This window comes from Harpia harpyja, chromosome 3 (assembly GCF_026419915.1).
Source record: "Harpia harpyja isolate bHarHar1 chromosome 3, bHarHar1 primary haplotype, whole genome shotgun sequence".
Lineage (NCBI taxonomy): Eukaryota > Metazoa > Chordata > Aves > Accipitriformes > Accipitridae > Harpia > Harpia harpyja.
Genome location: NC_068942.1, coordinates 64,116,122 through 64,223,172, shown reverse-complemented (window position 1 = coordinate 64,223,172; position 107,051 = coordinate 64,116,122). Strand labels below are relative to the sequence as shown.

General features: G+C 40.5%; 2 protein-coding genes and 1 long non-coding RNA gene across 8 annotated transcripts; 2 read left to right on the top strand and 1 right to left on the bottom strand.

The window, feature by feature from the left end:
- Positions 1 to 23,285: 23,285 nt before the first annotated feature.
- CALM1 (calmodulin 1) lies at positions 23,286 to 34,685 on the bottom strand. Its single transcript, XM_052782971.1, has 6 exons — positions 34,550 to 34,685; positions 31,358 to 31,388; positions 30,236 to 30,379; positions 28,042 to 28,148; positions 26,448 to 26,583; positions 23,286 to 26,219 (listed from the first exon to the last, which is right to left on the bottom strand). Exons 1-6 carry the CDS (start codon positions 34,550 to 34,552, stop codon positions 26,191 to 26,193), a joined length of 450 nt encoding a protein of 149 aa, XP_052638931.1. The 5' UTR covers positions 34,553 to 34,685; the 3' UTR covers positions 23,286 to 26,190.
- A 188-nt stretch (positions 34,686 to 34,873) lies between these two features.
- NRDE2 (NRDE-2, necessary for RNA interference, domain containing) lies at positions 34,874 to 106,709 on the top strand. 6 transcript variants are annotated; one of them, XM_052782970.1, is made up of 15 exons: positions 34,874 to 35,041; positions 35,871 to 35,935; positions 79,425 to 79,533; positions 81,569 to 81,796; positions 83,940 to 84,089; positions 85,610 to 86,072; positions 86,266 to 86,668; positions 90,308 to 90,441; positions 92,487 to 92,607; positions 94,631 to 94,809; positions 95,526 to 95,912; positions 96,860 to 97,788; positions 100,044 to 100,182; positions 105,157 to 105,228; positions 105,902 to 106,709. In XM_052782970.1, the coding sequence occupies exons 2-15, from the start codon at positions 35,929 to 35,931 to the stop codon at positions 106,025 to 106,027; spliced, it is 3,447 nt and encodes a 1,148-aa protein (XP_052638930.1). In that variant the 5' UTR covers positions 34,874 to 35,041; positions 35,871 to 35,928; the 3' UTR covers positions 106,028 to 106,709. The 6 variants fall into 6 exon arrangements, 5 of the variants coding, with proteins under 5 accessions (XP_052638930.1, XP_052638927.1, XP_052638925.1 ...); XM_052782967.1 differs by lacking the exons at positions 34,874 to 35,041; positions 35,871 to 35,935 and adding an exon at positions 71,736 to 71,897 and having other exon boundaries at positions 81,572 to 81,796; XM_052782965.1 differs by lacking the exons at positions 34,874 to 35,041; positions 35,871 to 35,935 and adding an exon at positions 71,736 to 71,897.
- On the top strand, positions 44,237 to 48,061 carry LOC128139884 (uncharacterized). Its single transcript, XR_008234543.1, has 3 exons — positions 44,237 to 44,422; positions 46,808 to 46,905; positions 47,621 to 48,061. It is a non-coding gene; the product is annotated as an uncharacterized LOC128139884 (long non-coding RNA).
- Positions 106,710 to 107,051: the final 342 nt, after the last annotated feature.

Sequence of the window (107,051 nt, the reverse complement as noted above, 5' to 3'; positions counted from 1 at the left end):
AAAGGGAATAATTCTAGAAAAAGACAAGGAATTTAACAAATGCTCCAGGACAAAGCCACATAATTTGCTAGAAACTAATGAATCACATACAGTCATGCTTCCCTTTCATTCTTTTTATTAGTGCCCATACCCATGGTCCACCTCACTTCAGTTTATTAAAGATCAGAGACCCAGTTTTTACTTCAAAGTCAGGGATATTAAAAAGACCCAAAGCTGTCAGCAAATCCTGAAAGAATGGTACCGCTTTTCTCCATTTACATTTTCACTTGCTTTTATTATTTTTCCTATTTCCTATCAAAGCTGTGGGAGCCAGTGATGCCTTTGGACTATTGCCCTATATCTTTTCATTCTGCCTTTCTCTTTCCTTTCTGGCCCATTCTGGAACTGGAAAACAATGTGGGTGGCAGAAGGGCAGCTTCCACCACTTCATTAGAACAGCTTTTTTTTTTTTAATTGAAAGGTTTTTGCGGAGGTTCTTATTATACCTATTAATATACGACTTCACACCATTCTTAACGGCATTCAGCTATTATTAGTTTAAGTTCAAATCCATGCACTTTTGAGTTAATACATTAAACCCATCTAGGTCCCCATATATATATTGTTGCTAGCCAGTCGGTAGCTGAGTAATATATATCTACATCAATGATGTTTTAATGATGCATTGTTCTAATATATAACCAAAAAGATAGTGCTCGCATGATAGATTAGTGCCATACGTCACTGTAGTGAGACATTATTTATGACGTATTGCCCAAACAATGTCTTTGAAAAGGAAGAAGAGACACATAAGAAATAGTAGGTTTTAATTTACTACATTTTTAAAAACACTTCTAACATTCTTAACACAATAATAGCTGACCTAGTCTGAAGTGGAAGAGACATGATATTAGAAGAGAGGTCTGAAGCAGATATCTGAAGTGCAATCCAGTGGGTCAGAAGGCATCACACACACTCTTAAGATATGTCCTGTATCTATTTACACCAGCAGACAGAAAGGAAAGTGTAAACGGAATGAAGGGGGAACCTAATTTTTTGTTTTCAAAATAGACGTATGTCTGATTAGAGAGGTGGGGCTTCTTTGGCTCCAGGCAGGATGCCTTTGTGGTACAAGCTCTAGCTGATTCCAGCTGCACTGATCCATGAACAGCTCCCTTGCTGGAGCTCGGGGTTGAAGGAGGTATCATTTTTGATAGGTTTTTTCTTTGCGCTTTTTTTTTTCTGCTGTCAAGTGACACTGATCCACCAGAAAAGAAAAAAGTTCAACAGAAATATGGCTGTGTTGATGAGGCATAATTTCAGGCTAAATGTTGGCTAATTAAGATTGATTGATATTTGGGAGTTAGGCTCTTGCCAAAATCCAGCTGGCTTGATCTAACTCTACTGCTGTGTGGCTTGGTGTGACTGGCTGTGCCCCGATACACACGCTTGTTTTGTAGGGAGAAAGAGGTATGGAGCTTCCAGCTATTCACCCTCTTTAACTCACAAACAGTTGTGATGCAAGACTCAAACCTATCGTTTTGCAGGCATGGACCATTGGTTTAACCTTTTCTGGAGCAGAGGGACATTCGATTGCAGAACTGCACCCTATATATGCTCTTGCAGACACTTAACAGATGTAGCGTGTACAGCTCATTGGTTGGACCAGCACCCTACCGCCTGGAAGGAGTGGGGGTTCAGTGCGCACTGGTGGCTTCTGCAAAGACAGTGTTTCAAGATGACTGCTGAAAGCTCTGATAACTAGTCACATATAGGAAGCATGCACATTGGGACAGCAAGAAAATAAAGGGAGAAAAGGAGACAAAAGCAAGTGAGCTAAGCATCGAGCTGGCACGGGCAGCAGTGGAGTTAGCCATCCCTAATGATATGCCAAATGGGACTTCTGAAAACTGCCATGACCGAAGCATTTCTTTCATCCCATGGCTGCGTATACCCTAGTGCTCCAAATGAAGATGTTGCAAGACAAGAAAACACATAAGCCACCTAAACACTAAAGCTGGTGTGCAAAAAGCATTTGTTTCTTCAAGAAAAATACTGCTGCACATGAAATATGAAGTACATTGAGTTGTCTGATCATGCTTTTCCTATATGTGTCCTTCCACTGACATCAGCTGGAGCAGTGAGTGAATAATAAGGAAAAAAATAGAATTATTGGTATTAAAGAACAAAATCCCTGATCACTGTAATATCCAGTTATGCAGTTAACATGTGTCTAATGTAGAAAAAACCCACTAAGTAGATATTGTACTCCAAGCAGAAAATATTAGACTTTAATTAAATGGAGTAAACATCTCATTAAATGTCTATTTTTACAGACACTAATGAACATTATTGCTGAAGGGGCAAAGGAAATAAGACAATGAATAAGGTAAAATGTATTCCTTAACAATTTTGAGTTGTAAATATTTCCTGTGACCTAACGAGGTATAATAAGAAATCTTACTATATTAAAATACCTTTAAGGATGTAAGAAAACTGATCTCTGATCAACTCAGCTAGAAAATAGACCACACATTTCCGCTTGGCTTTATAAAAACTCGCGCTCTGATTATAATGTACCATTGAAGAAGATAGCGTTATTTATTTTAGGGTATTTCACACTGGGAGAGCAGAAGCTCTCAACTGCAAGGCAACCTTGAAAAAGGTATAGAGAAATTTGAGCAATAAAGACCTCAGTTTTAGAAGTTTGCTTTAGCTTCTGCTCACTCTTTTCAGGCAGAGTAGCCTACCTTTCATCCTACCTCTTCCCGCAGGTTGCATGGTGAGATTTGTACTCATCGTGTTCCCCTTTACCTGCAAAATTCAGGGCACGCAGCATTTTTGCCCAAAGCCTGCCTGGTACAGCGCTGGGCCTTGCAAGGTGCTGTGTTTTCCTCATCCATCGTGGGATGGGGCTTATCCCTCCTCATATCTGGTGCCTCCAACCCACCTTTGAGAAGGGCTGTACTCCCCCCCCAGGCTCTCTCCTGTCTCTTCCTCCTTTCCTGGTTCCCCTTTCCCGCCCTTCCTGCTGATTTCACCACATGCCACCAGGCGAGGAAGCTCCCCAAAGCTGCCAGGTGCAAAGTGTAGGTCTGGACCAGGACAGGGCTCTTTCATGGTTGCTGGGACCTTCTCTTCTGCCCCATCAGCTTTCACTTTTACTCTGCTCCTTGGTTGCAGAGAATATGGCTTTTGCTCTCTGCTTGTTTTTCCCACATCATATCCAGCACTGTTCTCTGTCCATGATTTTAGAGTTTCCAAGGTGTCAGTGAGCTGTCTGCAAGCCTGAAGAGCCCCAGGAGCTGTGTTTATCCCGGTGCCCTGCTGCAGGCAGTCAGTTCTCCTCTCCCCGTCATGCTGCAGCACCACCAGCTTCAGCACTGAGTTTTGATCAGCCGTAATACTCCTGTGCAGGAGGAGGTACAGCTTTGTACATACATCTCACATTACTCATTCATCAGAGCTCGCCTGGGTGGTTGCTGGTTATTTACAGGAGACCCTGTCTTTCTGTCATGCCCAATGTTGTTTTTCTCTGAAGCGTCGGATACAAGGCGTTGCTGGAGGCAAGATGCCCTGTGTGGGTGATCAAACCCACTTCGCTTCTGCCCTGGAAATCAAGATCAGTCATGGCTTACAGTCCTGCAAGCCAGATGGTTAGCAGGGCTGTTGAATTCATTTCTTGGTCTTTCTGTGCGTAAATCCAACAAAATGCTTTTACCTTCCTACAGCTGGCACGTGTGCCTATCGATTTGATCTTTTGCATTTTAAATATTTATTCAGTATTTAATTTAAACCCCTGAGACTAAGCCTGGTGCTTTAACTTAGCCCTCAACTAGTTTCACTGAATCATCTCTATCACAATTCGGCGATCTTCAACAAATTGGCTTCATATACTAGTAGGGCACAATCCTTTTTCTATTTGTATTTTGGGGGTATTTTGGAAAGAGCTACTGGTGATTTTTTTAAGTATTACAAGGCATTAAACTGTTGTTTCTGTCTTTTAAATTATAGATGGTCTCCATAGAGACACTGAAATTCTACATTGCTCTCTTGAATTGCCTGAAGAAGTGGCACTTAGAATTACATTCAGAACAATGCTAATTAGCAAATGCTGAATTTTAAACAAGATTCACAGCAAGGTTTTTGTCTGATAGGAGCAGCAACCAGCAATTGACTGACCAAACTGACAAAACTGAATTACAGACAACATGCTATTTAATTATTCATTAGACATTTTACAGGGTTAACTACAATAGGCACCATTCCCTTTCTGAGGAATCACTGAGCCAAGCATAAGTGCCTTAGAAATCCAGCATAATCAACAGTCGGACAGAATCAGCAAAATGAAATCTGCTTCCCAAATTGCAGATTTATTGAGGAGGGGAGAGGCAGAAACAAACCTCTGCAGCCATTTGATGAGAATGCCCCAGTGCATGTACGGAATAGAAATAACTTGTCAGGAGCCCAATCCAGCAGATAAAGCTACCGTAAGAGGGTTTTGGTGAAGGGAACCATTGCTGAACTAGGAGGAGGACAAAACACGTGTCCCCAGTCTAGTATTAGGCCTGGACAGTGCCAGGCGAAGGAAGATGGAGCAGAGCTCCCCGGGGGCCCCTGAATCTCCCATTTCTGCCCAGAACCATGGGTCTCTCTGACTTCCACGTGTGTGTGTAGGGGCACAGGTCCCCCAGCTCCCCGCACGGGTCCCCTGCACACCCACCTGCTGCGCAGGGGGGTCTTCAAGGGCTGGCTGGGAGGTAAAACCAGGTGGATATTTTGACCACAACAGAGGTCAGAAACTGCCAGTAGCTGAACACAGAAGCCAGACGTTGGTGCTAGAACTCATTAACCTGGCACGTGAGGAGAAAAAGAAAGCTTTGGAGAAGGCTTTTATATTAGCTAAGACCTTGTCACTTGCAGAATAAGCCATGGTCAAAGGAAATGATTGCAAGAAGGGGGAAGATTCATGGAATCATGCAGAAGCCACAAAGTGTGGGGAAAGATCTTGGACAGATGCTGACCTAAGCTTAGGCACTCTTAGGAAATGGAGACTGGGAAATACATGTTTATTCCACTATTTGGTTTTGATCTATGTATTTCTTGTGCAAGTTAAAGCAAAGACTGAGTCTGCTCCAGCAAAGCCAGTGAATGAGGACAATGTTCTGCCTCTCCCAAGCCAAAGGAAACTGAGGAGGAAATGCTGCTCACTTGTGCAGTCCCAAACGCAGGAGCTGGACACAAGTCCCTGTGAGCAGCACTGCCAGGACTGCTTCAGGTGGTACTCAGGTGACTGCAGTTATCTGCACTTAGATGCAACATAGACCAGGCGAATAATTTGGGGCCATGTTTTGTGCCAAGATTTATGGTTGGAAGAAGACAGGCGGACTGCTGGCATGCTATGTCCTTTCTCTGGAAGGCAGGGGTGGTAGTGATTGCCAGCATTGCAGGGAGGAAGCTCAGTCAGCACGGTTGTAAGTGTATGTTAGTGTAACTGATGTTTGCGGAGAGCACTGATCCTTAGAGGGAAAAGTATTTTTAAAGAGTACCAAAGTTTCAGTAGTAATGTAGTCCAATCTCTTACTATACTATATCAGTCTTTGTTGTGAATTTGCTACTGAAGTAGAAGACAGTGAGAGATCCTGGGATTATCTCTGAAAGCCTTGGTTTGTGGAGCTTCCCTTAATGCCTTCAGTGTTTCTGTAACTCTCTCTAATGCTTCCCATGCATTAGACATGGCCCCACTGTTAATGATGGATTCAGAAATGGAGAAATGAGCAAATCAATAGACCAGACTTCACCTCACACGCACATGTCTGTCAGCCCTCCCAGATGGATGCGGTACCTGCGGATGCCGTTAAGCACTGCAACAGGCATTTACCTGCCACCTGCTCTGTGTGGGGAGAAACACGAGTACAAAACAGACAACTTCAAAACATTACATCATGCTCCCTTGGCTGGGATGATGCATTATATATCAGGTATTTGTATAAGGGGATTATGTTTTTCAAGATGAGACAAATGAGTGAGTAGGATGAAATCTCCTATCTAATCAAATGGAATCAAATGTGACTGGTAATGCCATTCACAGCTATGGTGATACTTCACCGTCCTTATTATAGTATAGCTACCTACATACAGGCTGAAACTCAACTTAGTATAATAAAATCTATCTATCTAAAGTGGTTCACAATCTGTAGTCAGTTATTTTCCTACTACCACTTTTTCATATCAGCAGTCACTGTACTTGCCACAAGCATTTGAATGATCTGTCGTAGGAGAGACTTGTCCTGCAAACAGTCTCTGTACACTGAGGTTCTGGTAAATAATATGTGTACTGAACCTGACTACAAGAATGATCTCATCCTGTGTATTATTTTCTATGCAGTGTCCACCATTATTATGACTGCATGTCCCAAAACACAGAGAAGGCTCACGTAAGGATACAATTATTTCCCTTTTCCTTTCAGCCTGTGTATTTTATTCTTGCTAGTTTTGTCAGCGGCATAAAAAAGCTGGGTGCTGAAGCCTGCAGACTTCTTGTTCTCTCCTGGCACTGAATCCCACACACATCTCAGAGAGCAATTGGTCTCCTTTCATGTGTCCACTGACCACGGCACTGTAGGAGTATACATAAGGGAAAGCCTGAAATAGGACCTTTTAATTTGACAAATGAGAAGTAAAAAGATGCTGGGTTGCCACTGTTGCTGGTTAAGGCAGCTACACTAAGCAACATCCAGGCCCATCAGCTGAGGTCAGCACAATTATATAGGTTTGAGGGAGCGTGCAGTTTCTCCTAGTCACCAAAGGGTTCATAAATGACCACGCAAAAAGATTAAAAAAAGAACCTGGTGTTTACCCATACCTTTCTCTCTCCATTTGTATGGTGCCAGCTATATAAATACCCACGTCTCCATTATGTGATTGCTTTTTAATCTAGGGTAAGATCGTGCCATGGGGATGGCATTCACAAGTGGATTTGCCCTGCTTGCATGAAAAGATAGTCAGACACTTTGCAATCACCCTGAGTCCCCAGACTCCCAATGCTATTTCGTGGTCTTAGATGTTCATGGAGCAAAAGAAAAAGGCCATGTGAAAGAAGGCATTGGCATGCTGATCTGGGACCACTTGCTGAGCCTGTGCTGTGCTCATTTTAAAGCAACCTTGTCTGGGGTTGTGCAACCTTAGGGTAGGCATCAGCCAAGCAGACCTGGTCCACATGAAGCTGGGGATGGGCAGAGGGTTTGGAGGAGAGGGTCCCAGGAGGCTGAGAGAGCAAGCACAGGTGGGGTGTGCCACAGCTGGGGTCAAGGGCTCTCACAAGTTCTGAGGATTTTAAGAGTGTAAACCCCAACTGAGTCTCAGCTCCCTCCACTGGTATTTCCCAGAGAAGGAAAGGGGGTATCTGGGGCTGGACCACTTGGATGAATGAAATGAATAGAAGAGAGAATTAAATGTTCATTGAATAGTTTTGTTCACTTTAATCTGTTTTCCTGTTACCTAGGAACAAATTAGCAATTACTTCAGATCTGATATCCAAAGAATGCACCTCTGGAACTGACCTGACTACATGGGTTCTGCCTGCACCTCGGTCTGCATGGAGGTTTGAGCAGCTTGGTCTGTGTCCAAAAGTAATTTGAAGCCAAACAGTGCTTGTTGTTTTATAAGAGTGGCTCTAATTGCTGAATTAAACAGAAATAAGAAAAAAAATGAAAGCAAGCAAGGGAATTTTTAACTGCAATATAGCCCATTTGACATTTCTGTATTTATTATTGTAGTGACCCATCACTTTTGGACCCATTATTTCAATCTACATTGGTCCAAAAACTATGAAGCAACAGTACTTTCTACCAAAAGCTGTATTACAATACATTAGCAAGAGAGCTCACTCTCTCAGAGCTGAAGATGTCTCCTTAGACTAATGTTCAGCTTCTGTATTTTCTGGCTTTTTGTTGATTTATCCATGCAGCCATAATATCACAATGCTGCAGGCTTTTATGTTTCATCTCCTAGCTTTCTAAAGGAAACAAGAAAAATAAAAAGGTAATTTAATGCACTCCACAATTACTATTTAAGCATTACATCATCAGAAAGGCTGTCACTAACTAGTAAGTGGTCCCAATGACAAGACAGCATTACCTAGCAACTGCAGAGAAGTCATTAACCCTTTTGTGAGTACCATATCCACCACTGAAGCTGGAAATATGTTGCAGGAAACAAATGCATATGCCCAAATGCCTGAAAAACCCCCAACTTCTTCCATCTTGTGATTATGGTGTGAACATTTTGCTCTGTAATTCTGAAAAGATGCCCAATTCGGTTCTGTGAAAGAACATATGAGGACCAAATGGCTGTGAAGGCAGCTTCTGAGAAAGAAGGGAAGCGTGATGAATCATACTAGTGTTATGTGTGCAGACGTAGGGTGAGACTGTTTTTTTCTCTCGCCTGAAGAAGGATGACTGGTTAAAATATTACCAAGAGTCTCAGGAGGTTTACAGTTATTATTTGTACAGCTCATGGGTCTTTTAGGGAACTTGTTTTGTTCACCCCATATTTTGCAGAGCAGAAAGAGGTAGAGTTAACTATAAGCTTTAAATTTAAGTAAGATTTATGTGAAGAAAACAAAATTAGATCTGAACTCTGCCATGATTTACATGGGAATGGGCAGGTCCTGAGGGGTGAAGCACATGTGGTGCCCGGCCCTCTCCTGACAAACGCTACCAGCCCCTGAGTTTGTGCACCTCCCAGGAAACTTCTGGGATTGCTTCTGCTGCAGGGCTGAGATCTGCAGTCCACACTGAGAAACCGTGAGGACCTCCACTGCAGCTGCAGCTCATACAGCCACACGCCAGGAAACTGCCAGCAGAAGCGAGCGCTTCTGGCAGGAGGAATCTGGAAGAGGCACCAAGAACCAGGTCTGCATGCTCAGGACTAGACTGGCTGCCAGCAGGTGTGCATCTTCCTGTTTCCCCCCCTACACTAGGCGGGTTTCCAGGCCTTCGGAAAGACATCCATGGTGACGTCAGCAGGCTCTGTCTATCTTCAAACACTGCCTTTTATTTCGTTTGAATACAGCTGTAAGGTAACAAACACAGCAGCCCAATTTGGAGGTCTTTTCTTAAATTGCACGGCTTGCAGTAGCCACGAAAGCAAGCGAGCCAGAAGATTAAGGAAGTGTGAGGAGAGAAAGAAAAATGCAGAAAAAGAGTAGCAAGAAGAGCAGAGTATTTTCTTTTAAAAAGTCCAACAAAGATGGTCTGGACAAACATCACTCTAATCGGAGCAATTCTTCAGTATTTTATTCCAAATAAACAAACTGTCCAACTCTATTCTATATGATGCGGTGTATTTGTTCCAAGGATCTTCAACTGGGTGCTGGGACTGCACCGCTTTGTGTGTTTCCATTCCGGATGAGTAAAACAAGCTTTGTAAAATCCCCCCCGAAAAAGATGATGTCCCACTAAATCACTACTCCTATATGATTATAAAAAGACTGACTTTGATTACTCTGTTACTTTGTCATAAGCAATAATAAAGCAGAGCTATAACTAGCCAGCATGAAAGAGCGAGCGTTTTCAGCAAAAGTGCAGAGAAGCAGATAGGACCTAATTTGTGTTCTGCAAAGGCTCAGGCCAGCCAGGAGCTGACACTCTGCCTCTCGCCAACTTCACTAGAAATCTCTCAGCATCTCATAGGATCGCTGAGCATCTGGTAATATCGACCCCATCAGTGCAGTTCCACATCAGTGTCCACATCAGTACTCAGTGTCCACATCACCTGTTAATATAAATTATAGTCAGGGGGATACACTGTTTGTAAGAGCTGGTCCAAACGCTGGTGAACACCTTCTCTATTTTACTAGGTTAAAAATGGTGCACTCACTCAAGACATCAATGGAAGTATCATCATTAGTGCCACGAGGATCAAACCATGTAAAATGATTTCAAAATATTTTCATGTCATAAAATATGTACAGACATTAAAGTCACGAACATTGTTGCCTACAAATACTGCTGGTGCCTAGGAATTTACTAAACTATCCACAGAGCTTTGTGAACTTTCTTTAGGACCTGAGCCAAATCCCAGACCCTGATCCTTCTTTGACGTTAGGACCACTTTTATAGCACCCTATTCCAATTGTTTTTCTTATTTTAATTAACAAATTTCTTAATAGCAATGATAGGCTATATGCATTTCACTGTGAGGAGATTATTACACAGTAAGTTTGTTAAATTTGTTTGGTCTATGACCTTGTGTCCTCTAACACTATCTAAGTAGGCACTGGATATACAGAATAGCACTGTATTGCCTGCAGCATCCAGACACCTAAGCCCTTGCACCTCACACAAAGAAACTCATTAGAAAACCAGCCTGAAGGAGTGGAAATAAAATTAAAACAAAACATGGAAACTGTTGTTGCAAAGTAAAAAGTGGCCCAAAAGAGGGTAATTCCATTAGTACATTCGACAATGTAAGGCAAAATTGCAACTCTAATGGAGACTTTCAGCAGAAATCATAAATGAGCAATGAAGATACCGGTCTTTTCAAGTGCCACATGGTTCAGTAGAGAACTCACAACTATTTAATGAAAAATTTGTTAAAGAAAAGAGAAGCAGCAAATTTTTCCCTCAATTAAAGTCAATGGAATTGCATGTATAAGTCAACTGTAACTCAAAGTGACATTCTTGTAATATTAAATATTCATTGAAATTCTGCATTAATACATGTACTGTTCTAATGGATCATTTTATTCTCTGTGAGTGCACAATTCCCTTTTTTTCGGTGTAGCACTGTATATTACCTAATCACATTGAGAAAACATACACAACTTCAAAATGGTGCACTGTAGAAAATTTTTAAAACTCAAGCTGCACAACCAATGCCATCTCAGCAGCTTTACTCAGAGGGGCAAACTGATGGGAGAATGATACCTCCTCTATTCACCAGTGGAAGCCTTGACTACCTAAGAAAGAGGCCAGACTTTTTTCAAAAGTATTTGCCATTCTGCAGTCCCTGTTCTCTTTTCAACTGAGCTATTGCTGACTTTGAAAACTTGCCTGCCTGGATATTCTGCAAGGTATGAATTAAACTACAGATATTATTTTATTTAAATTTATATTTAACCTAACAAAGAGAAATACAAAATGCAGGATCAGACAATGAGGTGATTAGACACTTCCCTTTTGCATATCCTGGCATTGGTTGACTTGAACCCTTTGCATTTAATTTCTTTGTTTGTTTTCTTTTTAAAGGAAAAAAAAATCTTTTGAGTGAAGGCAAAAAGGTGATAGTCAAACTTCCCCTAAATATTAATCTTGGAGAGTGACCAAACCAAATACATTTGCTTCAAAGTTGCTGTTTCTATTTTTATTTTGTTTTCTAAGTTAGGAACATGTGAGAAAAAGAGATTGTAATGGAAGCTGGGTTTCATTCTTGACCATAGCAGGTACAGGCACGATCTCACTATGATTTATGTGCATACATCTTATATTTCATTCCCTTATCTTTTTAAATGAGTTGTGAATAATTCAGAGAATGACTGGGTGGATAACAGAGTTTGTGCACCCCTGAAGATCGAAATCTTCTAATTACCCAGTAACAGATTCAGCTTGGAAGTGGTAACACCAGGTTTCCTTACCCCACCTATCCATGGCCCAGGGCTCATCCCTATGCATAAGCCTTTCACTCTCCAGCTCCCAATTAGTTCTCAACTTGTCCTTCAAGACATCCAACAAGGCTGACAGTGAAGATAATGTTCATAAGAGGCCACTTGCCCTGGAGGAAGTCAACTGTCACTATCAAACTTGTTCCAGCAAAAAAATTATATATTTGGCGTATGGTAATAACGTACCTGTCACTATTGCCTCAGACCAGGCTTCAGCCTCACCAGAAAGAGGCTCATAAATCCTTATTGAGCTTTTCTTCTTATTTCCCAGTAAGTTGTCCTCTTTGAGCATTAGCTCTTGAGCTCATTGACCTGAGTACACACTTAAGAAACTTTGTTAGTTGTCTAAAAAAAGATAAAATGAAGACAGGCAGAAGCTGAGTTAATCATTTGGACATATGGAAATAATGTGGTAATGTTGTTTATATGCAGGCAGGCAGTTCACTAATAGCATCGCTGCAAAACACTCAGAGGTTTTTAACTGGAAAAAAAACAAGGGAGCTGCACAAGATACCCAGCATTCAATGGATTTGATTGAAAGCTTCTCTTCTGCTTAGTTTGCTGTGGGCATAATGAGCAGGATCTGTAATTGCTAAACAATATTAAAAAACTACAGCAAAATGCAAAGCAAAAAATGAGGGAACTTCTCAGTTAGGAACAGGGAGACTGGCTGGATGGTGGGAAAACACCAGTTTTGCCATAAAACTCTTCCTGAAATATACTATAATAAAGAGTGCTGGCTATTAGCCCCATTGCAAGTACTATTATGAAGACATGAGATAGGCTTGGGGTTGGCTTTTTGGAGATTCAGGCAATCACATCGTCTATTCCCTTTGGTAAGGCTTGAGGAAAATTAGCCAGTTCTTTTTCTCCCATGGCTACTTACAGAACGGTTGGCTCCAGAGCTAGGCTCTTCTGATGCCAGGAAACCTTTAGTTTCCAATGTAGGTTTACCCTGGGCCTCTTCCTACCCTTTGTCCTTCTAGAATTGTCCCTTGAATTAAACGACCCTTCTTTTCTGGTATTTGTTTTCCTGATAATATTTATAGACACCAATCACGAAAGTATTAAGGATGTTCATATTGATCCAGAAAGGAAAAAAAAAAGAACAGCATGTCTGGCATGCTATAAACAACTGGGGAGGGTGGGGAGGTTTAAAGATGTGAAATTTGTCTCTGCATCTGAATTTCAAATGTACTGCGTTTGAGGGTGAGAGGGGAATGGGGGTGTTTCGTTTGATTACCAAGATAGAGGCCACTGGCAAAGTTTAAATCTGAATTTGCCAAAAGTTTCGGGGGGGTCGGCTGCCAACGTTTAACGCAGATCGCCGAGTACAGCCCGCATCTATTTGTAAGATATTTCCTTCCTTGTGTTTATATCCTGAGTGGCAGCGATGGGAGCTGCTGAGCTGAGACCAGTTTCCTCCAGACCCTCCAGCCTGCCAACATGCAAATGTCCAGTCACATTTCCCTGGGCCGGGCGGTCAGGGCGGCGTGTGCCAGCGAGCCACAAGTGCCAGGCTCAGGTTGGCTCCTGGCTGGCCCCGCAGGATCCGGCCTGCTGGCTGCTCTGCTCCCATGGGCGCGGGGAAGTTTCGGCTGGGCGGGAAGGAACCGGCTCCATGGCTGACTTCCTTGTGAAGGGCAATAAAAAGCAGCGAGCGGGGAGCTCATGCCAGCCTGTTGGGTCCAGTAATGATATCAACAATAACAACAAATCCCTTTTTCCAGGCCGGCCCTGTGGAGCAACCAGAGTAGACTTTGAGGATGCAATCCCCAGCAGCCGAAGCATTGCGTGTGGCTCTCCTGGCTGGTTTCAGCTGGGTTCATCCACTGCCAGCGCTGGCGGGAGCCACAGAGCGCTCGGCACGGGCTGCAAAACCTGCCTGGGAAGCGGCGGACGCCCGGCGGGTACCCGAGCCTGAGTCTCAGCCGGGCCAGCACGCGTGCCTGCTGCAGCATGGAGCCCCGGCCCCCTGCAAAGGGCGACAAGGAGGAGGCCTGGCAGCCGACAGCCCTTGCTGGTCAAGCAGCCCCCCGGTCACCGCTGCAACACACTGAGCCTTGGCCTCCGCTTCCAGGGTGGTCCACAGAGGCGTGTCTTTAAACTTTGGAGCTGTGTGTGCCCAGCCCGCTGGAAACGAGGATGTCTATTTAGCAGGAGTACCACCAGGCTGGGAGACTGAGCATTGACCCCTGCCATAGCAGAACCTGTGAAGGGGAAATCAGCAACCAGAAGTACTTACACAGGGTAAAATTATAAGCGGCACTCCTCTGCAGACTGCCAAACAGGCAATAACTTCTGTTAACTTCTTGCAGGTCGCATCCAAACCGATTAACTTGGACTGGATGGCTCTGCACCGTATTACTTTTTCTAGACCATTTACTAAACTGTTCAAAATGAGGAAAGTGTTCACATTTGATTTTGCCACTAAGTGTTAATTTGGGACCTGTTACACATTCTTTGTAATCTCTACTTCACTAGTTTTAAAACTGGTGTGATGAAATTAAAAATCAGGGCTAGAGGCTAAAGAAAGGAGCTAGAAAATAACATACTGTGTTTTAAACCATTCACAACTGTTCTAGGTACACTTCAAAGCTCTTGCCTGACAGTTTTCAATCAAATAATCTATATTCAAGCTCAGTCCCATGTAAGGCTTCAGTCCTAAACTGCGGTCTGCTAATATTTTAAAAGTTGAGGAGAACTGCATGTGGGCAATAACTGGATAGAGAAAACCCCCTAAAAGAACAGTACTCAGCTTGGTAATGTGGACTGCCACACAGGAGACAAGGTCAGCTTTAAAGACGAGGCAGAAAGCCAAGCCATCACTAGAGTCATTGCTGGAACTGGAAACACAAAAGGATTGTGTCCCACTCCTCCCAAGTCACAGCGCCCTAAACCCCTGCTCAGCTCTACCTAAAGGCTAGGGTGTTGAAAATTGTTTTCTGAGTACTTGGACATGCCTGTAAGCTCCTTGGTTTCAACATTTACATCCAATATAGCCCCTGCCCCCTTGGGATCTGTGCAGTTGGGTCCCAAGTGTGTTGCCTGACAGCTGGGGTGTGCAGGCTGGGGCACCAGCCTTAGGTCTCCTGACAACGTCACTATCCTGAACCCAGCATTGCTGGTGTAAAGACTTGGGATGGAGCTTTCCCCTCTCCAGGGGAGAGTAATAGGTGAGAGATGCCCTTGCTCGTGCATGTCGTTTTCCTCTGCACCAAGTGGTGGTCATTTATTCTATGCAAGGTGGGAAGCTGCACAGGGATGACGAGAAGCTGTCCCCTGTCCCCTGCATCACAAAGGACAGCTTGACCATCATGGATGGCCCTGCCAGCACAGCCCTTGCTGCAGGCAGTCTCGGAGCACTGACTTCCCTCGCAATGGAGATGCCTTTCAGCATCCCAGAATGAAGTATTTAAAGCATGGAGAATGGCAGGCTATAAGGCATGATCCCAGGGCTGACCACAGCGATGCCTGGTGACAGCGACTGCGCGGTCCTCAGCTGCTCGCCTTCCAGACAAGTGGGAACAGGCATGGCACCAGAAAATGCTTGTACAAGGGAACAGCTTTCCCACCAGCAAGTCTGGTTGTCACCTCTTCATACTTTTTCCCCAATGTCCATATTAAATGGGTCCCTGCTGAGCACTCCCTGAATCTTCTCCCGTGCATTGATTCTTCCCCTCTAACCCATGCAGGGAGTCTGGGAGCTTAATGCAGGCCATGGCAGCCTTGCTTCTGCAGCAGGGCTGCTGTAATTTGTAGCAGGTTTCATTCCCAAGGCCATTTGCATGTTTCACCTTTTTTCGTCTATTTTAGATCTTCCCTCAAACACTTCTGCTTCCACTTGCCTCTCTTCCCTGCAGGGATACTCCCGGAGCTGGCTTTACAGAAATTTCTCATCATCCCTAGCAGACCTCTTCTGTGCAAGTGCTTTGCCAAACACACTCATCTTTTATTCCTCCCTAAGTCCATCAGTCCGGCTTTCCTGCCTTTGTTTATACCAGTAACAACTTTTTCCTTTTAAACCTTTTTTCTTTTTTATAGAGGGTATAATAAAAAATTAAATGAAACCACAAAACCTCATTTTGTAAAACTTGGTGTGACCTACATCTCCAGAATCAAAGAAATTCTGAGCTAATGATGAATCTGCCTTGTTCAGCTAATCCTGCCTAATTGCCAGAGTTTATGGGCACCGAGCTAGTAGTGCAGGAGCAGAACATGATGATCACAGAGTGATGCTTTCACTGGTTTTTGTTGAAAAGAGTGATAAAGTTTTTGTATTTGGAGACATAAAATTGGGATAAAATTTGCTGTAAGGTGATAAATTTGCAGAATGGGTCAAATCCCAGACTGAAATATTTAACAGCAACCTATTCATTGAGAAGGAAGTATATTCAATTAATTAGAAAATCTGCGTGTAAAAAAGACTCTGCCAATCCAATAGAGTAAGACTGAAGAGATTAAATAAATCCCAAAACTAGCAGTCAACAGTGTGCAGCCAGCAATGGCCCTAAAAAAATAGTTGTTTTCTTACCAATTCAGCCACGTGACCTTAATGCCTACTCCAGTTATTATTGTATTAACTGCTCGAATTTGGAATTTGGTCAAGACAATGCCTTACAAGTTGTAAATCACTAAAAATACCTACATTGCCATACAAGTAGATTCTATAACCTCTGGGTAATAGCTTAGGAACTAAAGCTCCATGTGAGATTCAGTATTGCTATAGTAATTAACAGTCCACAAACAGATTAGTTTCATACTTCATTCTTGAAGCAATATCATCATTGACTGGTAGGGTGAAGTTGCTTGCATGTGATGGACAGTAATCATGAATAAGAATCTGAATTCTTCCCTATCCTGAGAAGCACTTAACTATGTTCTATTATTTCATAGTAAGCAATGTACTGCAAAAGTCTGAAAAAAGTACCTAGCTATATATATTTTAAAGATTTTACTTTTTCATTTATACATATTCACTAATGGCAATAGCTTTGATATGAAGAAGCTTTTTGCCACATCAGAGAAGGAAGGTTATTTTCCCCCAGATAGTAAATACATACCTACTGTATGGAAGCAGGTCTAACGTGTCTAAGTACAGAGTACTAAAATGGCATTATTATAACTATTGCTCCATAAAACTTCAAAGTACCATAATAACTTAATATCAGTCCAATCAAACTTTATGTGACTTTCTGCAGGCATACTTCTGCAATCAAAAGCTTCCTACCTGTACTTTTTGTGTGTGGGTACTCCTGCAGTAGTTTAGCAAATAGTAACTGATGTCCTAATCTGAAGCTGCCTATTAGCAGAATTAAGTTCGGTGAGGTGTGCTCTGTAGAATAGGTAAATTGCGGCTTATGAAGCCTAAGAAGAGGTGGAGATTAGGTTAGAAGGGAAGAGAGCGGGAGAGGAGAGTTGGTGGAAGAGGGCTGGCAGGGATCCCAGTGTCTCGGGACAGTCTGTCACTGGTCCCAGTTTCCTCGCTGTCTCTGACTTACACACATCCTGCACCACATTACGGCCCCAAGTTCAAAACCGGATGCATGATCTCTGCTGGGAACAACCCATGTGCAAAGACGACCCCTTAAAAATCTACCACACTTTAGGCTCAAGATGGCTGGATGTCTGTGGTGGGTGAAGTGACTGCTTAAGCTTACATGTAATACGATTCTGCTCAGGAGAAGTGGATAGCAAAGCTGCTCTTGAATGCAAGAAGATATGTGTGTGTATATATATGGGAGAGAGTGGTGCACTTCATGGTTTCAAAAGTAGTAACTCTTCTGCGCTGAAAGCAGCATTTCAGGAAAGTGGTGAGGCAGTGCAGGGCACCTTCACAGCTGCACTCATGGCTAAGGTAGACTTCCAACAGCTTACCTCCCCCCAGACCAGGTACCAGCTTGCAGTTTGGGGCATCCTGCTTGTATCTTTTTTTTGCAACCACAGTTCTCTGCTGCTACAAGCCAAGCAAGGCTCACAGCCACATTGACAACCTGGGGCCTGAGCAGAGCACAGGAAGACTTTCTTCTGCACCCTGACTTGAATGATCGCCCTGTCTTAGGCAACACAGAGGAGAAAGTTGCTTGGTGAGAAATCAGCAGGTTAGGACAAAAAGTTGGTGGGTGCTTGTGGGAATAGAGATCTGGAAGATGTGTCATTGGCAGCCCTGATCAGAGAGAGAAATAGATGGGCTGGTGTACTGGTTTGGGCTGGAATAGAGTTCATTTGCTTTGTAGTAGCTTGTGTGGTGCTGGGTTTTGGATTTGTGACCCAGTGTTGGTAACACAACAGTTACTGTTACTGCTGAGCAGTGCTTACACAGAGTCAAGGCTTTTCTGCTCCTCACCCCACCTCACCAGCGAGGAGGCTGGGGGTGCACAAGAAGTTGGGAGGGGACACAGCTGGGACAGCTGACCCCAACTGACCACAGGGATATTCCAGACCATATGATGTCATGCTCAGCAATAAAAGCTGGGGGAAGAAGAAGGAAGAGGGGGACGTTCAGAGTTACGGCGTTTGTCTTCCCAAGTAATAATAATGTTGATGGAGCCCTGCTGTCCTGGAGATGGCTGAACACCTGCCTGCTGATGGGGAGTGGTGAATGAATTCCTTGTTTTGCTCTGCTTGCACATGTGGCTTTTACTCTCCTGATTAAACTGCCTTTATCGCAGCCCACGAGTTTTTGCACTTTTACCCTTCCGATTGTCTCCTTGTCCCACTGGGGAGGGGAGTGAGCGAGCGGCTGGTGGGGCTGAGCTGCCCACCGCAGTTAATCCACCACAGCGGAGAAGATGAAAAAGGGGCAAGGATCATGGGACAAGGAAACTAGAAAAGTCTGAGAGGCACAGCCTGGGCCTGATAAGGGTAGAGAATAAAGTGGAGAGGAAGGGAGGGAGCAGGACAGGCAGAGGACAGGAGGTATGGGGGCATGGTTACAGTGGCTGGGTGGAAGAGCCTGGGACCATTAAAGCACAGCTTCCTGCAAAGCCCTGAGCTGCTCCTACAGCCCCCAAATCTACCTGTCCTCTGTAAACCCGTGGGCAAAGCACTCCCTCCCCGTTTTGGGTTGGCCGAGGAAGTGGAGGAGCTTTGCTTGCCATCCCTCTGTTACCTCGAGAGGTCACGGTCTGTGCCAAACCCGAAGGCAGCAGCTCAGATGATGACTCACGGGGGTGTCACCATGATGCTACACAACGGAGTTTCCTGTGCTGGGAGTGTAGTTCTGCTTTCACTCTCACAGTAGTAAATTACAGGATTGAAACAGCAGCAAAAGAACAAAGTTACGCCTCAAAGTTGGAAAGTGCCAGGATTGAGTTTCTTTGCCGCTTTTATTCCCCTACTTCCCCTCCACTCCCCTATTTGGTGGTCCTAGCATGAAATCACCGTTTATTTCAGCTCCTTCTCTTCCCTGACACAAGGGGAGCTGCTCTGGCCATGAATCAGCGTGGTGCAATGAAAGAAATCCTGCGTAATTGATCTCTTGTGTTGCAGAAATTAGGCAATGCGTAGTGAGTGACATAGGGGCTGGAAGAAGAGAAAAGCTGACTGCTGGACGAGGCAGGTTATTGCTGCCCTGGAAAACAAGCATTCGTGGTCTCTGTGTGGAGTCCATGTGTGGGGCGGGTCGACCGCTCGGACTCAGCTGCTTACAGGCAGTCGCTTCCTCTAAGCACGTTGGTCAACAACTGCCTGACCCAGAGGCTTAGATTGATTTCCAGACACGAAGGACACTGTTACCAATGACATCTCTTTGTACCACACATAAAGCATGATTATGATTCTGACAAATGAAAATGTCTCAGATTGAGGTCTCAGAAATACTGCTTTGGACTTCAGTGACTGCACCTCAGCTCCTTCTGTTTGATAAGCATAAAACATGTCCTTAGTTCACTGTGTGTCCTAAAAAGAAAGCAGTATTTATGAAGCACTCAAATACTTAAGTGCCATAGGAAAAATTGAAGAAACTAGTAATTCTGTCTTGGAACGAGAGCTGGGTAGTGGGTAGTAACTAGGGTATGGAATAATGCATTCAAAAAGAAAGTTGCAATGAAATATTTAAAACACTGATGCAAAGATGCTGTGGGCAGTATAGTATGAGACAAGACAGTGTCATAATGTTTTACAATCACATCTGCAATAGGCCAAACTGGAGTTTCATGGATAACCTTAATTGGGTATTTTTTAAATTGAGTGCTTAGTTTTGTAGCCCTAAGACCATTCTTCAGCCACAATATTTTTTGTGTGTGCAAGTGTTTAATATAGAAAAGAATAATAACCCAAGCAGGTGAAGAAATTACTTACCTTCCTCTACAAATTAATTTGATAGAAAATAAATCAGCAAGGCAGTTTTCACACTTCAGCTATGCTTTTGTAACTGTGCTGTAGAGCAAAGTATCTCCTTTGGTAGTGAAAACATGTTTTACTTATTGACTTGATTTACTGATTGAATCTACTTGTCTTTAATTCAGCTATGTAGGGTGGACAGCATCATGCACACTAATTGTCAGGGCATCTGGTGTATGTATGTAGGAATTTTCACTTTATTAATATCTAGAGAAACAAATAACTTATTTGAAAATATCCATCAAATTTTATGTCAAAATCCTTGAGAAACTAGTATTGATGATGTTGCACACAGATTCCTAGGGAGCTAAATATTCTGGGTTAAAATATTTTACTTAACAAAAGAGATTCAGTAAAAACCTATCTGAAATCATGGTTATATTTTGTCTCCTACCAGAATGTCTAGAGGAAATTATTCTTTTTAATGTATTTGTAAAGAAACCTCAGAATAAGCAGAGCACATTTGGCAAGTTCTGCACCACAGCAGGCTTACAACTAACTTTTCCAGGTTGTATATTTTCAGGTATAAATAGAATTAGCACGGGGGGACTTCGGGGGGCAGGTGAGGAAAAGCAGACAAGCTGAGTGACAGCACCGCTGCTAGAAAAACTTAATGCCCAGGGAGCTCACAATCAAATATTTATAGCTTTATGGGCAACAAATACTCCGTGAGACAAGACTACAAAGCAGTCCCATGCTCAGGTATTCTTTTTGCTGTCACCCTATCCATTTCTTTCACCATACCCTTCTTCAGAATACTTACTACACTGTCAGCATTGTTATTGCCAATCCCACTGCAAACTAGTAAAATGGGGAATGCTATTTAATGCCTTTTTATGGATTTCTCAGTTGATTCCTATTCAAATATTGTGTTCATTTTAAATACTGCAACTGGTAGGGCAAGTAGGACTTTTGTTCAGGAATCTGTTTTCCAAATACATCATATTTAGAGATCTAGAAATAAAAAAAAATATTCAGAAAACATTTTGATTCATTTTTAGGTGATTAGCCCAGTTTTCATATTGTACTTCAACTGCTAATTATCTTAGGAGATATTTTTGCCAGGAAAAGGCTGCACTATGAATAATTCTTTCAGTATTTCTGCAGATGCTGACTTCTGAGGCAACTGAAAGTGGCTCTCCGGAGGAGATCTGTATAAGGTTTCCCAGTCAATAAAGTTTCTATCATTGCCAGCTAGAGCCTGTTTTGTCCAACACCTACAGGGATGCTGGAAAGGGCAACTTGCAACCTCTTCATTAGGGTCTCTGGTAGCAATGCTGGGAGACCTGCTTCTCAACTTTTGTTTCTGTAACATTGCTATACGGTGCTGGTGTCACACAGCATATCAGACGCCACAGGGATCTGGGATAAATTTAACCCTCTGCTGCAATACAGTCCTTTTTTGTATCAAATGGTTTTTTTAATCCTGGAGTTTAGTAGTCTGATGGCCGAAAGGGCTGTGCTGTGCTCTGAAGTGTGCTCTTGCCCCCGCAGAACAAAGCACTGTACAGGGAAGTAAGAAGAGGGTCCTTGTCAGCGCTGCAGGCAGGAGCGCACGATGGGCTGGTCTGCTCTACTCTGCTCCTGGTTACCATCACCAGTAGGACAGAGCGCAACACAAGCGCTCATTTATTGCTAGGTATCAGCTGTGCTTAATCATCCGTGGGACTGTAAGAGATTCTCTTGGTGTCTGCCTAATCAGCAGCTCTGCCATTTATTGGGATATTTGGCCACTTCTGTTTGAAACCAGATTTATTAATACCAAACTTTAAACAAATTATCAACTATTACAAATATCCTGTGAATGCTTCCCTAGGATACTCTCTGATAGGGGTTCTTAGAAAATATAAAATCCTTTACGTATTTGGGCCTTCATCCAAATTTTCTATAGCAAATAACAGCAGGAATCTTTGGAACTCCAGATCCATACACAATTCATCATCTAATTCATTACTTCAAAATCTTGTATTTGGATTTAAAAAAAAAAAACCCACTTCAGTATTTTGGAATTGCGATGCTGTTATGTAAAAATCCCCACACAACTTTATATGTGTTTGTCTTTCTCACTGATTTTAAAGGTCCACCTGCTCTATTTGCAAGTATACCATTTGCTTTCCTAAAAGTCAGGAGAAACATGGCATCAGCCTTCAATGCCTATCTTCATTTGACAGCTAGATGTCTGTGGTCAGAAGACATGCCATGGTCCTGCCACAGTCCTTTCTGTCAGATTTCCCTTAGTCATTAACAGCAAACCAAAAAACCCACCAAACAACAAACCCCCTCCCCCCAAACCCTAATTGGATTGTAGTGACAAGTGTTCCAGATATTTTCATGGTAGGGGAAAAGCAAGCTGTATTAACTCTGCTATTTCTAAACCCCAAGACTGCTTTTAGTTTAGGATGGTGTCACCTGGGAACAAGGATCTGCATTCACATCACACACGTACTGCAATATAGGGACCGAGATACAGCCTCGTCCCCCTCCCCACTTGCCTGGGCAGGGCACAGGGGCTGGCAGCTGCAGCGCTGTACACTGCCCACAGATCAGACCCACACCCACACATGCACTTAATGCCATCACTAAGGTGTAGTCTAATTTCTTGATCAGTTTTTGATAGCATCTGTGCTTCCGAAGCTGCACAAGTGTGACAAATGGTTGGGGGATAAGAGTCTTCTACCACATCGGTAACATCCCCCCCTTCACCCCACCCCACCCCAGCAAACAAAACAAATGCCCCATACCTGGAGACAATTCAGTGCCTGAATTATTAATAAAATAAGCATGATAATGAATAATCTATGTTAAGCATTTTCTTACCCTTTATTTTTTCATTATGATCAGAAGAGGAATATGATTAACAGCAGTTTAAACTTTAGCAGTACAATTTCAGTATTAAATATAAAACTACACTGCAAGTTGATGTATTTTAAAAATGGTTATGTATACTCTAGCCTTAAATTTATGTATCAAATACAAGTAACTCAATTGTTTCTTGCCTTGACAATTAACATATCTAACAAATTTCAACAAGCCAGACATCCATCTTTTCCATTAAAAAAAGTAAGCAAGCACACCAACTCTTATTCATAGCAAGGGGGTGTAAAGATTCAACACTTTCCTGAGTGTTGTGCAAAGAATAACAGGTTCAAGAAAGTCAGTTAAATAAGTGTAATGATAAACCTAAAGCTAAGCTGGAGGACCTTTTGATTAACTTCATATTTCATGTATTACTTGCATCAGTTGAGAGCAACATGAGTTACGGAACTTCCATGAAAACAAGCCACTTACAAGCAGGTGGTTAAGCTTGATCAGTTTATTAAAAGGATTATATGACACGGTTGCCTGCAATAGCAGGGGACTGGATCTGATGACCCAGGAAGTTCTCTCCAGTCCCATGTTTCTAAGCCATGCACCAAGTGTATCCAGCCCACACTTTCACATTTGGAAAAAGCCAAAGCCACACACACACACACTCACAGAAAAAAAAAAATTAAAAAAAAAAAAAAAGTCCTTGATGACACTATTTCATTTCTCTAGATATTCACTATGCAGAAGGGAACAGAGCTAAAGTCCTGTACAGAGGATACATTTACTCAAGGTTGATGTGGTACTGAAGTCAGTTAATAATTAGATACCTCCAGGCAGATTCAGTTACAGGGCATACCAACACTGCACACTGCCAGACAATTTCTAATCAAGCCAAGAACCTCTTGCAGGAATGAGGTCTCTTTGCTAGCAAGCACAGAGCACACTGAATAAACTAAAAGCAGCTGTTCTTAAATGAACTACCCTACCAACCGTGAGTGAATGACAGATAGATGGTAAGAAGCATTTACCTACTAGACAAGATCTCTCTGCACACTCAGGCAGAAGTAATTAGTTCAGAGCAGCAACCATTGCTCCTACCTTGCCTGTCTCTTGAGTACATTCTCTTTAAAAGCTGGTCTACAGAATCAGTGCAGCCATTCTCAAGCACTACCAAAGTAGCAGTTTGCAGCTGCCATGCAAGACACTACTTTCAAATGGTAGTCAGACATTCCCATCATCATGGCCAGTTTGCTAGGACAGCATACACAGCCATAGCAAAAAGCCTTTGCAACAACTAGAGATCTAAACAATTGCCTACATTCAGCCCATCTAACTTTTAGGCACTTGGTTAAGGTGTCTGGGTCCCTCATCACCCAGACCTCCCCCCACCCCCCCAGGAAAAAATAAAATAAAATAATTAAAAAAAAAAAAAAAAATCGCTGAAGGCAGATAGTCTTAATTGCCTTCTGGAGGTGTCTCTTGACCCCCACTGAGCAAAGCTGCATTTCAAGCAACCAAGTTCTTAACACAGGCACCTCAGTTAGACAGGATGAATGGAGACTTGCATCCCTCTCAAGAGATAGTATCAATACTCTCCAAAACCAAAGGCAATTAAGGTTTGCAACTCCAGTTACATTTGGAAACAAACTTACAGTCAAGTAATTAAGCTGTAGTCCCTCCCTCCCAATCACAAAAGCCTTCCACATGGAGGCTCTGCTATTAAAAAAAAAACAAAAACATTCTTCTTTCAAACAAAGAAGAGTGGTCATAGCTGCTTTGCCACTCATTCATGGGGAAGCTGAAGGATCAGAGAACACCAACTCAGAGACCTGGAATGACTAAGCACTGCTAGTGCATGCAAAGCAGAAGTAACAAGATGGTTTTTAAATTAACCCTAGTCCTCTTCTCCACCCCACAAAATTCATGCAAGTGTTTGAGAAGATAGTCAAGATATAACAGCCCCAGTTTCCAAAAAGGCTTAGTGTTTGGGGTTTGGTTTTTGTTTTTTTTTTTTTTTCCACATATTGTAAAAGAAATGTCCTTTTCTTTCTGTGGGTAGAGAAATGCATTTTTGGCATATTTAAGAATCATAGGTATCTATGAAATTCATGCTGTTTAAATTCTCCAACTAGTTTCTATAATCTGTCAAAAAAACCATAAGCAACCTATACATGTTTCCCCAGTATTGACATGCATGGTCAGAGCTCTCCACTTTAGTGAAATGGTGTTACTTCTGTGCTGATAGTTGACGAGTCAGCATTACACGACTTTGAGACCAACTAAATTAACATTGTCGTAATATGAAAGGCAAGCACAAGTTCATTTATTTATAGCAAAGGTCTTGGGTTACAGGAGGTCAGTTCTTGCCATCTTGAAAAGATAGGGGATAACTTATTGCATACATGTGCATTATAATTTAGCAGCAAGTCATTCATAGAAACACTTCCCTCCTACTGCTTTTTTGGTTTATTATCTCAATTATATATATATTTTAGCTTTACAAAGCATTTAACACCACCTTTAAGTTAATGGTCTTTTATTGGAAAAAAAGACTAGCATTTACAACTTGGAATGGACATAAATTGTAATATCTTGAACAGCGATGTTGATAGTTGTGCTGAAGTCCACAGGCTACTCCGCCAGCTCCAAGTCATGGTACAGAAGGTTTTAAAAATATGAGAGTCCAAAGATGCTCCCTTGGTGAAGGTTTCTTTTAAAAATTTTGTGAACGGTAACAGCCCGACACCCGTTTCACTATAGTGCAATGCAGACAATGTTAAACCAGTATTTTAACACAGACATGCCATCCATAGTTAAGATCATCATATTTTTTGGAGCACACTGCTACGTACAGGAAAACCATTCAACCTTTAGGGCATTTTCTCTAAGTTTTGCATCCTTCAACCATTTTGCTGCATACCATCCTGAGGTATAAACCAATTTTAAAGTAAACCAGCTATGACAATTTATACTACAAATTGAACTAGAATCCACTGTTGAACAAAAGAGTGGATCCTTTAGGTTGGTTTTTTTTTTTCCTTTTAATACAAATGTCTGACTGTGCTCAATTGTCAAGCTGCATGCATGAAAAACTGGCCAGCCCAAACAGTGTAATAGTCATTAGCAAATGGAACTTTTGAGTTCACTAAGTGCTTCCTTTTTTTTTTTTTAATTTTCAAGGTAGTACAATTATTTATATTGTAAAACTGATGTTTAACTTTATCTTTTGGGGACAGGACCACCAACCATTACATGCAGTTTGTGGACAGAAGGTATTTTGACATTCAGTTTTGCTATACAGAAACAGAATGAATAAATGAACATTTTTTTGCAAGAGGTAAGTAAAAGATTCAATTTGATTCTTCTAGAGGAAAAAAGGTGTAAAGGAGGTCTCTTCACTTTGCAGTCATCATCTGTACGAATTCTGAAAAGATAAAAAGCCACTGTGATTTATTGTCTCCAGAGTGCTTAAACTGATAAGTCTCAAACACATTTGACATAAAAAAGCCCCCTTCACTGCATCTAAGGTTTTGTCCACAGAAGTAGACAAGTGAATAAACTGGTGTCTCAAGTACTAGAAATTAATGCCCTATGCGACAGGCTTTCACTCAATCCCAGTAATGGTTTTGAGTCAAGACAAGCATCTTTTTACCTTCATAGTTGACTTGCCCATCCCCATCAATGTCTGCTTCTCTGATCATTTCATCTACTTCTTCATCTGTTAGCTTTTCTCCTAAGTTTGTCATAACGTGACGTAGTTCTGCTGCACTGATATAGCCATTGCCATCCTGCGAGGAAAGAGTTGCACAAGATCACAATCAACAATCCTGACATTTCCCGTAACTGCTTCTGAACTAGCCTTATGGCACTTGGGAAAGATATATAGACTCAGTACACTGTATAACCCTCCAATATGTGCTAGTCCATTGCCTTACAAACCATGCATGCCACTGTACCTTTCTGTACGATTATTGTACTGTAAGAGTAACTGCATGCCTGATTTGTAACTGTGGTAAGGTATTTTTAATGCTTTTAAAGAGCTTTCAAAAGTAAACCCAGAAACAAAGTGGGTTTTGTTTAGTCCCTGCTGCCTAAACAAGGAAAAAAAAAAAAAAGACCAATTTCCCCACCAGAAAGAATAAAGTCAGCTTTCTCTTTCATGTAATACTACCTCTATAACCAGACTGCAGGTGGCTAGGTTAGGCTTCTTGGATAAGATGATATAGAACAAGCCTTCAAAGAAAGCATTTAAATTCTACTCATAAGGAGTTGTGAAAAGCTTTGTGGGGAAAAAAAAAAGTCAATGTTCCCATTAGTAATATCCAAACCTAGAGCTCATCCCTAGCCATCTCAGAAATTGTCCTCATCCATATACAGGAAGAATACACTAGCTTAGTGCAGGAATTCATATGGCCATCACCAGTAGATAAGCTACCTCAGTGGCTTTAAACGCAAATCCAGTCTGCAGAAATAACCCCACAGGGTAGATGAAGTACTAACCAAACAATTGAACACTAGCATATTTTCAGCTAGTACTAGAGTCTGCCACTTTTTTCCATAAAAAGAAGTTGTAAGGCCTTCTTCCACACATGCACGTGCATCAGCTTAGCAGCTGCCCCAGCCATTACTCAACACAATTCTCTCATAACATCTGTCATATCCAAGCAATCCAGAGGGGAATCCCTGTTCTAGAAACAATTGACCTTCACCATGTATGCCCAGGTACCCTTAAAGACAACTGAGGTAGTTGAGCTCTTAAGTTCTCCTGAAAGCAACCTCAAAGTCCACATCTTGGAAATGGAACATGCAATACTTCATGTCCCTCTAAATACTGATGACATCATCTTAGCTTCAAAAGCTTCCATAAAGTAGTATAAAACCTTGTGCATCCATGCAAACATTTCCCCATTCCCCCAAAGTCAGAAGGTATAGAAAAATCCCACTCCTCCCCAAAAAAAACCCCAACACCCCACAAGCATCAAGTTCTGCTCCTCTCTGCTCCTAAGAAAAGGCCAGAAAGTTTTCCTCATGGATAAACCTAAAGCTTAGACCTGCTGTGTAAAGCAGGTAGAACCAGCCTGCAACAGTCTTGGTTCTGCTTCCAGAACAGTCCCTGCTCTGTTTCCAATTCCTCTGCTTCTACTAGAGGACTTTTTTCTCTCTTCTTGTCTAGAAGGATGAAAACACTGAGGAAAAAGATTATCATCATTACTACTTCTAAAGAGTATTTTTACTTTTATTAATACCTTGTCAAAGACTCGGAATGCCTCACGGATTTCTTCCTCGCTGTCTGTGTCCTTCATTTTTCTGGCCATCATGGTTAAAAATTCAGGGAAGTCGATAGTGCCATTGCCTTAATGAAAAGAAACTTCAAAAATTAAACTTCCATGCTTTTCTTTTTTAAAAAAAAAAAGAATAATCTGGCATTTAACTTAGCCAGGGACAAGACTGACAGATTCTCTGTAAACTATTCTTATAGAACTGGATCTCCCTAAATTACTACCACTGCCTTTTTGCTATTACAATGTGCAGTAGCCACTGTCATTGCAGTGCTTCAGCACAACCAAGTCAACTGTTGCCTTCTCTCCAGGTCAAGCCATACCATTCGCGACCCAAGTTGCAAGTAAAATGTCAGTCTGATGCTTCAACGTTAACCAATACTAAGACTTATCTTCACTTCAAATCACTCCCCAAAATAAATTGTTTAGTTTCTTTAGAATCTCCAATTGCTATGGGAGATTCCAGGAAGGAATGTATTATAAAGCTGGCACTATAAATCCAGGATATCTAAAATTTGAGAAAATTACACTTCACTAAGCTGCTCATAAATACTTGTTCCTTGTTAAAAATCAACTTCCTCATCAACATGTTGTACACCAGAGAAGTAATGAACCATTTTAAGGGGCAACAAGGATCTTCAAATTCCAGTGACATGAGAAAAGCTGCCATTATTTGGTATTTCTGATAAGTTTAGCAGTAGGTAAACTTCTTATAGGTATTTCACTGCGAAACTGAAAAACCCTAGTAACATCCAGGCCTTACCCCCAAGACTAAGTTCTTCACTCAAAGTAAGGATTCAAACTTCAGGCTGCTCAAAGCTATGAGAAAAATGGTATGATGAATAAACAAGTTCTTTAAAACAGCAGAAACTAGGTTTGTATAGTCAGGATTCAGCCCTATATGCCAAAAACCCCCACATTAAATAGTTCACTGTGCAACTAAGATCTACCCATTGCTTGAGGGAAACATACAAACTGATTGGGTAAGTATAGCAAAAAAGCTAAATAAATGCAGTTTAAGAAAACCTTTGCAGCTTAGGGATTCCAGATTGAGACATACAGAGCTATTTATCATCATGGCCAGCTTTATCTACCAGCTAAATCCAAATACGGGTCTTGTACTCAGCTTTAAAAAAATCCTCAATGAACATGAAGAATAATAGCAAAGCATTCTGCCACAAAACAAGTTTAAACAGATGGGCAGGCATACTTATCTGAAGTCCTCAGTCTCCCTTCATTTTTAATCTACCAGTGAAATATCATGGACCACAGCCTAGAGAAGCCACTATACACAAATTCTGCATAGCACTGCAAACCCTAAAGTTTTTCCAGTATCTGCACCCAAGAGTTAGCAATTAAGGTCAACTTACACTTTTAGGAAAGTAGTTCTAATTAATGTAGTCTGATAATCAGATAATCCATACTCTTGCCAACATACTTTCACTCTTTTACAGAGATATGAGAGAAAAATCACTACCACAACCGACATACAAGATCAAAGCAGGGGAAAGCATTTTTCCTTTTTGTAACTGCTAGCCTGTCAAATCTCAGAAACAAAAAGCACAGTTACCCTTTCTGGCATCCATTTAAAATAATTCTGATAGACTTGATAGAGGAAGGTTTTTCTGCTTTTGCCTCCAATCCCTCTCCCCTGTCTATCAGTGATCTAATAGACTACGTTAGACTATGCAATCTCTCCCTGTTGTGTTTTCAGTTCTTGGAAGTTTAGCTCTATTCCACTCCTACCACATTTTTGGCCTTAGACAAAACCACAGACATTAATACAGCTATTAAGACCAACATGGGCTGACGAAACATGTATAGAAAAGCTGGGTGGAAACACAGGTTAACAGCAGGTCAGGGCAAGTCAGATTGCAATTGGAAGCCTGTGACCCATAAAATATTAAAGACAAACAGCGTAACTTTGTCTCTGCCCATCCCTTTTTTTAGATTCTCACTAATACTGCTAGCATCTTTGACTGCTGCGCAGAGATCAATCAAAAAATTGACACCCCTCTGAGTTTAGATTCTATTGAGTATTTTGAAACTGCTTCAAGAGATCCATGTCACAGAATCTTCTCTATGCAGTCCAAGCCCAGGTGTGGAGGTCATACATACTTAAGATGATCACAGCACTAGTAACTATCTTTCCAACACTTACCATCAGCATCTACCTCGTTGATCATATCCTGCAATTCTGCTTCTGTTGGATTTTGACCCAAAGACCTCATGACAGTTCCCAGTTCTTTTGTTGTGATAGTACCATCACCATCTTTGTCAAATAGGGAAAAGGCTTCCTTGAATTCTAGAGGCAGAAACAGTCCCAGCATTTAGTAACATCAACAACATGAGAAAACTGCATACTAAAAATCCACTCCACAGACAACGCCTGGTACAATTTTAAGAAACATTTTATCTAACTGTCCACGTATTGAGAGAATTAACACTCTCAAATATTAATAAAAAATTACTTACAGTACCAACGCATAATTTGCATAGTATATTCAAACTTATTTCATGTGGCTATTACCTGCATTACAACATCATCTTGCTTGAGGCACAGTTGCACCACAAACAGCAGCTGCTTGGGCTAAGTGAAGGGACCCACTGGGTTCCCTTCACCATTAACAAACTTACAGAACAATGAGTGTTGTCATTTACAACTTATTTGTAAGGCAGCAGACAATAAGAACTGATGTCAGCCACAAGTGGGTGACTGGTCTCCAGAAGGTCAAATAATGTCCCTTCTCCTAACCAGTTTGAATTACAGACACTCTGTTAGAAGTTATTTACAAGACACTGGCTTATATTAATGTGTAATAAATCCATTTTAGGTTTATTTGTTGCCATTTCATTTCAAGTTTATCTTCACTTTATTAAAAAGAAAAGAGTACCTAGGTCTGCTTTGACTCCAAGTTCACTTGAGTCTAGCAATTATTTCTGTTTGCAAGAAATCTAGAAGGACTTGGCTCAAGTCTGAAAGTCTAAAAAAAATCATTATCTGTAGTCCAAGGAACAAGCAGTCTAAATTAAGAGGCAATGAACCAGTAATCTTCTGGAATGTTGTGTTGTGTTTTTGTTGGGGTTTTTTTGGTTTTGGGGCGGGGGGGTGTTTGGGTTTTGTTTTGTTTTTTTTTTTAAAGTGTTTTTTTTTTTTAAAAAGTGATAGTATAGATTTGAAGTTGTCAGAAAGCTTTTTTTTTCCCATTATGTTTGACATAATATATTTTCTTTTAGTCACAAGGAATTAGTGAAAAAAATAATCATTTCTCAAGACACTTACCAGCAATCTGTTCTTCAGTCAGCTGATCAGCCTACACGAAGAATAGAACATTTTAGAATATTGTTTACCTCTAGCTATGGCAAGCCACGAGACACTTCCTTTAGATTTCAGTAGTGATTTATCATTACTTTTACAAAGCCACTTCCAACCCCTGGAATTCTGCCTCCGCAAGGACATTCCACTCACCTACACCATGCATCCGTTTCCAAAAGCATATAAGCTAACTTGTTTTGAAACTGCACATGAAGAACCAGACATGCCATCCTTTGACTTGGAGAATCCAATTTGGTCAAGTGAAGGACACAGGCCAGGCTCCTTGCAATTGGCCAGAGAGGCATGAAATCCTTAATGACATGTGTTTGGGGTTTCACATCACATCAGATGTCATTTCCAGCAGTATAGTGACCCTAATACTGCATGGGGCTATTTGCACATTAGCAGACTAATGACAAGCGTGCCACCTAGTGATCTAACACCACTGAAGTCCGCCCTCCCTCACCACACTGCATCGAGTATTAGCCTACGGTAACAGAAAGGACTGTGCTGCGTTTGTGATATTAGGAGGCATTCCTACTTGGCATTATGGAGATTTTTGCCATCCCTGACAAAGAAAATGCCAGTTTTCAAGCATCACATTATTCTTCTATTCAGCCAAGCAATTTAAGGTGCCTCCCCACACTGATATGCAGGTTGTTTTATGCATCATTTTAAGTGGCAAGATTTAAAATGCCTGCTTATGACCTTCTGTACATCAAGAGGCCACTGCTGCATCCAAAGGTATACAGCTCAGTGGGCAACTAAATGGGCTTTCCCAGAGCTTAACTGTGCTAACCACATCCTTCCAGAAGCCTCTCCCTTCTGTATGGATAGAGCATCACAAAAAGCTCGCTCTTTGTGGACTCAAAGGAGCTAACCCGTTCTTTATGGAAAAATATGAATTTTCCTAGTAATTAAAAAGAAAAAGCACCTGGATTTTACATACATAGTCACAGATACTAGAGAATACAAAGTACTAACTCCTTTTAAACTCATTTTATTGGACAGCTTTTACTAATAGAACAGAGAATTTTGTAGGTCAGAGAAAGCAGGCATCTTCTAACCCTTTTGTCCTAAAATACTATTATTCAAGTATAAAAACCACTTAACTGCATTAAAGAGTAATACAATGAAGAACTAACAGGCTATACAATCTGTTAAGGTCTTGCACAGGGGAACAGGGTAGGATTGAAAGCCTGCTGTATGTTAAGTGACATACACAGATTTCACCTGTGAATAGGTGTTGGGGTTGTTCAGGGGGTTTTTTATGTTTTAATGTATGTATGTAATGATTAAACAATTCCCCATATGCACAGTGGGGGGGGGGGGGGCGGACGGACGTGTAAAAATGCTAACAGCTAAACAGTTCAAATTTAATAAGTCTTCTTTAATAACAGCAGAAAACTTGTGTTCCAAATCCAGTTTGACTCTCCACACTCTAATCTGTGATTTTTCCAGAAAATGCGAGGTTTTACTTAAAGATTATACAAGGAATTTACATAACAGACTCAATGCCCTGCAGAACAGGAAACAGAGCCACACCTCGGCAAAAAACCTCCAACCCACAGCACCGGCTCATTGCCCCATTAGTCGGAGCTCTCTGGATGTTTCTAAAAATCGGATTTCGAATTAAAAAAAAAAATAAAACAACCAAGTTAGCACACACGGCGATGCCAGAAGCATGCAACCCACCCCTAAACCGCCATGGGGTTCACCCTCCCAAGCAACAGGCACCACCATCGCCCGCTCGCCGGAGCTACAGGACAAAGGTACCCAGGGCTGGAGCCATCACCCCACCCAGCCAAGTCATCAGATCCTGTCCTGGTGATGTCAGCCTTCCCCGACGGGAAGGGGAGATGGAGAGACAGAGCCGAGGAACACCCAGATTGCCAAAATGCGATTAGAGGTCAGCCTGCAACTGTTCTGCCGCTCTCGTAGGAAGCGAAAAACCGCTGGGAAAATCCCAGCCCTTCCTCTTGCCCTCTTTCGCGAGGAGTCCGGGCCAGCACCGCAGCGCCCGACGGCCGGGGGACGAGGTGAGCTGCTCCCGAAGCCCACCACCGGCGCGTTTCGCAAGGCGAGGCGGAGGCTGGCATCGCCCGGGCGGGGGAGCGGCAGGCTCCCAGCCCGCCGGGCGCAACAGGCGCCCTTCCCGGCCAGCGGCCGGCAGCCACCCACTGCTGCAGTGCGTCCCCGTTTCCCCTCCCTCTCCAGCCGCCGGCCACACCACGTCCTCATCCTTCAGCCAGGAGGGCGCCTGGGCTCCGCAGCCAGCCCTCCCCATCCCCTTCCTTCCCCTTCCCTCGGCGGCGGCGGCGGGCAGCGGTTCTTCCCCCGCAGCCCCCCGGGGGAGAGGGAACGCTGCGCTCCCCCCGCCGAGCCTCCCATGCGGGCGTTGGGCCGTTTCCAACCGAAGAACGCGCACTGCGCCCCGGTTCCCCCCCCCCCCCCCCAAGCCGGGGGGTGCGCGCGGGGGCCGGGGAGGAAGAGGAGGAGACATGATGTAATGCAGACACCGATGGGCTCCGCCACCGCTGCTGCGTTTTTTGGGGGGGATGGGGGGGGCGGGCGAGGGCGCAGTAGCTGCAGCGCGGTGCCCTCCCCCGGGCCGCCCCCCCCCCGCTGCCTGCGCAGTGCAGCTGGTGCCCGAGCCGAGCGGGATCCCCGCCCGCAGACCGGCGCCCCGCCCGGCACAGCCCCCACCCCGCAACGCGCCCTGCCCGGCGGAGGGGCCGCGGCCCCGGGGAGACGCGCCCGGCCTTTTCCGGAGGGGAGCGAGCGCCGCATGCGGGGGAAGGCGAGGCGGGGCCGCGGCGGGAGGGCGCGGGGCCGGGGCGCCCACACGGCAGGCCCCGGGGAAAGGGGAAGGAAGCGGCGGAAGAGGAAGGGCCGCAGCTCCGCGGCGATCCCGCGCAGCGCGGCGGGGGGGGCGTCCGCAGCCACCAGCCCGCTCGGCCCCCGGGGACCCGGGCGGGAACGGCTGCGGCCTCCCGCCGCCCCCTCCCTGCGGGGCTCTCTCCCCCCCCACCCCCTACTCCTCCCCGGGGAGAGCCCGGCTCCACCGACCCCAGGGTCCCCGGCTCCGCAGCGAGCCTCCAGCGAGCCCACTGCGCGCCAGCCCAGGCACCCCGCGCCGCGGTCAGTCGAGCTACCTACCATGGCGCGGCGGCGGGCCCGGCGGCGGCTGCACGAACTGCGCGACCACGAGCGGCGGCGGCAACTGCTGCTGCTGCGGCAGCGGCTCCTGCTACCTCCTCCCCGGCGCGGCTCGAGGAAGTGCTGGGGATGTGAGCCTGCGCCGCGCCGCTATATATGTAGGGCTGTATCCCTCCGCCGGAGCGGGGCCTTTTTCTCTCCTCCCCGGCGCGGTATGTGTGAGGGTGACTGCGGAGCGCAGCCCTGCCCCCTCCGCGGCCCGGCCCCTCCCCTCCCCCGGCGGGCCTGCTTCCCCCCCTCGTCCGCGCCCCCCCCCCCCCCCCCCCCCCCCCACTCCGCAGCCCCGCGGCCGCTCGCCCCCAGAGGCACGGCCGGCGGCCGCCTGCACGCTGCGGGAGCGGGGGCCGCGGCGGGCTCGAGCCCAGCGGTGCGCCCCCCAACCCTCCTCCCGCCGTGCTCCTCTCCCCTTTCCCTGTCTCCTCTCCCCCTGAGGTAAGAGCCACGCAGGGACAGGCGGGTGAGCAGCCCCCCCTCCCCCGCCCGAGGGAGAGGCCCCGCTGTCGGGGCGACAGGGCTTCAGCCCGCCACGGGCTGCGCGGCCGTCCGCGTCCATCCCCCGCTCCCAAGCCGGGCGGCGAGGGGCGAGGGCAGCCTGGCCCCGGCAGTGGCCATCTTCCGCCGAGCGCGGGTGCCGGCGGAGACCGCGGCGGGCGGCCGGGCCGGCGGGGAGAGAGCTGCCCGCCGCGGGGCTGCGTCACCGCGGGGACCCCGCCGGCCCCGCGTCGAGGCGTCTCCCCATCTCCCCGTCGGTCTCTAGGCTGGGACCCCGGGGGTGAGGGGAATCTCGGCCGAGTTGGTGCTTTTTTTTTTCTAGACAGCATCCCCGCAGGCGGTGCGGTGGCCTGCCCTCCCCCGGGGAGCCCGGAGCGGCACCTGAGAGAGGATGATGGCACGGGGCGGGAGGGGGGGTTGCGTTAATAAAGCACATTCTTCGGTGAAATCTGAACGACGAGGGGGGTACGACAGAGACTGTAAAGCCGGTATGCTGAAGCGAGCACAGCTGCCGGTTTTTCATCGTAGGGCTTTGTCAAGCACCAAAATCTAGACGACAGTAAAATTCAATCCAGTTGACACTGATGTGTCACTTCAGCCCCTTCTCAGCAGAACGGCTGTAGCCTACGAGTGAGAGGCAGCAAAAGCATGTCCTGATGTCAGATGTTTTCTTCATTTCTCCTCTGTCTGGTCTGGGTTTGAGGATTTTGTCCAACTGATAATAACCCAGGTAAATATTGTAGTATTCACACTGCACCTCCTTTAATAGGTATGGAAGCACAAACAAACATGGACCCACACCGGAATCAAGGATTTTGGTTCCATTCATGACAGGTACCCATAGATTTTGAGCTTGCTTGTAGTTCAGGATATTTTTAGTTAAGGTTTTACTTTGGGCCTCTCTCTGGAATGGGAGGCTATCAGTATTTCCAATGTGATCATAATTCTGATGATCTGCTTGCAGTATAGCACTAAATCTTTTAAAATACATTTTTCTATTTTTCTGTTTTTGAAAAATCATGCGTATTTTCAGCGTTTGAAATGAAGACATAACCAGTTGGTTTCTGTTTTAAGAATTTCAATAGCTCTGCCACTGAAGTTACAATTTATTTGCTTGCCTTTCTGGAACACAGTGATAGGTTGGCAAACACAACAGTTACCTGTTTACAATCTAGAAGGATTTCTCATAGCAAACAAAATAGTGCATTTAATGTGTCATAGTTTGGTCCCCAAACCATCCTAACATTTGTGTAGGAACTAGTGTATGAAATGGTGTCAGAAGCCAATTTGCAGCTGGCTAGTCTGCAAATGATAGTTTTATAGACAGCTTCCATTTTAGATGCAGAATGCCCAGCCTCCTATTTTTAATATACTTCTTTTTTTTAAACTACTAAGCAGTGACGTTGGATTTTTTTTTTTTTTTTTTTGCTATGGAAGAACACGCAAATCGATCTTTTGTTTTCAAACCAGACCAACAATTTTAAGCTCTTATTTTCCCAGCTTAATTTCTTTCTGGAAAACATGGCACAATGTTTGATTGATGTGGGCTACAAGAGCTTTTGCTTGGATAAGTGAATCTTGGAACTCCCCGAGTCTCACAGGGATGTGTGAAGAACAATGTTCATGTACAAATCATTTACCTCATTGTGCTTGTCTTATACAGGTGAAGATCTCATTATTGAAACACTGAATTCTATATAAATATTGGGCAAATAAATTTGTACAATTATCTCACAAAGATAAATAGCTAATGCAGTCTCATGGTCTTTGGCCAAAATGTTTCTAACATGGAAGGCTGAAGGTATTATCAGGAGAATAATCCTACCGACATTTAAATGTGACGGTTTAGAATGTGGGTGCCTTACTTCAGTCTCTTTAAAGTTAATTTTAAGTGCATGTAATATGTTGTTCCATTGATCCAAACCTTCACTTGTTAAAAAGTGAAGGGATTAGATTTACCTGTTGAAGACAGACTATGAGACAAGTAATTAAAATTTATGTAGATTCTCTTACAAACTATCAGCATTACAGTGTTTGGACATACGTGAAGAAACTTGGAAATGTGAAGTAAAAAGCCACTTGGTCACATTCAATGAATGTTGCCAAAGATTAACAGGGCCTTTGAGTAGAAGGATTGCTGTGCATTTATTCCTTTTTCTTTTTTTTTTTTTGTGTCTCCTTTTGCTAACTCTTGATGGTTCAATCTAATAATTCATTTATATTAAAAATTGAATTTTAAAATAAAGTTACTTTTAAAGTAGTTTGGAATATAGTTACCTTGCTTTATTTAAGAAAAATTTCAGGATGATCAGTTAAGGTGCCACAGTTAGGTTCTGCAGTAGTTTCTATATTTGAAAATATTTCACAGCTAATGCTCCAAAATAACATTCTAAGGGGAATTTTTTCCTAATTTGACATACGGCAGTGATAAATGTCAACAAAACAGAATACTAAAGTTTTGCTGCTTATTTAATGTAGAAAAACCTCATCTAAACTGGCATCTGCCTGCTCCTTGTAAGTTTGCTTTCACTCAGTTGTACAGCTAGATTTTGATCAGTATTCTTTGTTCTCTTAAAAATTACATTCAGTTGTGGGCAGGCAAGAAATGCCCCTGTCATTCCAGTGACATACAATGTCAACTGATTTGCCAGGATCTTCTACAGTCTCATCCAAAATCTCCTGGATCTCAGTGGGAGCTGGGCTGGGCCATGGAATTACTCAGTATTTGTGCCTAAAACCATAGAACTTGGCCATCCCATTGCTACAGAGCTTTTTTATGAACGGAGGCCTATGTGATAGCTATTAAGATGAATTTCTGATTGGGTATGTTTACTCTTCTAAATTATTTTACTCTCTATCACTAACCACGCTTTTGTTGATTTGTGTTTAAGCTGTAATATTCACAAAAGATTATTTTATACATTTATTAGTTGCAGTGAAAGACTTGCAACCATTCTACCTACTATTACATTTCTAAATTTTGCCTTAATATGACAGTAAGGTTACAGTGTTGGTCTCTGTTTCTGTGGAGACTTAACATGTCCATTCTTTGGGAGCAGCCTAAGATACAAGGAGGAATTCTGTTAAGAACTCGGAAAAATAAGAAACCTTACTACTTACATGCAAGGTGTGCTTTTCAACCTTGGCTTTGTTAACGTAAGCACTGAAGAACATGGCCTCATACATATCAAACGTTTTCTCATATTATATATACATAAGTTAAAAAAAAATCAAATTTAAAACATTTCACAGACATCTGCCCTGGGAGAATGGATGTGAGAGCAGATGGGCAGTAGTTTGTTGCATTTAATGCACAGCTGGGAGGCTGATACTATGGCGATAAGCATAGGTAACCAGTATATAATAAGTTAGAAGTGTAAGAAGCCAAAATCAAGTATGTATGTGCGTGCAACATCTGTGCAACTGGAACAAATTCATAATTAGTTTTCATGGCTATAATATTGCCAGTTACATGTGTGAACTACCCAAACTGTGTTTTAATTTGTTGTACTGCTTTTCAGGTCAATTGGAATTCTGTTGGTATATCAGAAAATAGTTTTTTACCCTCTCTATAAAATTCTGTTCCTATAGGCAGTTTTTGGGGGGAGACCGTTTTCCACGAAATTAATGTTTCTAAATGCCATTGGCAGCTGTGAAAATCTAAGCCAGTATCCTTATAAAAATACTCTATGATTTTCACTAAGATTGCAAATAAGTGGGTGGAACTCCATCGAAATAAAAAGCTAGAACAGAATTGGATTTGACCATATTTATACAAGATGTGAAAATAAAAATTGCTTTAATCTTAACATTTAAATTTCTAGACCTGATAGCTCTTTTAAATGGGAACATACACGTTACTGTAGATCACTGTTTCTTTTTTGAGAGAGAGAGAAGAAAACCAAAACTCCCCAATCTTTTTATATGCTCATGATTTCTTTATATTTGCCTCATTCCCACTAGTGTGTATCAAAATCACATACAGTTATGGATTTTCACTGAGCATTAAGCATTAGAAGGCCATCTATGTAATTTAATAATAGTAGTTGCTACCTATGTTGAGTGTCATCTTGTAAAGTTTTAGATGGTGATATAAAACTGATACAGCCGTCGGTTAGAGCTAAATTATTTACACATTGTAATTAAATTAGTGAATCCTTTTCTATGTAGCTACGTAAATCAGCATCCTTGAGGCCAAATAATTTGAAGTGTTTCATGTTTTAATCTTAGGGCAGTTTGAGTTGGGAACCTTAAAGATCCAATATTAAAAAGACTTGCACAGATGGTAATTACAGACCTGCTCCCATACATAAACCCAGTTATACATCTTGCAGATTAAACATTATAAAATAATTATTTTAAACCAAAGTGCTTTTCCTTACTTTTTTACACTTGAAATGTAAAACAAATGAAAAAAGAACAAAACTTTTTCACAGTCTGAAAAAAACAATCTTTCTTCATAGTCCTATGAAGAGTTCTCTAGAAACATTGGAGTATGTGAAAACAGGATTTTCCTTCTCAGTTTTTGTAATTGCCAGTTTCATAGGAAGGTAAACATTGGATGATTCATGACATAAACAGAAGTTACTCTTTCCATTTTTCTATTGTTTATGTTTTGTTATTGTTAGTGTTTTTACAGATAAAAGCCAAATTGTATCCACTATTTTTCAAGAATCAAATGCAGAAGAGGACAGAATATTTATATATGTGTCTGCTAAGTATTTAATATTTTTTACACAACATTGTCAAGCATACCTAGGTCATGCTTCTTCACTGTTGGATACATGTATGTGAACTATATTCCCTGATGATGATTCCAGTTAATACATCTGTCAAAGAAAAGTAATTTATTTTTACCACAAATATATTTAAAAATATTCTGTATAAAAAGATACGTATGAGAACAGTCATTCTAATGATAGGGAAAGTTCTGTTTCTAATTTCAGTAGAGGGATTCCTCAAAATTTTAAATGATACAATGTAACAAACAAACAATTTTTAGTCAGATTCACCTTATTAGGAATAGCTTGAGGTTGCAGTTAATTTCTGAAGAATATGCTGGAAAACTGTGTGGGCCAAAACCTGGTTTACTCTATAGGTTCAAATTTCTGTCTTAGAACTAACAGATGAAAGCTGAACAGCTGTTGCTGTTAGCTACAGATTTTGAACCAACATATAGCGTGTAATGGTATAATAAACAATGGTAAACAAATAGCTTCAGAATTTAGAAGAAAGGTTGGAAATCAGTTCATTCAACTCCAGTACCATTGTTTCTCATTTTGGTTTGTCCTATTTAACATAGAAAAAAAAAACCTTTGAGGATACTCAGGATTGCTCTTTTACATAATGGAAATTATTAAACGAGCCATTTGCATTGTTTTTTACACCTCTCCTTTGTCCATGAGTAATTCATTTTCATCTGAATATTCCTGTGGGGCAAACTGGGACATTAATTTTGCAATAAAAGTCCCAGCTAAATTTAACTAATATATATATGAGAATATATATGACATAGGCAGACAGGCATGTAAAAATCCACAGATACATCCTCTAATGGCCAAGTCTCCCTTACTTAACCACAAATTGTAATTTTATAGTAGGTCTATGTTAAAGAAAAAGTCTTTGGGTTGGGTAGGGCTGTCATAAGTCTTCATGCTACAGCTAGAGGTAAAAAATTCAACAACTCCACATACACAGTTCAAGGGTGATCATAATTTTAAATCAGAATTGTAGTTTCCGGTACAGATTTTCAGCAACTGTAAACATGCCCTGAAGTCAATAAATCCATGTTAATTTGCATCAGTTAGGGATTTATTCTTCCCTTCCTTTCTCTCACACACCTGAAACACGAGGAGTTTCTATCAGTTTGTCAGATTCCTTGCGATAAGAAGCTACAAGATCAAAACCACCTGAGTTAATGGATGTCAAATACTGCTGTCAAGAGACATCCAGTATTCTAATGCGCCATACTATGGAGCTGGCCTGAGGTGAGAAGTATTATACATGCATACCAAATTACAGATGCTGGAAGCCAGAATCATTGCCAGGCGATACTCTTTTTCATTTGTCTTAAGTACATGAAGAAAGCTATGGAATCATTGGGCCCCTCACTACAGGAAAGACATTGAGCTGCTTGAGTGTGTCCAGAGAAGGGCAACCAAGTTGGTGAGGGGCCTTGAGCACAAGTCTTATGAGGAGCGGCTGAGGGAACTGGGGTTGTTCAGTCTAGAAAAGAGGAGGCTGAGGGGAGACCTTATCGCTCTCTACAACTACCTGAAAGGGGGTTGTAGTGAGGTGGGTGTTGGTCTCTTCTGTCAGGTGTCTGGAGATAGGACAAGAGGAAATGGCCTCAAGTTGAGGCAAGGGAGATTTAGGTTAGATATTAGGAAAAATTTCTTTACTGAGAGGGTTGTCAAACATTGGAATGGGCTGCCCAGGGAAGTGGTTGAGTCACCATCCCTGGAGGTATTCAAAAAGCGAGTGGATAGGGTACTCCAGGGCATGGTTTAGGGGGCATGGTTAATGGTTGGACTCGATGATCTTGAAGGTCTTTTCCAACCGAAATGATTCTATGATTCTATGATTCTATGATTCTTCGGACAGCTATTTTATGTTGTTTGTGCTTGCCATCAATAGTAAACCCACCTGATAATGAAATAACTTCTCCAACTGCCTGATCACCATTTTTGGGGGGGGGAAAAAAACCCTAAGTTTTTCAACAACCTTGAAGAGAAGATGCGTTTCTAGTATCAGTTACCAGAAACTGTAAAAATAAATTCCAGTCTCCACAGCCTGTTGCTGGAGAGCTTGCCCCTCCCTCAGGAACCTGGCATGGCAGTACCTAGGAAATCCTCTACTGAGGGCTGAGCAGACTTTTTAAAATTGAAAACAATTTTTAAAACAACAGGAACATCTGATGCCTCCAGAATATAGGTTCTGACATCCCCCTTGAGGTTTCTCTTTGATCCAGTTCTTTGTCTAGAACTTCAGGTTTTTACCTTTGGGGGCACTAGCACAGGTGAAGTCCAGCCTCTTAAAATGTCTGACCCTCAGAGCATGCATGTGCCTCTGTCCTAAAGCACCTCACATCATTGTTGAAATTCCACCAAGAAAACCCATCTTCCCTTGTAAACCTGGAAAACAGCTGTCCCATGGGGCCAGCTATTCTTCCCAACGTTTTTGTGAGGGTACAGTTCACATCAGCTACCTAATTAAATCTCTGTTCTGCCTGCCTTATTCTGAGGCTGTCAGCTTCTGTGAAGTAAGAATATGCCTAAAATCTGGTCTGTCCCAGGCATCTAGCACTTTGTGCACACCTTTCCTGTCAAGCAGCATTGACCTTCCCCACAGTATGGGTATTTGTTATTATTTTTGTGGTAGCAGAAGTATGCTAGATGCTAATGAAGTACTTATATTTAGTAAGTGCACTGTTATGTGCTGGCTGTGAAGCTGTCAGCAGCACTGTTAAAGAGCACAAGCCTAACACAAAGGTGCACTGCACCAAGGATGGGATTTTTATGCTATATAGAAGGGAAGTACATTTAATGAGTTTATTTTGGTTAGCCTTCAGTTTAGTTTTGAGTCTGCCAATACTGACATCATTTTTCCAAGCAGGGAGCACCATCTAAGACTTCTCTGCATCACTATCCTTGGGGTGGGCCTGTGTGTGGGCTGATGCAGTGCTCAGCACTCCAGATCATTTCACTTTGGCATCCATTCTGCTTCTGCTGTCTCTATCTCCATATTCTATTTTAGGTGCTTACAGAGCACCAATCTCCTTAACTAAAATATAACTGAAACAAGATATTCAGCATCAAATAAGCAAAAAGCAAAAGACTCAAAATAGACTGTTGTTATTATTATTATGGGGTTAAATCACTTAAACATAGGTACCTTCCTACTCCTCCTCCCACTTCTTTCTTTAGTTTGTCTCATCTTGTTCTCTCCTTGGGGATGTACTGCTGGCCCACAAGCTTCTGCAAAAAAAAATGAAATATGTTCCGTCATGGGTCCATGGGTACCAAGTAGTCATCTAGCTTAATTCTTGCAAAAAAAATGTTATAATTTTGGCTGTCCTGAGATCCTCGCATCAATCCCTAAGCCTCCAGTGGGGCCAGGGAGCGTCCTTTAGAGAGCGAACCTCTTAGACACCCTTGCCAGGTCCTCGTGCAGGTTGTTGCAGCTGGATGTTCGGTAAGGTAAGGGATCTTGCGCCACTGTCCCAGGCCAGCAACTCCAGCATTGCGTTGCCCTGAAGACACAGCTACATCTAGACCTGCACTTCAAAGTAAAGTGTATTTATTACTTGGTCTGTGGGTATGGGGAAGGGGGTGGATTTTCAACCAGGCATCCCAAAGGAAGGCTATGGAGGAATAACTGTCGATATGCTGGGGACTTCAGTTTGTTACAGGAGATGTAAGTAATCTGGTAAGACACCAGGCTTCCCTTATCACCTGCCCCTTGTTAGGGGGCTTGCATTTCTCCCTGGTGCTGTGTGTTCTGCGGTCAGCACTAGGGGTACTGGTTGTCACTCTCAAAGGTGCTATGGCTGACATTCACAATTAACTGAAAGCCATTGCAGGGCTCTCAGCTGTGTCTCTAGCAAATGTCATTTGCCGGCTTGGCACAGACAGCTCTGCAGCTCCTCTGGAGGCACTTCAAAATTTGCCTGAATTGAGACTTTGGCTCGGCTCTGGTGACTCTCCAGGCTCCTGGTCTCCACGCCAGGGACTGCTGATGGCGATTTACATTGTAACAGCAGGGGCCCGGGCGGCAGAGCGCAAAACGCTTTGCTTTCCCAGAGCCTCCTGTAGCCTCCCGAGTGAAACTTTGGTCCCCCCCGTCTTTTCTGCAGCCAGCGGGACCAGGGCGGGAAGGCTCTGCGCTGCGCTCGGCCGGGTCGGCGGCCCTTAGCTGCCCGGGGGAAGGCGGCCGCCGCGCAGCTGGCCCGGCGGCAGCACCCCGCTCCCTGCCGGGTCCCGCAGCGCCAGCGAGGGAGAGGCAGCGGCTCAGGCGTCGGGAGCAACGCTAGGGCAGCTAGGGCAGCCAGGGCACCTCAGCCAGCCAGCCAACCAACCAACCAACCAACCAACCAGCCAGCCAGCCAGCCAGCCAGCCTGCCTGCCTGCCTGGCTCGGCGGGCGGCTGCCGACAGCCGGCTACTCGCCTGCGCCTTCGGCGGCAGCAGGGCCTATATCCTCTCGCGGAAGGTTACCATGCCCTGGCACGGCGGACCGCGACGGAAGCGGTACTAAAGCGTCTGAGGCAGCACTTTGTCAAGGGACGCCTGATTGGCTAAAGGGACTCTGCAATGGTTAGCTGGTAAGAGTCAAGCCCTCTGATTGGTTGCGTTGTACCTGCAATGCGTCAAGTGAAGATGCTGGAGTGCGTGTACTGGAGGGCTTCTGTGGGGACGGACGCGGCCGGCGGCGGGTGTGGCGGCGGCAGTCGCTGCCGCCCGGAGCCTGGCCCTGGCCGCGCCCGCAGAGGCTTGCGAGGTAAGCAGGGCTCTCCGCCGTTCCTGGCAGTATGAGTAGCCCTAGCGCTAGATTTCCCGCCTCTTCATGCTGCTGCAGCTTGCAGCAATAGCAATCGCTTGGCTCGTGAGCCAGAACTGCCAGGAAGAAGCTTTTCCTCAGTCAGTTATCTTTTTAGAGCCGGGTTTCTGTATCAGAAAGGCAAAGCCTCTTTTCTCATTCCTTCTCTGTAACACAGGGTGCCAGAGGTACAAAATGTGGCAGTACACATTTGCTTATTCTGCCCTTCCACTATGAGTGTGAGAAGCATTTCTTGGACTGCTGCTCGAAATGACAGTTTGAGTGACAGTTGGAGGAGGATATGCGCGATAAAGTGATGAGTGATTTCTTAAATATCTTGCTGAAATGCTGCAAAATCTTTTCAACACAAAGAGATGCTTCTGCAAAATTAGACCCGAACTGCGAAGCTGTGGAGGGGCACGCAAGGTTGGCCTGCCTCCGTCTGGGACTTCTGGACATTGTTGGGTGTGTAGGGGGTCCCTTGGGCCTGGCCAAAACCCCCTGCAGCCCAGTTGCATAAGGAGCTGTAGACATGCCATAACCACTTGTGCGGGGTTTTTTATATGTCTCTAATTGAAATGAGCACGGATAAACCAGAAGCAAACAAATAACAAAGCCTTTCTGCACCAGTAAGAGGCTTACAGGACCACTTTAAAAACAATGGGAGTTTCAAACCACCAAAAACTTCCTGGCACATCTGCGAAGCTAGATACAATAACCGTCTAAACGTAGGTTACAGACACTCATAATATTATCTAAATTCTTCAGTATTTCTGTTATTGGAGTGTTTTCATTGCTCTTTTTCAAAATCCCATTCTTGAAGAGTGAGTCAGCAAGAAGTCTGTGAATGTGTCAGGGAGCAGTATTTTAAATAAGGTTTCACTGCTAAGCAATTATTAAAGAGCATGTTTACATATGAAAAAATTGCAAATTTGCATATGAATATAACGGCCCAATTTCTTGACTCTAGTGAAGTTTTCTTCCTAACTACAGTTTTCAGGATAACATTCCTGATGTGCTGTTGGAAGGATTTTGAGTTAGATTCCATGGTAATTTGTTTCCTTTATTCTGTTTGCTTGCTAGGAAGTAGAACACTTTATTTTAAAATTACTGTGATTTCCTTTTCACAGCCTTACTGAGTACAAACTGCTTTCCTGCTGGCATTAACACTTCTTACTGTCTTTTTTCCAAAGAATTCTTTCAAAATATTAAAAACAATCTAGCCGCTTTTCCTTGTAGTCCTAGCCAAGTGGAACAAGTGCAATGAAACCTTTATGGGAAAATTATATGCCTGTGTAATTATAATTATAACATTTATGCCTGTGTAATTATAATTATAACATTTATGAGTGAGGGTTTGCTAAAGTGAAACATAAAAGAGAGATTGCAAGCTCATTCCGTTTCTTACTTGGTCATTTAAAGTATGATAGCGTTTTCAAAAAATTAACGTTTGAAAATCTTAGGTCTAAACCATCTTGAGGTCTTAACAAATGGAAAGGAAATGGCTATAAAGCACTGGTAAAGGCACCACAAAGTATTCTCCAGAACAACCTTAAACATTGTATATTAGTCATAAAGCCAATTTGTTGTATTAATTTATTATAATGACTGTACAAATAATAGAACTACATTCATGTCAGAGAACCTAAAAAAAGCTTTTAGAAGTGACATCATCATTCAATGAGAAATAAATATACCAATTTCAGGGCTAACAAGTAAATCATTGTTGCCCCAAATAGTCTTCTGGAAAGCAGACTGTTTAAAAGGTAAACTCAAGAGCTTTAGTGTGTTCAGAACAGCAATTATATTCTAAGAATTAGCTTACTTTGAGCACAAGTTGCTGGAATGAATCAATGGGAATAAATACCAATTACATGTTTATTAGAAAGAGCTACATTGATCAAGTTCAGGTAATTCCAAATCAATCAGCTCTGAGTGATAATGCTACATTTTATTTTTTTTACGGGTGCTCTATGTAGGCCATGTCCAAAGCCATCAGTGAGTGTGGGAAAGGTAATACAGAGTAGTAAGCAGAGTTCATTACGGTTCTAAATATATCACATTCAAAACATTCTGACTAAAAACATGCACCATCCATTTAAAGCAACCATTTTAAAAGCAATGTATTTACAGCAATGTCATTACACTAACATCTGTTAAATATATGCAGGTCTGCCATCTTATGGAGCCTGAATGGTACTACCAAATAACAGAATATGGAACTACATGTTCATATTAGGAGAATAGTTTGAATTTTTTCTTTTTCAGGTAATGTGTCCTTTCTTCTAAAACTTGTGCCATTTTGACTCATTGTTTCTGTTTGATATGTGTATTTATTGCATTTATATATGCATGCAAGTATACACATGTAAACACACAGTCAAATAAAGGCATTACAGTTGCACGTTCAAGCATGGAAAAGCTGGGAAGTGTTAAAGTTGAAGTGAGTTGTTTACATTATACAACAGCCTTGAACAACATCATCCTGTGCTATTTTTTTCTTCAGGACCACTGTCTGATTCAGCGTTCAGGTTAGACAGTGCTATTTAGTGAATAGCTATTCAGAATTTTGCTTTAGCCTCTTTGTTTGGAGTGTGACTATGCTGTATTTGGTGCAAGCTAGTCAAGCCCTATTCTAAAGACAATATTATTAATTTCTATGTGGGATTTTCTGTAGCTGTTATTATTAGAGTATTATTATGAACAATTTTGAATGAAGTTTCTACAGGCCAAGGCAGACAATCATCATGGAAATTTTCAGCGCAAGTGATTAAAGTTTGGCAAAGCTATTAAAGTTGCTAAAATGATGCTCTTTGTTTGTTTGTTTTTATTTTCTATTTTTATAAAAGCTGATGTCAGACAAACTTGATAAGTGACTTTTGGGTCAGCCAAGAACAAATGCACAAGAACACAAGAGTGTTATAATTAGTACATCAAATATTATATGTTATTTTCTCTTTAACTGGTGCAAATTTATTTTTAGGTGAAAAGGATTCCTCAGGAAGACCTTATTACTTTGCTTTTGAAAAGTTTGAGGTGAGTTAGGAAAGTGGTTTATCTAAGTGATTTGTGACTGTGATACCATCAGATACTGCAGTGGAGCACTTAAGATAAGCAAATTGTCCAGCATTCAGTGAAGTTTTTCAGAGTTATACCAGTTGGTGGAAAACCTGGTAGTACCTGGAATCTAAACACTTAGGAGAGTGTCTGATTTCACTGAGTTGTATCTGTACTAGAAAATACATTATATTTTCTCCATTTAGTGTCATTTGCAAATGTTCACATCTACCCTGATACTCTTGCTGGGAAAAGACACTGAGCACAAACTGCCATTTAGATTACTGTGAACTGAATTTGATGATGTGAAATACTACTTACCACCACAATAAAAGTCTTAGCATAACTGGTTCTGTGTAAGAACAAATGGAGTCTTCACCTTGTCAGTTACTTCCCACTTATAAGAAAGGTTTTCTCCCCCATTTGATCTTGCTTGATTGTGATATCATATTTTCACATGTGTCAGAGTCCAATACTCTCTGACCAGGTTCTTTTAGATACTCCACATGAGAGTTTTATGTTTAACATCAAATTTATTTATTTTGCATATTCATTGTTACATGAGATTTTGATTTAGAAGAGTGATACAGCAATGTACTGAAATCACAACACAAGGATAAAATAGCTGTTGCAATATACAGGTCGATCACAATAAAAACATAATTCTTGTTATGGATCTCTGTATGCTCACCATCACGATGCTGGGCATCCCCAGTCACCAGGAAGGAGTACATGAGTTGAAGCCAGCTCAAGCCCATTGCTCTCTCCAAAAGTGCATGTTGGTTGCTCAGTTTCTATACTCTGTTTTTAGCTGAGCCGCGTACACACTTCTCCCGTGCCATTTTGGTCTGCCTAGCTCAAGAAGACATTGTTCTCTACTAGTTATCTCAGGGAAGGCTGTTTATACAGCATGATGACCCGCTGATACAGCCATATATCTAAAACAAAGGTTACCCTCCAGTCCCCTTTGTGTTGAGATAAGTTCAGCTTTAGGATAATTGGTGGTCATTCTTTACAGTCTTCCTTAAGATAATAATTTTTTTGCTCATCTCCACTGAGCCTTGATCCTTGTAGGGGGGTGTATGTTGGTTGCATTCCACCCCTTGGCTTAGCCCAGCATTCAGCAATTATTGGTGTTGCACAGTGAGCTTAATACATTCATCATATGAATGACCAGCCCTCTTGCCACGGTGAAGGTGAGAGCATATGGGAAACAGGTTATTTACAGGTTTAGTACGTGATTTAACATGTCTCAGGCATACGTTCTCATTGTCAGTATTCCCATGGTGATAAGGTAACCCAGTATTTTCCTGCAAAAGAAGACATCTACGTCTCGGACATAATCTAAGCCCCAGTTATTGTTAATTTACTCCCTGTAGCGTCTACAGAATCCCATACTCCTTTTCCTTTGTAAAACTTTATTTTTAAAATGTCATCCATTATCAGATTGTATTTCTCTGGGCAAGGGAAAAGTAGCAAACCACCAGTTTAAACCAGCAATGATTTCTGGACCAGTCGCGGCTTGGGTGGGTGTACATTCCCTACACCACTGTTTCTACTGTGAGGATGTATTTCCAGCCTTCAGGTATTTGCTTTAAAGGACCAATATAATCTACTTGACAAGTTTCTCAGAGTAGTTTACCTTCATTGAGATTGGCAAACTGTTGTCCTTTTGGCAGGTACTGTACCATTGTTTGAAAAAAATGGCATGCCTCTACAATATGTATTGCCAGAGCTTTTGTCACAGGCCATCCTGTGGCCTGTACCCACTTACTAGCCTTTCTGCCTCAAGTTTTGCAATACATTTATTTTAGCCAAATGATCAGCCATCTGATTCCACATTGCCTCAGGGTTTTTATTTTTTGGTGGACAGATACATGTCCTATGGGTATGCACTTAGATTGGTCTGTATCATAAATCTTTCCAGTGTGTTTTTTCCAGTGTGTTTTTCCCCATACATCTCTACCATTTACTTGCTGATTGTTTTTCACCCAGTTCGCTGGCCACTGTGAACCAAACTTTTTGTCTCGCCTTCCCAGGGCAGCACATCAGTTATTGGAGAGGAGGGCAGATGGGAGTATTCAGTAGGCATCCCAATTAGCTCTACACTCTCTGATCATTTGTTTTCTTTATTCATCCCATCACTTGTCACCTGATGAAGTATATACAAAGCCCATTGCTGTACAGCAGTTTCCTGGACTACCATTAAGGGTAATGGCTTACCACTTAAACTTGGTTTTAAAATAGGAATAGGCGCACATAACTTGATTTCCCTTTCTTGAATTAATGGCTCAGTAGTTAGCAGCCCCTCATATGCAGCTAACAGCACTTTCTCAAATGGAATGTAGTTGGGAGCCTTGCCACGATTTAGAGCAAAATGTAATAGGTAAGTTTTTTACCTTGCACATCTTGTTGCCATAATCCCCATTGATATCCCTCATAACCAATGCCTATATGAAGTGTACTTGGGTGTGCAGGGTTAAGGGGCCCCATAGGTTGGTTAGTAAAATGTCATCATTTAAAGCATTTAATGTTTCATGATGATTTTGTTCCCAATTCCATATTGCGTTTTTCTTCAGCAAATTGTAGAGATCTCCCTAAAATACTGAATTCAGGAATGCGTGACCTCCAAAGCCCAAAAGTTCCTGATAAAGCTTGTAACTTCTTTTTATCAGAAGGTGCTTGGATGCTTTGTGTTTCTGCTAATACAGATTCTGGAACAGTTTTCTGTCCTCCTATCCATCACGTACCTAAAAATGTAACTTCTTGACTTGGTCCTTTCCATTTCAAGTCAGGAACACTAATATTGAATTCTTGTAAATTCTGGACGATAGCATTCTTACTTCAGTGAAGCATTTCCTCATCATGTCCTCCAATTCGAGTATCATCAGTATATTGCAAAATTGTTAATTCAGGTGGGAGGATGATTGACGCTAGCTGTTTAGCTAACATGGCATGGGCAAAGGTGGGGCCATGTTTGAAAGCTTGGGGTAGGTGATAAAAGGTATATTGTCTTCCACCCCAAGTAAATGCAAACTGTGGTTTGGCTTGCTCTTGCATCGGAATCATAAAGACCATACCTTTTGTAGCTAACACTCCCACCCACAGAAGAGCATGTTCGTATGTACTATGCTGGGAACAGGGGCTGTTGAAAGGGCAGTTGCTTTATTGAAAGCCCTACAGTCAATAGTCATGTGCCATATCCTGTCTGGTTTCTTAAAAGGCCATACTGGGCTGTTATATAATGGGTGAGTTTTTTCTATAGTACCCCATTGCTCTAATTGTTTGACTAATTCTGTCACAGGTTTTATGGCAGGAGTTTATGGCTCTGAGCCTTCTTCCATTGTGGGGGTGTGTTGATCGGTCACAGCATGTGATTAACTTCCTGGTTGTAAAGTATTATAACTTGTTTGTTACCCATCCTAGCATAGATTCCATGACAACAAAACAGACTGATACAGAGCAAGAGCTCCCAGGCTTAATCCATTGAATAGGGGCAAGCCTTTGGTGCAACTGGTAGCATCAAACTTCTGTCCCCAGACTGGTCTGCATGGATGTGCAGGAAGATAATGTGCTTCCACACCTGCCCTCTTATGCCACTTCTGCACCTGTGTCCATGCATCACATAATGAAGCCCCAAATTTTAACTTGCCTCCCTTATCTCCACAGAAAAGAAGCCAGCTCTGTTCCCTCATCCATCTCCCCTCCATCCATGTCACATTTCCTACCTTGTCTTGCTCCCAGAGTCTTGGAAAAGGTGGCTCTGGCTAGGCTTCTACAGTGGGGGCAACAACATTGGAGAGGCAAGAGCTGCTGGCCTGGACAGCAGCAAGTCACTGCCGATCAGTTGGCTGGTGTTAGCTGCTGATCATACACAACCTCAGATGTAGAGGAGCTTGCTCCCAGTTTACACATGCTATTTCAGAGTAATTGCTCTGTGCCAGAGCATTCTAGAGACACAGGGAGACTTTGCAGTTTGGATGGTTAGTGACTACTGCTTGGAACTACTTTTGCGGTGGTGATTGCTCCACAGCTCAGGTAAGCCACTTGTGTCATTCCTTGAAATTTAAAGAATGTTAAAAAAGCAAAAATAATGTTGCTAATTAACAGGATTATTGATCTTGTCTGAATCTGAGAGCACTTCAGTGCTTAAACCCTGACTGTGTTCCTCTGCTTAAATTGATCAGAAGCTGGTCCCAAACAGAAGTGAAAGCAGAAAGAACTCTGACTGCACAAATTAAAACACAGTTGAGTTGGTATGATGAGAAAAAAAGCTACAAACTGGTGTCATTATTTATGCACCTCATCCTTATGTTACTGATAAAGCAAAATGGAAAAAAGTAACTGAAATTGGCATCCACCCTGCTTTCTTCAGCTCCCCAACAGCAGCGATGTCACAGGGAGCTCAGAGGTTGATACATAATAAATACTATTCTGGATCAGACTTGAGATCAGACTGTGTCAGTATCTTTCAACAGCTATGGCAAGATCAGGTCCTTGAATGAAGTACTCACTGCTGGTAACAGGAGACAGTCTGTCCCCATAAAAGATTGTATTCTAAACTGTAACAGTAAGAGATTTTCTTAAATTTGAAGCATGGCATGTAATAGGGCTTCCAGAATTGTTGTGAACAACCACAGCTCCACGTAGTTTGTTATTCATGTACATTTTTAGAATTTACTCAGTTCTTGACCTCAGTGGGTTTCTGTAGCAGTATGTTTCACCATGTAATTACTCATTGATTTGGCAAACAGTAATCAAGTACATTACTTCTTCTATAAAAATGATACAAGATTTTATGTACCATTACAAAGGAGGCAACATTTCAGCTCTCATGTTTTGTCTGAAAAATCAACACACAGTAAACTGCCTGCAGCTGACTGTATCTTTTAGCTTAAGAAATCATATTGGGATTCTGATGTTAATTTGCAGTGTCAACATGTCTTAAGCTGGATGCTTAGTGTTTTACTCAAACATAATGTTTTCTGGGTTTTCTAATAATTCAAAACAGCTTTTTCTAGTTATTTTCAGCTTTCCTAATTCTGTGTTGTTTTTTTTTACCTAAACGCATATATAAATGAGTATCATTTAGTCCAGAATTTGTTTTACTCCTGTTTAACAATAAAAGCCTGCACAGATGGCTGCAAAACAGAACCTTCAAACGCAGCCAGATTTGTACATTTGTGCTGATTTCTTGCTTAAGGGAACTCAGTTCAAAATGCTGTACTGCCAAATCCATCCCTGCAGTAATTCTCTTGGCTTCAGTGGATGGCCACATGGGATTGCCTGGGATATCTGGCTAAGCTAAGAGATTCTATACAATTCCAAAGGGATTTGTTTGACAATACAAAAAAATGAAGTCTGAAGAGCATGCTATTGTGTTGGGTGTTGGACAGTTCAACCATTTTGTTCAATGTTTGTTTAGAATACAGCAGCCTACAGAGAATCTGGGAACTACAGGTAAATAAATTGCTCCTACTCATCTGAACTTCTTTGTGCTCCATAAATCAGGATGTTATGCCCATTCTTCCTAAGTAAAGGGGATCATATCAAATTTCACCTATTTCTTTTCCTAATGGAAACAACCTTAAAGATGTGGAAAGGTGGCTGACTCTTTCGGCCAAAAAGAATTGGCATTACTAGAGAATATAATATCACACAAGATTGCAACATAGGAACAGGCCAAGAGCCTGTTTGGCTTCATTGGTATTGCTTATATGAGGCAGACAAAACACACAAAAATGAAACTCCCGAAGCTAACTGATTTAATGAAATTGTGCACCTTATCTGAATATTGGCAAAGAAGTAAAATAATTAGTTCTGAATTTTTGATGATCCGTTAAAGGCAAAGTGATAGCTATTACATTAGAGTAAAACCACTTGTGTTCACTTGGAAGTTGGATTGCTTTTCTGTGGCAAACTATATTCTTTTAAAATAATCCAAAATGGTAAACACATTTATGATGCAATATAAATAATACAGAATAATCAGCTGCGAAGATACTATGTAGTGCTAAAATGTACTTCCACACTGAGAGGTGATTGTTTTATTGTAGTTTGTAGGCAACTTGTAAGCTTTGTTTTAGTACTATAACAGACAACCAAGAAATAGTCACCTTATAACTTCAGCTGGATCCTCTGTGTCATCCAGCTCAGTCGGGCTGGAGCTGAGCCAGAGAAGGAATGCTTCTCAACATCCTACTCCTAATTGTAATGTTTCCTGTTTTCTTTTGCAAGTAATACTTTATAGTGTAAATGCCTCACTGGTGATGTCACCTGTGACATTTTGGCCTTTTCATTCTTCTCCCATACTTTGCTCCAGAAACTGGCCAGGCTTCTTGCTGCTGCTGTTTCAATGCTCTCTCCTTAGTTCCCTGTAGGAGAGTTTGTTGGGTCAGATATCCAAACTGGATCCATGCATGTGTATCGTATTCACCTGACCTAAAAGGCCTCCCATAATCCTGCATGCTGGGGATCGTTTCAGCTGTCTCCACATGAAGTCGGCTGCAGTTGGCCTGAAGCCCAGCTGGGTTTGAGCTGTTTCTGAGGGGAAGCAGTGAGGTGTGACTGCAGCACGCTGTCTGTCATGTCACTCCTGGTCTGGGAACACGGTGAGGAGAAGCCTCAGCTGTTTCTTCACAGAATCAACTTTGGTTTGACAGAATTTATGATCTCTGGCTCTGCATGAAGGTGTGTGTGTTGTTGCCAGGCCAGGCACAGTCTTGCAAGAGAGATTTGTATGGTGGCGGGCCTCAGCTAATACCTATGCTGGATGCAGGGTAGTTGGTTTTACATTTGTGGCACAGATAATCTGCAACGTAGATAATCTAATCATAGATAATTGAGAATTGGCTCAATGGGTGTTACAAGCCCACTCTCACTTTTGATCTTGCATAGGCTGTTATTTTACTGCTGTCCAAGCAGCAATATCAGCTTGAGGTATTACTGCTTCCCTTTTTTTGTTCCCTCTCCTGCCCATGGCATGCCACCCATTCAGTTGTGCTAGCACAGCTTTTCAAGATCAATAATTTTTTTTTTAAATCCAATCAGTTCCCTGACTTAGTGCTGACACTTTTTAATGAGCCTTATCTAAGAAGCCCTACAAGCAATTGTGTTGGCACAGCTCAGGGGCAGAGGAGGTGTTAAGAAGGCATTAAGCTACTGTTGCCATTTTTTATCATGAAACAGTAGCCACGGAGCAGCTATACTCCTGTAATTCCACTAATTTTAATAGCTGTACCATTGTAAATTAGGAGTAATCTCAAATAAAACAATGCTTCCAAGATCACCAAACATGTCTGCTCTGAGAAAGTGAAATATTAAAAAATGAAAAATGGTGGCAGGTAGCTGGAGATTCAAGGGAAGGCTTTTTCTCTCCTGCAAATAAAATAATTTTGGCATGGAATTAATAAACAGAATTATTTCATTCTAGCACATGAAAATGGTATTCTCTTTGTTTTAGTACTGAACCACCACTTAGAAAACTGCAGGGTTGCAAAATTACAAACAACACACAGTACTCTGTGAAAAACTAGATGGCTTCACCGAGCTGTGTACCACTGTGCACTTCATGGCTGGTTGGGAATGAAAAACAATAGAGCCTCGGGTTTCCCAGTCATCTTTGTCAGCGACTTCAACGAAGAAAAGGCTACAAATAAAGTGGCCGCAGGGGGCTCTCTGCCCCACAGGCATGGTGTCACACGGCCAGAAATTGCAGAGAAATAAATCCCTGCTTGTCCTTGCTGCTGCCTCCTCTTGCTCCACCCCACTTGTGCGGAAGGAAAATGTACAGGGTGGGGGGAGACAGATGATCATCTGGTTTCAGAAGTTACTTCTAGGAGTGGCATATGATAGGTCTAACCATGGTTTTCCTTGAGAGGGTGAGAATCCTTGTGTGCAGAAAACACCATTGAAAAGGAAAAGAAATCCAAACAAAGGGAATAAATACAGAGCAGGCACTTTGCCAAGGAGCAAAAAAATTCCCTTGACAAGCAAAGGAACTGATGGCTGTCAAGCTGTTTCCTCAACAGGGAAGAAAGATGTCAGAAACTGCCACTGGAGAAATCTCCCACCCAATCTGGCTATCAAAACACAGCTGGCAACCCCAGGGAAAGAGATCCCTGAACAACAGAGATCACCTGAAAGTACTGTATTTCTCTTGACTTGAGAAGAACAAATTCTATTACGAGGAAACTCTCTGTTTGGCTACAGCTATTAATTTACATTATTGGCATTCAGCAGCTCTCATTTTCTAACTCTAGCTTTTCTTACTGCTTTCCTCCCTCCCTCTCCTCTTTAGTCTCTCCTTGCACCTCTGCCCAACTTATCTATGTTCCTGACAACTCACTGAACGTATTGCGCTGATTATCTGAATGTGCTTATCTCTGGGCTTGTCTGCAACTGCTAGTCCTATTAATTTACCTTTCTTAGATAGTTATTTTCTGAGTAGCAATTTACTGGCAGCCAATGAAAAACCCTGACCTTAGCATTTTAAAATAGGATGCTTTCTAGACTAGGTCTTGAAGTCTTCAGGGTTCATATTTCAGTAGTGGTACTCTAGTACAGGGCCTCCATTAATGATTATGGCTGTTCAAGCACTTCTATAATGTCAACATTTTAGGTTTTTTCCTTTCCAGTATATTGTTACTGATTTGTTTGCTAACAAATTTGGGATACCAACTCACAGACCCAAGGTACAGTGTTCTATAAATGGACTTGGATGAACCTAGCAGAGCCTGCTTTATGTAGCTCTGCCTAAATGAAGGCTGCTTTGACAGTGTTTAGAGGTTCCACAGTTCGTATGAGGCTACTGTAAGCTTCTGCCAAAGGCCGTAACATAGTTTGGGGTGGAGTGCATCTTCCCCTTTCAGTGGGTAGGTGCCAGAAGTTTTTTATTTGTGCCAGAAGTTTGTGATTTAAGCATATGGTGTGCTTTCTTCATTAAAACAGCAATATGCTTAGCTCAAAAGAAGTACTTCATTCTAAAACTCACTGGCACCCTTTTGGTAGCAAAGGTGGTAGAATACCATTTCAGTGTTACTTGGATTTTAGGACTTTGAACAGTCCTAAATACCAGAAATCCATGGTTACGATTCCTGGGAAGTACAGCTGCAGTGCTTTATAACTTCTAGTACAAGATTGTCTACCATGGTTGGCTATACTTTAAATATTAATGAAGTTGTTCTGGATATACTGATGAACACTAATAATAATTTCTTAGTCATTAATAAATTGCGTAAATATGGTCAGGTATGTATTTGTGTGTTAGCTGCATTTCTGTTTACTTCTATATGGATTTTCTGTACTTTTTTTATATATGATTTCTAGTTTGGAATAATAACCTAATGTAATTGCTAGGCTAAATTATGCAGAGAACAGCTCATATCTAATGCAGATAACAATGAAAAGAGTAGATAGAAATTAGTGGACTAAGGCTGTTTATCAAAGTAAAATGTATGGAATAATAAACTGTCACTGAAGCATTTTAGAGGTTTTCCATAGTTAAATGATACTCTTCTACTTGTGCAAGAAATTTTTGACAAATAATACTTAATTATACAAATTCAGTAGAGTTTTACATTTTTCTGACTCTTTTACCCTTTTCTGTCATGTAATTATTTTTCACATGATCTCAAGTTGCTCTAGAGAAAGACTTTATTCCTATTTCTACATGCTCCTTACAATTCTTTCTCTGGTGTCTTTTGATCATGAGGAATAATACACTTGGGGTACTGAGATTTTATTGGGTAATTTTCCCAATACTTCTCCCTCAATAAAGCAAAGCTTTTCACTTGTCTGAAGAGGAAAGGAGACAATACTAAATGGAACTTTTAATTATTTTTCCAGTCTAGTATTTTAAATCATGAGCAACCTTGGTCCTGTAACGTTCAGGGATCAAGCCTCATAAGATTCCAGAGGTGTTTAACCTTTAGTAGGATAAAGGTTAATGTCTCCTTTCTTTTGTATTTTAACCTGTCCCCTCAAGATCTCAAGTAGCAAAATGAACTATTTTTCTTCAAATCTATAGTGAGAAGAAAGATAACCTATAAAACCAACATCCATCAGGTGCATGTGAGGATTTCCTCTGTCTGAATGGAGGTGCAGAGAAGCTCACATTCATTTCAATGGAAACAGAACTGTGGCTTCATTTGTTAGAAATACAACCAGAACCTATACCTCACCTATATCTCATCTACCAGATGGCTAAACAGATGTTAAGATATGTTAAGATGAGTAATAAATGCCATTGCTCTCCTTTTAGTCTAATGGAAGGACTCTCTGTATTCAGAAGTTCAGCAACAAAACATGTTGAGAGGTATCTACGGTTGCCCTATACAGATCTGTCTCTGGACTTGTGCTGCAGATCAGACATGCCTAATTTTTGCTTTGAGCTAGACACATTGGCTTACCTTGTCTGGTATTTAACCCCTCAAAAACTCTCCAGCTTCTGGCTAATTGGTAGTGTGGTTTGGAGCAGTAGATAAAGTTATTTTTTTTCCCTCTGCAAATTCCTAATTCCTCTAACAATGGACAGTGGAAAAGAATCCAGTCCCCAACCTGGCAGTGGTTGAAAGTTGGAAATGCTTCTTTGGGAAATGGGAAAATCAACAATGCAAGATCGATGGACAACATAATAAGGACTGTGTGCCTGAGCTTTGTTATCTAAGTATTGTTTTCCATGAGCAATTAATATTCTAGGGGAAACAACTGCTATGTTCTGTATCAACCTGGCCGATAGTTACAGCAGTAGTTTTCTAAGGCCTTGAGCGATGTCAGAGAGTCTTGCAGGGAATGTGCTGCCTGTGAGCTATGTGCCGAGGAAAAACTACAGCAGATCACACTATATGTGGGATTATGTCTTACAGAATGTCGTGGTTTCAGCCCAGCCGGTAACAAAGGACCACACAGCCACTCGCTCACTCCTCCCACCCCCCTCCGGTGGGATGGGGAGGAGAATCAGAAAGGAGAAAAGGAAAAAAAAACAAAACAACAAAACACCGCAACCTCAAGGGTTGAGATAAGGACAATTTACTGGGACAACATAAAAAGAGAAGTTACAACAACAACAACGGTACTAATAAAAGAATATACAAAACGAGTGATGCACAGTGCAACTGCTCACCACCTGGAACCCAACGCTCCGCCAGTTCCCCCACCGAAAGGCAAGAGAATCCCCCAGCCTGCTCCCCATTTATATACTGAGCATGATGTCACATGGTATGGAATAGCTCCTTGGCTAGTTCAGGTCAGCTGTCCCGGCTGTGCCCCCTCCCAGGTTCCTGTGAAAATTAACTCTATCCCAGCTGAACCCAGGACACAGAAAAAACATTGTTTCTGTATTTTGTTTGTTAATATGACCTGTAAATGAGAAATAGGGCTTTTTGTTTGCATTCCTTTTCCACCTAAGTGAATAAGAAATGCTTTAGGTTGGCAATACCACTTTGTATCCTAAATTTATTAACAAATGAGACCAGTAGAATAAATTGAAGAGGCAAGATCTATAGTCTTTTAATCTACAGTGGGGAAAAAAATGCTAGAACCACTCCAGTTACCTCAAAAAGGTAACTGAGACTGTTATTAGAGAGGGGTCATCAGAATGCTTGATCTATTGACTTATGTATTGACAATGTATTGACACATCGACTTAGAAGAATTTGAGGAAGAGTATTCCAGATGATTTCAATCATAACGTGGAACATTTTTTAAGCAAACAACACTGGTTATAGAAATCAATCTTCTGGCTTCTTCATTCATGGAGTCACTCATTACAAGCTCAGGAACACTTTTTTTTTTTGTTGGCTGTGGGCTTTGGTTTCCACTGCTTGACCTCTCAAGCATGATTACATAATGAGAGAGATCTTATCCATCAAGGCTACTATGGCTACCTCCCACTTTGCTGTTCTGCAGAGATGTGCACAGTTATTTGGGAAGCAGAGTATAATCACAGCCAGATTGATAGAGTTGAGTGAAAAAGGAGAAAATAATCCTTCACACTCCATATATTTATCACATTCCCTCACCCATCCGAACCACACATAATGCTTCTTTTGCAAGCTTTTGAGTTCTAGCCTGCACTGATGTGGTGGTTGTTGTTCCCTTGTCTTCATAATGCCTTGGTTCCATCCCAGTCATATGTCCAAACTTGTATTTCTGAGGGTGGATTTCATGTGCTGCCAAAAGTGAAGTAATGAAAATAGATAAGAAGTCCTCTGACCAAAAAGGATTTACTTATAGCCAGATGGGCAGAAAGCATTTCAGATAATGGCTGCAGCTGTGAAAATGAGCTCAGGGTTCACAAAAGCCCAATGGCTTTGAACAAAATTGATGATCTGAGAGAAAGTGATGAAGAATCTGAGGGGAATTAAAAAAGAAAGTAACACTCATTAAGGGAGGAAAGAGTATTTGGGATGGACAGTGAGAAAAATGATTGTTGTACAATACTGAGTGATTGGAAAAAGAAAAGGAACAATATATAACTGGCCATTTGTGCGCAAATGGTCATGTGTGGTGATGATCATCCTGAGTTTGGGTACCAAAAAGGAAATACGTATATATGGGAGACAGATTTATGCTGCGAGCTATTTGATAAAGGGTTGTCATCTGGTTTTGTGCATGTCTGGATGTGGAATTGTGGTTGTGAGAAAGAGAATTCTAGAGGGAGGGAGAATTCATACAGGATCATAGCACGGGTCAGCTTGGAAGGGCCTTCAGAAGGTCTTCTAGTCCAGCCTCCTGCTCACATGGGAAGGAAGATTGTTGCAAACTTTGATGAAGTTGTGCATATTCGTGTTTGTGGTACACACTCAGTAGCAGATTTTTGAAATACTCAATTTTCTTGGAATTTTGTAAATTTCAAACTGCTCCACTCCTGTATGTGTGTATAAGATAAGCTATGAAATATAAAATCGTATAGACATATGTATATTTTTTCACTCATACCTTGATGAAGGTACATGGACATTCAAATTATTCTGGCTTAGGCTATTTTATTGCACTGAGAACTAGGTTTGAATTACCATCACCCTTACTTTTCCTCCCAATACATTTAATGCATGTACAGCTGTTTTTTTCCAGACTTCTGAGCCAAAGTAACTACTTTTATGCAATTTAATGGGTGTAGGAAAACACTGAGGGACAGGTAAGGTGAAAAAGAAGTGCATGGAAGCACAGTCATACCTCTGAGGAAGGACCATAAAAATAAAATTAATGTCCTTTCTTCTCTACATGAAAATTAAATTTCCTAATGCTATTATAGCGCCTACCAAGGGTACTTGCCTATGCATTCTCCTCTTCTCAAGGTTGTGCAGCATACTGCTGCTCTTCAGGTCGAAAGTAACAGCACTTCAGCAGAATAATTGCAGTTTGTATAAAAGGACTTTCACTGCTAATAAGATAGAGGATTTCATTTTAATAAATATATAGTTGATTAGTCCCAGTTAATATATTATTGTGACTTACTGATGCCATCCATAATTTAGGTATGTTAGGTTGGTGTTTTTATAGGTGTAATAATCCTCCGTGTGCTGAAAGAACAGTGTAATAGTTCAGGACAGCAGGATTCTAGTTCGTTATATTGTAGATTTTTTTTTTTACCATGTATTTATCAACTAGTTTCAATGCCTGTCATATCGGTTGTCTAGGGACAGCAATCAGCATTCTGTCAGAGAGGTGACATTGCATACAACTCAAGCATTATACAAATTGTCTGGTAATAAAACTTTTCAATACCAATAATGGATACCTATGTGATATTATTTACAAACTGAAATTTTCTAGAAAACTGGAGGAAAGTTTGCAATGTTGATGGCAGCTGAATTAATGGAATTTTGCAGCACAAATGGAGATTGGAAAAAGGAAAATCTCCTGGAAGCATCACAGCTCAGTTGTTGGTGAAATATGGGGATAAGAGAGATTTCTGACGAGGTTGAAGAGAGATTAAAAAATGCAGATGTATGTTGACGCGGAAGTCACGGACACTGCACACAATCAATATGATCAAGCAGATGCCACTTTATTGCCAAGATAGCTCGGTTTATATGTTCATTCTAGTTACTGTTCACGTATAAGCAAATTAGAGATTGGTTAGCATGAGCTGTCCACGCGCCTAGTTACACCTAGTGATTGGTTATAACAACACTGTACACGCGCATAAACATAAGGCATAATTGGTTGTATTAACTAAAACATGCGAAACTTGTCTCAGTCTAATTGGTCAAGATAAGCTGTGGAATTGAGGTTCTTTGCCAAGTTCCCTTTATCGTGGAATGCGCACCTGTGTTCTTCTAATTGGCATCTTTCTTTTTTTGTCTTCTTGTTTATTCTGTTCAAGGCCTTCTAAAGGCATCTGGAATGCTCTTACTACCGTTAGCTAAATATGTGTCCACAAGCAAAGCATCCTTGAAGCCTGCTGCCTACAAAACATCCTTGGCTCACAAATTGATCAATTTTATCGAGTCTGGATTGTTCACTATGTGCCCATTACTTTCCAAGTATCCCACAGATGTACAGTGGAAAACATGAGCTACTAATAGCAGTACAGCCCAGATAGTTGTGTGAGTGACAACCAAAGCATTTTTTTTTGCTGGGCACAAACTGATGCTATTTTAGACTAATTTTAGGTAGGTAGTAATGATGGAGAGAGAGCTGGTTGCGTTTAAAGTAAAAACAGAGCAGTCTGCTCTCCATCCCCACCTGGTTGAAAAATCCAAATTAAATGGAAGAATAAACAAAGCTGTTTCAACAATTAAAATTTCAGAGGGCTTTTTTAATACTGTAAGAACAAATGTTGGTAGATTAGACATAGTAATTGAGGTATTCAAATGGACTGAATAAATCAGAAGCTTAAACGTGACAGAGATCTGGAATTTATCTAACTCAGAGATGCAAAAACCATCTGGAATTTACATTCCAAGTATGGAAGCAGGATGAGTAACCACCTCAGCAGTCAGAGTAAAAACAAGGAAAAGGTCTGTATGGAATGAAGAAGGGAAATGAATTAATGAAGAAAGCTATGACTTGGAGACTTGGAGGTGCAGGACTCCAGGAAGAAATTGCCAAACCTAACCCAGAGCTAGATCTTGCAAAAGAGTAAAACAAAAAGCAAAAGATGATTTAGCGATGTAGGTAGCACATTGCAACTAGCACAGAAAGAAGGTTGAGCCTCAAAGCGCTGAGGTTATATATAATCCAGCTACATTCCCCAGTCTAATGAGTAATTTTTGCAGCTTTCAGAATAGACAAAGATGTAGAAAGGAAAGTCAAAGCTAAGTTTGCTGTTAGAAAAGAATATACACAAAGTGAAAAGAACCGTGGCATGGAAGCTGAACTAGGAGGGATCAACTTGCTCAAATGGGGAAGCATTACTGACTAATGAAAGAACTAGGGCATGAAGTTTTATGGCTTGTGGTAGAGATTTTAATCCATCTGTTGTATTGTGGTGGTGCTATATAGCAAGCTTCACTTTTCTTTTTATAAACATTTAATATATTTGTAATTATTTTGTTAGTTGACAATAACACACAAAGCTTTAAAATAAATTTTGAAAATAATGAACACTATGGATATAAATGGAAGATGGGATAAAATGCAGTCCAACTTTACTAAAAGTAGACCATGAGTGTACTTTAATGGCAGCAGAATTTTTATGGATGGAAACCTGGTAGATCTAATTGATTTTTATCTCAGGAAGGCACTTGACAATGTAGTACTTGTGAGATTATTAGTTGAAATGGGAAGTAGCACAAGAAATGTAAGTTAGATAAAGAAGTGACTAAAAGAGGGGTGACAATAGGTCTGTGCTGGAAAGGGCACTATGAGACCAGACAGGGATTTCAAGTGGGGCTCCTTATACCAGCATTTGGCCCAATCTTATTTAATAAAGGCAATGGCACAAAAATAAGAGCTTGCTAATTAAACTTGCTGATGGCAGAAACTGAGAGGCCTTGCTCACAATGAGCCATATCAAGAATTTAATTCCTAGAAAACAGGTGACCTAGCAGCCTGGAGTAATAGAAGTAAAGTTAAATTTAATGCAAAATACAAGGCCATGTCCTTAGGGATTAATAACAAGATTTTCTGGTATAATAGGGGGATTAATTCAGGGGAAGTGATAGATTGGAAATGCCCAAGTGTAATTATTGATCATGGTCATTATGAGCCACTAGTATGATTCAGCCAACTAAACGATAAATGCAGGGCTGTAGAATGTTTTTAGTGGAGAATGAGAAGTAGGTTATTCTGTAGAGTACCACTGCATCTGGAATACTGTGTACAATTCTAGTTCAGAATATGAACTGAGAAAAGTGCAAAAAATTGCTCAGTGGACTGAGCAACCGATCTTACAAAAATTTAAAATTGTGTAACGGAAGAAAGGCAGAGTGGCATATGATTAGTGTCTGTGCATATATTACATCCAGGTTAGCACCCTGGTGAAGCAAAGAGCTATTTTAAGCCATAGGAAAATGCTGGCCCAGAAACAGATGGATATAAACAGAGCTTGAATGAAATTAAGGAGGAAGTCAGGATGTTTCTAAGCATCAGAAAATCGAGGTTCTGGACCTGTCCCGCAACAGGACTTATGGGTAGAAAAGCCCAACAAATTTCAAAATGGAATATACGAACGGACTTACGTGGTAAGGTTTTGTGCAGAGAAGGCTGAACTCAGTGACTCAGACCATCCTTTCCAGACCTATGTTCACAAAAGGTTAGAGATTAGGGATAAATGGCTAGATAAATTTATTTGGGGGAAAAGTCTAATGAGAAATTAGCATGGAATTTACATAAGAAATCATGACACCCAGGGAAAGTGCAGAAGAATTGCTAACTGCAATAGAAAATGGAAAATCCTGTCTGTTAGACAGTGTAGCCTATTTATTTTTTAAATACTGACTATTTAAGCATGCTAATTGTGTTTCATAGACTGCATTTTGAAAGGTTCATCAGGAATATTACCCCTCCCCAAATTAAAACATCTCATCCTATGATCCCAAGACACCAAAAAAACACCCCATTACAGTAACTGGAAGCTTCACCTGTGGCTGCATGATGAAGCCACAAAGCCACCTCAAAATGCTGCAGTAAGTTGAATGTTTTCTGTTGGAATGGCATGTAACACTTACTTGTTTTGGTCTGAGAATAAAAGAAGTATGTCAAATGCATTTTTCTTACAGGAATATCTATTCCTGTGTTGTTTTAAAAAGAAGGATGGTGGGCCTCCAGGGTACAAGATATAAAAATAGGCCAAAAATAAGGGTGGGGGTGGTGTGGTTTTTTTGATCAGTTGGTTTTGTTTGTTTTTTTTTTTTCAGGAATCAAATGCCTTGCCTCTGTTTCTCTACAAAAAGAAACTGGATAAAATTGCATGGGTTTTAGATATATAGGAAGTTCTGATCATTCAGAATTTCTTAAAATTCTCTAGTCTTCGTCCTGAGAAAGCTTGTATAAAATGCGGGTGGGCACTTCTACCAAACAGAATGCTCTGCTTATGTCTGCAAAACACCTCTTTCCTCTTCTGGGTGTAGTTTTGTTGACAGCAAAATTCTCAGTAAATGTACTGGGAACAATATCAAGACCCTCATTTTTTGTAATCTATATAGAAATACAGATTTATATTTACATATGCACACATGCATGTACAGCAGAAGTTAAAATACTTTACAAGTCAGAGGTTTATGTCTAAAAACCTTACAGACCTATCTAGAGTATGGCTTTGAAACAAAGGCTTTTCATATTAATTTGGTTGCTGTTTCTGTTTTGTGTTATGGAACAGTGTATACATATTTCATACATGCATACAGGGTCAGTTTGACCATGGCTTTAGTTCAAAGTTCAAGGCCAGCACTGCCATGCAGCTTGAATAATTGAGTGCAAAAATCTCCTTTACGTTTTTGAAGTGTAGAATCAGAATGTATATCTGAACTGAACCAGTTATCTTCATTACGTATGTCAATCACAAACATACCTGTAATAGCTGATCTACCCAGCAAGCATTTGATAACCCAGCAAGCTTATCATAATTGAAGATTTTACAGATAGAACTTGGATCAGTAAATAAATCACCAGATTTATTAAAACATTAGAAAGATGGCCTGACAGCCTTTGTAAAAATATTATCAGTAATGCGTCTCTGAATAAGATCAACTTATATATGTTTATTTTCTATTTAATTTTACTTGTTGAAGGAAAAATGTTCGCACCACTTCTGTGTAATTTTATATCCCTGTTTTATTAATAACTTAAACTGCTAAGATTTTATTCAGGTATTATTTATTACATTGTAAGAAGAAGAAGGCAGTAGAATTGCATATTTTCAATGAGCAATGACATAATTTTCAAAATCTCTGTATAAAAGACTCTAGGAAGTATATACATACTGACCTGCAAAATAGGTACTTTGAAGGTAAAATATGATACATCAAATTTAATAGCAGTATTATACAATATCCTTACCTAGAATACTTACTGTACATGTACATGTACAATATATAATTAAAAACTGAAGAGCAAGTTAGTAATTGGAATTTGTTGCTAAATATGAGTCAGCTCATTTCCCTTTAAAAATACAATAGAAGTGCTTTTGAAAGACCATCTAAAATTATTATACCTTTGTATCAAACTATGTTCAGTTTTGATCTGTCAGTTTTGAGGATTGGGAGAATAATATCGAGACATTTAAGAAGAATTTTTTCTTAGAAGACATCTTCTTGAGCTGCCTCTCTCAAACAATGGCAAAGCGTGAGATGACGGAGAGCTTTACATCATTTCCTCTGTGAAATGTCCCAGCCACGTCACGCCTCATGCTCACGGCATGAATCTGGTTACCTGGGAAAGCAAGCAGGCAGGGCAGAGAGTCGGCGGCATGGCAGCAGGGGCTGCCAGGCCACATCCAGACTCAGGGGAGGCCAGTCCTCTCCCTCTTCAAGTGAACGGCAGAGATGGGAAGGGTGAAGGGCTGGAAGTGTAACAGCAGCTTCGAAGGGGAATGGAGTGGGGTGAAGGTGTCATGTCCCTGAGGAGACTGACAGGCCCGACTGCCCCTGCCCGGCTTTCCCCAGGGCCTCCACCACCCTGCCTGCGGCCCAGGACCCCATGTCAGCCCCCCGGGGATGTCAGCCTCTGCCCCAGCGATGCCACAGCAGGGCTGGTCTCCAGCTCCCCATAGCCCTGCCCTGCCCGGCCATGGGCCCCGCCAAGCTGGGCATGTCTGTGGGCCCATGTCCCAGCCCAGCCTTGGCCTGTCCTTGTCCCCAGGGTGGTGCCCGATTCCAGGACTGGGGCTGCCCCTGGTGCCCTGCTCCTGGCTGGGGAGCGCCTGGCCTGGCCCCCGCAGCTCCTGGCCCCCCAGGAGCTGCCAGCCCACACAGCACCCTGACAGCAGGGTAGAAAAAGGAAATAAAATAGCTACGGGGACCTTATCAGCCGTTATTAAAGTCCCAAACACACAATGCTCCTGCAGGACATCATCTCTTCTGCATTGTTCTCCTGGCGAGGCCGGCCATGGGAGGTTACATGGAGTGCTGAAGTTACAGGCCGGCAGCAGTGCATCACACCTGGCAGAGCTGAAACCGGAGCTCTCACATTTCTGCCTGCTGAGCAGGTCTCAATAAAAAATTAGCCCTTGGTAAAATTACTCAGTAGATCTCAATACATCTGAGTAGCGTTGGCATAGACAAAAGGGTTTCTTAGTGAACGAAACCTGAGAAGGGGCTGGGAAAATGTAGAGGAAGGCTGGAAACTTGGCACACCATCAGAACAGGAACCTGTGTTACTGGAAACCCCGTTGTGCTCCATAGGTCTCACTGCAGGGAAATACAGCTATAGCACCCTCCTTTTACATTTACCCAGTTCCTCTTACTGTTGGAACATGCTAAATGTGTCATATTAAAACCATGTATTTTCTTTTTAGGCTAAGCTGCATAAGCGTTCTTCTCATGATACAAGTGCATCATCACATGATGCTGGCAGTACTTGTTAGGTCAAGGAGGTTTGAAAAGGCTGGTGGAGCACAGAGGTGGAAGCTTGCTAATCCATCCCATAAGGGTTGTTCAGGGGAGCCAAAGAAGGCACGCATAAATACATCCAATTGTCCCTCTAGCTCTGTGGTCAGAACTTATTTTGTGTCCTCCCTAACGTGACTTCTGCTCTTACAGTCTTACAAAATTTTACAATATTTTAGGGATGCTTCTTTCTTTAAGTGAGTGCAGTGTAGCCCTTACTCAAAATGACTGCCTTAATTTCTGATGCTTTTATTCAAGGTACCCACTGTATGCCTTAAATTACACCATTTATAGTGCTGTACTATAAGGCTTGTTCTGTAAGTTTTTGCATATGAGAACAAACCCTCCTTTGTAAAGAGGACAGTCTCTTGATATCTTACAGAGAGATAAACCTATTCCTAGCAGGAGCTCCTTGATCATCAGAGTGGAAGGAAGAACTAACTACAGTATTTACTACAGAGGAAGCAGAAAGTGTGGAGAAGCAACAGAAAATATGAAAGATACGAGAGGCATGATATCACAGGCTGTAAAGTTAGGGTATGGAGACCATGACAGAGCAAAATGTGAATGTGTGAGGCTACGAACCAAGCTGGCCTGCTGTGGCCTTTCAGGCCCTGGTGAGGGGCCCCAAATTACTGCTTCATATGGCATCCATTTCACAAAAGTCAGATTCACAAATATCTACTACAGTTTTATTGTAATAAGGAAAATGTTATGGACCTGATGAGAGGGGTTTTTTTGTCCCCAAGTATAATGTTATGATTTTTGTCAAAATATACAAAAGAACTCAAGTCCCAAATCTACTAAAAACTATCAGTCTCACATCTGCCTAGGCAGTTCAGTACATTACTCACCCTAAGGCTTTCCAAAGAAGAAAAATCCTTAAAATGGATTATTAATAAAAAATATTAACTATACCAGACTTTAGTATGTTAAATAGGTAGATACAATGTAAAAAGAGGATCAGAATGTTAAGGAAGGAACTTGTTAGCTCCTCTAGTTAGTTAGTTAGTTAGTTCCTTCTTATTAACAAGGAACTGTTGTTGTACACAGCTGCTGTGTTTTTGTCCGTATTGTAAAAGGCTTGATGGTTTGCTGTTATTAGGATAGGACTGAAGAAACAATGCTGAGTGTTTCAGGTAACTTCATTCTAGACATCAAGAGGTGTTTTGGTCAGGTTCTTCACTAAATCCTAAGAAAAGGCTTGGCTCAACTGAGTTGAGGCAAACAATCTATTTATAATAGTACTTTTTGCCTGTAAAGGCTTAATAAAGTATTCATATAACATTATTGAAATGCATTTTGCAGAGTTTTAAGACAAAAGTTGCAAAATAAAACTTGTTAGACTTGGGGCTAAATACATTGCAGAAAACTATGTTTCATCAGAATGGGCATTGCTCACTCAGTAAGTCAAGGAAATGTCAACGTAGAAGATTTTACTACATAGGCAATTTCTACTCTGGATAAATAGGAACTACTTGTACAAATAAATGCAATAATCTAAAAGCAACATTCACACAAGTTTAACTTCCACTTGTAATAAGGGGAAATATTGCCTGCATTTATGTGGTCGTGCTAAATATGGTGGGTGGGTTTTTTGATGTCACAGTAATATATGTATGGCAACAATAATAACACCTTTTGTTAATTTATCCCTCTCTTTATCCATAATTGGGGCTAATTTTCAGGGATGCATGGCATAAATCTGTATTTAGGATTCTTATAAACTCTTTGGTCATTTGCTTTACTTTCAAAAGCACATTTTCTCTATTCTCTTTGTTGAGAAGTTGTTAGCTACCATCACTATGAGCAGCTGAGAGACAATGTGAATAATGACATTCAGCAAATAAACTGCTTTTGTTATGAAATCCATTTAGTTTATCATGCATCTAGAGCATCAGTATCTTGAAAGGGCTTTGAGTCTGGCTCCTAAGAGAATAGGGAAATAATTAATTTTCTGTAGATAGGTGGTAGTTTTCCCAGTGTTGAGGTATGCAGAATAAACGCATTTACAAATAAGATTGTAAAAATACTTCCATGAGCAGAGGAGTTCTGACTCAACTTTCCCAGTAGGTTAGACTCCCAATATGAACTGCATGCACGCTGAAGTTTCACTCCCACTGAAAATCCTGCTCTATGTTGCCACGTGCTTTCATGTAATTTGCAGTAATGTAATAACCTGTAATCTCCTGTTAAATTTGGCTGAAATTGGTCACGAGTTCTAAAACTACCTGGAGAAATTATGCCAGGCAGACAGAAAAACAAATGCTTGTTCAGGTAGCATAATTACATAGGTTTTCTCTTCTTAGGAAAAAGGCTAAAAAGTGCATGTGAAAAGATACTGTTTTTTTTAATTGTCTCTTCAGAATTTGGTCACAAATTGGTAATGTACTACTTTTAGATTTTTTTTTTCCCTATCTTCTGTATCAGTTCTAGGCATACATATATTTCTATATATTATGTACTGCATTTTCCACATTCTAATGTTTTACTCCAAAACTTGATAGATGTTGACAGACTTGAACAAAAACATTGCTTCACATCAGTATCTGAGCATACATTTTAAAGCCTATTCTTTCCAAGTTGGCAATCAGGCCCCACTCATTTGATGACTTCCAGGCTATCAGTGTCCATGACCACTATTTTGTTCCAAATCCTCTTTTCTCCGTACTTATATTATTCTCTCCGGTTGATAAAAATGAATAGCATTTTATAGATTAATAATAAATTAAAGGCTGGAAACAAGGATTAAGAAATAGTTTTATAGTTTTCTAAAGGAAGAAGTCACCAGTGGGATTCCTCACAATCTAACTGTTCAACTTCTACGAAAAGGCTGCTACTGGCAGTGAACGTAGAGTTGACAAAGTCTGCAGATGGTGCAAAAGTATTCAGGATAATCAAATGGAAAGCTGACTGAGAAAGGTTGCTGAAGTATTTTAGAAAAAAATTATAAAATTACCAAAAAAATCAGCTTGGTACATGCGAAGCAGTGTGTATAGGGAAGCTAATCCTAACATCTATACACAATAGTTACCTGTTATCTTTGCCACTCAGGAATGGGCTCTTAAGAGACATTGTAGCTCAGGAGAGGCCAAAAGCCAAACAGAATCATCAGAAGGTATTGGGAAAGGAGCAGAAAACAAACCAGTCCTTCTAATTCCATATAATCCCTAAACCCATTGTACAACTATAGCTTAATCACTACATGAAATTCTGGTCATGCAGTAGTATTAGTGTAGGAGTTAGAAAAACTAAAGAAATTCAACAAGGAGAAAATTATGGAGTGGCTTTAATATACGAAGAAAAAAGGCACACTTTTCAGTCCAGAAAGGAGAGTACTGAAGTATCTTAACAGCGTATAAAATTTTGCAGAGAAAGCCAATAGGGACGCTTATTTTTCCTCACAATGCAAGAATCAGGCACTGGGCTTGAGACAAAAAGAAAATACTGTTTCAGACAATATGCAATTAAAAAGTGGAACATCCTGCCCAAGAAGGTGCAAAGTGTAAAAGCATGAAAAATTATTTTTCCAGTTCCTTTATGGAGGGCAGGCTCATGGATGCTATTAAACATGATGGGCGACTCCCTGGTCAGGAAGATTATAAAGGACTGACTGACTGCAGGAGGTTATTTCTATCCTAAGCCCTCGCTACTGGTGTTTGAGACAGGCCGTCTGGCTTGATGAGCCTTCAAACATACAGTGGATACTAACAGAAAGGAAGCATGGCTTCTTACAACATTCTCCTTTACAGAGCTGAGCATTCCAGTCTCGAGCTGTTGCTCAGGTGTTCCCTCCCAGTGAACCCCAGGAGGGAAGACAGGGTGGTGGGGAAGTAAAGGCTGGCTCTGGAAACCGCATCCCCGTCTCCTCCCCCCGCACTTCCCTCCTCCAGTCCCCTTACTGACGGCAGCGGAAAGCGCAAGATACGCAGAGGCCTGGAGAAGGCAGGACGCCCGAAGCCACCCCAGCACTGAACCATCCTTCCCTCACCGTCCACCGGGCCCCACCGCCATTTTGGGAAGTCGGACGGGCGAACTACACCTCCCAGCATGCTCGGCGCCGCGGCGCCATCTTGCCCCGCCGCTCTGCGGGGCAGTTCGGGCAGATAGTAGTGGCGGTAAGCTGAGACATGGCCCTGTTCCCGGCTTTTGCCAGTGCCACCGAGCCCGGGGAGCCCCCAACCGGCAGCAGCGAGGGCTCCAGGAAAGGTAAAGTCCTGGGAGAACCCTCTTTCCCCTAACAGCCGTCCGCGGCCCGGCCCCCGGGAGGCCCTTCTGCTGCCGCTCGCCTCCACACGGAGCCTTCTGCACCGTGCCGGCCCTTCCGCGCACCCCGTCGGGCCTGCTCCGGCCGCCCGCCCTCCGACACGGTAGCCCGTGCGTGCCCGCGCTGCGGAGCGGGCGCGCTCCGCCCCTGCCATGGAGTTGCGGCGTGGGCGGTGCTGGCGCTGGGGCGCGGGAGCCCGGCAGCGGCGGTCTGTGTCCAACGCCTCTGGAGGCTTGGGAGGGCGGCAGAGGGGCTCGTCTGTTCGGCCAGCCCCGCCGCCGAGCGCGCTGTGTACGCGCTGTTTCAGAGGGTGGTGTGCCCCTCGGCCCGGGGTCCTCCCACACGGGCAGAGTACGAGCGTACTCTGCGCAAGGCATGTCGCTGCCGGTTTGAATAAAGTTGTCATACTTAGAATTGAAGTTACTTTCCGTGAGGTAACTTCGGGGAGAACCTGAAATAGGGACATTCCCATAAAAATGGTGCTGGCTTCTCATAGGCGGGTTCTCAGGTGTGTTCAGAATTGCTTGCAGCTGTCTGCGGGTAGGTGCTGGAGGCATGGCTGTAGAAATACTCGTCTTTGAAAAATACGCGGACGTTGTCTTTGTGCGTGGTGGAGAAGGTTTGAAAACGAGGTGGTAGTTTGTGTTTTTTTTTTTTTTAACCACTAGCCTTGGATAACTTAAAAAGTGTTTTCTCATTTCCTTGCTTACTAAGCCAAATTTTAGTTGCAAAAGATATTTTTTGGAATGTCGTGAGTGAGATTATGATTCAGTTTATCATTCTTACTGTCATGGTTGCTGTCTAGCAAGTTATGCTTTTATTAAACGAGTAAAGAACCCTATCTGGGTCTCTGAAGTATGCACGTTTATTAATTCTGCTGGGAGATATTTTGAACTATGCTTTTTGCTTGCCAGCTTCCACCACCCTTGAGTCTGCCCATTCTCTAGACACCACAGCAAGGGGAAGCACTAAGAGAATCGTTTACCTAGGCTAAATTTCTTGCATATTTGGTCCAGTCAGTATGATGAGTTTCTGAAGCTTTTAGCAATACAGGCTGGGGTTAGCTTCTTGTTCTAACCAGTTCTGCATTACCCCCGATGGCATTGCAGCTGTTAATACTCAGTCTGCCAGTACAGAGATGTTCTAGCCACATTTAGGAGATTTTCTGGTAATGACACTCGGTGCAGGGAGTAGTGGACATAGTAAGATCCCAGATTACAGCTTCTAGGAAGAGAGGAGCTGCTCTGCCAGGCAGAGGTACAGTAAAATTCTCTAGTACTAAGACCTTGCTTATATTTTAAAACTCTGGGAATTTAGCCTTTAGGTTTGTTACGCGTAGTCTGTGTCACTGCAGACCACCTGTCTGGAGGATCAAATTACACAGAAAAAGATGTTCAGACTGACTTTTGGATCTAGTTTTCAGTTATTAGCACTGTTTGAGTTACATTTTGGTCTCCTGGAAGTTTTTTGCGTGAGAATTATTGACAAAACTTTAAGGAACATAAATGGTTTGGTTTATGTTATAGCCAATATTGTACTTGTTTTTAAGAACACGTTTCAGTATAAGTCATAAAAATTAAGTATTAACTCAGAACCACATTTATGGTGGCATATATCAAATTTCACATGTTCAGCTTGTGAGAACTTGAGAACTTGATGGGCAACTTTGGTATCTCTCTGATGGATGACTCTCTTTCCTCAAAGTTGATATGAAGCCAAAGTCCATCATAATACAGAGATCACAGAGTATGTTGTATTTAACATGATATGCAAAACTGAGGTGTCTTTTGCAGTCATTTAGGACTGCTTTGTAGTTTTATTGTAAAAGTTGAGGTAACAATGTAAATATGCTGGCCATGTTTCGTTCCTCCGACTACCTCTGTCTCATACTCTTACAAACCTTTCTAAACCATTTATAAATATAAGTGCTGCCTGAAACAGAAGTATTGCTGTAAGCTTTTCCTATCCTGGTAGATTGCTGAGTTGCAGCAACCTCGAGAGTGCAAAGTAATTTTGCATATGGTTTCTTACAATTATGTTGTCAAGCTTAATTAGTTTTTGGTAGAAGATAAATTACAAATTTATCAGTACCCGTGAACAGAGCAGTGGTAATAATTAACCCTACTGACAGTAGTAAGCATTATGCACAGCATTATTTACAGTCTGAACTATTCTATAGGTAAGACGATGCAGTGATTTTTGCTGAAAGCAGATTTTCAGGATTCTGAGATGCAACAAAAGACTTTGCGTAACTCTTAAAAATTGTCTCTGTAGACATGTACTGTAAATTTTTAATTTTTTTTTTCCTTGGGAAGGTATAAAAAGAATGCCATTGGATTGCTTCTACTGTTGTGCTCATAAATGTGGATGGTAGAGTAGAACAATAACAAGTACATGCATATTATCACAAAAGAAGTCTTTTTATATCTTTTATTCTTTGTGTTCTTTAAGAACGTAAATCTGGTCCGTGAAATTGATAAACTTTTTAGATATCTGACAAGAAAAAAATAACAAAAAATTGGAAAGGTAGAGTTTTAAAGTTTGGAATGCCTTTTGATATTTGAAATGCATGTGTCCAGCTAACTGATTCATGGGAGATTATTTACCAGGAAGTTTGGACTTGTGTGTTGTGTAATGGAAAGAATTGTTCAGTTCTTTCCAGAGTTTTAGGTCAGTTTGATTAAATTGTTCAGAAAATACTGTAGTTGGAGAATTCTAAACATTTCCCTGGTGTATCCACAGAGGCATATTCACTGTGCTACAGGGGTTAGTTCTTGCAGTGTGATTCTTCAGCGTTTTAAAAAATGCAATTTGATCTAATCTGCTCAGGTAGAACCAAGCTAGTGGCACAGTCAGGGGATTAATGTTTATGACTCCATTTCTCAAGGTGAGTTTTCCTTGGAGGCCCTAAACCAATAACTTAAATACAAAAAATAAACCTTATTCTGCTTGTGCTCCACTGTTGTAATCATATCGCACCAAGTTAGTGAGGGACTTCACATCTATAAGGGAATAACAGATACTTTCAGGTGAAGTTAAGTCAAAATGACATCTTGGAAGTTAATTTCTAATAGTTAATGGTGATAATAAATGTTACTTTGCTATATTTAAGGCAAATTTTCTATGGAAATGGATCTTATGCATGCTTGCTGTGCATCTGTCTGCCAGCCTACTTCCTCAGCCTTCCTTCTCTGTCTTCCTCCTCAGGAGTTTTAACTCTTTCAGTCAAATTTGTTGTGGTGGGAGAGAGAAATGGCAAAAGTAGAGGAGGTCTCTGGAAATCTACATCTACTTTAGGAAAGATAAATCTAGATAAAGTGCCACTGCTGCGAGAGAGGCTGTAACGTGAATTGAACTGTTACCAGGATAGATGGGCTTGGCAATGAGCATTTGTACATTAGCCAACTAATAAACATCTTTGGAGATCACAATCTGACACAGCACAGGCTGCCTCTTGGCCAGCCAATAATTAAGGAATGTGGCGAAGTACTGTAGAAGGGTCTAGAGAACCCAGGTAATTCCTGAAGCTGTGGCAGTGGTGGGGAGCGTAAACGATGGAGGACACAACTCGAAATCCAGGCTTCATCTTTTTGTGAGCTGCAGTATTAATTTGCTGGGAGGAGGAGGGAATGAAAAATTTGCTGACTTGCTCTTTTTTATTTAAGAATGTGGTTCTGGTCTTAGAACAGCCTTTTAAACAGGGAAATACAAAGATACCTGCTTACCAATCTTCTGTCAGTTCAGGTGTAGCCTCTTTTCTTTAAAGTGTGTTTTGTGCCTCAGGGAAATTTAAATGGTTGGTTAGCCCCATGTTTTGTTGTGTCTTCTAAAACAGCTGGAGTTTTACTGCTTGCTTTGTTTTTCTTCTCTGTTCATTTTGTCAGTGTGATCAATAATGCCATTTTAAAAAGAAATGTATCAGTTGCTTTCCATTTTTCAGTTTTTAAGACTGAAGCTCTTGGTGCTGCTAAGGATCTGTATCTCCATTTGGAAGTTATTTGGCACTGTAGTACCATAAGGCTCAAGGTTATAAAATTTAGCATACTTGTTGTATGCAAACTTTTTTTTTCCTAGTTTGGGCTGGTCTGTATCTAAAGTGTTTACACTGATGAATAATATTAAAAAATGCGTTATCTGCATTAATCTTTGGAGGACCTGATATGCTCTTGAAATCAATGAAAAAGCACATTTTGATGGGTACAACATTTAAAAAGACCTTAGATCGAGATCTTAAAAGTTAAGCATCTTAGACTTTTTTCCTAATGGTCTGAATATTATAAGTCTTGAATTCTGAATATTGTCATCAATGGCTCTGTATGACTGAAGGCAAATTATTTAACTTCATTCTGTCTTCGAGCTTACTTTTTAAAAAAACGTAACCCAGTGTTTCATTAAGTGTCATGAGTTTTAGTATTAATATATTTCAAGTGATTTTTGAACCATAGTTCTTCATTGAAATCAATACAGAACTACCTTAAAATAAATGTATTTCTGCCAAAAAATAATACTAGTAAATGATTTGTTACACATTACAAAAGGAAACAATAATTTATTAAAAAGAAGAGAAGCTCGAAGGCTACAGAGAATATCTTCATGCCTGAAGTATATTATTGGAGATCTGGCCAAAGACAAATTAGATAAGTTTTGTGTATCTTTGGAACAGATATAATAATTTTGAGAAGATCTGTCTGGCTAATAAGTTACAATTTTGTGCTGTTACGTGGTACACCTTTACACCAGAGACTCTGCCAACCAGTAAATTTTTGTTTTGTTCGGTGGATCTGGGTAATACAACACAAATCAAAAACAAAGATGGATTTTTTTTTTTTAAAGGGAACTAAATGTCTCCTTTATTTCTGTAAATAAATAAAAGGCTTTATGCACAGATTAGTTGCATTTACTGAAATCTGGAGTGCTCTGGACCATTGTACTTTCTCTGAATTTGTCTCTGTTTAAGGAAGACCAGAGTGTGACCAATGAAAAGACATTGTAAGGTTGCAGTTTGCTCCTGTGTTCCTTTACACCCTGTTTTCATTACCAAAATTAGCATAAATAATTGTATATAAGGAAGACAATAATTTTAAAAATCAGTATCACATTTAATATACCTCAAAAATCTCAGGTGTAAAGTGGCACTCGGCATACTGCGTGACATATTGAATTATTAACTCCAATTTGATTATGCAGTTATCAGGTGTATGAATTTATTTAACTCCGGTGTGTTTTAAATATGTAGTGGTTATGGAATTATTCATGAGAAACATTTTGGTATTTCATGGAAAATACTAAATACAATTCTTCTAAGAAGTAATTCTGATTTTAGGTTGGTTCTTAATACATCTCTTACAGGATCGAAGTAAGAAATTAATTTACTGTTGCATAACACTTTATTCCCCAGCAGGGGGGAATAATTATTTTGATAGGTGAGTGAAATGTTGCTTGGATATTATCCAGCATAAATCTTTCTCCTTTAAGCTCATGAAAGGTTTTGGAATAATGCTTCGTGGTAGATTTACAGTTTTAGAATCATAGAGACAAACTTAAAATGAAGGCGCTTGTGCCAGGGTAGATTAATTTAAATTAAGTAGTAGATTTTTATCATATTTTAAGTAGGCAAGTAAGGATCACGGTTTTAAGGTTTCAATTTTTATTCTAATTTTACATGAATATATCTTAAGTATTTTCCTGGAAGGGGGGAAAAAAAAAGCTCATGTTGATTTGCAACACAGTAGGGTAGTGTATTTGCCTTAGGTTTGGTGATTCCGATTGCCAGGCAGAAGGTTACAATAATATGCATATATATATTATATAGCTGAATTTTTATTTTTCAGTCTCCATCCTATGTTTTGGTGAGCTGGGAAATGGTGCGCGGCAGCGTTCTGCAGTGTATTGGTTGGGGCGCTCGTGGGAAGGTGTGTTTTGGTCCTGACAGTGCCACATATTGTGGGTTCTCCTCTGCACAGAGTTGAAGGAGGTTCAAGATGAACCAGGGAAGGTGGCCCTCCCCACAGAGTCTTTGGTAGCAGGGGCAGTCTCTTGGGAAATGCAAGGTGGAGTTTTGCTTGATTGGATGTACTTCTTGATGGGTTTAACTTAGTTTAACAAACTGTTTTGCGGCCTGCTCCATTTTAAATCCTTTTGTGGACAACAATTCACAGACATGAGACAGAAGAAAGAATTTTGGTATGAAGAGCTATTTCTGAAAGAAATACTTTAGGAGGAGGAGAGATGTATGGCTTGGCGGACAATGAGTTCATGCTATTTAAGGATTAGAGGTCAGTGGAGTCACAAGCACAAAGACAAGAGTGTGACAGGAAGAACACCGAGGCAAAAATGGTTGTAAAGAGCATGGAGAACAGGCAGGGAGACCAGATTTGTTCCTTCTGTTGTTATCTCCTGTGGTCTGGCACCAGAGAGGCTGCTGTTAAATTCTGTGCTTATGTGAAATAACATTTGCTGTTTAATATGTTAGAAAATTTCACATACTCAAAAGAATTCTAGAAATGAAATCTCTATGAAAATTGTTATAGAAGTTTTAATATCAGTAAAATTACAGCAAAAAAATCCCCCTCCACAACCTGTCAGTATCTGATCTTATCTGATGACTGAAATGGCTGAGGTCTAGATGCAGAATGCTTAATGCTGACTATCAAAATTAGCATCAATTAGCCTTTTTCCACAATATTTGAAGGTCTAATGGTATTTTGGTGGTTAGAGAATCCAGTGACATGTTTTGACCTTGTATAAAACACTTGGGGGTTGGAACTAGATGATCTTTAAGGTCCCTTCCAACCCAAACCATTCTGTGATTCTCTGATTCTTACCAGTAATGGGTGTCCCTATCAATAAAATCGTGTTAAAAATATTTTCCATGCAGTGAGTAAAGTACATTTTTTGTAAGTTTGCATAAGTTGTATTGCATTCATTAACTACACCTTTAATTTAATGATGCCCTTCTGTAATTTTTTCAATTTTACTCTTTAAATATGTAAATATATATTATATATTGTATATAATAATTATAATTAATATAAATATATGAAGATACATTAGAAGATCTTCTATAATTATGCATACATAACATTTATACTATATATAAATATATAAAGTTAGAATTTTTACATGGTAAAAATTAATATTGGACAGACTTGGTTTTTTTTAAAGTATATAGCGGTGTATGAAACATTATCTGCTTTCAGTATGAACTTTTCAGTATTATTATATAGTGGGTTCTTTTAAAGCTTAGATTGATGTCAGTGGAAGATTCCAGCTCCTAAATATTTTACCTCATTACAACCTAGTGTTTTACTAAATGGAATTTCATGGACTGCTTTCTGATATGCTCAATTATTACACATGACTTAGTGACATTTGCCGCGAATTTAGCTGTCTGCTGACTAGATTAACCCCCAACTTTAAAAAGCACAGCAAGCTAATTTGTATTGATTTCACACTTTCTTTACCTGCAGAATTGGACTGGCTTAGTAACCCAAGCTTCTCTACAGAAGATGCACTATTACTGCATCAGCGTGCTACAGAAGTTGCAAATCTCATCCCTGAAAAATCACCACTAATAAGGTAGAATATACTTGGATATCTTTTAAAATAGCCTCTTTCTTTTGTCCTGCTTATCTTTTGCTATGTGAGACCAAAATCAGGAGCTTTTAGGGCTGCTTTTCATTCCACTGTTCAGTATTTAAAAAGGCCTGAACTGAGTCATATATAAAAGTATGAATAATGCTTCCATGTCCTTTAACTTAAAATAATGAGAAATTACACTTATGCAATTACATTCCCATTTTCTTTTTCTCACAGCTGCACTTAAATCATTGTTATTTCGGAACGGAAAGGGAACCGAGTGATCATGATTCTTCATTAGCTTTTGAATGTCCTAAGTGACCCTTGAAATAATGTAACGACTAAGCATCATCTTTGTGATTTCTCTGTGAAAACCAGTTCAATCAGCCATTTCACAGTCAAGTGTTTTACTTTTTAAAAACTAGTTGAAGATGTGAATTAATGAAATATTAAATGTATCAAGTTGTGCGGCTGTGTAGAACATGCTGATCACTGAAGTGGGTGATTATATTCTTTTATAAAAATGAGCTTTAAGCAGCCATGTTTGCTGAATAACTAGTTTTAATACCTTCACTAGAATAGTTGCTCTACTTAGCTTATCTACACTATAACTAGCACTTAATAATTAATGGCATCAAGTTGCAGTTGCCAAGTTCAAAAACTTAGTCACTTTTAATTTGATACAAGCTTCTGTGTTTACGATGACTGTTGGTGGTCATGATAGAGAATGTCTTTATAATACCAATCACAACTGAATACATCTTTTTGTATGCTTATTCTTACATTTACACGTATTGTGTGATTGAAATGCAATCACTGCTCTGTTTATCAGTTATATATTCTGTTTATAGGTCTTCAAATCTTTTCAGGACTTTAATGTCATAAAACTAAGGAATTTACAAATTACATTCAGATAGAATGACATAGTAAACCCACCATAATTAATATTTGAAAAAGAATTTGTCAAAAAACAGTGTACAGAGAAATGTTTGATGTTTCACCTATTAATAGCGTACATTCTCAGTTCAATAAAAACTAATTACTCCAACATAGTTGGTGTTTTTGGGGGGGGGGGGGGTTGGTTTGGTTTTTTGGTTTGGGGGAGTGTGTGTATGTTTGTTATAAAGGCCTGCTGATGGTTCTCCCATGGCTTCTTTTTTTCTTAGTGCCCTTAAATAAATTGTGTAAGGTTTTTTTTTTTAGGTGCCTTGCTTCTGAAATGCTGCATTTTCTTTTATTGACATATTAGGAACACTGAGACTTGTCACTCCTTTCATTTATTGAAAGATTCCAGAAAAACTGTTTAAAAAGAGCTTGTGCTTTAATTAAGTGTTAGAGAAGACCTCCATTATTTCAGTTGATTATTAAGTATGGGAGTGTATGTGGTATGTACAGTGATATACACGTTTTGCCAAAACTATTTGTCCTTTGTGTGATCTCTCAGTAAGTCAGTTGCGTGTTGCATGTAGTCTTTATTACTACATTATATTACATGATAACATTAATTCAGTAGCCATCAAAAATTGTTCCTTGATTGGTGAGATTTGAATTTCTAATCTGGAAGTGATTTTAAAAGTATATTTTTGATATTTCTTATGTAAATCATAAAGAAACAAGGAATAAAAGTGCAGATCTTTTCTTTTGCAGGTCACCCTGAAAGATTTCTTATACTTTTAGCTTGACGTAAGTTGTCTTAGCAAAGTTAGGAAATTTTATCAGCTCAGTCATCTTCTTTAATTTGGTGATGATAACAGATGGATATTCATATGGATCGCACATCAAAATGCCTTTGACAATTAAAACTTTAAGACTGGTTGTCAGTAATTCCAGCACCTGAAAAAATAAAGGTAGTTGTTATTTAATGCAGACTTTTATCACTTTCATCGTGTAAGTTTCACTAATTCTGTTCTGCAAAAATACAGGGAGAATAAAGGTAAAAGGTAAAATGATTCTGAACTTTCTTATGGTGGTATTTCTTTACAGTTTTACTACTTAGATATATAGATATGTATAGATATATGTACTTGTTTCCAAGCAGGACAACCTCAAAATCAGAGTTGTCAGGGGAAAGTGATACAGATGAGAGTCTGAAACAGTCAAGTAAGAAAAGGAAAAAGAAAAAGAAGAAGCATCACAACTATAAGAAGACAAAAAAGAAAACAAAAGGCGACTCCAGTAGCAGCGAATCGGACCGGGACACTAAGCATATCAAGGACAAAGCTGAAGGAAGTGGCAGAAATCATGAAAAGGAAGGAGCAGCAAAGTATGTATTTATTAATACTATGCAAGATGTAAATTCATTGTGTTCTTGTACTTGTCTCTTCAACTTTATGAATTAAATTCTTACCACTGGTGGGTCGTTGTTTTCTGAGCTGTGTATGACTAAATGTGCATTCAAAGCAATGAAAATAGAATTAGAACCACTTGTTTAATCATATCTGAAAAACTGTGACTAAAATATTCTGTGAAGTACTGTTCTGCAGAACAAAGCATGGTATGGCGGTAATGAAATATATTTTTAAAGACATGTAGAGGCTTATGTTGAGTTTTTGTAAGCATCTTGTTTCCTTTCATGGTTCTTTTGGGAGAGTTTGGAGAGGGGTTGCATTAAACATTATTCTCCATTAGTGCAAAAGACTAAATATACAGCTGTGTTTGCCTTGTAATATAACTTCCTCCTCACAGAGTTAACATTTCCTTTTTTTCATATTAAGACAAAGTTTGTTGTAGGATTTAACATTTCTTTTATGTCCACCCATTTATTGCTCTATGCTGTGTGCTTCATACTTCTTGCTAATGGTACATCTGGATGGGTATTTGAAGAATTGAAATTGAAATTATTTTGCTAGATCTTTTTTGTTAACTCCAGGAGCTCTAAAGTGCTGTGTAATTAGTGGAGGTGTCATTTTTTATGGAACAAGAAAAAATAGGTATGTAGTGACTAGTGTGATCTTTGAGCAGTGAAAGAGGTTCTGTGAATGTACTGAGTATTCCAGTTTGGCATACCTAGCTGTGCTTTTCTCAGTCTGTTGGCTTTTGATCATTTCATTCAAAGTGGCCCAATCTAACTGGCTGTATAAGTTGCCTTTCCCGGTTTCTCATAATGTTTGCTAGTTTGAGCAGCCATTTTGCCTCTCTCTGATTCCCTTGTTCCTGTGTTTTCTTTAGCATCAGCAGCTCTGGCTCTAATTCACAGCATTGCAGCTGCTCCTGGGGACAGAGTGAGGATTTGGTGACATTGAGGAATTGTTGTTACAGCTGGGTGTAGTCCAGACAGTCCTTGACCTTCCCCCAGTTTACTACTTTTCCCAAGGCAGACTAACCAGGAGCTGAGAGCACAGGCTTGTGGGCATGTGTCTATGCCAAGGGAATCTTAACGTTGTTTCCCTGTGGAAGAATGGCAGTGGTACTGGAGGTATTGTCCGATGCCTCTAGCCATACTCACCTCCTCCCTTATGAAGACTGTGTTGTTGGCTTGTGGTGGCTAAGGCTTACTTGGCTGTGAGGAAGCACAGTAAAAATCATTGGGATGCTAAGACCGTTCTGCTCTGCCCAGTCACTCTTGTCTTTGGTGGAAGGGTGTCTGGGCTGGATGGAATGGACTTACGTGCTGAACCTGGTTCATCAGCTGTTTGCTACACTGGGCCAACCAGCCAGTGCATTGCCCAAATGAAAGGGTTGAAGTTCTTCCAGGGTATCTATTTTTACTTCTTTCCATAAATTGTTGATACTGAGAGAATATTGAGTTTTCAGGGGACTGCTTTTGAAACCTGAACCACAAAATTGCTCTAAATACAATAGGTCTTGTGAAATTTTAGAAAGCTTCTCAAGACTATAAAACTCATTTAGTTACATAAGTTACATATTTGTAACGTGAATTCAGGCTGGAAGTTCAGAGTTGTCTACAGTTCAGAGGCAGGTGGCAACTTCCACTGAAGTTCATTTGCATAACTGTAATCCATAAACCACTTTGATGCACACTGTTTTATCAAATGCATTGGTATAATTACAGCTAATCAACACAATTGTCTTGTGGATTAACCTCTTTTTCTTAATTGTAGCATCTTACTAAGACAAAAGTAAATTTTGGAAGTAGTAATATATGGCTTTTAGATTATAGTTTGCCAAGCAATTGATTGGTTAAATCTGGTTATTACCTTTCATAATCGCGAATCCAATTTTTGGAAGTGCAAGGAGTGTTTGTGTTTTGTTTTGATGGTCCTATTAGTGTATTTCTAGTTGGTTTTTTTGAGCGTGTGACTGACTTTGCAATAATGGATCATGTACCATGACTTTGAGTAAATTAAATTATTATGAACTATAAAAACGTAATGTCTCCTGGGTTTTGTAAATGCTTAGAATATGTGCACAAATGCTTAGAATTTACTACTTCTCTTTTTCTGCAGTCTAGATAAGAAAACATCAAATCTTACCAGCAATCGCTTTGTTTGGCTTGATGATATCCAGGCTTTCACGGCAGAAACCTTCAGAATAGACAAGAAACCAGACCCTGCAAACTGGGCCTACAAATCCCTGTATCGAGGGGACATAGCAAGGTACAGTATGTTGGTTTCTATTGGTATTCAAACTATCACAGAGTCACTATGTCAAGATTCTTTAACTTGAGTCTGGCTGTGAAATTTTTATGTAGAAGATGAGAAAATAATGTAACTGAATAGTTTATTTAAAAATTTGACTTTGCATTAGGCATAAATATCTTCAAAGGCAAAAGATGCCATGAAATAATGGGAATAAAGTGCATGATTTTCATTTTTGCTAAAAACATTCTCTGTGTAGTAGTAGACTGCAGGCATCTGAACTTGTAGAACTGCCATCTGGAGGTGGCAGCATGGGGTAGATTCAAAAGCATGATTTTGAGGTCAGAAATCCCAGGTTCTGTTACAGATCATCTTTGGGTGAGTGCCCCTTTTGATCTCTGTTGTTCTGTTTCTGTGTCTGAAAGGGAAATGAAGGTACTGATTATTTCATACTAGATTTGTCAAGAGGTTTGCTTACTTGAGTAGTTTGATATCCTTGCAAAAAAAACCCAAACCCAAACCAAACCATACGGGTACTTTCTTAGCAAACAGATTCTGTGTTAGATCACCCAGACATTATACTAAAGGGTATCTGTCTCATGCATTACTACATTTCAAATGAGTATAGAGGAAATTGTATATTCAACATCCTTAGTGGGTTACTGGTACTATGATGACCCTTCAGAACATTTCCCTGCATTAACGGAGAAGCCCATCTACAGGAGCCTACACTGGGCTTGTGCATTATGTATGTACACTTACCTCTTGATATTCTCAAGGAAAATTGTTTACTATATATAAAAAGTAATTATTTGTGTAGGAGGGAGGATTTATGGGTTTTATTTTTGTGGTGTAGATACCTTTGCAGTAAAATTGCCTGGTTACAATCCATTCCAATTTTCTGCCATCTTTGGATTGTCAGCTATCGTTTGAGTTGTAAAGTGTTATTTTAGCATTGCATGTCACTATGTCTGTCACTGAAATGACATTCTTGGTAATATTTTAAGATGGTATTTTCCTTTCTTAACCCACAGGATTATTGTGGCCCTTGTGAACCTGGTCTCTCTTTCCTCTCCACTCCCCTTCCGCCCCACTTCTTGGCATGTAAAATGCATAGAGGCATAGGGATACAGAAAGATATTACCAGACTGAACTACTGGTGTCTGATTTTTCAGTTTAAAAGAACCTAATCTAAATAGCCTTAAATAATGCTGTCTGTTGTTCTTTCTCCAGATTTGTCTACGCGGGTTAAAATGATAGGAGGAAAACAAAATTTTCTTCTGCTGAGTACGACAGATACTGTTGAACTCAGAGGAAGCTTAGTATGATAATAAAAGTTGTGATGGCACTGAAAAAATACATAAATTGAAGTCTTAAATAATGAGAAAGTTACCAAGTTCTTATGCTTTTGAAGGTCTGTGCATACATTATTTGGGTCAATTTGAATTAAAGTACTTCTTCCATGCTTTCTTTCAAAAGGGAGGTATCTTTTCTAACATGTATTTCAGAACATGTTTAATTGTAATTTTCCTTCTAAGATATAAGAGGAGAGGAGAGTCCTGTCTTGGCATAGATGCAAAGAAACAGTGTATAACTTGGGGCAGCTCTGCATCAAAAAGGAAGCAATTACAGAGGCGACCTGAGCGCTATTTCACAAAGAACAATGTGAAGATGCTGAACACAGATGGGATTCCTGTTTGCAATAAAAGTTCTCCATCTGACCCAACTGCTTTTATACCAGTTTTCCAAATGGAAACTGATGATCCTTCTGACACAACAGACATGAATCCTCTTGGGATTTATGATCCATCAACTACAGTGTGGCTACAAGGAAAAGGGTGCAAGAGTACAGACCATGAGCCTGTAAATATGCAGCAAACAATTCAAGAGCCTGGGATAAACATTAACTCCATTCTAATGACAAAAGTGGAAGAACATAACAAGAAAGTCAGAGAAAACCCAAGAGATATTAATGCTTGGATGGAATTTGTTTCTTTTCAGGTATGTAGTCTGACAGACCTAGTTGCTTATTGTAAATAATAAATACATGAATGTTATATTGTAGTTTAATTTGTTTAGGAGTCTTCTATTGGTGAAGAATGAGCTGTTAATTCATCTTCACAAATGTCAGCATTCTTGTGATTCTAGTGATGATTCTTCCTAATGTTGTAATGATTTTTCTTTTTGTTTTAAGGATGAATTAATGAGAGGACCTAGCCCTTATGCCAGTAAAGGAGAGCAGGAAGTAAGAAGAAAATCACTGAAGTTAATCTTAGAAAAGAAACTGGCTATTTTAGAGAGGGCAATTGAAAGCAATCCAAGTAATGTTGATCTGAAACTTGCCAGGCTGAAGCTTTGCACAGAATTCTGGGAACCACCAGCTTTAATCAAAGAATGGCAGAAGCTAATTTTCTTACATCCCAATAATCCAGAGCTGTGGAAGAAATATCTCCTGTTCTGTCAAAGTCAGTTCACTACCTTTTCTGTTTCAAAAATCAATAGTCTCTATGGAAAATGTTTGACTACATTGGCAGCTGTACAGGATGGCAGCATGGTTTCACATCCTCTACTGCCTGGCACAGAAGAAGCTATGCTAGGTAAGGTTCTTTCTATTTCATGTTATGGTCAGAATGGTCTTCATAGGAGTTGACTACATTCTCTATAAGAATAGACTTTCCTCTGTATTACAGGAAGTTTTTATTCTTTTCGAAATGCCTGGCATCCTGATTTCTTAGCTGATAATTAAAGTAGATATTCCAACCAAATACGGGTATAGCAGATGCTTTCCTTCCCCAGGATAGTTTGTGATATAACATCCAGTAAAGTCTAATGTGCTTATCAGTTTACAGTACAAGTGTCAAGGTTGGAGAATTGCAGCCAATAGCTGAGAGATAAGCTTTTACCTTTAAAAATGTTTATTTAAAAAAAGGAAAAAGATTGGCTTGTGAAAGGAACAATTATCTCTTGTTCAAAAATTTTATAGTTAATTACTTTCATCCAGAAAAGAGAAGGGACATGGGAAGTCTGATGTGAAATTTTCTTGAGCATCCCAGTTCGTAGATGGAGAATTCTAAACTGTAATACCATGTGGTTATGCCTTTATATTTATTGTGTGCATATATCTACCACTTATGATTTATTATATAGTTATCTCTGGAAGGAAAATTAGTGAGATGGTTAGGATGCTGGTCTGGATCCAGGGAAGAAACGAGTTCATGCTCAGTTCTGGCATGGGCTTTAAATTTATTTGGAGCTAAATGACTTAACCTATCCCATTTCAATTTTGCTTCTCTACCTCGGGGTGGGGGGTCATTGTGTTTAATACACTGAGGAGGGGGAAATACTAGTGTCACCATGAATGTGTTTGGGGTTTTTTTTTCCTTTTAAAATTTGTTTTAAATCTTAGAGGAGACTATTATGAAGCAGTCTGCATTTCTTCATGTGTGGCATAGTCCAAGGAACCTCTGTTTTACCTCTAACGGCTGTTTGAGCAGTGGTGCTATCTGTTATGCAATATCCAGTCTGGACTTACAGATTGAGATGCTGGGTTACAAATTAGTTTCAGGTGTTCAGATCTCTTGTGGTCTTTGGTTGATTCATCTTGGATCAAGCACAGGAAAAAGTGCTGTAAAGGAAAAATCCTGTGCTGGTAGGTGGATATTGTACTGCCTGATAGCTTCTAATTGCTTCTGCCATCTCTGATTTCCAACACTTCAGTCACTTTGTACAGTAACCACAATGAATGGTTCTTAGGACAAAGGTTTTATGCAGCATCTGTTTTTTCAAGCAGGAAGGTTTTTCTTTCATTTTGATTCCCTGCACAGAACATATTTGACTCATTAAATACTGTTTGTCAACTGTTACGAGAAATTTGGGGTTTTTTAATGGAGTTCCTGTAACTAGTTAACTGTATTAAATTGATTGACGTTTTTCAAAATACTTGTTTGCTGGCAATATCTGTAGATCGGTTAAAATGAAAATGAACTCAACTTTGTGTTTCTGTTCCACTCTTGATGTCTTGTTCTGTATTAGGACTATAATGATTTGTTTATGAACACTGCTGAAGGTTTTGGGGTTTGGTTTTGGTTTTTTGGTTTTGTTTTTTCACCCTTTGGAATTCAAGTGATAAGAGTGGAGAAATTTCTTGATCTGAGATTTTTTTTTTTGGTGACTCAACTACCTAATTCTTGGGCTGGATTTGAACTGTTAGTGTACTTATTAGGAAGATTACCAAATTGTTCATTGAGATAAATATACAAAGAGTTTCACAAATTAATTATGAGGTGAGTGGCAGTGTGGATGTATGGTAGGCTTGTATCTTCAACCTTTGACCTTTGCTAATGACGAAGTGTAAGAGCTAATTTTAAATAGTGGTGGACTGTGCCATCTAGTGTTCAATTCAGTACGCTGTACTATCTGCTTGGAAATAGGTGGGTGTTTTTTTAAAACATGACATTTAAGAAAGCAGGTAAAATTAATTTAAAATTATAGATAAGTTTTTACTTAAATTTTGAGATAACAATTTGTAACATTTTAAATTTACTAGGAACTGTTAATATAAAGCAGATGAAGGTAAGTATTCTCAAATTTTGCTGTGGAAAGGGAGTCCTATTTTTCAAATTATACCTACTGGTTGGGGAGAAGCATCCTTATCCTTTAGGTCAGTTCAGCTGCAGAAGTATCTTAGCATCATGGACTGAATTGATGCTGTTTTCAGCTTTTAGCACAGAGAAAATGCTGATCTTTGCATTTCTTCAAATATGTTTTTTTATCATGCAGAAAATCTTATGCTGTAATTTATTTTTGGCTCCAGTTTGGCAGCAAGTCCTGATGAGATATTCTCTACATTCAGACTATTTTAATGAAAGTTCATCTGTCTGAAGCTGAGAAACTAGGAAAGGACCACTTTTTCAGTGTCAGTTGGACACAGTGCCTAAATTGGTGAAAATACTTTGGAAGATTCTATTATATACTTAAAAATACTTTTTGTTGTTTAAATGTCTTCAGAAATCTCAGAGTCTTTGTTATCAGAAACAATCATTGACTTTGCAGGAAAATCAGATGAAATGCCTAGTTTGTATGTTCTAGCTGAATTCAAATTTTTATGTGCACACATCCAATGTAAATCTGAATACAGGTATAAGGAGTAAATAATTTGCCACTTCTTAGTATTAAAAAAAAAAAGGTGATCATTAGAAGAGATTGATGCTAACCTATGTTGTAATGTGTGTGTATCTAGACACTTAAATATTTTGATTGTTTAAAACCCTCCAAAGCCAATGCATTTAGTGAAGAAACAATAGTTTTTGAAGAACTGTTTTCAAAACTACCAACGAACTACTTAGGCCTTGATTTATGGGTTTGGGGTATTTTTGCAAGCCAATTAAGATGATAATTTAAAGCAACTTGATTTTTGAACAGCCACTGTTTTGTTAAGACTTGAGTGTAATTTGGAGTGATGGAATATCTCTGAAATGTACTTGAACTGCCTAGTGATAGATGTGTTTATAATACCTGTTATTTCTCCAGCTCTTTCATTTAAGATTCTTGTTGCAAATATATGAATAGAAAAACTGGGACTTTGCTTCCCTTTTTAAGCTGAGACTCGAGGCTCAGTGTTTGGTAGGGATATGGCAGTGATGACAGAAATAATTTGTTGAAGAGCAAGGGATAGGACTCTTCTCTACTTTCAAGTAGTAATACTTTGACCAAAAGACTGGACTTCTCTTAGCTGAGTTCTTATGTAAAGGAAAATAAAATGGGAATGACAGTTGGAATGAAAATGGTGTATTCCCAACATATTACCAGTGTAACTATGTAATGCAAAAATGAGACAAAAAGGATTTTTGTTGTAAATGCTTACTGTGTGAATTGTAATAATGCCCAGCATCTTCAAAGAGGACTATGACCCATTCTGACAGTTGTTAGATAAACTGAAGTTGGGACCACTGCGTATAACTTTTATTCATCAACAAGGATGGTGCATGTATGGCATGAATAAAAAGTCATTTCTTTGGCATGTTTAAAGTGGGAGGTCTTAAAATTAATTAAACTACAACAATTTTGACATGCATTTATGCTAGTTACTTCCTGTGTTTTGGACTTTGATACTGTTGCAAAACAATTATGCTCTACAGCACTTCATGTATGTCTTCTGTATATTTGTGGGCTGTAATAAAATACTTTGCAACAAAATTTATTTGAAATATTAAAATTTTATCTTCTTTACTTTGCAGCTATATTTATTCAGCAGTGCCACTTTCTGAGACAGGCTGGCCATTCTGAGAAAGCAGTGTCTTTGTTTCAGGCTCTGATTGACTTCACCTTCTTTAAACCTGACAGCGTAAAAGATCTGCCAACAAGGGGACAGGTAGCAATTTCCATTTAAATGGGTGTATGTCCTTGTGTATTACAGAGAATGCTGTAACAGAAAAATGTTGATGATTTTTTAAGGACATAGGGAAATATTTTGAATGGCAACTTACTTTGCAGTTCTTCAAGGTGATGCTTGCTTTGGAAAAATGCTTGTGGGTCCTCTGGAACTGCATGCCAAATGGCTGCTTCTACTGTATATGATAGAAGTATGATAATCAGTCACTTCATGTTTTCTTTTTTACTAATTAAAGATGGAAAAAAATGAGCTGGCTGACCAATGTCTGTGCTTAGTTAGCACTTCCCCTGCTTCTTTTCCCCAAAACTGCTGTTGTTTTGTTACTGTTGATGGAGAAAGCTGCTAGGACCTGTAATCTACTTCTGTTCTAGACAGTTCTTGCAAACGTTTCTTTGGTTCTCTGTTACCTGTTGTTTTCACTAATTCTTTGATGGCTACATTAGGAGCACCTTCATGCTTTAAAGTATCTTTTCTTTGACCTGTGAGATTCCATTCAGCTTATTCTGTTAAAGTACTAAATCACTTTTTCTCTTGATTTGCTCAGGAGAATGTTGGGTGTGCACCTCAGTAATAATCAGTAAGTTAATATTTAGAGGGGGCTGTTGCCACTGTAGCATCATCCCACTGAATTGTCAGGAGCTGCTTCCTTTTTAATGAGTGGTAGGGAGGGCCACCGGTTAGGCAGCTGGGCTACCACAGAGGACAGAGGTTGAATTTCCTTCTATTACCTCACCTCCTTCCCCAGCAACCACTACTGAGACTCCAAGTTTTGCTCTCTAGATTAATGCTGTTGCCCACCAATGGAGCAATCTTGTAGTTTAAATAATAGTGCTGTCCTCTTAAAGAGCCAAAAGTTTAGAGTTCAATCATAATTATCATGCAGGATGGGAGATTTGGTATAGTTACACAGATAAAGCTCGAGTTATACTTCCAGTCATTTGAAAAACTGCAAGATTATCTGTAGTGTTTAAAAACTCTTAAGAAAGCAGGATAGGGAGGAACCTCAGTTTAAAAGGACAGTGTTTAGATTGGAAAGTGCAGTTCTTGAAAATAGGAAAATGCCAGATTTACAGCTGATCACACATTCTGCCCTCTTACAGAAGCATTATGACTCAGTCTTGAATTACTTGTTTCCGTACTGTTCTCACAGTTCACTTTCTCACTTGGAGCAAAGAATAAATCCATGAGGAGCAGAATTAGATTTTGCAGTTACTGTAAGCCCTGCATGTTCTGATATGTTGATGCTTGATTTTTCTTAGAGTAAATTTTATTATTAATATTAGTATTAACAGTCACATCTCAATGCCCAAGCCAAGGTTTGGTACGCAGCAGAAGCATATAATAGGAGAAAGATGGTCTTAGAGCTAAGTATACGCAAAGCAGGGGAGAAATTGATGAATCTAAAGATGACAGATTGCATACAGGCAGTGACAAAGTCAGGACTTAAAAAAAAACAAAAAAACCCCCCCTGGACTTCTGATTCACTGGAAAGTGCCCTGAAGTTGTTGGCCACCCTGAAACCTGAGAGATGAAAGGCCTTTCCTCTTGTCCTCAGTCTGGTCATATTTACGTCCAACTGTAACGTTTTGATTTGACCATAGGTATATGATTGTCAGAATTACATTCCATTAGCCAAATTCTTCATGATCCCATGGAAGACAGGGAGAAGGGCAGATTTGGTTTCTGAAAGCCATGTCTTGGGGACTTTGGATCCTTATCCTTGAAAGATCTGTATAGGACATTAGGCACAAAAGTCTTGGGCTTTCTTTAAAGCCTTTTAAAAACAGTCTTTATATTCATGAGAAGAGCTGATGACAGTCCTGCTGTGCCACAGGCATAATTGGAAGTACTCAGTTGTTCCTGCTGATCCTTAAGCAGCATCTGTCAGTCTTCAGATACAGAAGTTGCACCCAGATAAGTGATTGTAGGGTCTGGAGAACCTAAGTTGAGCCAGGTAGTGTCTGTACAACAGCAAAAATGATTTTTCTATGTTTTGTTTTGGTTGTCCCTGCCCAAAACAACAGGTGGAATTCTTTGAACCCTTTTGGGATAGCGGTGAACCACGAATTGGAGAAAAAGGAGCAAGAGGCTGGAAGGCATGGATGCATCAACAAGAAAAGGGTGGCTGGATTGCTCTTAAGCCTGGTATGCCTATGTCAATATGTGTAGTTGTATGCCCATGTGTTCTAAACATTTTGATTAGAATGATACAAGCTGTTTCTTTTCATGTGTTTGCATGCAAGTTTTAGAAAATATTTACCAAGATTAAGATAAAGTATTTCACACTTCACAGGAGAAGCATGTGTTGAATGTTCAGTGTACGATATTGTTTATGGAATCTTGTTGTCCTTCCTAGGGATGAGAATTAAGGGAGAGGATGGCATATCCTCCACCCTGTGCTGAAAAGGCTAAAGGTGTGAGTACTTGGTTGAGACCCATGCCCGTCTAAAGTGGAAGGAAGCTACTTCCCTTAAGACCCTTTCATCATATTGGTAGACAAGGTGGGATTATAGTATTAGATGACAGTTGCCTCAAGGATTCCTCGCTTAATAATTCTGTTTCTAGAATCAAACTTCACTCTCTTATAGCAAATATATAGTAGAAATAGGAGGAAAACCTTTCCTTTCTCTTTGTGATGTAGAAAATTGAAGGAATTGCATCTTCACTTGGCTGGAGTGCTTCTAGGTGAGCAGGCATGTAGAAAATGCCTCCCTGCTGCTTAGTCCACATGGCTTCTGGTCTACAGTGCTTCTGTTAATATCAAGGACTATTTCTCAAACAGATACATCTTGAAGGGAAGCAGGGGGTTGGAATGTATCTGACCAAAGATAAGCTGTCTCTGCTTTTGCTGTTCCTGCTGCTGTAGCAACTCTAATGAAGCAAGTTTGGTTCTGCTTTTAGTAAACAAAGAGACTGAAAAATGATCCTGCGCTTCCCTTGTCCCTGGATTAAGATGGAATTTCCTTGCCCCTTAACTGATGTCAGCAGTTCCACTGCTGATGACTATAGACATTTTGCCCACAAATTGAGAAGACTCGGTATAGAGAGAGGACCACTGCCAGTCTTGGGCAGGTCCAGCATATATCAATGCTTTTCCCCATGTGTGTCAAGCCCAAAAGTGCAATCTGTGATGCAGTGTAATCTCTAAAATGGTCAATTTTTTTTCAAACTTTGGTTAGATCATGGAAATGTTGTCATTTTTTGTGAGTTGCTGACTAAAGGAGAGGCTACAGGTCACAAAAAATATATAGAGAGTAAAAATCTTGCCACCACCTGTTTGTTTTACCTGAAATTTAAAAATTGGGAGTGGGAGTGTTTCACTTAGTTAATGGCAAATGTCAGGATCAAGAATTTGGAGGTGGCATAGAAATAGCCTGATTTTTGTACCAATAAAAAAGTAGTGCAGGTAACCTTAAATTTTGAGGACTTTTTTCCTCAACAAGAAAGAAAAAAGCATTTGAAAAATCTATACCAGATTTCCCGTAGTCTACAGGTGCTCATAGTTTCAGCACAGAATTAATATATTTCTGTCACAGGAAAAATACACTAATTGTATCTAATAGTCCAGAAAGTTCATAAAAGTGGGATGTGGTTAAGTGCTTCCTTTTGTGTGTGTTTAACTATGTTGGTTGTTTCAATTGCACATTAATTAAAATGTTGAAAATATCAGGTATTTTAAAGCAACATTGCCAAGCTTGGTTTGTGATGTTTAACATTATTTTACTCACAGTGGTTTTCTCAAAGTGTTTTTATGCACATGAGTAATTCATAGAGCACATATGATATTGTATGTCTGGGTATGAAGTGAAGAACCTAAGTTGCACAAAAAGATGACTGACTCTTGGCTGTTGCTTGCAAACTGCTATTGATAAAAGTGGTCCACAGCCTATCAGTGTTTTCTTTTCTCCTCTATGAGGAAGTTTGAGTGCTGACACTGATTCACTGGTTCAAAAAGTTTGGAAACCTCCTACTCCTATAGAGTTGGTGTCAAAACCCAGAACTGTGATGTGGAAATTTTCAGCTCTGTCTTGTGTTTGTCTTATTAACACTGTGTTTGTTTACATTTTTAAAGTAGTTAAATTATATATCAAGTCTGGCCTTTAGATTTGGTGGATTAGTTTTTCTTTTATAATTTTGTGTGTGTGTGTATGTCTTGATTTGGTTTTAGATGATGATGATGATGATGAAGAGATAGATGAGGATCAAGAAATAAAGGATAAAAGTCTCCCCAAGTGGCATATTTGGTTGGATTTTGAATATTCTCGTGAAGCAAGGCATTGGTTACCTTGGAGGCCAGACAAAACCAAAAAGGAAACTGAAGAAGACTGTGAGGATCCAGAAAGACAGGTCACTGTGATATAATAAAACAAGGGGAGATGATAAGGCGAATTATCCTTTCATTTGAATTTATTGCCAATGGATATTTTAGAGGAGTAGTTCTTTTCTCCATTTGGAAAAAGTTCTTTTCTTCGCTTGGAAAAATTCTTTTCTTTGTGTGGAATTCAAAATTTACCTGAGGTTTCGTGTGGAGACTTCTGAAATCCATGGGAAGCTCATGGTAAACTTTGGAAAGTGCTGTAGGCAAATAGTCTGTCTTTGCTGTTCTGTGATTTCTCTCATCCGTATGTGGAAATGTCACAGAAATCTGTGTTTAAGAAGATGTATGCATTAAATAAACAAAGGTTTTGTTGCCTTCAAGTCAGATAGTTGGATTTATTTAACTTTTTTTTTTTTTCTTCTTGGGAGATAGTTCAAGCCCGACATTGATTTTCAAATAAAAATGTGTTAAATGGCCTAAGCAATAGTATCTTTCAGACCTTTAGTGTGTAAGTTTTCTGTGGAGGTCTTTGATACTTAAGGGCAAAGAAATCTCTTGATAGCAGATTTACAGTTTGACTGGAAGAACAGTCAACGTTTGTTTAACTTGTCTGTTTTTAATTTGAATGACATTCTGTTACTATTTAATAGTAATTATAGATCTTTATTGACTTGAATTACAGGTTTGCTATTTTTATTTGATTGCATAAATTAATGGAGTTTGTTTTAATTTGGAATTTTTTTAGGTATTATTTGATGATCTTGGACCATCTTTAATCCAGCTTTCTAATCCAGATCTTCAACATCAACTACTGTACTCATTTTTGCAATTCCTGGGAGTTCCATGTACAAGTAAACTCTTTCCTTCCAACCTCTATATTGCCATGGATGAAAATAACATCTTTGAGAGTGTGCTTTCTGATGAAAAGCCACTGACTTCTGTTAGTTTTCCACTTTCTGGATTCAACAGTATTGGTCATATGGACACGATGCTACGAGGGAGACATCACGTAGGCCACTATAAAGAAGGAGAGGAGTTCATACAGAATGTTTTTCATGTTCTATTCCTGCTATTTTCAGGAAAGGAAAAATCTAACCTGTCCATTTGTTGGTTACAGTATGAAATATCTAAGGTAATGAGGAATCTGCATATAATCACATTTGTGATGAGTGGCTTTCTTGTATGTTAATATTTATATGGAATTAAAATAAATATTCCTTTTCTTCAGGACATGTTACACAGTGGCATACATGTGACAAAATTTTTTTTGCAATTTTCGATAAATGTTATTATATGATGCATTGTATGCTAGACAGGAATGGATGCAAATAATTTTTTTACAAGGCAAAGTGAGTCAGCCAAGTGTTTTTACCAAGCTATTCTAAGTGTGAAATCCCCAATACCATGATAAGAGCACCTTATCAAGAAATTTACTACTTCCTATACAAGTTACATTTGTAGTGTTATTGAAGGATATAACACCTTTTCACTTGACTATGGATTTATTTAAGTAAAAATGCTCTAATAGATGCCCACAGAAGGATGAGAGTCCAGGTTGTCTTCCTAATGCTTCAGAAAGTTTAGTATTGTGTTTCCTTACGGAGAAGTTCCCTGTCTCTTGCCCAAATACTACCTGACCAGAAGATCTGTAATCTTCCTATCCAATCTCCAGATCTGTCAGCACATTCCCCACTGTGAAAAGCTACTTGGAGGTTTAATTGTGCTAGTCATAAGCTGTATCTGTCCAGACAGGATAATTTATTTTCCTTTTCTCAACTATTACAGGTTAGCAGCTCTTTATTTGAGCAGTTGGCCTTTTAAGAGTGAAATTTGATATTACTTAATGGCAGTGGCAGGAGTAAGAATGATAAGCCTGTGTAATTTGGCTATGTTGGAGGGAGCTGACAATGGACAGTTGTGACAACTTACAGTGCTCAGTAGCAACAGATCTGGCTGGTGGTGAAATATGGAACAATATGAAAACAAACACAGTAATGAAATTAAAAAATGCTGTGAGTTGTGTTTTTTTCCTTTCTTCTCCCACCCCTCAAAATTTGTTCTGTTTATTCTCCCCTGCAGGTAGTTCAGTGTCTCGAAGCAAAAAATAAGAAGAAGGTGAAAGCACAAGGGAGGAAGAGTAAAAAGTTGGCCAAGAATCTCCTTAAAGAACCTGACAACCGAAACCACCTATCTCTCTGGAAACTGTATGCCTACCTAGAATGGCTGCTTGGCAACATTGATGATGCCAGGAAGGTATTTGACACAGCTCTTTGCACAGCAGGGACAGGAGGATGCAAGAGTCCCCAGCTCTGCAGCCTCAGTCTGCTTTATGCTCAGCTGGAAGCAGAACTACTGGAAAGTACAGAAGGAGCCATTATATCACGTGCTGTTCATATATTGACCAAATTGGCTGAAAGTGGACCATATGTGCCCTATAGTGGACAAGTGTTATCTGTGAATGTCTTGAAAGCTCGTAAAACATATGAGCATGCGCTGCAAGATTATTTAAGTAAAACACCAGTTTCTGATCAGGATCAGGTCAGTGATGCTAATCAGCTGGTTAACTTGGTTGGTTGTTATGCACTGTTCCAGTATTTGACTGTTGGGATTGATGCTGCAGTATTAATATATGCACAGACTTCAGAAAAACTTGAAGCTCCTGGTCCACAGAAATGTGAAAATACTGGAGAGAATTTTGGCATTCAAAATTTTCCCACTGCTCTTGAAGCTATCACACTGCTGCATACGAATTTACTCAGATTCCACATGAAAATTAGTGTTTATCCTTTGAATCCCCTGCGAGAGGCACTAACGGAGGCTCTGAAACGGTATCCTAGCAACCAATCTCTTTGGAGGTCATACATCCACATCCAAAGGAAGTCTCACAGTGCTAGCAAAGCACGAAGGTTTTTTGATGGTGTCACAAGGTCTACTAACTCTTTAGAGCCATGGCTGTTTGCAATCCAAGCAGAGCAGCTGAGAAAAAAACTCACTGAGAATGTCCAGAGGTAATACCTTGCAGCGCCTTATGATTATGCTTTTTTTGATCTGCCTCATCACTTAGCAGAGGAGAGAAAATGCTATCATAGTTCTCATTTTGCAGATGAAGAAGCTGTAGCTAGGGAAGGTTGGTTGTTCAAGACTGAAGAGTAAGTCAGTGGCAGAATCTTGAATAGAGTTGAAGACCTAGGTGATAGTCTCCTGTCCTTTCTGCTGGATCAGATTGTGTGTTGCTTTGTGTTTGATTACTTGCTACTGACATCAAGATGGTACTTAAATAACTAAGAGCCTGCTTAGATGGCCAAGGTAGACACTGTGATCTTAGAAACTGCTGCATTTTAATACTACAGCAATAAGGAGTGTAATATGGAGCTACACTGCAGTTTCTGACTGAGCTCACTGCCCTACTTTACTCCTGGATCACAGAATACAGTTGTGGCAGATCTGTTTCCATAGTGAGTACTTGAGAGTTTAGTTTTCATATGGGGTTGTTGCTAGGTAGAAGATGCTGGAAATTTCCTGAATTCGCAGTGTGGTCTGGACTCAGGCTTTTTGCTACTGGGAAAGGAGGAAGGGGTAGGAGATCTGGGGAATAGAGATATGTGTTCATTCTTAAAGCTTAGTCTCTAACTGTGTTGTCCACCCGTGGCTTGGAGCTACCTATCCACTGCTACCTACGTATCTCTAATAACATTGGCAGCTAGGTTCTTTGTGTCTGCACATAGCAACAGAAATTTCCAGGGAAACATTATCTGGAAGCTTTACATAGCTGTAAGCTTACAATATTCACACTTGATGAAATTAAAGAATTATCAGTATGCTTTAAAATGATGGTGTGTCCACTGCTTTGATTGCCACAGTCTGGCAATAGGCATGCATACATGATAGCGACATTCCTGAGCTGTCAGTGTATGTCATCCTATATTGTAGGAAGAATTCTACAGCCCCAAAATGTAAAGGAGGATTGTAAATTGATTTACTGTTAATTACAGACTGGCACTATGATAGGTTGTCATTGTAGTTACTGGAAACGGATGTTAAAATTCCAGAATGATGATTTTCTCTGTGACATTTAGTTCCCTTCCGGATTGTTCTCTGCTAGCATAGCCTTTCCTGTAGTTTATATTTGTATAGGGACAAGTTGGATGTTGCAAGAGCAGAGCTGAACTACTGCAACAGAGAGATAAATGGCCTGTCAGTCATGCATAAAAACTAATGTTTTATGATGTTGTGACAAACTAAGAAAATGTCTGTACTATGTGTGACTATTTCCTATTCTGTTTTGTGTTTCTGCTTGTTTAAGTGCATGGAATTCATTTAAAGAAATGAACATGAAGGGTAAAACGGTAGCATATGTAAGTCAGTGTGAGGTACAATGCTCCAAATGTCTGACTCCATGCAGAGTAGATTACATCATTTTCCCTCATGGCAAAGGTTGAGATGAGAGGAAACATGACCTCAAAGACCCTTGAAAAAAGAGGCAAGTTAAGAGCAAGTGTTAAGGGTGAGTGAAACAGGTTGGCAGGCTAAGAGGGTGCATGCAGAAGTGATGTTGCCATGAGTGCTCCAGGCTGTTTCTTCAAGCTCAAGCATCAAAAATAAGCCAGTTTGCATCAGCTGTAGGTAGAAATCAATGCTTCGGTGAAAAATACGTACCTGCTTTTGTGTTATGCCTGGAACTTAGGGGATTTGAATCTCTGTGTGAAAAAGAAAATTATTATTGTAATCATGGTTGAGATCCAGAGCTGTAATCTAGGCCTTGATCCAAGACCAACGTATGGCCTTATAAAGGCAATTGGTAAATTTGAACAGGCTTGCCTGGGCATCAGAAGAAGGCTTGCTGACCTAGACTTGAATTTGGTTTGAGCTGCTGTGCCAAGCTTGGAATGATAAACGATCTTGAATGAAGACTAAGATAAGTGTTTTAAGATCATATGATAGTGGAGCATTTTACTCAAAGAGAAATTACCTCCTCCGATTGGACAGGGTTAATTTTTCAACATGCTAAAATAATTTTTCACAAAAATACCTCATTTGTCTTTTTGAACTGATTTTCCTATTTAGAAATGTGTTAATTATATTAGCAAGTGCTAAAAATCTGGTTTATAACATTCAGAGTTTGTAGCATGAAATGCAAAAACCTGGCTATATACAGTGCTATGTGAACAGAGACAGTACATTGATCTTTACCCTCTCTTACCTGGATATGGTCCTTTAGCTTGGGTTTAAGGGACTGTGGTTTCTTTTTTCTTCTGTGTTTCAGGGCAGATGTTGGTGAAATACATTCTACTATTCCTGAAACTGGGTTAACAAATCGGATTGTAGCTCTATTCGAACATGCAGTTCAGAGTGAAAATGGTACCCATTGTCCACTGCTGTGGAGAATGTATTTAAACTTTCTGGTAAGAAGAGGAGTATCAGTTCTGGTTTTTTGGTGGTTTTTGTTTTGTTTAGTTTTGCTTTGTTTTGGTTTTTTACCATATTTGGAATTTCTCATGAACACAGCTACAAGACTGTATAAAAAAAGGAATACTAAATACTGCTATACCTCTATGATTTGCAAGGTGATATATTTGAATTGTAATGCTCCTTATTGCTGGGAATATTAAGGAAAATGTAATTCACATGGATTAGAAGGAGTAATAGCTTCTGACAGTGTAGTGTTAATACAGATACAGGCAAGTTATTGTGGCTGCCATCTTATATAGATAAAAAATATGTCATAAGATGTCAATAGATGGATTCCATCCAGTCTTACTCACAACATAAAGGTATGTGGGCAGGGGAGCAAAATTTAAGAGGAAGCAAATTGTAGGAGCTTAGGATTTTATTATTTTTACGTAAGTAAAATCAGCAAAGATGACTTGTATTTATGTTTTAGACCTACTTTAGGGTTCTGTAAGGAAATTATAAGGACTTTGAAATTTCAGTCAAATCTAGATCCTGATTTTGTATAACTTCACAGAATCACAGAATGGTTGAGGTTGGAAGGGACCTCTGGAGGTCATCTTGTCCAACTCCACTGTTAAGCAGGGCCACCTAGAGCCAGTTGTCCATGACAATGTCTAGATACCTTTTGAATATATCCAAGGATTGGAGACTCCAGAACTCTCCAGGCAACCCATGCCAGTGCTCAGTAACCCTCACAGTAAAAAAAGTGTTTCCTGATGTTCTAACAGAGCCTCCTGTGTTTCAGTTTATGTACATTGCTTCTGGTCCTGTCACTGGGCACCACTAAAAAGAGCCTGCCTCCCTCTTTACATCCTTGCTTCAGGTGTTTATACACATTGATAAGATTTGCCCCAAGCCTTCTCTGCTCTAGGCTAAACAGTCCCTGCTCTCTCAGCCTCTCCTCATAGGAGAGATGCCCTAGTCCCTTAGTTATCTCAGTGGCCCTTCATTGAACTCTCTTCAGTATGTGCACATCTGTCTTTTACTGGGAAGCCAACAACTGGGCACAGGACACCAGGTATGGCCTCACCAGTGCTGAGTAGAGGGGAAGGATCACTTCCCTCAACCTGCTGGCAATGCTTTGCCTAACAGCAGCCCAGAATACCATTAGCGCTCCTTTGCTGCAAGAGCACATTGCTGGCTCCTGTTCAAGTCTCTGTCTACCAGGAACCCCCAGGTCCTTTTCTGCCAAGCTGCTTTTCAGCTGGGTGGCCTCCAGCATATATTGGTGCATAGGGTTGTTCCTCCCCAGGTGCAGGACTTTGCACTTCCCCTTGTTGCTGAGGTTCCTGTCAGCTCATTTCTCCAGCCTGTTGTGGTCCCTCTGGATGGCAGCACGACCCTCAGGCGTATCAGCCACTCCTCTCAGTTTTGTGTCATCTGCAAGCTTGCTGAAGGTATACTCTGCCCCATCAGCTGCATCATTAACGAAAATGTTAAATGGGATTGGACCCAATATTGACCCCAGGGGTACACTGCTAGTTACTGACCTCCAACTAGACTTTGTTCCACTGATCACCACCCTCTGGGCCCAGACATTGAGCCAGTTTTCAATCCACCTCACTGTCTGCTCATCCAGTTCTTCCATCAACTGCTTGTCTAGGAGGATCTTATGGGAGACGGTGTCAAAGGCCTTACTGAAGTCCAGATAGACAGTGTCCACTGCTCTCCCCTCATCCACCAGGCCAGTCATTTCATCATAGCAGTTCATCAAGTTGGTCAAGCATGACTTTTAGTGAATTCATGCTGGCTACTTCTGATGATTTTCTTTTTGTTTTTGTGCCTGGAAATGTTTTCCAGGATTAGCTGCTCCATCACCTTCCCAGGCATCACAGTGAGGCTGACCGGCCTGTAGTTCCTGGGTCCTCCTCCTTGCCCTTCTTGAAGATAGGAGTGACATTTGACTTTCTTCAGTCTTTGGGCACTTCTCCCACTTGCTGTGATCAAAGATTGCCAAGAGTGACCTGGCAATGACATCTGCCAGCAAGGTGCAGTCCACATGCAAAATAAATGCATGGTAGGGAAAACATAGCTATAGCTTTTATAACTTGCCTTGAATTTTCACAGTCTTCTTGAAATCTTAAAAGCTGCCTATAAAGGTTATGCTAACTGGCATTGCAGAATAACACCGAAAAGCAGTAATCTTAGTTTCTTCTGTAGTTCACCATGGAAGTACATAAATAAAATCAACTTCTCATAGGCAGTTTTGACATTTTGGTTCTTTTCATGCTTCTCCAAAGTACAATATGGAAGATGAAAACAGAAAAGAAATGCTTGGAACTCATGTAAGGGCAGTTTCATTCCACGGTATTACTCCTCTGTTCACATCCTCTGATGTAATAAGTTGCCAGGGGAACAGCAGTTAGCAGGCTGTGAAATATGGGGGAGGCAGAGGAAGGAGAGACTCTTGTGTTTGATGAGATCTCTTGTGTGGGACTATTACTGTGACCATTTCTACACAAATACATGCTTGTAAATATTTTATAGAACTTTGTATATAGGAATGTACAATTGAATTACTGTTGTTCTTTGCAAACTACTAACGAGACTCCAGTATGCACAAATGCTAAAGTAAAATCACCCAGTATATATTTTAGCACTAATGATTAATTCATGTAAGATATCTTTTGCACAAGAACAAGAAGGAATATTTATTAGATGCTAATACGATGGAGGAGAATAATACTTTTACAGTAAGAGCTTTGAATAACATTGTTCAGAGAAGCAAAATCCATTAGAAACATTAAAATTTTCAGATATAGTCATAGAAGAAGAAGTTGTGATTGTCCAGTGTTACCCTAAGTTCCGTAAATCTCTCTGTTTTCTCTTGTCTAGATGTTGAGTCTTCGGTATTTTGGGCAAAAGCTTCTCACTGTTTAAAACCAAAACTTTTATATAGATTTTAAAACAGACTATTTATCTTAAATTCCTATTTATTTTTTACGAAGTCATGCTTGACCAATCTGGTAACCTTCTATGATGAGATGACTAGCTCGGTGGATAAAGGGACAGCAGTGGATGTTGTTTATCTCAACTTAAGCAAGCCTCTTTTTTCGACTGCCTCCCATAACATCCTCATAGGCAAGCTGGTGAAACATGGACAGTGGACAGTGAGGTGGACTGAAATCTGGCTGAACTGCCAGGCTCAAAGGGTTGTAATCATCAGTGTGAACTCCTGCTGCAGGTCAGCCACTGGTGCTGTACCCCAGGGATTGATACTGGGACCAGCATCTTCATTAATGACCTGGATGATGAGAGGGTGTACTGTCAGCAAGTTTGCAGATGATACAAAATCAAGAGGAGTGGCTGATGCACCATATTCTGCTGTTGGCCTGTCCAGGTCCCTTTGAATAGCCAAGAACCATGAAGATGAATAAGGGGTTGGAGCATGTGTTGTACAGGGAGAGGCTGGGAGACTTGCGATTGATTGTTCAGCCTGGAGAAGTGAAGGCTCCTGGAAGATACTGTCAATGTATATAAATATCTCATGTGAGGGTGTGAAGACAGAGCCAGACTCTTCTCAGTGCTGCCTAGTGACAGGACAAGAGGCAATGGCCACAAATTGAAATATAGAAAATTCCATTTAAACATAAGAAAAAGCTTTTTTTTTTTTTACTGTGAGGGTGATGAAACGCCAGAACAGGTTGTCCAGTTGTTATGGAGTCTCCATCTGTGGAGACAGTCAAAACCCAACTGGACATGGTTCTGAGCAGCCTGCTTTTGCTGACCCTGCTTTGAGCAGAGGGGTTGGAGCAGATGGTCTCCAGAGGTCCCTCCCAACCTCTGTGATTCTATGAAAAACTTAGAGGCAGAATGCTGCTGAAAGCTCTTTGCAGAGCTGCAAAAGATGGGTCTGCATCTTAGTACATAGCTCTGACAGCAGGGTTTCCAGTAAGCGAGATGCATTGCTGTTCACTAAAGGGAGATTATGACACCAGAAGAGCACAGGTTTCTACAACCAATGTACCAATAACATGAAAAAGAATTTCTAGATTTTAAGAATTGACAAGGGAACTTGCTGGTTTTTAGCAGCAGTACTGGTGTAGTCAGAACAAGAGGAAATGTAAACTCATGAATGAAGATCTCTTCTTCTCCAGACATCTCAAAACATTTAAGGTATTTTCAGTATTTTGGAATTACTGCTTTTTTGGGATTTGCCGTAATATCCCCTGTTTAAGTGTTTTTTAAAGTACCCCAGTTAAAGAGATTTCTTCACAAGAAATCGTAATTACTTCTACCTGTAACTGGGATGACGGAAGCTAAGGAGACTGTTCAGCACTCTGATCTCTGCTACCCTTCTCTTTTTAAATTTCATGATAGTTGTGTGGTCTGTACTTGTATCACATAGTTGAATGAGTACTTTGAGGAAGAATTTTTAACTCCTTCCACATAGATGCTACTTTGACATAGCCGTTTTTGTATGTAAAGGGATTCAGCCTTAACAAGTTTCTGCTGAGTAAGAAAATGTATGCGTGTGATCTCTTCAGTGCACAAAAATAATGTATTATCACCTTCACTGTACCGAAGATGCTCTTGTGTAGTACATGTGTAGGATATCAGGCGTAAGTTTTGGTTAATGATTTGCACTCTTGCCCATTGCAGTATTATTGTCAAATATAGGCAAAGGCACTGAGTTTAACTGAAATACTCAGCGGAGGCTCTTTCTGCTAGTCTTTGTTCTATTACTTGTCTTACAAATAAAGCCCTGAAACTCCTTAAAGATATCTCTTCGATTACATTGAAGAGTGTAACCAGTGTCACCAGTGTAACCTGTCCAATTGCACAGCTACCACAATATATAGCAATAAGGATTCCTCAGCAGAATAACACTGAGCTTTTCAGCAGTAATTTCTTTGTCTCAGAGATAATTGGTTTATTATTTCAGCTATTACTGAATTAACTATGAACATTTATTTCTCACACAGGCTTCACTAGGAAAAAAAGAAAAAAGTAAAGGATTGTTTTATAAAGCCCTTCAAAACTGTCCTTGGGCAAAGGTAAGCACAGAAAAAATATAAACCTGACATCATACTCTAATTTTTGAAGTTCTGTATTTGGAAAAAAAAAAAGTTTAGTAGTTGTTGTAATGAGTTATATGCAAATGAAAGGAGAGATTTCTGAAGGAGAAGGACTGTAAGATTTTCTACAGATAAGAGATGCATCTGAAGTAGAAACAAACGTAGTGGTCAGTGCTGTTTGTGTTTCAGAACAGAAAGGTGTTGCATTGCATGAGGCAAGGAGATAATAAATTCTTCTCTGTGTGATCTAAAAGTGATAGTGCCTTTCAGACTGTGTTCTGTCATGAGCATGGTAGTAGCAGAAATACATAGGCAAATAAAAATGTGTTTAGTTAATAGTATAATAAATTATTCAGGATTACCTGCAACTCCTCAGGTAACATCTGTATATACTGCAAATGCTCCAGTGCCATCTTAACCTATATTTTATCTTTTTGAATAAAATTACTTAGTAAGAGTTGGAAAAGACTTGATTAAACATCTACATTGCTGTCACTGTAGAAGTACTAATTCTGCTTGTATTATTTTAAAGAAGTACATGATATCTTATGTTCTTGCTACAGAGTTGTTCGTGTATCTACGTACTACTTTATACTATGTTTCTTGCTGTGATAGAAAGATGGCACAGAAAACGTTTTCATTGTTTTTCTAGGTGCTCTATATGGATGCAGTAGAGTACTTCCCTGATGATCTGCAAGAGACACTTGATCTAATGACTGAAAAAGAACTGAGAGTGCGGGTACCTGTGGAAGAGCTGGATCTGTTATTAGAGGTTTAAAAGAAGACTGTAGATGAGTGGAGAAAGTACAGAAGCTAGTTCCAAAACTAACAGTTAGACCTGTCTCTCTTCAAACAGGAAGTCTGTTGGGACTTGGGTACTATGTGCTTTTTTTTTCCCTAAGGGTCATTTTTTGTGGGTTTTTGTGTTTTGTTTTGTTTGGTTTTTTTAAGCTTTTATATAAATTGCTATCAAAATGGAGTTCTATTAGCTGCAAGTATTCTGGAATCAAGTACTGCATTTCACCCACAAAAATGCATCCATTTCTCTGAATTACTGCTGGCTCCCACAGAAGGATACCCTCTTATAAATAGCCTCCTGTTGAATGCTGCCCACATTTCTTATTCTATTGTTTGAAATTACATTCCCTAGAGTTCAGTGGAGATTCAGTACATGCCAACTATGGTTTGGTGAGCAGCACAGGAAATAAACATCTGCCAGATGGATGCTCCACTGTCCTCCAGTTGGCAGACTTCAGTAATTTCCTTCAGCTTGGTATGCATGCGTGTATATATAACTACCAAGTCAAACAGCCGTTACATCTGTATATATACTGTTAGTAACAGCTAAATCTTTGCTTGAGCGGGCACCTATTTTGGACTTATATTTGTATGTTTTGACAGATGACCATTTTAATACGAATATTTATGAAAAATACACCTGAATATTTTAAAATTCAAAAGGAACTTGAGTTAGTTTTTATTTCTTAATTTAATAGAACTGTGAGTGTATTAAAAATGAAAATGTATCTGTAAGGCATCTTTAAGCAGCTCGCTTTTAAACAAGTTCCTGTAATTGATTACTCGCTTTTGACCCAAATACAGGCAATCACCATAAGAGAAGTAGAGGTCTGGTCTGTATTTAATCCTCACCAAAGAAGGCAGAGTAGTCAAAACATGATTGTTTAATTAGTAGCTTCTATTCCAAGAGGCTTCAGGCAAGCTCCTAGAGAAGTAATATGAAATATGGTAACAATTTAAAGATACAGTTATGTTGTATAAGACAGAATATGCTGAAATATGTA

Bases quoted from the DNA above. Each gene is read 5' to 3' on its own strand.
- CALM1 (XM_052782971.1), bottom strand. The intron at 30,380-31,357 runs GTAAGTGTCTTG...TTCTGCCTCTAG, and splicing joins GACTGAAGAACAGATTGCTG to AATTCAAGGAAGCCTTTTCC. The intron at 26,220-26,447 runs GTAAAAAGATGC...TTATCTTTTCAG, and splicing joins TGGGCAAGTCAACTATGAAG to AATTCGTACAGATGATGACT.
- NRDE2 (XM_052782965.1), top strand. From the start codon at position 71,819: ATGGCCCTGTTCCCGGCTTTTGCCAGTGCCACCGAGCCCGGGGAGCCC. The intron at 79,534-81,568 runs GTAGAATATACT...CTTGTTTCCAAG, and splicing joins GAAAAATCACCACTAATAAG to CAGGACAACCTCAAAATCAG. The intron at 100,183-105,156 runs GTAAGAAGAGGA...TTTCTCACACAG, and splicing joins GAATGTATTTAAACTTTCTG to GCTTCACTAGGAAAAAAAGA.